The 139,213-nt window shown below is 48.9% G+C and overlaps 2 protein-coding genes across 2 annotated transcripts; one reads left to right on the forward strand and one right to left on the reverse strand.

Annotated features, from left to right (window-relative positions):
- Positions 1-8,606: 8,606 nt before the first annotated feature.
- Positions 8,607-53,363, forward strand: STX18 (syntaxin 18). The gene is made up of 11 exons (XM_077301613.1): positions 8,607-8,968; positions 38,675-38,742; positions 40,421-40,536; positions 40,628-40,705; positions 41,233-41,299; positions 42,698-42,813; positions 45,354-45,442; positions 46,705-46,763; positions 49,653-49,722; positions 51,619-51,699; positions 53,168-53,363. The coding sequence occupies exons 1-11, from the start codon at positions 8,783-8,785 to the stop codon at positions 53,261-53,263; spliced, it is 1,026 nt and encodes a 341-aa protein (XP_077157728.1). The 5' UTR covers positions 8,607-8,782; the 3' UTR covers positions 53,264-53,363.
- Positions 53,364-54,822: 1,459 nt separating this feature from the next.
- Positions 54,823-83,156, reverse strand: NSG1 (neuronal vesicle trafficking associated 1). The gene is made up of 5 exons (XM_077301614.1): positions 83,023-83,156; positions 82,740-82,917; positions 75,136-75,252; positions 68,561-68,671; positions 54,823-56,935 (listed from the first exon to the last, which is right to left on the reverse strand). Exons 2-5 carry the CDS (start codon positions 82,866-82,868, stop codon positions 56,735-56,737), a joined length of 558 nt encoding a protein of 185 aa, XP_077157729.1. The 5' UTR covers positions 82,869-82,917; positions 83,023-83,156; the 3' UTR covers positions 54,823-56,734.
- Positions 83,157-139,213: the final 56,057 nt, after the last annotated feature.

The following is a 139,213-nucleotide window of genomic DNA, read 5'->3' on the forward strand; positions in this document are numbered from 1 at the left end:
GCCATCAGATTCCTCCACCACAGTCGCTGCTCCAGCCGGAGCGAGCAGGGACTTAGCGGTCTTCTTTGGGGCCATTTTCTTGGTTGTCGTGGCTTTGGCTGGTGCTCCGCCCGACGGTTTGGCGCTTGCTGAACCTCCCGCCCCGGTTTTGGCTGGGCACTGGGCCAGGAAATGGCCAGCCTGGCCGCAGCCCAAACATAAACCTTTTTCCATGCGCCGTGTGCGCTCGCTGGGGTCCAGTTTAGTTTTGGCCTTGGGCTTCTTAGGGGTAGAGGTCTTTCCCCCCATTTTCTCCGCGATTCCTTTATATTCAGCAGCCCGCTCCAGATGGCTTTCCATCTCTCTCGCCAGCTGCACCCATCCCAACACGGTCAACGGGTCATCCAGGAGGAGGCACTTGCTGGACAGGTCTCCGGAGAGGCCCCCCACGAAAGCATGCACTCTCTGGGGTTCTGTCCAATCCGGAACAGCCGATGATAATTTCTTGAATTCTCGGGCATACTCAGCCACAGTCTTTGTCCCTTGCTTAAGAACCTTGAGTTTCTTCTCCGCTGTCTCCTTCTCAAAGGGCTCCACGTACATCAAAGGCATGGTTCTCAGGAAGTGATTGTAGTTACGAACTGCTCTCGGGTTGTAACGGTAGAGATCCATGAACCACTTCGCCGCCTCTCCTTCCAGGCACTCTCCCACGAAACGAATGCGCTCGGCATCATCATGGAAAGTGAAACCCATGTCCATCATGTAGGCTTGGAGGTGAACCAGGAACGAAGGAAAAGTTGACGAGTCACCCGAGAAACGGGCCTTAAACTTGTAGGTGCTCTGCATTTCGACTCCCCTCAGATGAGGGGGCAGGAGGCCCGGACCCCAATCCATCGGAGCCCGCGCTCCACGGGGCCGTGGGCGCACTCCACGACCAACCGCTGCCGCTGCTCCAGCCGCCGCTGCCGCTCCAGCCGCCGCCTCCGCTGCTCCATCAGCCGCCGCTGCTGCTGCAGCTGCAATTTGTAATCTACCGGCTCTGGCTCCATCAGCCGGTACCTGGGCCACGACCTGACCCCGCACCCGGGGTCCCGCTCCTCTCCCGGCATCAGCCACTCCGAGATCGTCTTCTTCTTCCTCCTCACTCTCCGATTGCGCTGCCGCTCTCGCCGCCGCCAGGGCTGCAGCTTCGGCTTCGGCCGCGGCATCCATCACCGCCACCTCGCGCTCCCTCAGGATTGGAAGGTCTCCCAGCCGCTGGCTGCCGGGTTCGCGGAAATCTGCCTGCAGCTCTCGCCTCACGCTGCGACTCCGGAGCCAACTCCCCCGACACCGTCTGCAGCCAGTTGGTCACCCTGCCGATTCTCTGCTGCAACTCCTGTACCTCGAGGGTGGTCGCCATTCCTCGACTTGAGACCCCCACAGGCAGTTGCTCAGGCCACAGCTCATCACCTGTCAGGTGGTCGTACTTTGACAGACGCCTGCGTTCAGTGATGTGCTTTTCCAGGAACTCCGCATGGCCCGGAGTCTCCTCACCCAGGGCTCTGGCCATGCCTGAGCTAAACGAGCCTGCACCGGCCACCGCCCTGAGAGTAGTCCCAATCCAGACCCTCTTCCTGCTCAGTATAGATATTACCTTCGTCCTGCATGTTGGCAGGCGAAAGGTGTTGTGAGATTTGACTTAATGTCAGATGTTGCAAGGACTCACAACCAACTTCTTAGAAATAGAAAGTTTTATTGAGAAGCACTTCATACATCCTCATGAGGATTTTACTTTGAACTATACCTGTTGGTAAGGGCCTCTTGTGGCGCAGAGTGGTAAGGCAGTAGACATGCAGTCTGAAAGCTCTGCCCATGAGACTGGGAGTTCAATCCCAGCAGCCGGCTCAAGGTTGACTCAGCCTTCCATCCTTCCGAGGTCGGTAAAATGAGAACCCAGCTTGCTGGGGTGTAAATGGTAATGACTGGGGAAGGCACTGGCAAACCACACTGTATTGAATCTGCCAAGAAAACGCTAGAGGGCGTCACCCCGAGTGTCAGACGTTGCAAGGACTCACAACCAACTTCTTAGAAATAGAAAGTTTTATTGAGAAGCACTTCATACATCTTAGACTAGCGAAGTCAAATCTGCCTGGGGCAGGTTTTTCTTCTTCTTATCAATACAATTCTCCCGCCCAAAACTTGAAAGTTCCCAAGGGAGGGGAGGCAGAGAGAGGAGCCAAATGCAATTAGAAACAGTGTTACTTTCACATGTCCTTGGCTGTCTTCAGACTTAGATAAGACCCAGCCGAGAGGCCTCATTGAAAAGCACATTGAGAGATAATGGCTACAATAACATACATTTCACTTTTAACTAGTTAGCATGATACAGGACCTGGAGCTCCCAGGCACCAAGCAATATAACTGTCATGGAGGAACTTAGGCTAATTTATGACAGGGTTTTCTAACAATCATGACATCCGAGGGTCAGACATGATCCGGTGCTTGCACAGGGGATACCTTTACCTTATACCTGTTGGACTTCAGTTTGGACAAATTCTTTTGTACTAGACCAGTTGAACCTTTTTTGTTAAAATCATATCCATAGTTCCTCTATATATTTGTGAAACGACCCTGTGGGAGGACAGCGTCCCAGGTGTCTGCGACTGGCCAATCAGGGTGCAGCCAGCACCATAATTGACTCCCTCACAGTATGCCTATTATGAGGAAAGGAAGGCAATTTTAAACTGCCTAGAGACACCTGAGTCCTGCTGGGTGACTGTGGATCATACCCAGGTCTAACAAAACTCTCAGCCCCACTTCCCTGACAAGATGAGTGTTATGGGGAGAGGAAGGGAAGGCAATTTTAAACTGCTGAGAGACACCTGAGGCCTGTGGGTGCCTGTGGGCCATTCTTAGTCCTCACAGAGGAAGGAAGGAGTTGGTTCTTATATGCTGCTTTTCTCTACCCAAAGGAGGCTCAAAGTGGCTTACAGTCGCCTTCCCTTTCCTCTCCCCACAACAGACACCCTGTGAGGGAGGGGAGGCTGAGAGAGCCCTGATATCACTGCTTGTTCAGAACAGTTTTGTCAGAACAGTTTTAGCAGTGCTGTGGCGAGCCCAGGGTCACCCAGCTGGCTGCATGTGGGGGAGTACAGAATCAAAACTGGCATGCCAGTTCGCACTACTAACTACAACACCAAACTGGCTCTCCCCCAACTGGCAAGGCGATTTTAAACTGCTTAGAGACACCTGAGGCCTGCTGGGTGACTGTGGGCCTTCCCAGTTCTCTCAGACTTCTCAGCCCCACTTCCCTCACAGGGTGTCTGTTATGGGGAGAGGAAGGGAAGGCGATTTTAAACTGAGCCCTGCTGGGTGACTGTGGAACATTCCCAGTTCTCTCAGACCTCTCAAAGTTCCACATCCCTCACAGGTGTTTTTTGTGGGGAGATGAATGGAAAAGGTGTTTGTAAACCACTTTGTGACTCCTTTTGGTTGTAAACAGCAGGGTACAAAAATCCATCTTATTCTTCTAAGGGGCAACTGTGAAAGAAGCATATGGGCACATAACATTATATCAACAGTAGAAAAATGGAGACAGAAGAAGCAGGGCCACAGAACTGGGAGGTGTATATCCCCAGGCCATCTTCTGGAAAGCAGTCCAAGTGGCCTTCCATACGTGATGTGCAGACAGGGTTGGCAGCTCTGCATTGGGAAATTCCTGGAGATTTTGGGAGTGGGGGGACTTCTGTGGGGTACAACGCCATAGAATCCACTTTCCAAAGCAGTTATGTTCTTCAGAAGGAAGTGATCTCTGCCATCTGGAGGTCAGTTGTAATCCCAGGTCATCTCCAGACACCACCTGGTGGCTGGTAACCCTACCTGTGGATAATGCCTGACTGAGGAATCAGTTGTTTGGGCCTGCATTAGGCACACATGCCCTGTGCTGCAAGTCTGAAGGTGGTTGCCAAGTATGTATCCTTTAAGGAAGAGGCAGCGTTCTGCCCTGGAAGGAAGCCCACGGGTCAGCTCTGTGCTCATGGTTGTTCGGACAGCCTGGCTTTTAAGAGATCCCCTTCCAGCCACACTTTCAGGGAGAAATTTAAAACGCTAATACCAATTTAGTTTTAAAGGACTACCTTATATAGCCCCTAATCTAAAGGGTGGCCTTTGTCTTACCTCCAGTCACATGATGCTATCACCCATTTAATCCAGTTTGGGCCTCACCTTTGATCTCTCTGTAAAGTCCCTTTTCATTTATAGCAAGGGGTAGACCCATCTGGGCCTGTCCACTTGCTCTCGCATTTCATGTTTACTCCTTTCCATGTTTCTTTTATCCATCCCTTACCTCGACTCACAGCCCTCGGTTGACAAAAGGCCTCCTAAAAATGCTCCCAGAGAACAGAAAATCACAGACCACAATCCATCTGTTAGGCCTTTGAGGTGCCAGGAGACCTCTGCTATTTTGGAGATTTGGTTATTTTGTTATTGAAAGAGAACTGGACCTACATTTGGGTGTGTGTGTTGCTTTGCCTGTGAATTCAATCCCTGTGAGAGCAGACAAAATATTTTAACCCTCATCCCTTTTTTGATGCTCTAGCAAGATTGCCACAGTTAAGAGACAGTGGCCACACATTTCCTGTGGGTGTTTTAAGTGTGTTTAACTGATGTAGACACAGGCAATTCCACACACTCTCTGAAGTTTATCTGGGGCAGGTCTCATGTTAAGATTGTTGACTATTTTCCTGTTACTTCCCCTGATGTTTTCCCTGCTTCAGAACTGGGCAGGAACTGGCCATATGCTGCCTTTGGACTGGCCACTCACCGTGTTGCATAGGCTGCTCCTCCTGTATCATGTTTAATGGACCACCAAATAGGCATGACCTCTGAAACTAGTCACTTCAGAAAAATAGGGGGCAGACTCTTCCAGGGAGTTCTGCTTCATAGATGGTGTTGATGCCAACTTTCAGGTGAGACCTGGGGTTCCCCCAGAATTATGGTTTATTTCCAGACTTCACAGATGAGTTCTGCTGGAGAACATGGATGCTTTGGAGGGTGGACACTACAAATCCTTACCCTGCTGAGGCCCCTGTTCTCCATTCCCAAATCTCCAGGGCTTTCCCAACCCAGACCGCCACCCCCTACTGACATGCAGGGGACCTGGCAACTCTAAGTGTCTCCCTTCTAAGTCCACCAAAGTCTATGATCTCAGCAGCACTCCCCCCCCCACAGTGCTTAGGACTTTACTGCCAGACCCTTCCTATCAAGATAATTGAGAGGCTTTTCTTCCTGACTTTCTAACTTGTGTTGCATGTATTTCCAGGGAGCTTGTCTGGCGACGTTTGCCAATTCTCCCCAAACATTAAGGCCTATTTTCGCCCCATTCATAAACTTGCTGGATTTATTATATTTACTAGATTTAAAGCCCGTTGTACTTGTAAATACAACGGGCGCTAGGTGTGCTTTTGGGGGCGCAGCGCGGCCTTCCCCCCGGGCCCAGAAGCCTCCTCTTCGAGACCAGGGTGTGCTTTTGGGCCTGGGGGAAGGCCTCCTTCCCGCCCCTTCCCCCCCGGCCACGGCACGGCCTTCCCCCTGTACTTACATACGGGCCGCACACATGCATGAGGCAACCGCCTCACAATGCACCTTCCGATTGGGCCCTCACACAACTGGCTAGAACTCTGGTCTGTCCTGGTGAGGGTCCAATTGGAAGGCCCTCACTGGAACTGGTTCCGCCCACTCACCCCTTAACCAATTATGTATACCGCTCCCCGAGTGGTTACAAATATACTGCCCTCCCCTTGCCTCTCAACTGAGCCAGAATGGAGGTGAATGAAGATTGCCACGTTAAATACCCCAACAGTTTTAAAAAATGATGAGCCCTGTTACAGCATGTGATAAAATGGCTTCTAGATGTTTTCGGCATTAGCATTGGACACATGTGAGCAACTCTTCCCATGCCAAAAACACCACCAAACTCTAAAGTAACCCCCACACAGAAACTCATGGAGCAAGTAAAATATACTGAGGGTAATTTTATAATGGGATCAGGCCAAATGAAGCTTGTTCCAGGAAGCGCCTGCAAAAGGAGAGCAACTTCAGCTGATCTGACTCATGACTTTTGAACATCTGGGGCTGTCGCTGCAGTATTGTAGCCAAGATCTCTGGGGAGACACGATTATAGCTCTACCTGCAGTGCTTTTGGGGAAAAGAATGTAGTTCTTTGTGTGGGTATGTTTGTTGTAGGAATAGAGCCCAAATTGAAAAGCTCAAATGTCACAGATTTTTAAAAACCCACACATTATAAAGGAAGCTCTAACTTACTCCTGAAACCTATCTCCCTCTAGCCTGAGCTTTAAACTTTCAAAACAAGGAGCCTGTGGATGTGTAAATTAGCCCTGCATAAATGCATTTACTAGGCACAGGAAGCAAAGATCAAGTTCAAATGCACCTCCCCCCCAATGTTTCTAGCAGCACTTTTTGAAGCAGGGTTCAAAGCTATCTATTTATCTGGGGGGGGGGGGGGAGACTGAAAGCATTACTGACCTAATCAGGCAGACCACTTTAACAGTCTTTTCCACAGGGCGATTTTTTTAAAAGCAACTTTTCTTCTGCTACACTAGCTAAAGAGTTTTTCTGGCTAATGAAATAAGAGAGACCGGAACTGAGCACTGCTCCCTTGCCAGTAAAGTACAGGATCACTGCTTCTTTGATAGTATTTGGACCACACGTTTTGGAAAGAACATGTGGCTTCTGCACACAAACATAATACCTTCATTTTCCCTAAGTCCTGCCACAGCTGCCTGGGCAAATCTCAACCACTCCAGCATCTAGAAGGACATCCTTCTTGACATCCCTCTTTAACAAATCTGAATAGGCCTTTATCAACCAGGAGCATGACAGTTCACTGCAAAGAAGGGCATTTGGCAAACTCCTAACTCCAAGGGGAAACACATGCACATCTCCTAGGAAATAAATGATTATGATGTTATCCGTTCAGTCAATGACTGCTTTTAGTTGGTTCATGGTCATCCCTGCATCGGCTTTGATCATGTCGAGCCAGCAGATCCTTTGGAGACCACATTTCCTTTTGCCGCTGACCATGTTGAGCATTAATGATTTTTCTAGTGAGTTTGATTGCATGATGTGTCCAAAGATTTAGCTGTAATATCTTCCCTTCTAATGACATAGCTGGTTTGCGCCTCTCTAAAACTGTCTTGTTGGTAACTTTGGCTGTCCGTGGGATTCACAGCATCCGTCTCCAACACCATCATTCAAAAGCATCTATTTTCCTCTTGTCTTGCACAACCCTTAAATGTATGCAACACCTCCCACACGTACACACATCCATTGAATACCAAAACTCTAACAGGGGTGTACAATGTGTAGAATCCAAATCCAACTCAGGGAGAAGGGTAACTAATCTGAATGGAATGACCTCCTGGTTCTGGGTCTGAACTAACCAGGTGAGTTTTTCTGCATCCTGATTTCCTCCCCTGCTCTGTCTTTAACTTCAGGTTTCCTTCGAGTGGGGAGGGGCAGAAGAGGGCAGGCATGGGAGAAAGCCCTTCAGAAGGGAGAAAAGGAAGAGTTGGTTCATCTATGCCGCTTTTCTCTACCCGAAGGAGTCTCAAAGTGGCTTCCATTTGCCTTCCCTTTCCTCTCCCCACCACAGACACCCTGTGAGGGAGATGAGGCTGAGAGAGCCCTGAGATTACTGAAGAAGAAGAAGAAGAGTTGGTTCTTATATGCCTCTTTTCTCTACCCGAAGGAGTCTCAAAGTGGCTTCCATTCGCCTTCCCTTTCCTCTCCCCACCACAGACACCCTGTCAGGGAGGGGAGGCTGAGAGAGCTCCTGATATTACTGAAGAGGAAGAAGAAGAGTTGGCTTACAATATTCTTCCCTTTCCTCTCCCCACAACAGACACCCTGTCAGTGAGGGGAGGCTGAGAGAGCCCTGAGATTACTGAAGAGGAAGAAGAAGAGTTGGCTTACAATATTCTTCCCTTTCCTCTCCCCACAACAGACACCCTGTCAGTGAGGGGAGGCTGAGAGAGCCCTGAGATTACTGAAGAGGAAAAAAAAATGGTTCTGATATGCCGCTTTTCTCCAAGCGGCTTACATTCGCCTTCCCTTCCTCTCCGCACAACAGTCACCTTGTGAGGGAGGTGGGATCGAGAGCCTTCGGAGGGAACTGTGACCGGCCCAAAGTCACCCGGCAGCCTTCTGATCGGAGTCGCAGGGGCTCCCTGGGTGGCCTCGGGCCAGCGCACACTTTCAGCCTGACCGACCTCACAGGGGTATTGTAAGGATGCAGCGGAAGAGGGGAGAATGCTGCGAGCCACTGTGAGTCTCTGGGGGGAGTCAATAAACAAAACAAAAAACACTTTCCGAATTAATGGGGGGGAGGGGGGCAGATGACGCAGGGCCTGTTTGGCCGGAGGGGAGGCGAGGGGGACCTGCGCGCTGCCGGGCTCCCCGAGGCTTCCTCCCCAGAGGGCTGAAGGCCGCGTCGTGCGAATCGGCCACTCCGGGCCGCCGTAGCCAGCGCCTCCCCCGCAGCCGCGCACCCTCCCCCCCCCCGCCGGCGGTGAGGCGCTGGCTACGGCGGCCCGGAGTGGCCGATTTGCACGACTTGGCGCACGACCCCTCTTCCGTCGCTTCCGCGTTCCCGCGGCCGGGGCGGCTGGGCTGAGGACTCGCCCGCTCTGCGCCTGCGCCGCCACCTCCCCGTCGCTGGACCGAGCGGGCTCCAGAGCGCAGGCGCCGCCCCCACCCCTCCTGGCCGGCCGGGAGGGAGGGAGGGAGGGAAGCGCTGGCGGCGATGGCGGCGGACATCACGGCGCTGTTCAAGGCCAGCGTGAGGACGGTGAAGACGCGGAGCAAGGCCCTGGGGGTGCCGCTGGGGGGCGGCGCCGGAGACGAGCCCCCCCACCCCCTCCTCGCGCCCCTCCGCCGCCCCCCCGGCGCCCGCCCCAAGGGGGACTTCGCCGCCCGCACCCGAGAAGTGGTGAGTCCCGAGGGGGAGGGCGAGGGGCCCGCAGAGGCCATCCAGTCCAGCCCCAGGAACACTGGAGAGCTGCTGCCAGTAGAAGAGCCCCTTTGGAGACCTCCGGGGAAGAAAGCTTTGCGGGTTCGCTGGGCAAACCGTGGCCCTCCAGATGTTCATGGACTACAATTCCCAGGAGCATTCGCTGGCAGGGGCTCCTGGGAATTGTAGTCCATGGACATCTGGAGGGCCACGGTTTGCCCAGCCCTGCCCTGCCCTGCCCTGCCCTGCCCTGTGTTTTCCTACTTGGGAACATGCATCATCAAAAGTTCACACATCAATGTGAGGTTTGGGGAGGTGTAGAGCAATGGTTGTCTGCACACATGGACCTGGGCAGTACGGGAAACAAGGCAGTGTTTGCGATTGGCCTACACAGCTGCCATAATGTTCAGCAAGTTCCATCAAAATCCATGGTCTTTTGCAGGGAGTAAGTTTAGAATTGGGGATCAGGGGTTCAGATCCTAAAAATGGTCAGCTATGTGCTACAAAATCCTAAACTCCTAGAAGAAAAATAGGAAAATGTAATGCATAAATTATATTAAAGGGTGTATAAATTTGATTCTTACTACACTTTGAGATCAGTGGTTGGGGGCTGTATGTCTGCAGAGACAGAGCAATGGGGAATGGTAGGACTTTAGGTCAGATCCCATGTTGCCTGGCTTCAGAAGCCCTTTTCCCATTCCTGTACACAGGGAGGCCAAAGATGGCCAAGCAAATGGCCAAGTCCTGACTCCACTGGCTTTAGAGATGGCCTGAAAGGCAGCCGTCTGGCCTTGGAGCAAGAGGCTGCTGCCCACAAGGGCTGACTGAAGCTCCCTCCATCAGTGCCTCTCTGGGGATGGGCCCTAGATAGCCATTGTGGCTCTGCTAATGCAGGCAGCGGGCTCAGATAGGTGCCTCTTGACAAGTCCCTTGCTGGTAGCTGCTCGCAAGAGGGCATAAACGTCCTCGAAAACTGCAGAATTCTATTCAGAAAACTCTGGAAGCCTTAGCAAGGCAAGTATCATTTTTGTTATGCCGTAAGATACTCATATCTAAGGATGGGCTCCTAAGTCTTATTAGAAAAGATCTGCTACAGAACTGAAAACAAGCTTCAGTTGTTGGGCCAACCCATACAAAGCATATACAAAACAGTTCCACAGGGCCTGCAAAAGGGAGCTCTTCCACCAGGCATTTGATTGAGGCCGACCAGAATCTGCAGTACCACTGAGCCACTGACCCCCCCCCCCCCCAGCAGTCCATGGATCTGAAGTGAACCATGGACCTGTTGATCGTTACTTTGATAAACTGTTATCTGTTATTCTTCTTGTTATTACCAGTGTTGTACCGTATTATATTTTTCTGATGATGTAGAACACGTTCAGTGTATTATTTATGTTCTGTCTGAACTGTCCTGAGCTCCAAGGGAGGGTGGTGTCAAGGGCAGACAACGATACTTCCGAATTAATCGAAAGTTTTATTGTTAGCAGATCAAGACACTTCAACGTTCATAGTCGATTCTGATCAATACACCCAAAGCTGTACATTTTCTCAGACAGCAAAAGCTCCCCTCCCACAGGTGCCAGCCTGGGCTCCCTTCCAAGTGATAGCCAGGCCGTCTTGGCCTTGGGTGTTAGACAGTTCCTCTCCTCCAGATAACACAGCCTAGCAGAAATATTTGCAAACCTAAATCACAGCACAAAGCAGACAGCTCATGGCTACACAGAGACTCTCAAAATAACACACATTGATTCAAGATGGAGTCATTCAGGTCAAATACAAATCATGGCAGAGATCACCTGATCCTGACAGGTGGCATACAAATGGAATGGAATGGAATGAATGAATGAATGAATGAATGGATGAATGAATGAAAGCCAGTTAGGGGTGAGATCCCTGGATTTTAGAAGGAGAGAGCATACTGGTTTAATCAGAAACCACTCATGGCCTTATACCTGTTACTTTTATTCCATGATAAGGTTCTAACTTGACAGTGCTGGAGCACAGAAGGGCATTTCTGCTGGCTGGGCTAAATGGCTTTCCATCAAGGGTTACTGAGGGCCTATGCAGATATTTCTTATACTGATAGAAGATACAGTTGTGGGGACAGTCATATTGAGATTCTGGAACATATTTTGCTGTTCTGTTGTTTGGGGGAGGATTTGAGAAATAATATTAAGGGCAGTTTTTATCTTATAAAATTTTACTTTCATTACTATCAGCCTCAAGCATCCAGGATAAGGATCTGCCCAGCTTCTGCTTGAAGACTTATCGGGGGGGGGGGGGGGAGCTCACTGCTCCTTAGGCAGCCCATCCCACTGCTGAATTACTCAGACTGATATCTAGCCACTGATATCTAGCCACTGTCGTTCTCCACGTAGCTTAAACCCATTGCTGTAGGTCCTCTCCTCTGCTGCCCACAGGAACCTTTCCGTGCCCTTCTCTAAGTGACACCCTTCCAAAATACTTAAATTCATGTCCCCTCTCCACCTATTTTCCAGATGGAACATTCCCAAATCCCTCAGCCTTTCCTTGTAAGGTTTGGTCTCCAGGCCCTGAATCATCCTCATTGCTCTCCTCTGAACCCTCAATTCTGTCCATGTCCTTTTTGAAGTGAAGCCTTCAGAACTACACTCAGTACTCCAGGTGGGGTCTGACTATACAGTGGACTAGGACATCTTGTGATTTTGAAGTGATGCCTCTCTTGATTCAGCCCAAGACTGTATTTGCCTTCTTTACTGCTGCTTCACCCTGTCTGCTTACAGTCTACAGGTACCCCAAGATCTCGTTCTCACCCAGAAGTGTCTCTCCCATCCAGGAAGCCTGCTTCTCATTTGTGTGACCCAGATGTAGAACTCTGCACTTCTCCTTACTGAATTCCGTCTTGTTCTCATTGGCCCACTTTCCCAGCTGTTCAGATCTTGTTGAATGCAAGTAAATGCGAGTAAAAAAATGTACTTGCTTCAACAAAGTTGTCATAAGTTTTTAACAGAGCACAGCAGTGCTGCACAAAGATCCTTTGTGCTGTTTGTCTTGTCTCGGCATGCTCGCTCTGAAGAGCTCTGTGGCTCCGTCTCACAAGTGTGTTGCAGTGGCTAGCTCCTCCCGGCATGTGGCTTTTGCTTTCTGCCCCCAGCTCTTTGGCTCTTGCCTGGGTCCCGGATTGAAGATGCCAGCTCGAAAAAGCTTTGCTCTGCTATAGAGATTGCCCTTAACTGATTCAGGGCTGCCCTCCTTTCCCCACAAGCAAGCAAAACCGTAATATAACAAAACGGTAAGCTTCCCCCAAGACAGTAGGACTCTTGACTCTGGGAAATAGTGAGCCAGTTAAGCATGGCTTCACACGCTGATGCTCACGTCTTTTATGGAGTTGAGCTAGGACACAGTAGATGTTAGATTGTTTTTAAATTCTTACTTAATGGCGTTCCCCAAGAATTTCATTGTAGGTTTTGTTCCTGAAGTAGATGCCTCTTGATTGAGGTGGAGGCGGGCTCCCCAGTGTGGACTCTCCATACTTTGTTTCCTTTGCGCTGGCCCTACTAATGTGGTGAGGAGTCCCCCCTCTTCACAAGGGGTCCCTGGCTTTTGTGGTGAAACAAATAATTGAGTACAGCAAAGGGAACATGAAAGAGCAGCATGAAAACAATCTAACTATTAGCGCCGAAACGAATATTTAATGAAAATAAAAGCCATGCCTAAAAGCCCCGGTGCTGACTTTTGGAAACCCAACCACATCGCGGTCTTGGAAAGCCCAATGTCCTGTACAGTAGATATTCCAAATTGCTTGGGAACTGGAGCTTACGTTTGCAAGCTCGGAATGTCCTGCACATAATTAAGTTGTGGTTGGGCTTTAGAAAAATACAAAGTTCTCGAACTATGATTTTATAAACATGCTGCAATAACATTTCTTTATATTTAACAGTTTCGTATAGAAAGCTGATACTCTCACAAGGCATTGATTAAAGGTAAAACATCAAGAAAGGAAAAATATTAAATTAAAACTTCACTTAGGATGTTGACAGTTGGCTTGTAATATTAAACAGATGTGCGTGTTCTTGGGATAGTCTTCTTTCAAGACCTTGTTGCCAAGGTTTAAAAAAAGAGACAGCGACATGATTGTTTATTAATGTTCAAGCCGTATTTGCTTTAGAATTTCTCTTGCTCCAGTTGGGTTCCCGTAAACACTGGGGCGTTAATGAGGCTTTTGCTGAATTTATCTACAATCATAGAGAATTAAAATGGTATCCATTATCCAAATGAACAGTCGACAGTTGCTAGGCAAAATTCTGACTTGCAGTATAACTGGTATTTTTGTTGGTGGAACTGATATGTATGTGGGAACAGGATTCGGTCCACTTTGAGCCATGTTGATGGGGGATTGTTCAAAATAGATAATAGAAAATCATTTGGCTTCCTAGGCTGAAGTTTAGTGCGTTATAGTACTGCTTCCTTTTTAATCCTAAGGCCATTGGTAAATGACTTGATCTACCACAGTTCTTTTGGAATGCCTAATGGCAAATGCAGTATGCTTTTGCTATGCAGTATGCTTTTGCTTTATATTAATACACTAGTATTCAAGCCCGCTGTATTCTGAATACAGCGGGCACTAGGCAAGGGAGCCGCCGGCAGCCGGGCGCAGGGTAGCTGGCGGGGGCTCGTTGGGCTGCGGCCTGACGTGGCGAGAGGCGCTTCGCGCGTCTCGCCGCATCAGACCGCCGGGCAGGGAGGTCCCAGCAAACTGTGCGCGGCTCGCAATTGCTCCGGGGCGGAAATCGGAGGGACCAGTCGACTGGCGCTTTGCGCCTGCCGATTGGTCCCTCCGATGGTCTGTCCGGAGGAAGGGTCCAATCCGGACCCTTCCTCATCTCAGACACATCCCGCCCCTAAAGCCCTTACTGTTTTATTTAGTCCGCTGTGCCGCGGGCGGTGTTCAGATCACCTACCAGTGGCTTTATTTTCACTATTATTAATATGGATTTTTGTGTGTGTGCATAAGTAGCTGAAGAAATACTAAAAGAATTTTTTTCTATGCTTGTGTGAAGGCTAGGGAGCATTTGCAGAACAAAATGCCTATTCCCTTCCAAACTCCTTTCATCTTCCTAGTTCTGCAGAGGGCTCAGTTGTCTATGAGTCCTCCCACAGATTCTGTCTACTCCCATCATGGATCCCAAAGTACCACTGTCTTTTTTCTCCACCAGCAGAAACAGTTTGTGGATTTGGAATTGTCTGCTGATTATGTATTTGACCCCAGGTTTCTTTGCCACAACATAATGTAAGAAGATCTTGCTGAATCAGACCAGTAGCCCATCTAGTTTAGCAGAGTTTTTCAGGCTGTGGCCAACAAAACATAGCATAGAGTAGGGGTGGCCAACTGTGGCTTTCCAGATGTCCATGGCAGGGGCTCATGGGAATTGTAGTACATGGACATCTGGAGAGCGACAGTTCAACCACTCCTGGAGGCTGCGGCCTTCCTTGATGCTGCTTTGCAGCCTGCTGCCTGTGAACATGGAGGTTCCTTTATCTCATCTTGACTAGTGTCCATTGATGGACCCTCTCCTCCATGAATTTACCTAATCCCCATTTAAAGCTGTCTGTAGTTGTGGATTCCACAATTTAAATACACATTGAGTAAATGTTCCTTTTGTCTGTCCTGAACCTATAAGCTTCATGGGGTGCCCTCAAATTTTGTATTGCAGGACAGGGTGAAAAACCCCTTCTCTAGCCATCCTCTCCACCCCATGCGTAATTGTCTAAACCCCCACCATGTCCCCCATTCACCAACTTTCTTTTTAGACTTAAGCTTATCCTCTTAAGAAAAGTGCTCCAACCCCTTAATCATCTTGGTTGCCCTCTAGGTTCTTTGTCCATTTCTCCAGTATCCCTTTTGAGATTTGGCAACCAGCATGGGACATTGTTTTCACAATGGGGTTGGGCCATGGCTCTCTCTGTGCACAGGCATTGCTTCTGGACATGTCATTATCAGTGCCTTTCCCAATGATCCCCAGATGGAGTTTGCCTTTTTTTACTACTGCTGCTGCAACCCACGTTGAACTTTTCCTTAAGATCTCTCTCAGTCTCTGGCTCAGCATTTACTTAGAGCTGGGTTTTTTCTTTTTCTTTGGGGGGGGGCGGTATTGCAGTGTCTATTTCTGCAGTGACTGCAAGGCTGGGATCAGCTTGAATTCTTGGCTTTGATTTCCCTCACATGTCGCCTTGCATTGTTGTTGTTTTTTTTAGTGTGATGTAAGTAGGAGGAGTCAGCAGCTCGGGAAGTACAAATTGACCCCTCCTCCCGCCCTTGGGCTTGCAGAACTAGATTTGCTGTTCTTTGGTTCTTGGCCTAAGTGTTAGTGCAACCTTCCACCATTTCTGCTGACAATTCTCTTCCACGCAGGCCTGGCTACTCTGGATTACTGTCATGGCAACCTGCACGGCATTTTAAGTTGCCTCTTGGTAAACAACTACCCTGAAATCACCTACTGGAGCCATACTTTAAGAAGAATCCAGTTTTTGTTTTACACATGGGGAACTCGCCCCTATTTTAATGACTATAAATAGGCTGAATGTAGCTAAATAAGCAGTGTTAACAATTTGAGTTCAATGGGCTTTTTTGTCTTTTAATATTATACTAGGATAGGTCGAAAGCATTATTCCCTGCCATAGTATAATTATGTGGGTATGGTTATATCACATTATGTTACCCCTGGATGGAAAAAGGCAAGAGCTGATAGGAATGTTCTGCGGGTTTGCACAATCTAATTGAAATTGGGTTTACTGTAAGTGCCTTGGAATGTCGGAATACCCTTTCTTGCTCTCTCTATCGAGGATAAATTGTGAGTTAAGACTTTTGTTTTTCCTTAAATTTAAAAATGTGTATCTCATTCTGTATTTTGAAAACCAGCTAAATAGGAAACTTATGTGCATTTCTCATACACATGAGGGAAATAAGACTTTGTTTCAGTCCTACAGACACACACGTGTGGTCTTCCCTTTTATTTTTTTCCGCACTGGGAACTCTCATTGGAGAGCCTAAAAGCACGCAAGGAGTCCATGTCATTTTGTGCCTCCCTTTCCGTTAATCTGACCGCTATAGTGTCTGTGGCAAGACCAAACCCAGTTGTTTTTTGAGTTACTCTAGCAAAGGCCAACCCTTTCATCTGAGAACTCTCCAAGGAGATCCCTGGGTATTTGGCTTATGTTGTTTTAAAACGATGGCTGGGGAACTTGTACAGTTGAATGCTCCTCCATACATAGAAAAACAGAAAGGCAGATTTCAGTAAAATGGTCTTCTCTTTATAATCTCATTTCCCATGTGAAGGGGTTTTTTTGTCTCTAAAGTTCAGGAAACACAGAACGAGCTCTCCTCCCAAATAGCCTCATAGACCTGAAGAACCAAGTGTGTTTTTGGTGTCTCGACCTTTCTCCAAGGAACATGGTGAAAGTGCACAGGGCTGCGTGTTCTGCCATCTTAACAGCAAACTTGAGAGGAGGATCACCAGTGGTCTGTCCTCTGCATTCCACTGTGTTGGTGTTCCTTGAAGTTTGGGTTGTCAACTCCAAGTTGAGAAATCCTGGAGATTGGGGTTGGGACTCGTGGAGGGGAGGGCTTGAGAAGGCTGGGACCTCCAAAGCAGCCATTGGCTCAAGGTTAACTGAGTTCTGTTGTCTGGGGCGCAGATGCAATTCCAAGAGCACTCCAGGCTCCACCTGGCATCTGGCAATCAGACCTGAAACTGGTTTTGGATAAGGATTATAAACAGTAAAACAGCTGTAGTTGGCAGCAGTAGAACCAGACTCTTTTTATCAATTAGCACCTTCCAGATAGACATTTTGATGGGCGGTAATCAGTATGCCATAAAACAAGGTTTATTTACCGTGCAATCCTGAGTAGAGTTGCACGCTTCTAAGCCCCATGCATTTAGAAGAGTTCAAGTCTGTTTGGGATTGCACTGCTCGTGACTGCTGTTTGTAGAGTGCTAAATTATTTTTTTAAATCCCATGTTTGTGGTTGTAGTAATTCATTATTAGGTCCATGGTCCTTGTGCTAAACAAAATAAAAGTCCTTTCCTGGCTGTGTGTGTATATATATAAATTGGATGAAATATTCAGTTTTTGAAAAAAGCAATTTTGAAAATATGCGAGAGATGTTGCAATTAACCTACATGTACATTTATAATGCTAGAAAATGGGTAGCTTATTACATTCAAAGACAGGATCTGATAGGCTCAAATTGCTTAAAACATCAGTTATTGAAGATCTACCCTGGGGAATTTAAGAAACCATTTAACAGATGAAAGTGCATTTTGAAAAGTTTGACCTTACAGGCAATCATAAAATGAATGCAAACCGTGCTTCTCCCTCTGAACCGCACAGAGCCCATCTGTGTCTAATCCAGTAATTACAGACCAAGTTCAATTACCTTTTCAAACTTGGAGCAGCCTGGAGACTAGGCAGTGAACAAGCGTGGGGTTTTGTCTAGACCTCCGTTGACCACAGTCTAAAATGGGGATTTACAGCTAATTGTATTTATTTTGTTCAGTTTGATAACTCTTAAAAGATTTGTTTTGTGACTTGGCGATCGGATCCTGGAAGCTTTCCTCCCAGTCCCAGGGCCTGCTAAAGGCCAGTTATTGTCTGCAATGCTCACTCCCCTCCCCCCACCAGGAAGAAACAGGGTTGGGGGGTTACGGGATAAAGATCTCACTCTTCTCAGACCTTTCCTTTAAATTTTACATCTTTGGGGAGCAGCCAGGGTTTGTATTCTTCAATTTATGGTTTTGTTTTTAACCATCCTTTGTTAATACTGCAGCCTTTGGTATATATTTTATATTGAGGTATGCGTTGAAAGAATTGTTAACAGTTTTCAAGTGTGCTTTATTATAAGCAGTGTGCCTTCTTACTGCTTGTAATTGTCCTGTTGTCTGTTTGTTTTCAATGGGCTTGGGGGCAAACCTGCTGATCCTTAGCTTTTCCCGATGCAGCAGAGCTTCACAGGATGTACAGCAGTGCTGGCCGCTTGGGGCTGGAACGGCCGCTTCAGCAGCCGAAGCACACGGCCCTACTTCAGAGGGTGCACAGCTGGTGTAAAAGTTTTGAAACCATTTGCAGCCACAGTAACAAGACTAAATATTGCCCTGCCGCCATTGGTTCCATCACCCAGACTTTAGTATTTCTTAGTGGCTAGGCACTGGCTATTTTCAGTCATATCAGAAATAATAATTAAAATCCACCAGGTTCATCAGCTCTGAATGCCATTATGGGCAGCCATGTAACTTTCTGCTGTGGAGCAGAAGATCGTGTTTGGAGATGCAAAGGTGCACATGGCCCAGGTTTTACCTACAGGATCAAAGGAAGGATTCATATCTGAGTTTCAGTCCTTTCAGTGATGCTCCAGAACAGGCACATTTTGATCATTCCTAAGAAGCAGAGGACTCCACTGCCCATGTGTCATCTCGAGATTAGTCCCTTAGTCAAAAAATCAGCCCCAGCTCCAAGAGGGAAGATGATGAAACCAAGCCCAGCCCTATGGGAGTCACCCTTTCCCTTAGACCGTTTATGCACTGGAGGTTTCATGCTGGGCTGCAAGCTAGAGCTTTAGTCGTGGCATGTTGTCCCACTGCACCCACATGGGGGAGCATTTGGTTTGGTGCACCTCATCCACCCCCGATTTGTGCTTCTGCATGGGAGCTGGGGCAGTGAAGTTCCCAGTGCATTAAGAGTCTTAGAGTAGCCGAGGAGAGAACAACCAAGACTGTGCATGTGTACAGGCAGCAGGGTGACCAAGAGAGTCACCAAACTCTTTAAATTTAATATATCAGTGACCTGTCCCAAAGAAAATGGCGACTTTGTGTCCTTAACTGTGCAGAAAAAAAGATTCAGGTGGGTAGCTGTGCTGGTCTAAAGCAACAGAACAAAGTTTAAATCCAGTGGCATCTTTTTTAGTTATATTATTTATTTGATTTCTATACGGCTCATGGCGGTTTACATGGGGGATACATGGAACGAATTAATACATAACATAAACAAATACAGCAACAACAACAATCCAATAACGCAATTTCAGTGATCATAAACAATACAACAGGAACGGAACCCAGCCAAGGCCCCCAGAGAGGACAGACTGGTTCAGGCCATGGAGTGATGTCTGAGGGGGGACCTGTTGACGGTCTCAGGCAGATACCTGCTGGAGGAGCTCCCTTTTGCAGGCCCTGCGGAATTTTGGGAGTTCGGACAGGGCCCTGATCTCTTCAAGGAGTTCGTTCCACCAGGTGGGGGCCAGGACAGAAAAAGCTCTGGCCCTCGTTGAGGACCAGGGATTACCAGCCAGTTGGCATTGGCAGAGCGTAATGCGCTTTTGGGAGTATAGGCGGAGAGACGGTCTCTTAGGTACATCTTTAAGACCAATAACCTTTTATGCAAGGTCTGAGCTTTCGTGTGCCCACTGTTGGTCTTGAAGCTGCCTGAGGAGGAGAAATGGCTCCCTGGCACATACAATTTATCTGATTGGTGCAAAGCTCAGTCAATTGGAATCAGTCACAAAGATCAAACCATTTGGCTTTCCCAGGAGCTGCTCCTGCTTCCTGCTGTGATATCAGCTGCAGCAGGGCTCTCTGGCGAACTGGCTGTGTGCACAGTTATGTCTTCGCTGTTTAGGTCTGTCCATCCCTTTCCCCTGCAATGGCTTTCTCTTCAGAATCTTGAATTTTCCTATCAGCTGTAAACAGTGCATATGGAATTTTGTAGGTTCTAAGGGGCAGTCCAGAAATGTAAATAATAAATAAAAGCCTTTTATGGCAATTTAAAACCCTCCTGTTTTCTTATACTTACAGTGCAATCCTAAATTTCTAAACTCCATGGCTTTAGTGGATTCGAATGCTTAAGATGGCAGTATTCGTCTGCTTATGGACTTGAACTGAGACACCCATTTGACTTTCTGTGGGTTTCTATTTCAGTAATTTGTTGTGTTTTCAGTCTAAATGTGTATCTGCTTCCTCATTGGCCTTGCAGAGAAATTACAGTTTTTCCCTTTGATAATTGAAAGCGTTAAGAATGGGCTAAGCAGCATGGCCTGTGTTTCCAGGATTCCATTCAAGATGGCATCCATTACCTAAAAGTAAATTGAAGAGAAAGCTTATTGGGGGGATGGGGGAGGAATGAGAATGGATCTGGGAGAGTGATTGAGTTATAAGAAGGGGCCCATCGCATCCAGCCTTGTGGCTGTGTACAGGAAGCTGTTCAGTAAAAGGGGGCTTCATTTGCGTTAACTGTGCTCTGATTTTCATTAAATAAATGGTACTTTCTGCTACGTTGTCTAAGCTCAAGATTAACTTCTATGGTTACAGATGGAGATAAATCTCTAGCTTTTTAAAAAGATTGTTCACTGACAGCTTTCTCCTAAATAAAGGTCTTACTTTAAATTTCCTATCTTTAAATGCATAGACATAGATGACAAAACATTTCTTGTAATCTCTTTGGAAAAAAACTCTGTTTGCATCACTACTTGTTTTTTCACAACCCAGAAATGAAAAAAACACCCCTAATTTTGTTCTTCAATAGAATGCTTTTATAAATGAAATTTTGGGAGGGTACATTTAACTGATATTGATGTATGAGCCAAACCAGCCTAGAAAATTAGGTAAGAAATAAGGACGCAGGTAGGAATAGAAGTTTAGATCATTCTTTCCCCGGTGTTATCAGTAAGGGGTCAAGGAACCAGCCCTACTTACTTTCCGATTTGTTTGGCCGAAGGGTTCCTAACTAGGTCTTATTTTTCAGGGACTTGTTTATTTGATGACCCCCCCCCCCCGCCCGCCCGTATCGTGCTTTGACAATGTGTAGGACGGAGTCTGCCGCTATGTCAGGAATTCCTGGTTCTGTTCAAATTCTTGTATCATTCCAAAACATGGTTTATGATAGAACCCTTGCTACAAAACAGCTTTTGAAAATTTAGGTAAAGCCGAGGTTCCTTCCTTATAAAATAATGAAGGTCTTAGATGATATCTATTGCTGTAGTCACTTTATTTATTGTTTGCCTTTCTCTGTGAGTCTGAAGTATACAACACCCAAAGAGAGGTAATAATGCCATTAAATAGTGATGCTTGGAAACTAATGAGAATATCAGTTCATGTGTGTAATTACAGTATTTGCTGGCGTATAAGACTACTTATCCCCCCTGAAAAACATGCCTCCAAGTGGGGGGGGGGGGTCGTCCTATACGCCGGGTGCACTTCAGTTGGGATAGACATAGCTGCCCATAGTACTATAATGTAATGTAACAAACTCTATATTTTGAGTGGAAATGTTGGGGGGTCGTCTTATACGCCCAGTCGTCTTATACGCCGGCAAATACGGTAGCTGTATCCTTTATATAGATGTCCCTTTGTCTACAGTTTTGTTACAGGAAAATATATGCACCTTATATGTTTGACTGTTATGCCAATTTTTGCACTTATAAATTCCCTATTTAAGAAATGTATATCCCAAATATCTCCTCAGGCTCAAGGGATATTGTATTCAGGTTATGGTGTGTGTGTGTGTGGGGAGGGCTTATTTGACAAAAATGTAGTTTAATGTCCTGAATATACTGTAGAATTGGTCCTCTGTGGTGCAGCACAGTTGAAGATTTTTCGTAAGGAGCCTCAGAAAAGGCCACCCTGCAGCTTGCTCCTGTATATTGTGGATTGGGGGGGATTAGGGCATACCTCACCCCTTTGTAGGATTGCATGGTCCAGGTTCTGTCCTAAACAGCCTCACCCGGGGGTCGGCTACAGTGAATTTAGGGGGAACTTACTCCCAAGTAAAATCAGAGTCCAGTAGCAAGTGATCACTACCAAGTGCTGATGCAGAAGATTTGACAGTAGACGCTTCTGGCTGGGGAAGGGTTTCCCTTGTTCCTCCGTACAGGATTCTGTTGTGTTCCAGTCAGCCTCTTCCTACATGCATCTTACTTGTGTGAAAATGCATACAGGCCATTGCACAGTGTGGTTACTCACCGTTTTGGTTAACCAATGTAAGAATTATTGGGGTGAAACAAGAAAGGAGAATGAATAAGAAGTCTATAATTAACTAAGAACAAATGGGAAAAGAGAAGAGGGAAACCCGGCAAGTAAAGCTGAAGACGATGGTTGCGGATTGCAATCAGCAAAAGTAAAGGTCGTTTTCAGTATTTTGAGCCATTTGCTTTTCTTTCCCTGCTGCAGCAGTCCCTGCCGCTTGTTGTGGTTTTTCTATTGTAGTCAGTGAGGTTTGGGATGGTTTGTGTGGAAATCTAAATATTAAAGCAAGTTATGATTAGAGGCTGGCGATAAAACAAGAAAAAAATATTGGGAAATTTTTATTAAAGTCATATGTTGCATCTCTTGTTGGAACAGAAAATGTACACTCCCGCAGAACTGCACTTTTGCTTGGCTTGCATGATGAGAGTTTCTCTTCTGCCAGTTTGACAGATCAGTCAGATCTTGTTTTGGGCTTGTCATGTTTTGGGGTTCAACCACAAAAAAAACATCCAGCCTACATGGATAGGGTGATTCTCTCAGATGGGTAAGGAGTCTGTTAATTCTGCTCAGCTGCTGTAAAAGGATGCAATGTGTGATGAAAGAATCTGCAAGTTCTTTTTTTTAAAAATATGTTATTGGACATTAGTTTTTGCATTTATTCATCTTGAAGCTAACACTTCCTTGTATACAGCTCTTCAATATGTTAAATTTTGAGGAGGGTGAAATAATATCTTTCTGTCTAAAAATACATGGCCACACTTGGGTGAAATACGTGTGTCTGTGTATGTCGACAGGCACACATAAACATATAAATCTTATCTATCACAGCAACAACAACTTTATTTTTGTAGCAGACCTTCCCTTCCCTACAAGCTCAGGGCAGATAACAAAAAACCAAACAAAACATAATTTTAATCAATAAATTATAAACAATAAAACATTCATTATATAAGTAATTGGTTTTTAAAAATTAAGTACGGCTCTTTGGGGAAGTGTGTTCTGAGTCCCAAACACCTGACTTAGAAGCAAACATCTGGAAGACAACCCCGTTTGTTTGGCTGAAGGTGAGAAAATGTTTGCTCCTTCCGTCTGCGAAGAAGAAGCTGTCTGACGCTGGGGAAATGTCTCCATTATGAACGCTTTTTGTTTCCGCAGAGGCCCAGATCACAGGATGAAAACTTTTGGCCTGTGGCAGTGGGGGGAGGGAGGGTGGTGGTGGGGGGGGGGTTGCCCATTCCCTCCTCCGTCTCCTGTGGGCCTCTCTAGCACCTTTGGGGAGAATGGATGGAGTGACTTTTTGTGCCCTTAATGCCAAACTGCTAGGTAACAGAACCAAACATCCCCAAATGTCAGATAATATAGCAAAGGATTGTGGCGGGGTGATGGTGCTAAGATCAGATACTATTACAATAATATAGTGTCTTTTAAAAAGTACAAAGAACACTTTGAACCATGTGAAAAAGGTCACAAAACCTTTTCAAACATGAAATAATGCAATTCTGGGGTTCTGTCCTAACCCATACAGTTGAGAACAGTGAACAAAGGTTTGCACGGTGCCCTTTATCTTAGGGGGGATCCTGTGTTCCATAATATTTTTATCTTTTAGGACAGGACTTCCTTGCAGTTTCAAATTTTTCATGCATCCATAGATGATGGTTCCAGATTGTCTCGTTTCTCTAAAGCGGGTATTGGGAAAATCTCATTTCTGTTCAGGCACCCAATGGGGAAAGGTAGAAGGGGAGCTGCAGGTCAGGTGGGTTTTCCATCCAGTTTGGTAGGTGTGCATGTGAATGCCACGAGTCGCCACCTCCCGAATCCTAGTCAAGCGGCTGTCTTTCAGGCCTGGCAATGCCGCTGTTTGGCACTCGGGTAAATTTGGTTGTGAAGGGTGGAGGGAAATGTCCTGGGAAAAGCACACGGGGTAAGGGAGACATTTTGAACAAAAGTATGAGAACAGCCTCAGAAGACGTGCCCTCCCTCACAGCAGCTCTCGAGACCGTGCCTGCACAGGAACTCAAGTTGGGGCTCTCAGTGCTGATTGTGCTTCGTTTTCTTGCATTGGAATCAGTCTGTTGTCTTGCAGTGCCGTTGGGGAAAAGATTATTTGTTTTCTCCCAGTGAGATTCATTTTCTGATGCACAGTCTCCTGGGTCATATAATCCCTGCAGTGGCTACATTAAATTAAGGCATTCTGTTCAGATTTGGGTCTGTTCCTTATCCTAAAGGCATTGTGAGTTCAGTTACGAGACTCTCGATTTTTTTACATTTCTGTCCTGAAACTTTCCTCACATTAAAATTATGGCAGTATTTAACAAGAAGCCTAGAAATGCAAGCAATTTATATTTTTGTGTTTTGATATATCTATTCTTTGACTCCTTCGAAGAATCTAGAAAGGGATGAGAGAATGTAGTCTGAATTTTGTCCCTGTTAATTTTTTGTTTTCCATTTGTTGATGTAAACCAGAAGCTGAACAACCAGGAGCTGAGCTCAGGGGCAGCCAGGCTGACTGTCTCCCAGGCATTCTGCTCCCCCATTTAAAGGTTCTGCCACCCCTATCTTTTGTTTAGATGTCGTTTGCTCTTTAGAGTTTCACATTACTGCAGCAATTGATCTGTGCAACTAATCTTAAAAAAACTTTAACATTGCAATGGAAACCTAAACCAAATGTATACCCTCTAGAGAGAAATTATTTGAAAAAACTCTCTGCTGTCATTATGACATACAGTGCATTTTCTTGCCTAAGCCCCCATCAGACTGTGCTTTTTAAAAAAGGAGTGGAAATAAATCTTGTTTGTACCCATAACAATGCAACAGTTCAGGACTTTTGAATAAGCATTCGGCTCAGCTCTGCAGTACGCTTTGCAATGCTCTTTGTAGCTGCTATTCCCTGGGGATATATGTTGTTGGATTTATTTCTTCAGTTTGCCGGTTAGACATGTATATATCTAAATGGAGACGATGAATTTGGTATAAATCACATATATCCTACGATTCTGGGGGAAAGCTTCCTTTAGGAATAAAAAAAAAATATGGAGCAACACATTTGGAAGTTAAATAAATAAACATATATGTTGCTTAGTGCTTGAATTCTAACATCTCACTGTAAGTGAGATCATTGACATTGGGATGAAGATCGGGGACCTACAGCTCACCCCCAAGGACAGGTCAGACAGTTCCCCGGTGGCAATGACAGCCACAGGAGGTGCTGCTCGACCATCAGGCCCCCCCACAGTGCTGGAACCTTCTCCTGCCTGCCTCCCTGAAGGGGGTGCTCCAGCAGCTGCCTCAATAAAGAGACTTTTTGGGGTGCTCTTTATTGTACCACCCTGACTCGGGGTGGTGGGTGCTAAGGCACACCTCTTCTCAGGTGGGGGAAGGGCCACAGCTGTCCCCTCTCCCTCCCCTCAATCCGCTTAGTCTTCTGAGGGCCCTTATGCACAGGGGCCAAAGTCTACGAATGACATATCCCTGAATACGGATGACATGTCCCTGAATACCATCGCTCCTATTAAAAAAGACTATCAAATGGGGGCACAAGTGGTATTCTCTTCAATCTTGCCTGTCAAGGGAAGAGGAATGCGTCGGGAGAGGAAGATAATGGAGGTGAATCACTGGCTGCGTAGTTGGTGCCGGCAGGAGAGATTTGGTTTCTGGGACCATGGGATAGAATTTCTTGAGGAAGGCCTACTAGCACCTGATGGACTGCACTTATCAAAGCTGGGGAAGAATGTGTTTGGCAGGAACCTGGGGAGATTCATCAATTAAACTGAAGCCACAAGGGGAAGGAGACGATCAACATAGGGAGTATAAGGAAGGAGAACGATCGGGGGCAGCCCAACCAGGAAGGCCGGCTCATAGGGAACCAAAAGTAAAAGGATTCAGACGCCTTTATACTAACGCCCGAAGCATGGGCAATAAGAAGGAAGAGCTGGAACTTCTTATGCTGATGGAAAGGTATGATCTAGTAGGCATCACAGAAACTTGGTGGAATGATTCTCATGACTGGAATGTAATGGTGGATGGATATGAACTATTCAGAAAAAACAGAATAGATTGAAGAGGTGGAGGAGTGGCCTGACCAACGAGAGGATGTGGATGCTGCACTTTGTGAGCAGCTTGAGAAAATATCCAAGCGGCAAGACCTTGTCATCATGGGTGACTTCAATTTCCCAGATGTGTGCTGGGAAACTAACTCTGCGAAGCGTCCTCAGTCATGCAACTTTCTGACCTGCCTGGCTGACAATTTCATTTATCAAATGGTAGATGAACCCACAAGAGGTTCAGCCATACTGGACTTAATACTGACCAACAGGCAAGAGTTGGTGGATGAGGTGAAGTAGGTGGGGACCCTAGGGGGAAGTGACCATGTCCTTTTGAGATGGGGAGCCAAGGAAGCTTGTAGCCAGACGCGGATGTTGGATTTTTGTAGGGCAAACTTTAATAAACTCAGAGTAAAGTAAAGGAGGCAATAGGCCCACTGTTGGGTGCAGATGGACAAACTCTAACGGAAGATGCAGAGAAAGCAGAAAGGCTTAGTGCCTATTTTACATCTGTTTTTTCCCACAGGCCAAAGTGTTTAGGCACATCTAGAGATGGCAGTAGCCAAAGGATAGTGTCTGGGTAGCAGGTTAAAATGGATAGAGAGGTTGTCAAAGAGGCATTTAGCCTCACTGGATGAGTTCAAATCCCCTGGGCTGGATGAAATGCACCCGAGAGTGCTCAAAGAACTTTCCAGAGAACTTGCACAGCCCTTGTCCATCCTCTTCGGGACCTCTTTAAGGACTGGAGATGTCCCGGAGGACTGGAAGAGAGCAAACGTTATTCCGATCTACAAAAAAGGGAGGAAGGATGACCCGGGAAACTACAGACCAGTGAGTCTGACCTCTGTTGTGGGGAAGATAATGGAGCAGATATTAAAGGGAGCGATCTGCAAACATCTGGAGGACAATTTGGTGATCCAAGGAAGTCAGCATGGATTTGTCTCCAACAGGTCCTGCCACACCAACCTGGTTTCCTTTTTTGACCAAGTTTGCTGGATCGGGGAAATTTAGTAAAGCTTTTGACAAGGTTACCCATGATGTTCTGATGGATAAGTTGAAGGACTGCAATCTGGATTTTCAGATAGTCAGGTGGATAGGGAATTGGTTAGAGAAAAGCACTCAAAGAGTTGTTGTCAATGGTGTTTCATCAGACTGGAGAGAGGTGAGTAGCGGGGTACCTCAGGGCTCGGTGCTCGGCCCGGTACTTTTTTACATATTTATTAATGATCTAGACTAGATGAGGGGGTGGAGGGACTACTCATCAAGTTTGCAGATGACACCAAATTGGGAGGACTGGCAAATACTCCGGAAGATAGAGACAGAATTCAACGAGATCTGAACACAATGGAAAAATGGGCAAATGAGAACAAGATGCAATTTAATAAAGATAAGTGTAAAGTTCTGCATCTGGGTCAGAAAAATGAAAAGCATGCCTACTGGATGGGGGATACGCTTCTAGGTAACACTGTGTGTGAACGAGACCTTGGGGTACTTGTGGATTGTAAACTAAACATGAGCAGGCAGTGTGATGCAGCGGTAAAAAAGGCAAATGCCATTTTGGGCTGTATCTACAGGGGCATCACATCAAAATCACAAGATGTCATAGTCCCATTGTCCCACTTCAGACCACACCTGGAGTACTGTGTGCAGTTCTGGAGGCCTCACTTCAAGAAGGACGTACCGTATTTGCAGGCGTATAAGACGACTGGGCGTGTAAGACGACCCCCCAACATTTCCACTCAAAATATAGAGTTTGTTACATTGGGCAGCTCTGTCTATCCCAAACCTCCCAGCTGGTGGGTGGACCTCTGAAGTTTAAATTGCTGCCAGCCAGCTTAGCCATCCGTTTCCTGGAAGTGGGAGGGAATGTAATCGATCACTAAAATGGCTCGCTGCTATTTAAAGCCTCTGTTAACTTTCCTCCATTTAGAGGGAACTGAGAATTTAGATGGCCCAAACCCTGAACCCAACCAGACAGAATGTCTGGGACATGTTTTGGGAAGGCACTTCCCACAAACTGTTTCAGGAGGGTGGGGCATGACCCAGCCAAATTCATGGGGAATTTAGGATTGTTGTGCTCATCCCTACAACCAGGTTGTATGAAGCATAAAAAAGGACATAATGCTGAACCTTCTTTTCAGTACTGAGCAGCTTGCCAATTATCTGGCTAAGGGGATGGGGAGTTGTCCTTTATTGCTGTCAGCTTGCTGTCTTCTAAAGGTATGGCTGAGCCTGCTGCCTCCTACCAGCAAGGTGGACCCTCAGAGAGTCCTGAATCCTGTTGGTATCCGGATGGCTCTGGGAGGTGTGATTTTGCGGAGGCCCTTGTGACTGTATGGAATGAGGGGCTGACTGGGGGGCTAAATGGACAGGTGGGAACATATTCAGAGAAGGGCAACTAGGATGGTTGTGGGGTTGGAATCCATGCCCCCTCATGAGGAGAGACAGAATAGGGATGTCTGTTTCGGACCGCTTGGGGCCAGAACTGACCTGAAAATGGCACCATTTAGGTCCCAAACGGCCCAAAACAGCCAGCACCATAAATTTAGGTGGCCGAAACACAGCTCACTGGAATGCCCAGAATGCATTTCAGAGCATTCCGTGTGTCTCGGAGGAGGGGGTTTAAATTTTAAAGGGGGGAGCAGAGAGCGAGGGGGAAGTGCTTGTCAGTTTCCCGGCTTTAGTCTGGCTCCCTGGGCAAGGGGGGGGGGCAGAGACCAATGGCTAGGCTCCTCTAGGGATCCCAGGCAATCATCTACAGATGCCTTGCAAGTGTCTGTGCTCTTTGGGTTCCTGGGGGGGGGGGGAGCTCTGGGTTTCCCCCACTCTTTTCTTCGTTTATCCTTTGGGACTTTGTGGGCCTTTGTTTTGGGGGTGTATTGGGGGGAACTGTTTAATCTGTTTGGATTTTCTGGCTGGTGGTTTGGTGGGTTCTGGTTTTCGTTTGGTCTGTTAGTCAAGGGCTTGGGATTTTTCCTTGGTGTACCTGAGGGGCTGTTCAGGTTTGAGGTGAGGTTTGTGTTGCTGTGAGCATTCTTGCTAGGGCAGCGTTCCCTAAATGTGGGTGGCTCACAGAAATTTGCCCATTGAGTTTCCCAGTCTAAATAGCCTCTAAAAAGAAGAGGGACTTTTTCAGGAAATAATTTAAAGTTCTGCTACCAAGACCTTAGGATAGGGGCTCAGTTCCTTCCCTAATTAGACAGCTTAGGAGGAATTATAAGAGAAAAAGCCAGTTGCACCTCTACATTACAGTTAACTAAATAGTTAAAAACCACCAGGGGCTGTGCATCTTATCCACCGAAGGGCAGCTTCTCTGGCGGAGAGAGGACTAGTTCAAGCCCACCAGTTTCTGAGATTCTTAGGGGCAGAGGTGGTCTGCATATCTCACTGCGGCCCTCCTCCTAGAGTTAGTAGTCAGGTGTCAATGTTCAGCCTTCTGAAACCTTAACCTACCTTTCTAAAAAGGTTGACTGTTTCCTGCTCAAGGTTAGCTAGGGCCATATAAGCATAGCCAGGTTTCAGGGTTAGGCTTCTCTAGCTGTTAAGCACCCCCCAAAAACAGAAGACAGGTAGGAGCAAAGTCTTCTGAGAGGTCCAGGTTGGGGGTTTCCTAAACAAGGCGGGGGGGGGGGGAGAAATTAGCTGGGGGGAGGTGCCGTAAGGTTTCAGGGTTCTCTTAGAGGCAGGTGTCTCTCCGTGCAGTTAGTTAAGAGTGTTTGACTTCCCTGAATGCAGTGAGATAGAATCAAAGAATCATAGAATCATAGAGTTGGAAGGGGCCATACAGGCCATCTAGTCCAACCCCCTGCTCTACGTAGGATCAGCCCTAAGCATCCTAAAGCATCCAAGAAAAGTGTGCATCCAACCTTTGCTTGAAGACTTCCAGTGAGGGGGAGCTCACCACCTCCTTAGGCAGCCTATTCCACTGCTGAATTACTCTAACTATGAAAAATATTTTCCTGATATTTAGCCTATATCGTTGTACTTGAAGTTTAAACTCATTACTGCGTGTCCTCTCCTCTGCAGCCAACGGAAACAGCATCCTGCCCTCCTCCAAGTGACAACCTTTCAAATACTTAAAGAGGGCTATCATGTCCCCTTTCAACCTCTTTTTCTCCAGGCTGAACATTCCCAAGTCCCTCAACCTATCTTCACAGGGCTTGGTCCCTTGGCCCCAGCTCATCTTTGTCGCTCTCCTCTGTACCCTTTCAATTTTATTTACGTCCTTCTTGAAGTGAGGCCTCCAGAACTGCACACAGTACTCCAGGTGTGGTCTGACCAGTGCCCTGTACAATGGGACTATGACATATTGTGATTTTGATGTGATGCCCCTGTTGATACAGCCCAAAATGGCATTTGCCATTTTTACCGCTGCATCACACCGCCTGCTCATGTTTAGTTTACAATCCACAAGTACCCCAAGGTCTCGTTCACCCACAGTGTTACCTAGAGGCTTATCCCCCATCCAGTAGGCATGCTTTTCATTTTTCTGGCCCAGATGCAAAACTTTACACTTATCTTTATTAAATTGCATCTTGTTCTCATTTGCCCATTTTTCCATTGTGTTCAGATCTCGTTGAACTCTGTCTCTATCTTCCGGAGTATTTGCCAGTCCTCCCAATTTGGTGTCATCTGCAAACTTGATGAGTAGTCCCTGCACCCGCTCATCTAGATCATTAATAAATATGTAAAGAAGTACCGGGCCGAGCACCAAGCCCTGAGGTACCCCGCTACTCACCTCTCTCCAGTCTGATGAAACACCATTGACAACAACTCTTTGAGTGCTGTTCTCTAACCAATTCCCTATCCACCTGACTATCTGAAAATCCAGATTGCAGTCCTTCAACTTATCCATCAGAACATCATGGGGAACCTTGTCAAAAGCTTTACTAAAATCCAAGTAAATGACATCAAGTGAATTTCCACGATCCAGCAAACCTGTTACTTGGTCAAAAAAGGAAACCAGGTTGGTCTGGCAGAACCTGTTGGAGACAAATCCATGCTGACTTCCTTGGATCACCAAATTGTCCTCCAGATGTTTGCAGATCGCTCCCTTTAATATCTGCTCCATTATCTTCCCCACAACAAAGGTCAGACTCACTGGTCTGTAGTTTCCCGGGTCATCCTTCCTCCCCTTTTTGAAGATCGGAATAACTTTTGCTTTCTTCCAGTCCTCCGGGACATCTCCAGTCCTTAAAGAGGTCCCGAAGAGAATGGACAAGGGCTGTGCAAGTTCTCTGGAAAGTTCTTTGAGCACTCTCGGGTGCATTTCATCCGGCCCAGGGGATTTGAGCTCATCCAGTGCAGCTAAATGCCTCTCAACAACCTCTCTATCCATGTTAACCTGCCACCCAGACACTATCCTTTGGCTACTGCCATCTCTAGATGTGCCTAAACTCTTTGACCTGTGGGAAAAAACAGATGTTAAAATAGGCACTAAGCCTTTCTGCTTTCTCTGCATCTTCCGTTAGAGTTTGTCCATCCGCACCCAAAAGTGGGCCTATTGCCTCCTTTACTTTACGTTTGCTCCTCACATAACTGAAACATCTTTCCTTGTTACAATGGGCTTCCCTGGCCAATCTTAGCTCACTCTCAGCTTTGGCCTTTCTGATGATTGATCTACAGTTCCTAGTAACCTGTAGGTACTCTTCTTTAGAGCTCTGTACTTCCCTCCATTTCCTGAACATTTTCCTTTTCTTTCTTAGTTCCTCTTGAAGTTCTCTGTTATCCATATAGGCTTCTTAGAGCTCCTGCAGTGTTTTCGTCTTTCTGAGATAGTCATTGATTGAGCATGCAGTAGCTCTTGTTTGAGTAGCGCCCACCCTTCACATGCTCCCTTCCAGCATTCTCGTCCATGGTATGACACTCATCATGTCTCTGAGTTTATTAAAGTTTGCCCTACGAAAATCCAACATCTGCGTCTGGCTACAAGCTTCCTTGGCTCCCCTTCTCAAAAGGACATGGTCACTTCCCCCTAGGGTCCCCACCTCCTTCACCTCATCCACCAACTCTTGCCTGTTGGTCAGAATTAAGTCCAGTATGGCTGAATCTCTTGTGGATTCATCTACCATTTGCTAAATGAAATTGTCAGCCAGGCAGGTCAGAAAGTTGCATGACTGAGGACGCTTCGCAGAGTTTGCTTCCCAGCACACATCTGGGAAATTGAAGTCACCCATGATGACAAGGTCTTGCCACTTGGATATTTTCTCAAGCTGCTCACAAAGTGCAGCATCCACATCCTCTCGTTGGTCAGGCGGTCGGTAGCAGACACCAACCACCACACTGTTTGTTTTCCCCTCGCTTATTTTCACCCAGATGCTTTCCACTGTAGATATGTTCTCCTTCACTAGAATTTCCTGACAGGTAAGCCCTTTCCTCACATACAGTGCCACTCCTCCACCTCTTCGATCTATTCTGTTTTTTCTGAATAGTTCATATCCATCCACCATTACATTCCAGTCATGAGAATCATTCCACCAAGTTTCTGTGATGCCTACTAGATCATACCTTTCCATCAGCATAAGAAGTTCCAGCTCTTCCTTCTTATTGCCCATGCTTCGGGCGTTAGTATAAAGGCGTCTGAATCCTTTTACTTTTGGTTCCCTATGAGCCGACCTTCCTGGTTGGGCTGCCCCCGATCGTTCTCCTTCCTTATACTCCCTATGTTGATCGTCTCCTTCCCCTTGTGGCTTCAGTTTAATTGATGAATCTCCCCAGGTTCCTGCCAAACACATTCTTCCCCAGCTTCGATAAGTGCAGTCCATCAGGTGCTAGTAGGCCTTCCTCAAGAAATTCTATCCCATGGTCCCAGAAACCAAATCTCTCCTGCCGGCACCAACTACGCAGCCAGTGATTCACCTCCATTATCTTCCTCTCCCGACGCATTCCTCTTCCCTTGACAGGCAAGATTGAAGAGAATACCACTTGTGCCCCCATTTGATAGTCTTTTTTAATAGGAGCGATGGTATTCAGGGACATGTCATCCGTATTCAGGGATATGTCATTCGTAGACTTTGGCCCCTGTGCATAAGGGCCCTCAGAAGACTAAGCGGATTGAGGGGAGGGAGAGGGGACAGCTGTGGCCCTTCCCCCACCTGAGAAGAGGTGTGCCTTAGCACCCACCACCCCGAGTCAGGGTGGTACAATAAAGAGCACCCCAAAAAGTCTCTTTATTGAGGCAGCTGCTGGAGCACCCCCTTCAGGGAGGCAGGCAGGAGAAGGTTCCAGCACTGTGGGGGGGCCTGATGGTCGAGCAGCACCTCCTGTGGCTGTCATTGCCACCGGGGAACTGTCTGACCTGTCCTTGGGGGTGAGCTGTAGGTCCCCGATCTTCACCCCGAGGATGTAGAGAGCCCTGGAGAGGGATGAGGAGAGAGGATCCAGCTGGCCTGATACGGGGGGGGGGAGCAGAGGAATAGATGGAAGTGCAGCCTCCTGCGCTGCCATCTCGACCCCTTGCCCTGTTTCCTCTCCTCCTCCCCCCCCCTCGGTGTGTCCCACCTGAGCTCCTCACAGGGGGAAGCTCAGATGACTACCAGGGGCACCCAAACCTCCACAGCCTGGAAGTACCCATTTCGCAGAGTGCCAGGTCTGTAGGATGCAGGTCAATTGAGGAAAAGACCACAGTCATTTCTCAGTGAGTGGCCTGCAGAGCCATCTGAAGAGGCACTACCAGGCACTGTTGCTTCCACAGACTTTGCTGTCGCATTTTGATCTGGTACACGCCTCTTAGTCACATGTCGATTAGCAGGACAGTGTTGCCCTCTCTTGATAGGGCAGCCAGGTCCCACATGGAGGCAGAGATGACCTGAGCTTCGGTGGTCGTGCACTTCCTGTTGGACATATAGATGGCATGAAATCCACACAATGCCTACATTTTGCTGACTGCGCATTGGTGGGACATCCAAGAGGTCCTGGGTGGGGTGATCTTTGTCAGGCAGGGGCAGGGCTGCCGGGCTGGCTGTCGCCATGCTTTGCTGCACTTCAAATCCTTCTGCAGCACATGGCAGACAACATTGAACACATCATCTCCAGGATGTTAGAGGGTTGGGTAGGTGGGGGCGGGGGGTAGGATCATCAAGGGATTCTTGGTGACAGATGGTGCCCTGACCATGATGAGGGTGGTCAAGGATTTGGGGCTGAAGTACATCTCCTGTGTGGCCCACTTTCTCCAGTTGGTGGTGAAGGGTGCCCTCGGGGTGGGTTCCACGCAGGAAGCCACCATGTTGACCGAGATTTGCAAGTTCTGGCTTCTCACCATGAAGTGCCAGAGCATCACTTCAACCACAGCACAATGAACTACTGTTGTCTGTGAGAGAAGCAGGTCCTGATGGGTGTGCTGGAGTCACACTCTGGAACCACGCATGCCATGTATGCATGTTTGGTGGAGCAGAGGAGAGCCCTCAATGCCTTGGTCCAAGAGACAGGGATTGTAGAGGCTGGGAAATGGATCGCCAATGAAGAGATCCTTTCTCAGACTGTGGAGGTTAATTCAGGACCTTCATGAAACTGCTCTTGTCTGACGTGGGAAGTTTGAGTCTGGCGCATATCCCTTGTTGAGAGAGTTGGACATGTGTAGCTTGGAGAACAGGAGGGCAAGGGGTGGTAGGATTACCGTTTGACTACCTAAAATGTAGAATCGTAGACTCATAGAGCGGGAAGGGGCCATGCAGGCCATCTGGTCTAACCCCCTGCTCAGTGCAGGATCAGCCTAAAGCAGTGGTTCTCAACCTTCCCAATGCTACGACCCTTTAATCCAGTTCCTCGTGTTGTGCTGACCCCCAACCATGAAATTATGCAAGGGTTCCTTCGCAGAAATTAAACTGAAACTGACCAATGACGTGAAGTTCCATTGTTCAGGATTGTATCTAAATTGCTTTTTTCCCAAGGTTCTGCCTCTTGTCCCACCATGCCGATTTCACTCTTTTCCTCTTCTCCAGATATATGAACACTCTATCTCAATCTACCCTGCAAGGCTGTTGTGTGGATGGCACCTCCCAGCCAAGCTGCTTGCCCTGCCGCGACCCCCGTGAAAGGGTCATTCGACCCCCAAAGGGGTCCCGACCCTCAGGTTGAAAACCACTGGCCTAAAGCATAAGGATGCTTGAAGACCACCAGTGAGGGGGAGCTCATCCCCTCTTTAGGCAGCCCATTCCACTGCTCCTGTTCTACACTTAGTTTAAAGCCGCGTTGGTCTGAAACGACAGAACAAAGTTTGAGTCCAGTGGTACTTCGAAGACAAACAAAGCTTAATTCTGTGTATAAGCCTGCCCATGAAAATTTATACAGAATTTGTATGGTTTTGATGGTTTTCAAGGAGCCTCTGTAGTCAAGCTTTGTTCTATAAATAAAGTCATTGAATTCCAGCTGGAGCTTTTTGAGCATTAGGTCATGAATTTGATTTTCAATTTCTGTAGTCCTATGCTCAGTTCTGTAGAGTCTGCCTGGAAAGCTGCTCAGGATCTGGCAGAAAGGCACAGAACGTTCAGGGTAAGATGGCCTCATCAAAATATACGCCACTCGCCTTCTTCTGCCATGTGCTTATTCTGAAATGGAAAGCCTTAATCTAACTCAGGGGTAGTCAAACTGCAGCCCTCCTGATGTCCATGTACTACAATTCCCAAGAGCCCCTGCCAGCATTCACTGGCGGGGGCTCCTGGGAATTGTAGTCCATGGACATCTGGAAGGCCACAATTTGACTACCCCTGAATTTGATTTTTTGGCCCTGTATTTCTCTTATTCAGAGAAATGGAATGACAGGCATCCCTTCATTTCTGAAGGTTTGAGAGCTGCCAGAGTTCAGTGAATATCGATCTTTTTAATAAAAAGTCTCACTTTGTTCTGGTTCTACATCCTGTTGAGATTTGCGTCTGCCTACCTCCTTTAGATTTTCTTTTTTAACTCGGGGGGGGGGGCGGTTATTTTTAAAGGCAGCCACCTCCACTGCATCCTTGGCTAAATCTTCTAGTCATCAGAAAGATTATTGTGCCATTAAAACCAGAAATTTAATACCAACTGAAGGTACTAGCAACGATCCAGGTTGTACAAAATTTTAATGGCACAATAATCTTTTTGATGTAATAGGCAATGAATACAGTTGAACCGTCTCCACTCAAAAAAATGGCTAAAGCGATTTTTAACTTTAAGTTTATTAGATACAGCACTATGGCCAGGTACAAACATTTTCTAAAGCAGAGCAAAGCGATTTTTGCTCCTATGTAAATTGCTTTCTGTCACAACAGAAATATATGCCCTGTCGTTTTTCATGGCCTCAATGCTTCTTTGCCAATCCTTGGCCCTTTTTTTGGAAGTACTTTATGCCAGTCGGAGAAGTTGAACCTGTGTGATACCCTAACTTGATGGTAACCTGGTGGTTCTTTGTTGCGTTCACATGGGCAAAATATGCGGCTCTTCCTGGGGTTGACCGCCACCTAGCTTGACGATAGAAGGGCTCATATTCTGCCTGGTCTTTCTCTGTCAGCGGCTGAGATGTTGTGGTCTCTTTATCTGGATCCATTTTAGGCTTGTGTGGTGCTTAGGGGCAGGAGGGCATCTGCTTGCAAACAGGATCCTTGCCAATGCTGGGTGGTGAAAGAGTTTGCAAAGACTGGCTCTCTGCTGGTTGGAGCTATTGATGTACCACTCAGCAACAATGGTGCACAGTTGAGTAGTTTATTTATTTATTTATTAAATTTATATGCCGCCGCTGCCAGCAAGCTGGCTCAAGGGAGTTCACAATAAAACATAACATAAAAACATAGTCCAATCCTGAAAACATTATCATACTAATAATCCCCAAAATACAACAATCTACATGACAGTAATGTTATAAAAATATAAATTTCTCTCCAAGACTCAGAGCCCCCATCACCAGTATGGGTCCCAAACAGAATTGGCGATGGAACAACCAGGGGATAGATAGCCAACATCCGGACCTAGTCTAATACCAGGCCCAGGAACCAGGGGGAGGGGAGACCCAGTCTCAAAACCCCAGGATATCGATCCAGCCTCAACCATAGACTTGGCGGAAGAGCTCCGTCTTGCAGGCCCTGTGGAACCCAGAGAACTCTGTCAGGGCCTGCAGCTCTATTGGGAGCTCATTCCAGCGAAAAGGCCCTGTCGCTGATTGAGGCCAGGAGCACCTCCTGGGGAGCCAGGATCATCAGCAGATTCATACCCGTAAAGCAAAGTGCCCTGTGGGGGACATAAGGAGGTAAGCAGTCACATCAGTAGGTAGGGCCCAAGCCATATGTAGCCTTAAAGGACAAAACCCAAACCTTGAACTTGATCCAGAAGCAAACTGGCAACCAGTGCAGCTGCCTCAGTGATGGCTGGACATGGGTCCTCCAAGATGCAGCTGCGTTCTGTACCAGTTGCATTTTCCAGGTCAAGGCCAAGAGTAGGCCTGGGTAGAGAGAGTTGCAGAAGTCTAACCTGGAAGTGACCGTTGCATGGATCACAGTGGCACTCGATCCATACCAATCTGGCTTCTGTCCTGGCCACGGGGTGGAGACGTTGCTGGTCGCCCTGACAGATGATCTCCGTCGCCAGCTGGATCAAGGCAGCTCTGCTGTTAGTTCTTTGGGGGATTGTTTTAGCTGTTTTTATGGATTAGGCGTTTTATGGGGTTTTTACATGTTGTCACCTGCTGCGAGCCTCAGGGGAGCGGCGGGTTATAAATCTGATGATGATGATGATGATGATGATAGGTGTTCCGAGGTCAGGTAGGGTGCTGGTAGCCATGCCTGGTACAGATGGGAAAATGCCATTCTAGCTACCAACGTGACCTGAGCCTCCATGGATAGTGGAGTCCCTTGTCCAGGTCACCCGGTGATGTCATGGAGGTCCTGAACTGGTATTTGACAACTGTCATAAAATGGCTAAGAGTAAACGTTTAAATTGGCCTTTGGCAAGACGAGTAATTACATTTTAAAACCAGTAAAATCACACCTCCGCCAAAAACACACACATCATTAAAACAATTAAAAACAGGAAAAATATGTACAAAGACACAAACCAGAGCCATTAAAGCACTGGGCAGGAAGGAGGGAGCACTGAGGGAATGCCAAAGGAAACAAAGAGAATCTTCACCAGTTGGCAGAAGAGGGCCGCAGAAAGGGACAGACAAATCTCCCCGTGGAGAGAACTCCAGAGCTTTAGTGCCCTCCTCCAGAAGGCCGTCTCCCAGGCCTCATTCCAGAAGGCAGGACTGTTCTGGTCCGATGGGTTGGCAAGGGAGGAGGTGCTTCTTGGATGTTATTTCTGAACCTCTCAAGGTGTCCCCCTCTCCCATCAAGCATGGCGGCGTCTGGATTACTGGGGACAACCTTGTCCACGGGGAAGGGAAGGCGCGTGCAGTTGCGACTGGCGCTGATCGTGTCTCCGGGACAGGCTCTTAGGGAAGCATGCTGGCCTTTAGGGGCTGGCCTTCCGGAAGCCAATGCTGTCTGCAAAGCAGGCAAGAGAGAGAAATTAGTGGGGGGGGGGAAAGCCCTCTTACAGCAGTGGGGGGGTCTTAATGCCTCGCATGATGTCGTCTTCATCAAAGGTCCTGATGCCACTTTTGATTTCAGTTCCATAGGAACGCTGCTCTTTGTCCTGTGTCTTTGTAGCAAAACCAAGCCTTAACCTTTGCTTCTTCCTTTCTGCTTTAGGTCAATAACATTGGCAAGCTGAAAGATTTTCTTCTGCAGCACAGGAAAGACTACATCAATGCCTACAGGTAAGTGTTGGCATGGGAGGTGTGGGCTCAGGTGGGCTTTCTTACTCTCCTTCTTTTTTAGTCTGCTCACTGAACGTAACAGGCAGCCTGCAGAGATGTCACAAAGAAAGTCGAATTCGGTTGTTGAAAATATTCATTTCTACATTTGCCTGTTGCAAAAGCCTCCATGCACTTGGCAGGCAGGTGGGGGAAGTGCAGTGGGGGAGCACCTCTTGGTCAGGGCAAGGGGCTCATTGGTCAGCAGCAAGTGCCTGCTTTGCATTCAGGGGATCCCAGGTTCAAATCCCAGACTCTTGCATCCAGTCAGAGGGACCTTTGGCTTTCTCTGCACGTAATGCCAGCTGCAGGGGACATTGGGGTTCTTTGTCAGCATTCTGTTTTGTCTCACTCTTGTCTCTCTGCTGACCCATCCCCCCTCCCCAGCTTCTCTCTGTTGGAGATGTGATCCCATTTCTTTGAAGCCGGCCTCCCTCAAGGCCCTTTAGGAACAATGCATTCTCACCACGAGGTGGCAGTGTGGACCTGCTAGAAATCACGGAGGCCTGCATTTCCTAAAGGGCACCAAATCCAGCACTGCCTCAAGGACACCACCTGCCACGATGGAGCAAAAGGCCCTTCTTACTGCTGTTTTGGACGAGTAACAGAAGCATTTTGAAAAATAAGAGTTCTTACGGGATCCCTCCTTTGAGAATATGAAACCAAGAACCTGGCGGGAAGCAGCTGAACCAATGTCAACCCAGACAGGTCTGGGTGATGCAAGCAGGGCCTGATCCCTCCTCTAGGGTCAGCACCAATGTTGTTACTTATAATCCATCCGGACACCAACCAGAATCTGCCGGAAGGAGGGAGAAGGATGGACCGGGCAGAGAAGTTCTCAGGCCTGGGAGAAGACAGGGAGGACGCTGGGCTTCAGTTGGCTGCCCCTCAAGCCTCCTATCTACCCCCCCCCCCCATACCTATACAGACAGAGTGAGAGAGAGAGAGAGAGAATGTCAAGAATTATGAGAGATGTTCATAATATTTCAGGTACAACAAAAATACAAATGCTGGAATGAAACTTTCCTCTTCTTTTGTCATGGACGTGAAAGAGCAACTTCCTTGCACCTCCACCCCTGTCCTCGCTGGCAGGCAGAGAGAAGCAGTTTCTTGCCATGCAAAGAGAAGACCCTTCTTGGAGTTCCCAGCTCCTACTCTCAAAGCTCCCGGCAGGCCGAAATCCAGCAGACCAAGGTGTGGGCAATGCTGAGGCTTCCCTCCCATTGTGATGTGCTGGTTTCCTGCCCTGTGGGGCATGTTCACTGTCGGAAAGAAAATCCTGACTCCTCTTCAGACTCTGCCTCTGCCCTTCTGCATAATGGACTTTTGCGGTCCCAAGGAGCTGGGCTGCTCTGTCCACACAAGGAGGGCAACCAGACCCACGCTCAGAGCAGGGCGGTGACCAAGAGGGATCCCTGGTCTGTTCTGGTGCCTCCCAGGGGGGTGGGATAAAAGAAAATCCCTTCCTCTGGTACCGTGATGGGTTTCTTTCTCCTCAAGAAAGAGAGTCCCCCTTGGTGAGGTCAGAGGCCAGCCATGTTCCTTGACAGAGGGAAGGAAGGTTAAGCGGATGACTGGAAGAGATTTACTCAGAGGTGCTCACAGGGAATGGATAAAGAACGTGTTGTCTTTTTCTCTGCAGCCATGTCATGTCTGAATATGTGCAGATGACCGATGCGGAGCGGGACCAGATTGATCAAGATGCCCAGATATTCATGCGGACATGCGCTGAAGCCATTCAGCAGCTCCGGACAGAAGGCAAGTCTGGCAGCTCACCCCCCCCCCCAAAGGCTTCTTCAGAGAGCTTGTGGAGAAGCGCACCACCTGACTCCGTGCCCTCTCCTTTCAGCACACAAGGACATCCACTCCCCACAAGTCAAGCAGCACCGAGAAGCCGTCTTGGACTTCATTGAAGACTACTTAAAAAGTACCGTTTCCTTTCCCTCTGCCAGGGCAGCAGCTGCGTGCTTTAGAGTGCAGGCCTGTGCGTGGGCCGGAGTGGCTGCTGAGGAGGCACTGCTGGGCTCGTGCCGGAATCTTTCCAAGCTTAGCTTGGCAAGAGGTGGTACCAGCTGTGTGTGCCCAGCCCGGGCAGACTTCTGGGGCCTAATGTGTGTGAGAGCCGTTGGTTTAGAGGCATCAGACTTTTGTACTTCTGTGCCAGCTCAGTCTGTCTGGAAAGGAAGAGAGGTCTGTCAAGCTGCTATTTATTTTTTTAAATAAATAAATAACTCTCACCCAATCGGAGAAATCCTTCCAGGGCTGTCAGGAAACCCCAGGGTTTCACACGGGTTAAGAAAGCCTGGCCTAGAGGATGCTGCGGGTTGTATTAGAAATCCTGAAACGGGACATCTCAGGAGTAAGGTGGGGAGGGTCCCAAAGAGGCGGGCAGTATTTATGCCTCCTTGTGGTATTAATGCTCTGACTGACCAGGCTTCTCCGTTGTTTGCTCAGGGGTGTGTCAGCTGTACTCTGAACAGAGAGCTATCCGGGTCAAACGAGTCGTTGATAAGAAAAGATTGTAAGTCATATTTGTTTGATTTTTTTTTCATTTCAAATGTATTAAATTGATGCACAGATTGTCTTCCTGCCATTTCGGGAAAGAAAATGGTACATCTAAATTTAAGCCTGTGTACTAGAAAATGTAGGTGTTATTGGCCATTGTGTCATTATAGGAGGACCAAGGCAGAGGTCACCAGCCCAAGGCAAAATCCAAAAGCAAAGCCACACAGCATCTTTCACTAGGGTGGAACAAAATAACACAAATCAACCTGCATTTTTATTTCCATTTGGCCTGTTCTTCTTGCCCAAAGGACAGCACAATGCGTCTGTTTTAAAACAGAAGCACTGTTTTATCTATCAGAACTGGCCTGGGGGTTCTTTGTGGGGAAGGAAACCAAAAGGTCTGAAGGTTGTAGGTCTTCTTCTGTTTTAACATCCAGCCTGATGAAGAACTCGGGAGAACTTGAAAGCTCACAAACTGATTTCAGTTATGGCACTTGGTTTATTCCTAATAAAAGCTTTTCCTTGGTTTCTGTTTGAGAATTTTGAAAGTTTCTTTTACTGTCAGTTTGATGTCTTCTTTGTCGTTTGCCTGTGAAAAAGGCCAGCTTATTTCTCCTGTTGCATGGTATGTACTTGCACCTGCCCAGGTGCTGAGGATCCCTCACCTCATGCAAAATGAGCAAGTGTATAAAGCGGTAGATCAAAGTGTGTCGGTCTGGAGCAAGAGCAAGAGAACAGAGCAGGCTAGCAAAATCTGTGGCAGGGGAGGCGCTTTCATGAGTCACTGCTCACTCCTCTAGACCTTCTGAGAGAGAGAGAGAGAGAGAGAGAGAGAGAGAGAGAGAGAGAGAGAGGCCCACCATTCATAATTTGCCATTTTGTGACCTGGCCATGAAGCTGCCTTACTCTGCGCCAGAGCCTTGGCCTTTTAGGGACTGAGATGACTCATCCCACCAAGGTGCCTCTGATGCTTTTTTGAAATGTGGTGACAGGAGGCATGGGGAGGGGGAGGTATGTTCTGTCAGAGCACTCTGAATCCCTGAGCCCTGGTGCCTGGGAATACCTTGCTGGGCACCTGCCAAGTGGGTGGGGCCTCTGAGTGGCCCCGGGAGCAGTGATTGGCTGTGAAGATGTTTAAGAAGACTGCTTGGCACTAGCTGCCCCCACAGCACAAGGATCTGCAGGCGTGGCTGGAGGGAAGCTGCAGCAGCCACGTTTGGCAGCCATTTGTGGCTGGGCCCGCCTTGCTGGGTCAGACGGAGCCCACAGGCTCCAACAAGGTTGGCCAAAATGCACGGGGCCCTGAGAAACTTTCCAGACAGTTTTGATGGAGAGAAACTGCACCTGCTCTTCAGGACATTTCTTGTTCTTGAGACTTGACGTTGTTGTTGTTGTTGTTGCTTTGTTTCTTTAGATCCAGGCTTGAGCCGGAACAAAGCAAGAAAGCGAACGTAACCTCTTCTCTTGAGAGAACTGTTCAGGCAGCGTCCGAAGAGCAAGAGGACAGGCTCTTATGTGAAGAAAGCAAAGGTGACATTGTGCTTCTCCTCCAGTCCCCCTCTCTGGTCCTTTAGCCTGAAGTGCCTCCCCCTCCTCCCACTCTCCTGTGCTCCCCCTTGCTGGAGAGACGGGGATCCCCAGTGGACTCCGTCCTGTGCTGTCCCAGCCTGGAGCCTGTCTTCCAGAAGGTACTCGCTGCGTCACTCAGCATATGGGTTCTAAATGGGGGACTTGGCCAAACCCCAAAAGAAGGGGCGGTATGGAGCATGACGCAGAAAACGTCTGAGAGGTGGGCCAGAGAGGGTGTGCCCCCAGAGGCTGCATTGCCTGGGAATAGCCTGCAGGCCGCCTCCTCTGGGGGACCGCCTGAGCAGGGACCTTCCCTCTGCAGGAGGGAACGAGTCTAAACCTTCAAGGAACAATTAAAAACAAAGCTGTTGCCTTTCTGCAAACCAGAACCCGGTCTGGTTTCTACAGGCCCAAAGGCCCCAGAGAGCAATGTTGGGAGGCCAGGAGAAGCAGGAGCTCCTCCCTCCCTCCCTCCCTCCCTCCGCCCTTATTTGCCTAGCCCTGAGAGCCCCAGAGAGAAGCTCTGCCTCTCAGCAGCAGCGGCTGTCCTGGAAGGTAATTGGCTCCTACGGGAAAATAAACGGAACACTTACTGTTTCTTCAGCATTAGTTCTGTAAGCTGGCTGCTCTCTCTCTCTCTAAAAAAATCCTGGCTTTTTCTACTTGCAAGGGTCTATAATTTGGACAGAGGTGACCACAGCCCCAGTTAAACCTCTGAGCCATTTCCAAGACAGTCCAGCTCAACTGCCTGCTTCTGAACGATACTCCTTGCAGCCCTTGTCCGTCTGGGGCCAAAAGCGGCAGCTTCCGATTTGGAGTGGGTTGTGGGCTGTCAAGTCGCTTCTGGTTTACGGCGACACAATACACTCCTGGCCGCCCACAACGCCTGCCTTGCTGCAGTCTTGGAGCAGCCTGGCCCGCTCAGGGGCAGGGGGACCCATCCCCGCAGACGTATACACGACCACATCCACTGCGCTGCCCATCAGCCCCTCGGCTCTCGATGCAAATCCCTCTTCCCTCGTCTTCCTCAGTCGGAACAAGGAGGCGACTGGAGAGGCATTTCCCAAGGCAAGGCCTCGCCCAGAACGGTCCTCAAGCAGAAGGGCTCTGAACACTTTCCCAAGGGAAGCACTCTCCGCCTTAGAGCCTTTCTCTTTGAAAACGTTTCCCCCAGCAAGTGTATAAACAAGGCTAAATGGAGCACGACAAACAGAACACAAGGGAGGGAAACGGGCCCAGCTAAGGGCAGGATCCAGACCTCGGATAAAGCACAAGGGGGCAGCCCACGGAGGCCTGTATCCCTGGGAGAATGAGGCTACCAGCATGGGAACTGCTAAGCATGCATCCCGGCCGACAGAGTGCATTTCCAGCACAGGTGCAGCTGGGGTTCTCTCAGGAATCCATGGCAGGAGGAGGAGGAGGAGGAGGAGGAGGAGGGTGTAGGAGAACACTCCTGTCCTGTAGTCCACTGGTTCCCAACCACAGGGCCGCGAAGGCCCTGGCACCGGGCTGCGGCTCCCTATCCCCCCCATCCCCATCTCCCCCCCCCCCCCCGCAGTAAGAAACTTCCCAGGCCGCAATCAAATTGGCCGCAAAAGCGGCCCGGAAAGCTTCTTTTGGGGGGGGGGGAGGGAAGCAGGGCCGCAAACGTGCATGCGTGGCATTTGCGGCTGGGCGATCGCCCTCCCTGCCACCGCCAGTCCACAGGCTTAAAAAGGTTGTGGACCACTGCTGTAGTCAAATCATCATTTTTATTAAGTTATTTCCAGACGCTGTAAAGCTGCAGCTCCTTCTTCCCTACAAATGTGTGCGTTTCCTTCGCATGCCACAGGACTCCTTCCACCCCAGGCTCCTTGAAAGACTGGTTTAGGGGAAGGGATCAGCTGCCACCCACAAGAACATGTCAGGCTGCCTTAGACAACGTCAGTCAAAGTCAGTCTTGCCTTCTCTGACTGGCTGTGGCTCTCCAGGGTCGCAAGGAGCGGTCTTGGACCTCACCTGCTGTCGGGGCTCCATACGTGGAGGGGCCGGGGCATGGACCTGGCATCTTGGGCTGAGGAAGGCCTTTTGTCAGCCTGACACAGATGAGAAGGCCGAAGGCTTCCTCCTTTGAAGGGGTGGGATGTTCACTTGGTTTCAGAAGTGGACACTGATCCAGGGAGTCCTGCCTTGCATCGGCATGTGCTTCCAAGTGATACAGAGAACCGGCCTTCTAGAAGACACCACAACAGATCCTCAAACTCCTGTTGATATTTGTCACCTCCAAGCGGCTTGCCCCAGAGTCCCTCCCGCTCTGTTGACACATCTTGTCTGAAGCCCACAGATGTGAGCACGGCCCCCGTGGGAGACCCCTGCCCCTGTGTGCGCTGGGAGGGCAGTGAACAGGGCTGGAGGCTGGTGGTGGTGGCAACAGAGCTACAATCCCTTCAGCTAAAGCTGAGACTAGGAAGTTCTGGCAAGTTTTGGTTTTGTGCTGAGACTGGTTGGTTTTCTCCTTACAGATAAGAGTGTGATAGAAGACCATGCCAGTTTGGGCCTTTGGGCAGATGGCAAAGGAGAAGACGAGCTTTCTCCCGAAGAAATGCAAATGGTTAATGATCTTTTCTGCCTTTCTGTTCACTACCAACACTCCTTGGCGATCGTCTCTGTGGGAGCCAAATCCGGAATACGTGCAGAACATCCCGAACAATTTGCTTTTCCTGCCAGTTGGCTGCAAAGCCACTGTCTGCAGTCCAAGGCTTCTCCATTCCCTCCCTGATTCTTATTGCCAGGAACTCTCCAGAATTCCCCACCAAACTAGATGACAGGAGACAGTAAAACAGCAGCTCTTGACTATTCTTCACGGTTTTACATGAGCTGCTGCTGTGAATCGATATTTCACTCCACAAGTAGAAGAGTTTCCTCACCCCCAGAAGCAAAGTTTCTGAAATAATAACCCTGAGGCTTCTGATCTCTGGTCTTCCCAGACCGCAGTCCATATCTTTGCATACCTTCCTCCCCTACCCCAGAGCTTTCAAGGAAGGGAAAGAACTGTGGGTCTCTAGACGGTGTTTTAGTCAAGTTTATTTATTTGTTTTATTAGATTTTTATACCGTTTAAGTGAGAAGCCAGGCTAGCTCTGTTTCTGTGTATTTTTGGGATCACCACTTCCTTTTTATCCCCCAAAGAACACCAAGATCAGACAGTCTAAATCTGGTTAGGTTCCCCGGCCCCAGGGAGATAAAACTGACCTCAGCCAGGGCTTTTTCAGCTGTGGCCTCAGCCTGACAGAACCTTTTGCCCAAGGAAATCGGGGCCCTCCAGGATCTTGCACAGTTCCAAAGGGCCTATCAAACTGAGCTGTTCTGCCAAACCTATGGCTGAGTCCTGGCAATATCAAGAAATGCTGGCCTCCCCCCTTGAAACATCCACCAACAGAGATGCCTCCAAACTCCAAAGAAACCCCTGTGGAATGAATACCAGGAGGTGGTAACCTGTTGTTTATTGTTTTTGTATTTTACTATGTATGGTTTTTAGAATATTGTTAATGGCCCAAGCTGGCAGGATGGGGCAGTATACAAATAAAATATTTATTTTGTTACTTTTTGGGTCAAGTCCAGCAATTTTCCCCTAATATCCCTGACTATATCTATGAGAATGGTTTAAACAAAAAAGTAAATATGCCTCAGAGGGGTTTTCTGGTGATAAACTGGAAAAATTCTCTGTGCTCTGAGTTCCTGGAAAGTCATGATGAAAAATCTGGGTATGTCTTGAATGGTACCTTGATGTATTTCCGTTTTGCTCTAACAGAGCTGGGTGGTGCATGTCTTTTTAAGGTCCTTAAGCCTCAGGATACCATCTTTCTCCTTCTAGTTTGAGCAAGAAAATCAGCGCCTGGTCGGTGAAATGAACAGCTTGTTTGATGAAGTCAGGTACAGATTTCTTCTAATTTCTTGTCCTTTATGGGTTGTTTCAATCAATACACCTGCTCCCGTGATGTGGAAATTCCCACAGGATCTGTTTAGGGTTTTTTAATGGGACACTTTGGCATAATTGTGCTCCTGGGGGCAGTGGAGGCAGTGATCCATATCAGGTACACCACTCCCTCAATTCTGGTAAATGTACGTTGGCCTCAATGCTGTCTGCTTCCAGCAACTGAGATTAAAAGTTGCCCCCTTTTTTTAACCTTAGGTGTATGAATTTGTGATTATGCACATAATTGAGGAAGGCTGGAATTTCCAAGCCCTCCCTGCCAGCTGTTCTCATCCTGGAGGGCTTGCAGTGCTTTTAAAACAACCAAAATCCTGACAGTAAAATGCAGTTGGCATTGTCAGTGGCCTTCCCGCTGTGCTGGGAGGGAATCCATGGCCCCCACTGCTCCCCCAGGCCTAGTCTCGGTTCTGGTGCTGCCCCAGTGGTTGTCTTGCTGGGTGCTGCCACCATCCACCCAGAAGCAGTGTCCAAAACCCTTCAGCAAAGGGTCCCTCAGAGTTCTCAAAGCAGCCCAGATGCTCCCCTCTTCCTTTTTGGGGTGGGGTGAAGCTGGCTGGTCCTGCGGCTGCTTTGGGCTGTCTTCACAGAGAGGCCGCAATTCTTTTGTTAGCCACAGTCTGCACAGTGGGACCCTCTGATAAACATAAACTGTCCTCCTTTGCCTGTCTCTTTGCCCTTCTTGTTTGGGTTGCAAAAGACAAAATGGGAGATTGGTGCTATGGGGTGACTTTCCTTCAGTTGAGGGGTTCCTGCTCGTGAATTCGGACGTCTCAGTTGGAGAAGACTCTTTTTCTCTGTCCGGCAGCCCCTCGTCAGCCTCCTCCTCAAGTGCGGAATCTGGAGATTATTTTATTACATCCATAGAGAGAGAGTCTTCCCTTTCCACTCAGGGCAGTTTACAAGGGATACTTTCATAAAACAATGCACTACAATAACGTCTTGACTTAAATATATAGTATCTTTAACAGTGAGAACTTGTATTGAATAAATCAGTTTATAGTTTAACCTTCAACAGTCAGCATTCAACAATCATTGAATGGGGATCATGTTTTTTTCTGGTGGAAGAGCTCCCTTTTGTAGGCCCTGTGGAACTGTGCTAGCTCTGGCAGGGTCCTGATGTTGTCCACCAGGTGGGGGCCAAGACCAAGAAAGCCCTGGCTCTGCTCATGGTTAAGTGAGCTTCCCAGGGCCCAGGGATCACCAATTTGTTGGTGTGTCTGCAGCGCAGTGCCCTTTGGTGGGCATAGCTAGAGGGGCGGTTTCTCAAATACTTGGGGCCCAGATCGCGTGTGGACTTGGGGATGACCAGAATCTTAAGCCTGATCCGGTAGTCAAGTGGTAGCCAGTGCAGCTACTTGGAGTGTGGGCCGGATGTGGGCCCTCCAAGGTGTTCCTCTAAGAATCCTGGCTGCTGCGTTCTACACCAGTTGGAGTATTCTGGATCAGGGACAAGGGTAGACCTGCATAGAGTGAGTCACAGAAATCCAGCCTACAGTGGCCGTCACCTGGATTACTGTGGCTAGATGTTCTGGGGCTGGTTAAAGCGCTAGGAGCTTAGCTTGACACAGATGGAAGAACACCAGCTTGGCTACTCTTGTACTCTGTTCCTCCATGGAGAGGGAGGTGTCAAAGATCATGCCCAGATTCCTGGCTGAGTGTGCGACCAATAGTTGCACCCCATCCTGGTCAGGCAGTCACACTTCCCCCACCTGGACCTTTCCTAAGCCACAGGACCTCCGTCTTTGCAGGTTTAAGCTTCAGACGGCTCTGCTTGAGCCAGCTCATCACTGCTTCCAGACATCTGGCTAATGAGTCTGGGGGTGAGTCAGGGTGGCCGTCCATCAAGAGGAAAAGCTGGGTGTCCAAGCCTCCTTATCAGCTGGGCTAGAGGGAGCATAAAGATGTTCAACAGGACTGTGGAGAGAACTGCTTCTTGCATGGGAGTTGCCAACAATGTGATTGGTTCTCTCCCATTGGTACCCTCTGTTTGTGACCCCAGAGAAGGAGATGAGCCACTGAATGGCTGTCCCTTGGATCCCAGCATCGGTGAGGTGGTGAGCTAGTAGCTCATGATCTACTGTGTAGTCTTAGCAACACTGAGCCATCTCAGTCCAGCAGGCGGAGGGGCTTGTGCATCAGGGCGGCCAGTGCTATCTCAGCCCATGGCCAGGCTGGAGGCCTGAGTGGGCTGTGTCTAGGACCAAAGCTTCCTCCAGGAATACTGTCAGTTGGTCCGCGGCAGCTCCTTCCAACTGTGAGATGGGGTGGCCGTTGGCAAGTTCCCAGGGACCCAGGGCTGGTTTCTTCAGCAGAGGCTGGTCCACTGCCTCCTTCAGCCCCACTGGCAATTCTCCGGTTGAAAGGGAGAGGTTGAGCCTGACCCCGCCCCTTTCAAAAGGCCAATGGTGGGGGTGGGAACCCTCCAAGGTTTAGGATCCAATGCCACCGTCAAGAGAAAAAGAAGGGCTTGTCCAGTGTGGCTCTCTGTCCTTCGTGATGCCAGCAGAAGGACTCAGGATGGATTTATTCTTCTCGAGGTTGCTGCTATTTGTGTGATATGCTGAGGATATACTAAAGAATGTAGAGTGATTTGCGGGGGGAAATATCAGTCCAAAAATCCAGCTACATTGCTGTGGACTGTTTGTACGTAGGCAGAATAAGCTATTGTGAGTTCCCACTACGGAAACCATTTAGTTTAAAATGCCAAGACCTTAAACTATTTTCTTTGATGTGCAGTTCCTTAATGAGAAATATACCACACTGTATACATATCTTATACCAAAAATGAGGGGAGGGATTTATTCTTGGCTTTCTTTTTTGTTTTGTAGACAAATTGAAGGGAAGGTGGTTGAAATATCTAGACTTCAAGAGATATTTGCAGAAAATGTCTTGAAGCAGGTAAACGCTCCATGTTTGGCCCTGTCATGCTGCCTGCCTCTCTTGTCAGGAGTCAGGGTGTGCAGCTGCCATCCAGGCAGGTGGCAGAAGAAGACCTCAGGTGCCACTTGGGCTTTGGTGGGTCCCTGGTGGCGCAGAATGGCTCTCCGCGTGGTGGGAAGGCCTCCAGGTGCCCCCCGTGGGAATGTTTCCGAGTTACAAGCATCCCTGAGTGCGTGGAGAGGCCGGGGTCAGAGTGCATCCATCAAGAGATCATCCTGTCCTCTGTTCATGCCTGCAGACCTGTGGGGTGTGCCTGTGGGGTCAGTTGTTAACTTGGGTAAAAGGAAAGTAGCGACGCCGCAGCCAACTTCTGGCGGCCCCATCAGGCTTTCTGGGGTGGCTCGCCATGCCTGCCGCCTGCCGGTCAGATACTCTCCAGGGCCGTGACCCTGCTTGGCTACGGAGTTCTCACAAGATCAGGCAGCCCTCCCGACCCTCCCCCAGATGACGGCCTTGCTTAGCTTCTCTTCACACCATCTTCAGTTATAAGAAGAACGTGACCCTGCAGGAAGGATGATTTCAGCAAAGCTAAATGCCATGTTTCCTATTGCTCTGGCCAATAGAATATCAGTACTCCTATAAGGTGATTGTAAGCTACTTTGAGGCCCATGAAGCCAGCTGGGTGACCTTGGGCCGGTCACAGTTCCCTCAGAGCTCTCTCAGCCCTACCTACCCATAAGTTGTGGGGAGAGGAAGGAAAGGTGCTTTGATGGCTTTGAAGTTCCTTCAGGTAGAGAAAAGTGGCATATAAAAACCTTCTTCAAATCCTATGATGGATCTTTCATATATTTCATATAAGAAACTAGGTATTAAGCCCGCTGTGGCCAGAATACAGCGGGCCCTAGCGTGGTGAGTGGGTGGACGGATGGGGCGAAGGAAGGAGGAGAGGGAGAAAGAGAGACAGAGAGAAAGGCAGAAAGAATGGGAGGAAGATAGAAACAGAAGAAGAGGCAGAGAAACAGGGAGCGAGAAGGAGGCAGATGGAAGAGAGGGAGGAATGCTGGGAGGAAGGGAAGGACAAAGGGAATGCTGGGAGGAAGGAAGGCAGGAAAGGAGTCAGATAGGTGGCATGAAAGGGGACGGGGCAGGGGTGATAGGAAGAGGGGGGGGGTAAGGTGCCGTGGGTGGAGTGGATAGCTGTGGCGGCGGCAGCGGGGGGGCTCCGTTCGGCGGGGGGGATCTTGGCCTTCTGCCGGGCCCAGGGGTAGGCTTGGAGCGTGCAGGATGCGGTGGCGCAGAGAAATCTTTGACGCGGCATCCCTGCTCCTTTCCCTAGGACGAGGGGAGGCCGCGGGAGGACTCACCGTGTCGGAAGGGTGCTTGTCCTTCTGCGCGGCAAGTCCCCTGGCGGGCGAGGTGAGGCCTCCCCATTGGCCACTTGGACGGGCGAATCAGGAGCTGCTTTGCGGCTCCTGATTCGCCCCTCTGAGTTTTTATCCCAGACAGGGCCCGCCCTAACTCCTCCCCATTAGCCCTTAGGGCTTTATTTTATCTGCTCCACAGGAGCGGTTAAAGATTAGGAACAGGCATTAAGGTTTGTGTGTGTCCCAGGAACACCTGGGATATGCTTAACAGGTGATGCGATGCCATGGGGCTACCAGTTTGCCCTCTTTGCAAATGGCAAGGGAATCCCATAAATGGATTGCATCTTGGGACTCTGAGTATCCCATGATGCTGTGGAAGAGGGTGAGGAAATGCTTTCCATAGCAACCATGGAGGTATCCCGATTCCTAGCTCCATCTCCATGGCTTCAGATGAGCATAAACTGAAAACAACGTCTCCCTGCCCTCTTTGGTCCTTTCCATGCTTTTGCTTGACTGTGGGCACTTCCTCAGTATACGTATCTGATTTCAGGAAGCTGAAATCGATAATATCCATCAGCTGGTTGTGGGTGCAACAGAGAACATCAAGGAAGGCAATGAAGACATACGGGAGGTAACGTGAACCGTATTTTGGCACATGGCCTGTCAAAGGTTTCTTCCTTAAAGAGTGACATTCCCCATTGTAGCAGCCCTGCCAGTTCTGCCTGGCTTTTGGTGGAGTGCTCCATCTTGACCTGCTGAGATGTACAGACGTTGGGCTTTGCTTCCGAAAGAAGCCTCTCAGGCACCCTCTCAGCTTCCTTGTACGACGGCTCCCTCCACACATCCCCACATGGAGGCAGGTTTTCCTCCAAAATAAAATTCTGTTCCCTCACTGTCTGAGCCACTCAAGTAACATGGTTATTTTATAGAGCAGTGGTCCCCAACCCGTGGGCCGCGGCTCCCTCTTCCTGCCTCCCCCCCCCCACAGTGAGAAGCTTGCCAGGCCGCAAGCAAATCGGCCGCCACAGCAGCCGATTAGCTTGTGGCCTGGCAAGCTTCTTGCTTTGGGAGGGGGCGGGAAGAGAAGCTTGGTGGGCCACAAGCTAATTGGCTGCTTCCTTGCGGCTTGGAGGGGCGGGGAGAGGGAGGCGCGGCTGCCAGCAGTGCAAACGCACGCGTGGACTTGCCACTCAGGTGCGTTTGCGTCCGGCGGGGGCTCAAACATGCGTGCGCGGCAAGTCTGCACATGTGCGCATACGCAATGCTGCTGCACGTCCGCGTTTGTGCCCCCGCCGGACGCAAACGCACATGCGCAGCGAGTCAGCGCATGCGCGTTTGCGCTGGGCTGCAGCGCGTGCGCGGGGCCCCGGGTTGCCCTCTCCCCGCACCCCGGTGCAGCGGTCCGCAGCCTGACAAATGTTGCGGACTGCTATTATAGGGATCCATAAGCCTGTTCCACCCCGTTACTGAAAGGGAATTGAGCTTTAACTCAGCCTTGGCACACCAATGGAAGGTGTAGGGGCCTTCTTTACCAGAATTTGAGACATTGTCAAACAAAATAAAATATTTTATCTTAACACACAAGGAAAGATCAGGTGGAATGAGGAGTGGAAAACTGAGGTTTTCAAATGCAGGCTATTGAGAGATTCAGGTGGGTTGCTCTGAAGTAGCACAACAAAATTTGAGTCCAATCAGGCACCTTCAGGACCAACAAAGATTTATTCAAGGCATGAGCTTTTGTGTGCAGGCACTTTTCCCCAGACAATGGAACAGGGATCATAAGTGTACAGTAGGGTTGTGTGCAGTGGCATCCAAATTGGCCGTTCCAGGCTGATGCAGCCAGCGCAGTGGAGGGGGGGGGAGGCACGGGTGCCGGTGCGTAACTCGGCGCACACACGCAAGGAAGAAATGCAGGCCAGATTGCCCAGCCTCCCCACTTGGGATGTCATGGCAAATGGAGGGGGGGATCAGAGGCTTCTCAGAGCAGGAGGCCTTCAGCGGCACAAGCATCAGTGAGACTCCTCCTCCTCACAAACAACTGCTCCCTTTGCCTGCCTGTGATACTGTGGGAAATGCTAACCACAATTGTTTGTCTCCAGGCCATCAAGAATAATGCCGGATTCCGTGTGTGGATCCTCTTCTTCCTCGTGATGTGTTCCTTTTCTCTGCTCTTCTTGGACTGGTACGGCAGCTAAATTGGGCAGATTTTGGGTGCTTGAAAACCACCTTGGACTGACCACAAGCAGGACTTCTTGTACTTGGTGCATCAGGATGGAAATATATCGTTCAGAGACATGGATTCTCGCATGCTCTTGTGCGGAATAACTGAGTCGCGTTTATTTGTGACACCACTTGGGAATGTGCTAAACAGGACACCACTTTAAAAAGTTAAGCCATGTGACTGAGGCTGATGAGATCGCAGGTAGTTCCCAATCCCTGCAGGAAGAAAGTGTTTCCTTGCTGAGCGATGAAGATTAGTAGAGGACTGCAAAGGAAACTGTCCCAAAGGCTGACCAGAAATCACTTTCCCCAATGTCTTGGCAATGCTGATTTTAATTCCATCATCACCCAATCCACGGGAGGGGGGGGGGGCTGCCGGTAATTCCGTCACAGCGCCCACCTCGTGGGTGGCTCCCTTCCTCGCATGTCGATTCCACCCACATTCGTAGGTTACCTGTTTAGGGGTTGCAACATTCTGAGTGGAACATTAACCCAGCAGGACTGTGGAATCGTATGTGAACTGCTGTTAAACATACGAAGCAACCAAAGCGTGTTGTGCTCTAAAGTCAGGGTTGACACGTGACTCTGCTTGCATCGTGCCGCCAGTGGGCGCCTGAAAGCTTAACCTTCAGCGGCAGCATCTCTGCTGGCCAGTGCTGCTCCCCCCCCCCCAGTCCTTCCCTCCTCTTGAGGGGAAATCCCCTAGCACAAGGGACTGCAGTAAACAATCTTCTCCAATGACTAGTCCATAGTAATCTTCATTAGAAACAAGCTTTTGGAAAAATGGGAGGGCGGAGTCAATACAGTGATGGGTTGCAATCTGACTTAGGGCTTGTGACGCCAAAGCGCCCAACCCTCAGTCTCTAATTCTCAACATGGCCATATCTGTGGCTACTTCGCCCCAGAGATTGGAACCAAGAACAGATGAGCCAGACCTTTCTTCACTGGCAGTCTTCAAGCAAAGGCTGGATACACACTTTTCTTGGATGCTTTAGGATGCTTAGGACTGATCCTGCGTTGAGCAGGGGGTTGGACTAGATGGCCTGTATGGCCCCTTCCAACTCTATGATTCTATGATTCTAACCTGAACAATGCTCCAAGTTTGCAGAAAAAATTGAAATTTAGAAAAAGTACATGGGGAGTTACCTCCCCCTCCCCCCCCCCCCAATAATAGAAGCAGGGCCTGTACCTTTAAGAAATGAATGCCATTCATAGCCTTTGCTTGGCAGCCACACAGCATTGCCTGCCCTGGTTTCTTCTGTAGAATGCAGGCGGAGGGGACAGAGCCCTTTGCAGGCAGTTTTGATCTCTGGGGAGGAGCTGGGACAGACGCATGCCTGCCGAAAGGAGAAAACGAAAGGCTGCCTGCCATGCCTCCCCCCAAGACTAGGCACCCCCTACTTGCTGGGTGTCACCCCAGATGGGCCTTGGGCCAGCTAGACACAGCCCTGGGCGGGGGGGGGGGGGAAGGGAGGAAGAACAAGCTTGGGCAGGTCTCCTGCTTGCAAATATATGAAGTCTCAGAGGCAACCTCTTATTTCTTGGTCTTTATTTTACAGAGTGAAAATGTCAAAAGTTACGTGTGAGTTTACATTCAGTAAGGTACAGGTCTACTAGAAAATACAAACATGGTATCGTTTAACATATTTATATGGGATTGAACTCCTTTTTAATGCAAAAGAAAATTTTGGCACATAGTTTATTGCTTTTTATGCATTCCACACAGCAATGATAGCATTATTTTAAAAGACTTCTTCAACACAGACCTACGCTCAGTATTAAAAATGTCTAAATGGGGGAGGAAAAAAACTGGCATTTCTGAGCAGGCGGCAATGCTGAGAGAGAGCGGCAGGAAGGGAAGCCAGAAATGGAACGGTGACCATGTTTGTCCTACTACAGATAGAAGAAAAAGCCTTTTTTTTCCATTTCATTTTTGTGCCTACATAAATAATGAAACTTTTGACATGTCCACTGGGAAAGATCACATTCATAACACGAACAAAAGGCTGATGAGTACCTGACACAACTAACTCTGCTGGCAGCTCTTGTGGGGCCAGCCACCAGCGGGGGGCTGGGCCTCCAGGCGATTGTCAGGCATTTGGAGCGACACTGGAGGAGAAGTGGGAGGTGAGTATCAGGAGAAGCCCAGGTTCTTGCCGGAGCCACAAACCCTCCTTACTTTGTCCAGAGCAGGCCCCGCCCCCCACCGCTCCTGCCCTTGCCACTTCTGCTCACGGGAGAGTTAACTGAATGAGCCTTGGTCATGTGTCTGGACAGGTCTTTAAACGGGAAACAAGGAACAGTTGAAAACATGTTGTCAACACAAAGCTTCAAATCCAAGCGTGCACCTACCATTCCAGGCTTGTCTAAAACCCCTCTCCCCACCCCCCACCCCCGCCTGCTTGCATGGAGAAAGCATGGCTTAGATTCCCCCCTCCCACCCGCCGTGCCCTCTGAAAACTGCAGTGGGCGCAAAAAGAGATGGAATGCGCAGCCTGTGCGGTCTCTCTTCACCTGAACATCTTTATGTGGTGGTCCCACTGAGTGGCAGGGAAGGCATTTCCTGTCAAGGATGCTCAGGATCACAGCCGCTTACCAGTGAGGGGATGCCCAACAATGCGACCATGAAGCATCTTGCAACGCAGGAAAGGAGAGACATTTTTAACATTGTCCAAAAGAGAAAAATCTGAGCAAAATGATTCCTCCTGTCTGATCAGACAATTTACAGTACGGGAGGCTGTACCCACCCTGGAGGACATCTGCCTGTTCAGGCCACTCCTCAGAATGCCTGACCCCCACTTGGTCTCCTTATTCTCCACCTTTGAAATCTGCATCTTGTGCCCAGTGCACACCCACAGACAAGACCCTCTAGTCACAGTGGAAACGCAGTGAGTCTGTTCACAGCTATGACAAAACAACAATTAAGCATGCCTCGTAGCAAAGAACTTAATTACCACTTTTTTACATATCGGGTACATTGAGCAAAAACAGGCCAACTTTGTTTGTTTCTTGGTGCCCCTTTGGGGAGCTGGCAGCCAATTTTAGGTGCGTCTCGCAGCCAAGCAACAGACGAGATCCTTTCCCCGTATGGCCATGGGGCTTGCAAAACCTTAGTTTGTGTGTTAAAAGCACATACAATAAAGCAAGATTTTCCCCCTTGCCCAAACCTCTCCACACCCCAGTAGAATTTCTAAATTGCAAGAAGGTACCTTCAGTTGGATTTAGTGTTAAAGCTCTAAAGCAATGCTGATTGCACTTGCCTTTAAGCCCATTATCAGTCTGTAGCAAGTTTTCATTTTCTTATTTTTCCCTTATTTTGCTAAGCAGTTATCAGCAAACAGAAGCAATTACAGCATAAATATAAGTAACCTCTAAATTATCCGTAACAATGAAATGTTCCATGAAAGATCCCTCAGTACTTCCGGGTCACCCAGAGCAGGCCTCCCCTAGGCCGACTTCTCAGCCGCTTCTGTCTCTTGCTCGGACAATTTCTCCTCTGAGAGCACCGTCATCCACGGAGACACGGAGCGTGTGATGGTCTGCTTGGCCAGGTTGTAGTGGTTTATAACGGTATAAAATTTCCCTCTCGCACTAGAGTCTTGTTCAGAGTAGTAGTTTTCTAATGCAGCCGGGATGCACTGATTGTTCTGAAAGACAGCCAACCATCAGCAAGCAACAATATTAAAGCTTGTGAAGGAAGCACATAGCCAAAATGCCGCAGCTCTAAGCCCCCTGCCCATTTCAACGAGGAGATGAGCACGGGTGCTTCTCTTTTGCATTCAGAAGTTGCCCTTCATAGATCCCAAACATTCTACTGCATTCTCTGGGGCCAGCATGGGCCTTTCAGCAGCACTCCATTCACTGCAAAGGGATTTCACTGTAAAAGCACCTGTAATATCTGTAGAACTCAATGGCTGTACAAACCAAGCAATCATGGGTGCCACACAGTATTTAACAAGGCATCTCAATTCCATGCTCTCGATCCAGGGAGAGCCGTGGCCTTGTGGGAGGTGTGGCACCTACCGAATGGGAACCAGACTGGCAGGAGGTGGAACCAGCCCTTTTCCGACTCTACTTCAGAGATGGGGGCAGTGAGGCAAACTCCCATGGATGCTGCCTGAAGCACCTTAAAAGAAGGAACTGGGCAGCTTCTCTCTGTTGAGCCATTTTGCGGGGGGTTTACTCATGCAACCAGTTGGCCATATGCAATTGGAGCTTCTTTTGAGGAAGTCCAGGGGCACAATTTTACCAGCTAATAAAACTAGTGGTTCCAAGAATGGAAAGTTCCAATGCCTGATTTCAGAACAGGCGGCTGTGATGAAAAATACTTCTAGGGGCAGCCATTTGAGCCTCTTCTCTGGCTGCAGCCTAAAAAGGAATTTACTTGACCAAACTAACGTGACTGAGCTATGAAGGATCGATAGTGAGTAGAAGCCACCATTCAAAGAAGATTATAGAGCATTATTTTGAGAACACCAGTCCTGTCCCATGCCACTATGCACCGTGAAGTGCTGACGCAGATGGGAACATGGGTTTTTCTGTGAAGGTTCCTTTTATGGAGGTAAAGGTGGACATCTTGTTATTTCCATACTCTTCCCACAAACCTTGAAGGTAGGGTTTTAAGTTGTTTTCTCCCTGCTTTTTGCGAGAGCAGTTCCACCTCCTTCAGTCCAAAGGGCTCCAGAGTTTTCTATTAAAAAACCACTAAAACCCATTGTTGCTGCCAACAAGGTTTAAAAGCTACAGGATGAGGCCAGAGGGTCAATCCCATTTTAGGGGGAAAACAGCACATAACAAGACGGGGTGAAGGAGGAGGGGGCCCTACGGGATGAGTGACTATGTCCTAGAATTTCTTATGAGGAACCAAGGAAGTTCGTAGTAGACTTTCATAGGGCAGACTTTAATAAACTCAGAGTGATGAAGTTATCTCAGGGACCATAATGCTGGCAGAGAAAGGAGCAAGTGAAGGGTGGACTTTCTTCAAACAAGAGCGATTGCATGCTCAAGCCACGACTATTCCACCAAGATGTAAACATGGAAAGGGATCCAAGAAGCCTATTTGGATGAACAGAGAACTTCAGGAGGCGCTGAGAAACCTGTCCATAGAGTTTTCATGGCAAAGATACTGGAGTGCTTTGCCATTTCCTTCTCCAGTGGATCACCTTTTGTCAGAGCTCTCAGCTATGACCTGTCCGTCTTGGGTGGCCCTGCACGGCATGGCTCATAGCTTCACTGAGCTATGCAAGCCCCTTCGCCACAACAAGGCAGCGATCGTTGAACGGGATCTCAGTTCGAATCCAAGGCAAACCATTCAACATCACAGTGATCCAGGTCTATGCCCCAACCTCTGCTGCTGAAGAGGATGAAGTTGACCAATTCTATGAAGCCCTACAACACCTTCTAGAAGCAACGCCAAAAAATGATGTGCTTATCATCATGGGGGATTGGAATGCTAAAGTAGGAAGCCAGAAGATAACTGGGATAACAGGCAAGCTTGGCCTTGGAGTACAAAATGAAGGACGCAGGCTGCTATAATTTTGTCAAGAGAATACAATGGTCATAGCAAACACTCTTTTCCAACAACCCAAGAGACGACTCTACACATGGACATCACCAGACGGTCAACACAGAAATCAGATTGACTATGTGCTCTGCAGCCAAAGATGGAAAAGTTCTATCCAGTCAGTAAAAACAAGACCAGGAGCTGATTGTGGTTCAGATCATCAGCTTCTTGTTGCAAAATTTAGGCTCATATTGAAGTAAGTAGGGGAAAGCACTAGGCCACTCAGGTATGAACAAAATCATATTTCTGACGAATATACAGTAGAGGTGACAAATAGATTTAAGGAATTGGATCTGATAGACAGAGTGCCTGAAGAACTATGGATGGAGGTTCGCAACATTGTATAAGAGGTAGCAACTAAAACCATCCCAAAGAAAAACAAATGCAAGAAAGCAAAATGGCTGTCTGAGGAAGCTTTACAAATAGCTGAGGAGAGAAGGGAAGTGAAAGGCAAAGGAGAAAGAGAAAGATACACCCAACTTGGGTGCTTTAGGATGCTTAGGGCTGATCCTGTGTTGAGCAGGGGGTTGGACTAGATGGCCTGTGTGGCCCCTTCCAACTCTATGATTCTATAACTGAATGCTGAATTCCAGAGAATAGCTAGAAGAGATAAGAATGCCTTCTTAAATGATCAGTGCAAACAAACAGAAGAAAACAATAGAATGGGGAGGACCAGAGATCTCTTCAAGAAAATTGGAGATATGAAGAGAACATTTCATGCAAAGATGGGTATGATAAAGGACCAAAATGTTAGGGACCTCACAGAAGCAGAAGAGATTTTAAAAAGGTGGCAAAATAATACACAATAACTATACAAGAGTGAGCTTAACATCCCTGATAACCACGAGGGGGTAGTCATTGACCTGGAGCCAGACATCCTGGAATGTGAAGTCAAATGGGCCTTAGGAAGTCTGAGCAACAATAAAGCTAGTAGAGGTGACAGAATTCCAGTTGAACTATTCAAAATCTTAAAAGACGATGCAGTAAAAGTGCTACACTCAATATGCCAGCAGATTTGGAAAACTCAACAGTGGCCGCAGGATTCGAAAAGGTCAGTTTACATTCCAATCCCAAAGAAGGGCAATGCCAAAGAATGTTAAAACTATCGCACCATCGAACTCATTTCTCATGCTAGCAAAGTTATGCTCAAAATCCTACAAGCTAGGTTCCAGCAATATGTGGACCGAGAACTTCCAGAAGTACAGGCAGGATTTCGAAGAGGCAGAGGAACTAGAGATCAAATTGCCAACATATACTGGATCATGGAGAAAGCTAGGGAGTTCCAGAAGAACATCTACTTCTGCTTCATTGACTATGCTAAAGCCTTTGATTGTGTGGAGCACAACAAATTGTGGCAAGTTCTTAAAGAGATGGGAATACCAGAGCATCTTATCTGTCTCTTGAGAAACCTATATGCAGGTCAAGAAGCAGCAGTGAGAACCGGGCATGGAATCACTGATTGGTTCAAAATTGAGAAAGGAGTTCGGCAAGGCTGTATACTGTCGCCTTGCCTATTTAACTTGTATGCAGAGCACATCATGAGAAATGCGGGATTAGATGAGTCACAAATTGGGATCAAGATTGCAGGGAGAATCATAGAGTTGGAAGCGGCCATACAGGCCATCTACTCCAACCCCCTGCTCAATGCAGGATCAGCCCTAAGCATCCTAAAGCATCCAAAAAAAGTGTGTATCCAACCTTTGCTTGAAGTGAGGGGGAGCTCACCACCTCCTTAGGCAGCCTATTCCACTGCTGAACTCCTCTGACTGTGAAAAACTTTTTCCTGATATCTAGCCTATAGCGTTGTACTTGAAGTTTAAACCCATTACTGCGCGTCCTCTCCTCTGTAGCCAACAGAAACAGCATCCTGCCCTCCTCCAAGTGACAACCTTTCAAATACTTAAAGAGGGCTATCATGTCCCCTCTCAACCTCCTTTTCTCCAGGCTGAACGTTCCCAAGTCCCTCAACCTATCTTCATAGGGCTTGGTCCCTTGGCCCCAGATCATCTTTGTCGCTCTCCTCTGTACCCTTTCAATTTTATCTACGTCCTTCTTGAAGTGAGGCCTCCAGAACTGCACACAGTACTCCAGGTGTGGTCCGACCAGTGCCGTATACAATGGGACTATGACATCTTGTGATTTTGATGTGATGCCTCTGTTGATACAGCCCAAAATGGCATTTGCCTTTTTTACTGCTGCATCACACTGCCTGCTCATGTTTAGTTTACAATCCACAAGTACCCCAAGGTCTTGTTCACACACAGTGCTACCTAGAAGCGTATCCCCCATCCAGTAGTCATGCTTTTCATTTTTCTGACCCAGATGCAGAACTTTACACTTATCTTTATTAAATTGCATCTTGTTCTCATTTGCCCATTTTTCCATTGTGTTCTGATCTTGTTGAACTCTGTCTCTATCTTCCGGAGTATTTGCCAGTCCTCCCAATTTGGTGTCATCTGCAAACTTGATGAGTAGTCCCTGCACCCCCTCATCTAGATCATTAATAAATATGTTAAAAAGTACCGGGCCAAGCACCGAGCCTTGAGGTACCCCGCTACTCACCTCTTTCCAGTCTGATGAAACACCATTGACAACAGCACTTTGAGTGCAGTTCTCTAACCAATTCCCTATCCACTTAACTATCTGAAAATCCAGATACTGCTCCTGCAGTGTTTTCGTCTTTCTGGGATAGTCATTGATTGAGCATGCAATAGCTCTTGTTTGAGTAGCACCCACCCTTCACATGCTCCCTTCCCTTCCAGCATTCTCATCCATGGTATGACACTCATCATGTCTCTGAGTTTATTAAATTTTGCCCTACGAAAATCCAACATCCGCGTCTGGCTACAAGCTTCCTTGGCTCCCCATCTCAAAAGGAATTCTATGAGGACATGGTCACTTCCCCCTAGGGTCCCCACCTCCTTCACCTCATCCACCAACTCTTGCCTGTTGGTCAGTATTAAGTCCAGTATGGCTGAACCTCTTGTGAGTTCATCTACCATTTGATAAATGAAATGGTCAGCCAGGCAGGTCAGAAAGTTGCATGACTGAGGACGCTTCGCAGAGTTTGTTTCCCAGCACACATCTGGGAAATTGAAGTCACCCATGATGACAAGGTCCTGCCGCTTGGATATTTTCTCAAGCTGTTCACAAAGTGCAGCATCCACATCCTCTCATTGGTCAGGCGGTCGGTAGCAGACACCAACCACCACACTGTTTGTTTTCCCCTCACTTATTTTCACCCAGATGCTTTCCACTGTAGATATGCTCTTTTTCACTAGAATTTCCTGACAGGTAAGCCCTTTCCTCACATACAGTGCCACTCCTCCACCTCTTCGATCTATTCTGTTTTTTCTGAACAGTTCATATCCATCCACCATTACATTCCAGTCATGAGAATCATTCCACCAAGTTTCTGTGATGCCTACTAGATCATACCTTTCCATCATCATGAGAAGTTCCAGCTCTTCCTTCTTATTGCCCATGCTTCGGGTGTTAGTATAAAGACATCTGAATCCTTTTACTTTTGGTTCCCTATGAGATGGCCTTGCCGGTTGGGCTGCCCCCGATCCGTCTCCTTCCATACACTCCCTATGTTGATCGTCTCCTTCCCCTTGTGGCTTTAGTTTAAAGCTCTCCTGATGAATCTCCCCAGGTTCCTGCTAAACACATTCTTCCCCAGTTTCGATAAGTGCAGTCCATCAGGTGCTAGTAGGCCTTCTTCAAGAAAGCCTATCCCATGGTCCCAGAAACCAAATCTCTCCTGCTGGCACCAACTACGCAGCCAGTGATTCACCTCCATTATCTTCCTCTCCCGACACATTCCTCTTCCCTTGACAGGCAAGATTGAAGAGAATATGACTTGTGCCCCCATTTGTTTGAGCTTCCTCCCCAGATCTTGATAGTATTTTTTAATAGGAGTGATGGTATTCAGGGACAAGTCATTCGTTCCCACATGGACCATCACAAATGGGTAGTGATCTGTAGATTTGAGGAGTCTGGGCAGCCGTTCTGAAACATCTTTAATTTTCGCCCCTGGCAAGCAACACACCTCTTGGGTTAGGGGGTCGGGCCCAGCCACATGGCGATCTTCGCAGGGAGTCTCCAATTACCAGTACTCTCCTTTTTTCTTCTTCTTCTCAACTCCATTTCCTTCTGTCCCCGTGGCCTCTTCCCTTTGTCTTAGACTTTGTTTTGGGACCTCTTCCCTTGTTGACCCTTGCACCTCCTCTGCAAGGGCCTGAAATCTATTCTGTAGCTCCAAAGGCCCCGAGAACTGTCTCGCTCTTCGCCGTTGAGTCTTTTTCCAAACTGTCTGCAGAGGCTACCTAGTGTGGTCAATCTCCTTATCCTCTTCAGGACTGGCTGTATTCTCTTTATTCCAAGTTGCTATTCTCTTTATTCCGAGTACTAGAAATATCAACAACCTCAGATATGCAGTGATACCACTCTAATGGCAGAAAGCGAAGAGGAACTAAAGAGCCTTTTGATGCGGGTGAAAGAGGACAGTGCAAAAGTTGGCTTGAAACTCAACATCAAGAAAACGAAGATCATGGCATCTGGCCCTCTCAATTACTGGCAAATAGATGGGGAAGAAATGGAGGTAGTGACAGATTTTATTTTCCTGGGCTCCAAGATCACTGCAGATGGGGACTGCAGCAAAGAAATTAAAAGATGCTTGCTCCTGGGGAGGAAAGCTATAGCAAATCTAGACAGCATCCCACCTATTATTCAACTGCCCCAAATTTCAGATGTTCCATCATTATCTGGAGGGTTTTATGGGAAAACTGAAGTATCTGTGCATCGATGAGAAGCACCTAGTGAAGATGTTGCTTACTGTAAAGGAGCCTTCTCAGATAGTGGACCTTGCTAAAATCGTGTCAATTATCTCGAGAACTAATCTGTCTCTGCTGTAGATCGGCTATACGACTACGGCCTTATTATTGTTGTTCATATGTCTATGCCTGGAATTTGTTTCTGTTTTAAATTTTGTATATCAAATCTTATGCCAATAAAGGTATCTGCATCTGACAGCATCCTAAATGCAGAGACATCACCCTGCCAACGAAAGTGTGTCTAGTCAAGGCTATAGTCTTCCCAGTTGCAATGTATGGCTGCGAAAGTTGGACCATAAGGAAGGCCGAGTGTCAAAGAATTGAGGCTTTTGAACTCTGGTGCTGGAGAAGACTCTTGCGAGTCCCTTGGACTGCAAGGCGAACAAACCGGTCAGTCCTAGAGGAGATCAGCCCTGCCTGCTCCTTAGAAGGCCAGATCCTGAAGATGAAACTCAAATATTTTGGCCACCTCATGAGAAGGAAGGACTCCCTGGAGAAGAGCCTAATGCTGGGAGCGATCGAGGGCAAAAGAAGAAGGGGACAACAGAGAATGAGGTGGCTGGATGGAGCCACTGAAGCAGTCGGTGCAAACTTAAATGGACTCCGGGGAATGGTAGAGGACAGGGAGGCCTGGAGGATCATTGTCCATGGGGTCGCAATGGGTCGGACACGACTTTGCACCTAACAACAACAACACGGGAGAAAACGGAAACGTTCAAGAAATGGAGGGAAGACCCCTAAAGAAGCGCATCTGCAGGTCAGCCATCAGAGAGGCCAAAGCTGGGAGTGAGCTGAGACTGGTCAGAAGAGCCCGCTATAACAAGAAAAGCTTGTTCAGGTACGTGAGGAGCAAATGTAAGGTAAATGAGGCAATAGGCCCGCTGTTGGGTGAAGATGGGGAAAAAAAGATCCTGCCTATGGAGCGTGTTAGCCCTGGGGGGGGGGGGCATCCATCTCAGCTGGAGTCTTGTGCTTCCTTTGGCACCATCTGATGAAGGCCTTCCAGGCGCAGTGATAGATCTTTTTCGTTGCTGGTTGTCTGCCTGTCAGCACAGTCTTCACCACTGGCTCCAAAAACCCTAGATCTACCAGACCTTGCCCCTCAATCTCCAGGCAGTCAGGTGCAGCCATGCTGGATCCAGGTAGCATAGCAGAGCCTGGGACAGACTGTCTAGAAACATCTTGGAAGGCTGGAATGATCTGTCCTCTCCCTCTTGAGTTTGTTCGGAGCCCAGGAGACCGTTGGGATCAGAGGGAAGGCACAACGTATGTTGGCCAGGCACTCAAGAGAGGAGTGCATCTGTCTTCTCCCACTTGGGGACAGGTGTAATGAGGAAAGAAATCTTGGCTCTGAGGGGAGAGGCAAAGAGGTCTACGCAGGGCTGGCTGAACCAAGTCAGTTGTTCAAAGAGAAGCTAGGACGGAGACCACTCACCTTGATCCAGGCAAGTCCAGCTGAGCCAACTGGCCTGGGCATTGGAGACACCTTCTAGTACTCTTCTCACAGAGATGCTAAGAACCTTTCTGACTGAAGCTTCCAGAATTGCATACCTCTCTGGCGGCTGAAATGAGCCTTGGCTTCCAGGAGGAATTTCAGCACAAGGGAAACTAACCTTCATTCCAGGAAAATTATTCTTGTGGTCTGATCTGAAGCCACCCATGGTCCTTGGATCTGACCTCACCCCAAGAGGCTCCCATCTGTGGTGATCAGTAAGCTTGTCTCTGAATTGATCTCTCTGCCTTTGATCAGATACGAAGAGAGAGTTCAACAAAAGGAACTCTGCAACTGCAGGCAATTGATTGCAGGTGAGGAAATTCCCTGGCGTGTGCTCAAGCCCATGGGTCACTGGCCATGGCTGCAATCATGGAGCTCAGGAGCTGGGTCAGAAACATTAGGTCCACTGACCTGGAGGAAACAACCAGCAGAGCTTCATGCACACGGAGTCTACTCCTGAGTGAGCCGCTACTGTGGCCAGTGGCAGTTGGCTCTTTTCGATGTTGATGAGAAAGCTACGTGTCAACAAGAAGAAGAAGAAGAGTTGGTTCTTATATGCCGCTTTTCCCTACCCGAAGGAGGCTCAAAGCGGCTTCTAATCTCCTTCCCTTTCCTCTCCCCATAACAGACACCCTGTGAGGGAGGTGGGTGAGGCTGAGAGAGCGCTGATATCACTGCTGGATCAGAACAGTTTTATCAGTGCCGTGGCGAGCCACTACACCAAACAAATGCTGGATGGTGGACACCGTCTCTGCGGAAGGACAACTGGTGAGAAGGTTGTCCAGATTGAGAGAAAGGCCCAAAGGTAATCACTGCTCCTTCCCAGTCTGCACATACAGAAGAGTCAGGAAAAGATCTGGAGAAGATACTCCTCTCCTCAGGAACAGGAAGAAGATGACCCAATATCCTGTCTCCAGGGATTGTGGGAGAAGGAGTACCAAACATCAGGATGTCCTCCTTTTGTTTTACAAATGAGAATATTCCTAAAGATACTGAATATTCCTAAAGATACCCAACACTGACTGACCACTCTGTCAGTAAGTGTTGGTTATGGGCCAGGATCCAGAAAAAGGAAAAAAAGAGCATGAACATGTGGCCCTGGTGCAGCATTTCACACCATCAGACCCTGCACTGACTCTTCGGTCTTCCTCAAGTTCCTCCGAGTACAAAAGCCATTTGAAGACAGAGCTGCATTATCCTGACCGTGTCAATGTAGTGCTCTCACCACCCTGGGAGCTGGAAATCCCACTAGTCGGCTGCTTGGCAGGGAGGCAGGACTCACCTGGGAATTCATCTCCAATCCTCATAAAGCAACCCATGGAGTATCAGTTTTAAGAGCTATGCACTGTAAAGCTCCAGTGGATGCATCAGGGAAGGGTCCCTCTCCATCTCCAGCCTCACGGACCAGGAGCTCATTTGAGCAATCCTCCCCGTTGCCCACAGAGATTGCCTTAAGGAGCCTGGAAGGCACAATCCCTATCACTGATGTGGAGGGGAAAGTCCCCCATGCTGATCGGCCGTGAACTTAGCTACAGACCATGCTGACATTGGACTTCAACCATCTGTCATCATTTCAGCATGAAAATAATGCCTACATTCTCAACTATTTCTCTTTTTAAAACAGACATTTTTCGGAATGTATGCTGGGGCTCTTGCTCATGGTAGTGCTTGTTCTTGCTTTTCTGTAATCCAGTTTTTGCATTCAAATCACATTTTTCATTGTTTCTATTTGTGCAGTTTCCTAACTTAGTAAAACACTCTTAGTACAATGTTGATTATGTCTTCCGTCCTTTTGAACTAATTTTTGTAATCCGCCTTGAGTCCCAGCAAGAAAAGCAGACTACAAAGTACATAATATAGAAAGCATTAAATTTTCAAACAAGTCATCTGCAAAATGCAGCCTCATGGCCTTATTTGTGGCACAGGGAGAATTTTGGTGGGTGGGGAAACTCCCTCACTGGCTGCAGCCTTCTCCCAGTATAATCTCAGATAGTCCTGGTGTCTGCCTGCAGCTGTCCAATGGTCTATCCTGGGACACTGCAAATTTCATGAATTACTTCAGTTGATATTGAAGGCGGGAATCACAAGTAAGTTTTCCCAGCATTCCGTGACACTCAGCTTTGGGGCACCACTTTCTCTCCTGTACACCTTCTTGGTGTTTCTCCCTGTGCAGAGTTGTGCAGGCTCTTAGGAGAAGCAACAGTTCTACTCCAGATGACACAGAGGGCCTCCCTCCCCCCCCCTCCAGGTGTCCTGTGCTGGAGCCCCGTCTCATGCCGCACAGGCACTGAACGTGGACGGGCTGACCCCGGAGCTTCTATTCTCCCCCTCCCCCAGCAGATGACTACTTCCAGCTGCACTGAGACCACTGCCGCGTAGAGTTGTGCTCTGCCACCCGGTTCCTGCCCCTGGGTGACCTGGACCCAGCCACCCTCCCTCACACGTCTGGCCTGGGCATAAGGGCCATCGTGAGGGTAAGGCAAAGGCAGGACCAACATGGACTAGGCAGAGAAGGTCACTGCTGGGCACCTCCCTTCCTACTCATGAAGAGGGCCAGAGATGGAGCCTCCTTGGTCCTCATATTTCAAGCCACCCTCTGGCACTGAGGTGCAGGACTAGGGCTGCCCCAGACCCTTTCAGCAGGGAGCCTTTGAGCCCTGGCTGGCTTGTTCCAGGCATAAGCAGGAGGGGCCCTCTTTGTGACTCCACCGCTTCTAGAAACAGTCAAGCTCTCATCGGGGAAGAGTCCAGAAGAAACACTGGCAGCAACTGTTTATTCAAAGGCAGAAGGACTAACCAACAGAAATGCTCTCAGAAATTGACCACCTGCACATTTCAGCCTTTCCAAGAATTGTCCTTGGATGACCAGAACACAAGCAACAACAACAACAACAAGAGTTGGTTCTTATATGTTGCTTTTCTCTACCCGAAGGAGTCTCAAAGCGCCTTACATTCGCCTTCCCTTTCCTCTCCCCACAACAGACACCCTGTGAGGTGGGTGAGGCTGAGAGAGCCCTGAGATTCCTGCTTGGTCAGAGCAGTTTTCTCAGTGCTGTGACCAGCCCAAGGTCACCCAGCTGGCTGCATATGGGGGAGAGTGGAATCAAACCTTGCTCACCAGATGAAAAGTCTGCACTCCTAACCACTCCACCAAGCTGGCTCTCAAGATACCCTGCCCCCCACCTGGGAGCCCTACTTCTGCTCTGCTTGCCTGAAATCCACTAGCGGTTTAGTGCATGACCTCCCGCCCCCCCCCCTCCCGCATCTCAAATCCTCCTTCACTTCCAAGATGACTCTTCAGCCTTTCCTTTTCATATAATTTAAGGCCACACAATAACCATATCTGTCATTTTGTTAAAAAGCCCATCTATATACTTACCTTGAAGACAAAGCCTTCCGGACAGGTGTGGTCATACTTGTAAACCTTGTAGACAACCAGAAATACAACACAAGTAAGGAAGGCAAGGGCAAAAAGGACCAAGACGGTTACCTGCAAACAGACAAAAAAAATGCAATTTACTATTAATTCTACCTTGTATCTCTCTCCACACACATACAGAGGGCAAGGAACCTTGGGTACATAATGAGAAGGCGAGATGATGATGCTGGGAAAAGTGGGAGGCAGCAGGAAACCTGAGATGGATGGACTCCATCAAAGAAGCCATGAGACCTGGAGGTCATTAATTTATTTATGGGTCACCATAAAACCACCTCCAGTGAAAACAAAGGGGTTCTGCCTTGACCACGCCCATCAAGCCCTCCCCTCTGAGCACGGCTGGCTACATCTGGCAGCCACATTCCTTCCTTGTTGGAGATGCCAGAATTGAACTCAGGACTTCATTCAGGCAAAATGAGTGACCCTCTGTGCACACCAGCAGCTCTCCAGACAGTTTGTATGTTGGGTCCTTAAGCAAGGCTGGCTTCACCCAATTTTAAATCCTTCAAGAACTTAGGGTGAACGAATGCTGCTCTGGAAGTAGCTTGCAAAATCACTTCAAGGCACATCTAATTCAGCCTTAAGAACGAAATAACAGCCCTGCTGGATCAGACTCATGGTCCGTCCAGGGCAGCATCCTGTTTTATACACCTGCCTCAGTAAGCCAAGCAGAATATGTCACCCAACACAGCCCTGTTGTGTAGCTTGATGCAAGCAAGAGCACAATGCCTAGCAGAATTCTTAACACAGGGTTTTAGTCTTCGGTCCATGTTCTACAGTTGCCTTCATCCTCCCTTTTAATATTTTTAATCTATGTGGGGTTTGATGCTTTTTATGATGGTAACCCAACCTGAGACGACAACTGATAGCAGTGGGAAATAAATCTAAATAAATATCAACATGAATAAACAAATGGATTAATAAATGAGAGCCCCTTCGGATGTGCACCAGATTACTCCCATACTCTTGCCTCGTGCCATCTAACAGCACTCTGTTGTTATCAAAAACCATTCTTCACATAATGTGCAAAATTGAAGGATCCCTGAGGATTGTTTCTGTGTACATGGCTACCAAAGTCAGCATGGCATCTGCAAAACCTTGATAATAAACATTTCAAATTCTAACAGGCTTCCTTTGACATGATATTGTTGTAGCTGTTGGGTCAATGGCTCCCAATTCAGAAGGACCCAGGAGGAAAGTCCCCCTGCCCTGTCAAGAGAAAGGGGACTGAGATGTTCTCCTTTCCTCTTGAGCTGCCTGCTGCAGGGTATGGCCCAGACAGGAACCCACATGCTGCTTCCTAAAAGGCCACGAGATCTGAAATCAAAGCTTAAAATCTATCATGAGAACATGAAATGGCCATTTTAGGATATCTGTGTTTCCGACAGAAAAGGGCTCCAGTTTGGAAAAGTGCAGATTCCCCCCCCCCCCTTCCCTCCCTCTGCTTTTTAAGGGCACACCACCACATCCCCTTGCACCGAGCAGCCAGGGCATCCCAAGAGGGACAACACCTAACCACCGCCTCTCTCCCGTGCACCGTTCCTTAGCAGCGCAACCCAACATCCCCACGGCCGGCACGTAATCCCAGAGTGATCATCGGCAAGTAATATTCCAAGCAACGTGGTTCGCCTGACATCAGCCACGCTTATCCCAGTGCAACCTGACAGCTTGCTTCTGGCTCAGCTCCCTCGGACCCATCTCAGAGTGGCCCAGAGCTGCCCTCACAGGCCTGGCATTGCTTTCCATGGGAGCCCTCATGAGATGCAGTCTTGAAGCTTTTCCTCAGAATACTCACCCGGGCCCTATTTTAGGCCTCAGCCTCCCCACATCATCATCGTGGGGCTCCATTGGAGGCCAAAAGCATTCTGGAGGCCCCGAGGCGGCATGGGGCCTGCCAGGGAAAGGCCTACCCTTCCACCACACCCCAGGGGCTACTCTAGGCCGCTCTGCCTGGCCCCGCAGCGGGGGAAATGAGACCAGCTGCCTGTCTTCCTCCAAGATAAGCACAGGGGAAAGACTGGATCAAACAAACAATTCGGAGGGAGGGAGTAAGCATCTGCTCTCCCCTCCCACTCTACCGCTGAGACACCCATCCCTGAATTTCAGTTTTTAGAAAGCCCTAAAGTTTTTAGAAAGGCCGGTTTTCAAAGCATGTATTAAATATTTCAGGCAGTTTGTAAGGTTTGGGATGCCAAAAGGGAGTTTCTCCACCAGGCATTCCCCTGAGACTGACCAACCCAAGAAGATCCACAGGTCCCCTCCCCAGAAACCCGAACCTGTCGGACTTCTCTGGGGGTCTCTCTCTAAGTTGTCATTCATGTTATATTATTGTTGATCAAAACATTGAAATCATGTTAATTTAAACCACTGTTGGATTATTAGTTGTACTAGGAATAAAGCCCATTTTAAAGTTGAATAAAATAGGCGCTAGGGCGGGCGGGAGAAGGCGGTGCAGCCCGGGGGGGGGGGCCCACTGGCATCTCTCCGTAGGCTTCTCCTGGGCGCTGGAGCGGCCGGGAGAAGGCAGCACAGCCCCGCAGAGGACTTACCGCATCGGCTGCCAGTCAGTCGATGTGGTGATTCCGTGGCCGGGCAAAGCAGGCAACGGGGAGCTGAGCTTCGCTTCGCGTGGCACCCCGTTGGCTGCTTGGAGCGAGATGGACACTCGGAGGGGCCAATCAGGAGCCGCTTCGCGGCTTCTGATTGGCTGCTTCGAGTTTTTATCCCGGACGGGGCCCACCCTAACACCTCCCACACAGCCCTTAGTCAATTATTTAGTCCGTGGCGCGCTGCACCGTGGGCGGGGCTTAAAGATGGGGGGAAGTTGATATCAGGGGGGCAGAATGTCAGGATCAGCTCCTCTGATCTCTGCCATGATTTATTGATTTATTGATAGCCGAAGTAACCCCATTTTGCCCTGGTAGTATGTTGTTTGTATAACCTTTTATATCCCTTTTATGGCCTAGGCCTGGTTTTCACAATCCTGTTTTATTTCTGCTAGCTGTGTTTTATGGTACTGTCAGGATCAGTCCCCTGGTCTCTGCCATGTTTGCAGGTTGATCAGAGAGTCTCCATCTTTGTGTCTGTGTGTAAACCTCTTGTGCCTTCTATAACTCTGTAGTAACTCTTTGTACCTCTGTAGCTCTTTGATGACCCTGAGCCATTTCACACCGCATAACATCCACAGGTCCCCTCCCCACAAACCTGAACCAGTCTGACCTCTCTGGGGGTTTCTTCTAAGTTGTCATTCCTGTTATGTTATATTAAAGGTAAAGGTATCCCCTGTGCAAGCACTGGGTCATGTCTGACCCTTGGGGTGATGCCCTCTAGCGTTTTCATGGCAGACTCAATACGGGGTGGTTTGCCAGTGCCTTCCCCAGTCATTACCGTTTACCCCCCCCCCCCCAGCAAGCTGGGTCCTCATTTGACCAACCTTGGAAGGGTGGAAGGCTGAGTCAATCTTGAGCTGGCTGCTGGTATTGAACTCCCAGTCGCATGGGCAGAGCTTTCAGACTGCATGTCTGCTGCCTTACCACCCTGCACCACATTGTTGATCAAAACATTGAAATCATGTTAATTTAAACCACTGTTGGATTATTGTTAATGTTATTTCTGACTATGTTCTATGTTTAGGTCCTTCCATGTACCACCCCATAAAGTTATATGTAAACCGCCCTGAGTCATATGGGAAGGCGGCATAAAAATCTAATAAATAAACCAACAAACCTCCCGGTGGGAACCAGGGGTTCCCTGCAATTCCAGCTCCTCTCCAGGCCACAGAGATGAGACCCACTGGAGAACATGATGCTGTGTGGGGTGGACGCTGTGGCATTTCACCCCACTGCGGTCCCTGTCAACCCCAGGCTCCATCCCGAAATGTTCAGGAATTTCCACCCTGAATCTGTCAACCCTGCCCCCTTATCACTGATGGTCAAGGGGATTCCTGGCAACCCTAATTCCATATCTTTACCCCATCTGTAATAGTTGCATTTGAAAACTGGCACCAAAATGGTTTCATGACTTCCTTGATTCTTATCGCCCGAAGTGTAACAAGCAAAGAAGGGGATGCTGGCTTGCACTGCCCACCTCCGCAGTGAGTCCCCTGGGCAGGTGGCCCTCGATGACATGGAGCCTGCTTCAGGCACAGGCAAGGCTGCAGGAGCACGGGCAGCTGCTTCTGGCAAGAGCCCCACAGCAGTGGCCGCTTTGTTGCCAAGATGTGTCAGCCTCAGCCCTGGCAGGGCTGGTCCTAGCCCCAGCAGCACTCCTTCCCGCCTAAGGCTGCAGAGGCACAGCTGTGGGCCGATGCCAGCACTGTGTTCTCGCCTCCCGCCTCCTGAAGTGGGTGCGTTCACACATGCTGCATCATGCACTCCCAATCCACATTCGAGGAACTTTGCAACTTGATTTCACTTTGGGAAATCCACTTGCAAACAATGGTGCCTCCTTGTGCATTCCAGTAGTGTATCAGAAGTCGACTGAAAGTGAATTCCTCCATGCACGTGAAAGTGCTAAAAGAGCATGGCTCGGCAATGGCAGAACATTGAGGCTTGTGTTGTACCTCTCCACACAGCCATAGATGAAGCATCCCTCCAGCCCAAGAAGTCTTCCTTTGGTGAATGGGCCTCCTTGGATTGCAAGAAGGCTGCAGACATGGTTCCCAAGGAGTCTGGCTTTGGTCTTTAATCTGCTCGCCCAGCCAGAGAGCCACACAGGGGCCTGCATCTGAGCTCATCCCAATGGAATTCCTGCTGCACTTGGCACACCTGTTCCCCAGTCCTCGAGACGCCCTGCTCCAGGTCTCTCCTTCACAGGTGTTTGAGTGGCTCTTTCGGGGGAGAGGGTGGTCTCAGGGTGGCTTTTCTACTGACAGCTCTCACTCTCTTCTTCCTTGCATGATTCAGCCACCTGTTCACATTCGTGGATGCCGGAAGCATGCTTCATTGCTCTCCTACGTGACATTTTTAAAAAGTGAATTGTGAATCTTGTTGGTGGAATCGTGTTGCCTTCATGGAGAAGGTCACGGTGTCACCATGGCAACGGATCAATAGTGGGAGGGGAGAAGTCTGAGGCGGATGTGGGAGGCTGCAGCACACTGCAGAGAGCATGGGGGGCAGCGGAGATTTCTCTGGGAGTTCAAAGCTCGCTCAGAAGGGCTGGGGGGTCGGCTTTGCAGTTCTGCAGCCATTTCCCTGAAGAACCCCGGCTGCCCCACCTGCCAGCCTGGGCGTCTCCACCTCCTGGATTAGTTTGGATCTGCCAGGTTGCCAAGGCCCTTGAAGGGCGACCATGCGCCTGGGCTGAGCTCCACGAAGAAGCCTGCGTGGTTCCATTGACAGGATGCACTCTCTTTGCACAAAGAGCAGGGGTGTCTAACAACAGATTTGTGGAGGATATGATGGGCCAAGATGCTGCATGCAGCATGAATTGCTGGCGTGGCTGGTTGCACATGTTCATTCTTTCAACCATGCATGTTTAGCTGCCTACATATTTGACAACATTTGCGATGACATCTCATCTTCGAAAAGGGAGCAAGTTGGCTTTTCACACATGTGCATTCTCACCCAGTCCAAGTAAATCCTGCTGGCCCCTTCTCTTACTGCACGACCGCAATTATCCCCACAGACCATTCGATCACCCCCACATCACACTCAGCCGTCAAGCCCTGCCCATGAACTCCCATCCACTTGGGGCTCGTCTAAGCACTCCTTGCTGAGGGCCCTGGCGGCAGGCCTCTTGGAAGCAGCCACCGTCCTTGGGCATGCTCAGTGCTGGGGAACTCGGGTGCCGGTACCTGCAGCCGCTCAGTGCAAACAAAACCAATTGGATGGTCAACTCACCTGGAACACGGGAAATCCAGCAGTCCAGTGTGCTTGTGGTGAGACAGGCGGCATCTCTGACCGCTTCGTCCTTCTTCCTCTTGTGGGAGACAGTCGGCCACCACGTGTGTTCAGGGATTCTGGGTTTGGTCCTGTCTTGTGCTATGAAATGCTTCAGAACTCGGGAGTGAAGTGGCCAAGCGAGAGCTCTGGCCTGTGAGTGGAGGAGGGAGCGGAGGAGGGGAGGGGTGCCTGCAGACCTCCCTGAACGGGCCAGAAGAGGACTCTGAACTGGAGGACTGGGCTTGGTCCCCCCGCCTCCTCTACAGGCAGCCAGGTGGGCAAACCTGGGCCAGTCCTGGTTCTCCCAGCCCCACTGGCCCCTCACAAGGTGACTGATATGGGGAGAGGAAGTATCTTAAGCACTCAAGAAAGGCCTTCTGTCTGGATTTTTATGTGGAAGCAGCCTGTCCGAGTCCCAGTGAGGGTCACCTGCCTCCAGGGGGTGGCTGAAGATCTCATGAGATTAGATCTCCAAGAGACAGAGATCAGTTCACATGGAGAAAATGGCCGCTTCGGAAGGCGGACCCAACTGAACTCCCTCCTTTCCCCCAGCCCCACCCTCCTCAGCCTCTATCTCCAAAATTTCCCAGCCCAGAGCTGGGAAACCTTTTGCGCCAGAAGAAGAGTAAGACTTACCTTGAACCGTTCTGAGACACCTTCGGTGACGCTGATTGTGAACTCGGCTATTTTAGGAGTGCGGAATTTCCCTTTCTTGCGGTCGGGTTCATATTCCGTTTTTGTCTTGACCACCACCTTTTCAAGGAACATCAACAGGAGACCAATTAATAAGAGAGATCATGGCAGCCAAGAAGCCTGAGGGGAGAAGGACGGATCCATCTGCATTGCTAGCCAGGTGCCACAAGTTCATTGGCTCATGTCACTTCTGGGAAGCTGCCCAAATCAGGAGTCCACCTTTGATGTTTAATTCCCTTTGGCGAGACACAAACATGAGGTGCACAGAGAGGTTTCTCCTCAGCTTCCGTGGGAGAAGTTCCTGACATGCTGGCTCCAAATGTTCTCCTCACCAGTTTCACAGGCAGGCAGGTAGAAGACAAAGAAAGCTGGGTTTTGTACGCTACTCAAAGAACTCTCAAAGCAGATTACAATCAACTTCCTTTTTCCTCCCCACAACAAACACCCTGTTTGGTAAGTGGGGGTGAGAGAGCTCTGAGGGAACTGTGGCTGTCACAAGGTCTCCCAGCTGTGGAGGAGGAGTGGGGAATCCAACCCAGTTCTCCAGATTAGAGGTCCCCACTCTTATGCTCTACATCAGATGTGGCCAATTACAGAGACCGTACTACTTTCTGTCTTTGCATTTGGAGATGCTTAACTCAGCTCTCTGTACATCTGTGTCCCTTGGGCAGATGGTGAGAGGGTGGCCGGAAAGGACTGTGTCTGTGCTTGGCTCTTGTGGCCCTTTCCTGCATGCCCAGGGAAATGCTGATCAGGAGGAGAATTTCCTCCAGGCCAACTGACCAAGGATTCTGGGGGTTTGGGGAGGCATAGAATTAGGGTCACTGTGGGTGAGCAGGCAGTTGTGAATTTCTTGCATTGTGCAGGGGGGTGGACTAGATGACCCTCAAGATCCCCTACCAATTCTATGATTTTGATTCTAATGGGGGGTTGATTGGCCCCCTCAGTCCTGAATTTACTGACCTGCATCAGTGGATCTGCAGTTAAAATTAACAGAGATTTCCCCCACCCCAGAACAATTTCCACGGATGCCCTTCCACCGAGCCAGTCTCCTTTCCCAGGCACATCAAGCCGTGAAGTTGAAGGATCTGATATAGTTACCTGCCAAATTCCCACCCTTAAATTGCCACATTGTTAGGCCACTGTTAAGGACCCTAAAGACCTCACTTATATTAGGACGGGGATATAGACACATGCTTCTGCTGTGCACTGAAGTCTCTGCCTTGGAGACTTTCAGTGCCTGAATGTAAGCAATGGGGAAAGGCACCGGTGCTGGGTACAGCATGAAGAAGGTGTTGGGGGAACACCACCCAGGCCATGGCTCTTGTAGGCCACCTGTTCTATGGATTGTGGTTCTTTCTCCAACAGCAGCAAATGCAGCTTCCTCTATTTTGGACTGTTCCCTGTTTACAAACACAAGATTCATATTAAACCTCTACTGATATATTGCATTTAAGATTGTATGGGAAATAGCACTAGCTTTATGCTCCGTTATCTGAAAGCTAGAGGGAGATTCCAGGTCACCCAATAGCTACTGCAGCAAACTGTTCAGGAAGCTGCACCATGAATCCAGCCATCCAGAGTCAAACCTCATCCTGGCCATGAGCCCACCAGGAGGACTCTGATAAGATTTTCCCCCTGCTCAACTCCCTCCCCCAATCTTTCAGATGGGAGAGAGACTGTAAAGGTCTAAAGTGCTCTCTCTGCATGAAGAGTTATATTCAAACAGATTCCAAGGTCCCCCTAACCAAACCATGTGCAGAACAAAGTGGGAGTCTAGGAGCACCTTTCAGACCAACCATGTTTAATTCTGGGTAGAGGCTTGCAGCATGCTCAGCACCCCCAGAACTGAGCTTTGTGGGCTTTCCGGGCACTGCCGGATTCAAACATGGGCCTGTTGGGTCAGGGCAGCACAGCTACTCTGCTGAATCAATGTGGAGAAGTGTGCATGCACACGAAAGCTCATGCTCAGAATTAAACTTCCTAGTGCCACTGAACGAAAACGTTGTTCTGTTGCTCCAGAGCAGCACAGTGACTCCGCTCAGGCCATGGGCAGGATCAGACCCCCCCGGCCACCCCCAAGAGGCGCAACGAGCACAACTGCAACAGGGCAGGGGCTTGCCCCTTCCTATGCTCACTTCTCTGCCAGAGCTTTTTCAGCCCAAAAGGACTCAGTTTCTGAGCCACAGAACCCTGCAAGGCACCAAGCAGATGCGCTTCTAATTAGGGCTGGGTGCTTCAGCGGCCAAAGCACCCAACCCAATGCCTTCTGAGGATTTCTTTCCTTTTCCTTTTGCAGCCTCAGACTTTACAAGCGACACCCAATCAACGGAATCCAGCAGAAACCTTGTTCTGCAGTGTGGCGTTTCTCATTCTTCCTGCTTACTCCTACACTGGAGTGCAGGACTAATGACTAATAAGCGCATAATTATACATTGTACACTTCTGGTTATTGTACTCTTGCAAAAGGCCTGTCAGGTTTGATGGACCTGAAAGGAATGGAGAATTTCAGTTCTTAGCCACCCCCCCCCCCATAATGACCACACCCCTCCACCTCCTACCTCACTGAATCATGAAACGAAGGAACTGGCCTGGCTAGTTTCCTTCCACAAGGCTGGCGACAAAGGCTAGCAAAAGAGCTGCCATCTTGAAATGCCGTGGCTGGATGGGTATACATGTGGATTGCACTTCCAGGGAGACCTGCTGGTTCAGATCAACTCTGTGTGTCCAGAGGAGGACAACAAAGATAACAGCAAGTCTGGAGAGCAAATCCTACCAGGAAAGGCTGAAGGAGCTGAGATGTCCACTATGCTCCCCCAAAAGCATTAAGATCAAAAGACCAGAACTTGCTAAGGAACTCTTAAATCAGGAGGTGGAAGGTAGGAGGGAGAGGGACCCATGAGTTGTTATAGTATGGTTTATAACTTACTTCAACGAAAAGCCCAGTGGAAAAGCTCTATCTTGAAGGCCCTGCGGAACTTGGAAGGTTCCACCAGAGCCCTGCTCTCCCAGGGAAGCCTGTTCCACCAATCGGGAGCCAGGGCTGAAAAGGCCCTGGCTCTGGTTGAGGCCAAGTGTCTATGTTTAGGCCAGTGGTCCTCAGATGGTTGGTGCTGCTTGACCACCATGCTCTCTGGGGAACATGTTCAGAAAGGTGATCCCTCAGATAAGCAGGGCCTGGAACTCAACAGGGAGCCAATGCAGCTGCCATAAATCAGGTTTCATGTGGGCTCTCCACATTGTCCATGTGAGAACCTGGGCAGCTGCATCAAGGTTAGGCCCCACAGAGCAAGTTATTGTAATCAAGTCTGAGGTGACCGCTGCATGGATTACAGTGCCCAGGTGTCCTGGGGCCAGATAGCATGCTAATGGCTTTCTCAACCAGGGTTTCATAAAACCCTGGGGTTTCTTGAAGGTTTCCAAATGAGTAAAAGGTATCCCCTGTGCAAGCACCGAGTCATGTCTGACCCTTGGGGTGACGCCCTCTAGCGTTTTCATGGCAGACTCAATACGGGGTGGTTTGCCAGTGCCTTCCCCAGTCATTACCGTTTACCCCCCAGCAAGCTGGGTACAATTAATTTTTGTAATTTTAAATTTGTTAAACGTTTATTGGGTGTTAGGACTATACATGGTTATGTCTACCCACCCACCCCCTCCCAAAAGGGCCAATGATGGGCTGGAGGATAGAGAGGGGAGGGGCCCCAGGTGGGCGTGTCCACAGCTCTGCTCCCCAACCCTATTCTGCAGGATCTTGTTTCCTGAAGACTGTCTCAGGGGTTTCTCAAGGGTCAAAAAGTTGAGACAGGCTGGCGGAGGGGGAAGAACGCCCGCTGTGCTCCCTTGGCGACTGGAGCCTCCATTCTTAAGGAGCTGTCCACCCCCCCCCCCCAGACATTGCTGTGAGGCCCAGTATATAAGATACAGCTGCCTGCATCATTCTTGTTTCATGTAAACTGCCCTGAGCCTTCGGAGAGGGCAGTATATAAATACAATAATAAATAAATAAAATGAATAAAAAATAAATAAAGATCACTCCAGGTTCCTAGGTGATTGCACTCCATCCAGCCTGGGAAGGGGCCCTTCTGGTCCGGGCTCTTCTTCCCCAGCCAGAGGAGCTCCATCTCTAAGGGGCTGTTTGGGGCAGCTTGCTTTGAGCCACTCCGTCACCACCTCCAGACCCTGGGCCAGTGAGCTCGGACAGGCATCTGGCTGACCACCCACCAGGAGAAAGAGCCGAGTCACCTGCCTACTGATGGCGCCCAAGCCAAAGCCTCTGGACTAGGGTTGTGTGCTGTGGGGGCCGAAGCAGCCCTTCAAGCCCGAGGTGGCCAGTTGGTTGCCTTGGGCCTGAATGACTGCTTCAGTGGCCGAAGAACACAACCCTACTCTGGACTAGCTGGGCAAGATGTCAAATAATGTCAGGGAGAGAACTGCACCCACCGCAATTCCACAAGGGAGGCAGCAGTAGCACAATTCATCCTCCGCGGTTGTAACCCTCTGATCTTAACTGTGGACGAAGGAGGCAACCCACTGAAGGGCAGTTCTGTGGATCCTTGAACAAGCGAGCAAAAAGCGCGTGGGCAGCCATGTCAAACGGTGTGGTAACATCGAGCAGAACCAGCAGCATTGACCGCCTCTGCCCAGCTGCCTCCAGAGAACATCCATCAGGGTGACCAGAACCATCTCGACCCCATGGCAGAAACCTGACTGGAATAGATACAAAACAAGGCCTCTCTGCCTAAGAACCCCCTCTCATAAAATACTGACTCAGCTGTTATAATCTGACCACCATCAATAAGGCTGTTAAAAAATAACTTATTTGCATTAATACAAGCTGTTTTTAATTTCATACCACATAAAATGTGGAGGATGCTTCTGACAATGTGCTGGCCCTCTGATTGGCCCTTGGGGGAGGGACCTCCCCTCAAGGGCCACTCAGAGGAGCTGGCATGCATCAGGGAACCCCCGAGGGTTCTGATTGGCCCTCACTGGGAGACACCCCCTCACAGGAAAATGGCCCTCCTTCAATTTGGGCCAGACTGAGTGCTGCCGCGTGGTCTAAAGGCTCTTCAGGCTGAGGAGGATGAGCCGCCACAAGGTGGGCAGATGCCATGCCATGCCATACCAGCCATGCCATGCCATGCCAGCACATCAGCCCTGCTCCCCACCCTTCTGGTTTGCCTCCTGGCCGGGAGGGGGGAGTACCAAGCGCCACTTGGACAAGCTCTATACAGCCCACCCCACCCCACTCTCCCTGGCCTTCTGGCCCTTGGGAGGCCATGGAAGAGTCGATGGGCACCCTCTACACTGCCTGCAATGCTCTCACCAGACTCCTGGGTGCTGCAAAATGTCGTCCCATCACCCAACACGTTCTGCCAGCTGCCTTGCCCCCCCCCCCCACATGCCTACCTCCTGGCAGGGCAAGGAATGGAGCCTGGACACGTGCCTCCTTACCACCCCTGTTCCCCGCATTCCTGCCTCCCCTGCGGGTGAGGAATGGTGGCTGGGCACGCTCCGACACGCCACCTTCCTGCCTCCTCTGCCCTCCTTGGTGGGAGGCCTCCCTGCCTGCCCCCTCCCTCGTCCTTCCTTCTGCCTGTTTCCTTCCTCCCGCAACTGTTTTCTTTGTATGTTTCATTTTGCTGTGAGCCAACTGGGAAAGGCGATCTGTAAAAATAAAGGTGTTGTTGATGATGATGTTATTATTATGTTCAGCCTGGAGATTCAACGGAGAGGTGAAGGAACACCATTTTCAAGCACCTGCAGGCTGCCCTACAGGATGGTGTGGAATTGTTTCCTGGAGCCCTGAAAGGTCGAACCAGAACCAATGGATGGAAACAGAATCAAAAGCGTTTGGGGCTAAACACGAGGAGGGGCTTCCTGACAGCTAGGGGGTCCTCCTTGGGAGGTGGTGGGCAGAAGGGGTCCTGCTGTGAATCCAGGTGGGTGGGGAGCGGGAGGGCAGGGAGGGCCCCTTCTGAGATGTTCACCATCCCTGTGGGGCCAGGAAGGAATTTTGCTCCAGGCCAGGTGGACCCAGGGATCCTGGAGGGATTCTTGCAGGGATCACTAGGGTGGGGCATGGGGGGCTGTGAATTTCCTGGGCCGTGTTAGATGGCCCTTGGGGGGGGGGGCTTCACAGCTCTCTGTTTCTTTATCGCTGCAAGTTTCCAAGGACAGAGACCTCCCAGGAGGTTGGCCCAGCCTGCCTCCACACAGGACCCTGGGCTGCCTGCCTGGGGTGGTCTCCCATCCAGACACTCACCAGGCCTGGCCCTGCGGAGCGGAGATCTGACGAGATCAGGCTAGCCTGGCCGTCCTGGTCAGGGCCACAGACTCATGCCCTAACGGAGAGTTTGTACACACGGGCCGGTGGCTGCCCAAAGGCGCCCAGCAACAGCCTGCCAGGAAGGCTACGGCAGTTTCAAGGACTTGGATTCCCCTCACATATTCTGGATTTGATCAGGAAATTAATGGCATCTGGGGAGAGTTTGGCTACTCTGAACCCACAGAATTTGGGCAGCACGTGGGAAGAAGAGGGGCTTTTTTGTCCCCTGCTTTTTGCTACCAGAAGGAGTCTGTCTCAAAGCTGCTGACAATCGCCTGGCACCTGCAGGAGAGCAGCCAAGGTTCTGGGCCTCCTTTCCTTGGACCGGCTTGCTCCTTGGGGCCTTGCAGCCTGGGTTCCCCCTCAGCGACCCAGAGATGGCGGCCAGCACAGTGGGGGGGCTTCCCCTTCGAGAGCCCGGAAGTGCTGGAGCGTCCCTGGCTTCACCCTCCGCCCTCCATTCGGTGAGTGGGCGGCCCTTCCCAGAGGAATAAGCCTCCCCAGGCAACCGGCCCCCTCTGCCCCTCAGGAATGCCCCAGGGGTGCCCCTGAGCCCCAGGAAAGAGGGGCCCTCCGAGCACTGCTCCTGGTCTCCGAAGCACTCCCCAAACACGGCCGCCCTTGGCGCAGCCCCAGGAGAGACACGGGGAAATGGGGGGGGGGGCTGTTCTCTGCCTGCGCTGGAAGCCTAACAAGGAGGGATCCTCCCCTGAGCTTGGTCCAGAGGGTGGGGGGCTCCCTGGGGGCCAACATGCCCTTCAAAGAGGAGGGAGGAAAGCCCCACTGAGAATCGCCTAACTGGTGCAGCAAAGGGATGCCAGCCTCCAGGTGGGGCCTGGAGCCTCCCCTCCCCACTCCCCGCCTGCCCAGCTCCACTACAGAGATCGGCTTCCCCTCCGGAGAAAATGGCTGCTTGGGAGGACAGGCTTTGTGCCGTTGTAGCTCACTGAGGTCCAGGGATGCCAGCCTCCAGGTGGGGCCTGGGGATCCCCTGAAATTCCAGCTGCCCTCCAGAGGATCAGCGCCCCACCCCCCCCCCCACCCCGAGAAAAGGGCTGCTGGGAAGGGGAACTCGGTGGCCTCGTAGCCCATGGCGATGCAGGGATGCCAGCCTCCCGGTGGGCCCTGGAGAGCCCCCCCCCCGCGCCCTCCAGCCCCTCTCCCTCTCCCTGCCCGCCCGAGGCCTCTCCGGCAGCCCCCCTCCCCCCCCCGCGCCTACCTTGTCGGGGGGCGGGAACTGCAGCTGGCTGGCGTCGAGCGGCGCGATCAGCGGGATGGTGTCGAAGCCGTCCTCGGCGGGGGGCTGCGGGGGGCTCTTCTCGCCGAAATGGCTGCCCAGCTGCACCATGGCGGCGGCGGCGGCGGCGGCGGCGGCGGAGGACGGGCGGGCGGGCGGCCTGCAACGGCAACGGACGGGGACTCAGCCTGCAAAGCGGGCGCGGCCCAGGGACCCCCCCCTACCGCCCCCGCCCCCGCCCCCCTCCCCGGGGCCCGACCCCCACCTGGCCTGCGGCTCTGCGGGCTGCGGGGTGCGCCGGCGCTGCCTCCTTCGTGCCCCGGGCGGAGCGGAGCGGAGCGGAGCGGAGGGAAGCGAAGGGCGCGGCAGACGGCAGCGGCGGGGACGGAGACGGAGACGGGGACGGGGACGCAGGCGCCGCCTCCTCCTCTCCTCCTCCTCCTCCTCCTCTCGGCCGCCACAAAGGGGCCCGCGGGCGGCGGGCGGGGCGGGGCGGGGCGGGGGCGTGGCCAGGCGGCCTTCCGGGGAGGGGGGCGCGCGGCGGCTGCTCGGCCTCCCTGCAGGGTCGTCCCTCGGCGGGCGCTTTCCTCACGCCCCCTCCCCCCTCCCCTCCCCTCCCCTCCCCAGGCGCCCGCCCGGCCCCGGCTTGAGCGGCCGGCGAGGCAGAGGGGCCGCGCGGGGCGGGCGGGCGCTGTCCAGGGTCCTGATCCCGGAGCTGCCGCGCGCCGAGTCCGCCCGGGGCCTTGCCGCTGGCGGGGACTGTTCCGGGGCCCTTCCCCAGGGAGCCCGAGGAAGCGGCGTGCTTTCCCCTGCTGCGGCCGCAGCCCCGGAGCTGCCCCCGGCCTGGTGCGGTTCCCTGGCGGCCTCTCCGGTGCCAGCCGCGCCCTCCGCCGCCTTGCCCCTGGCTCGGACAGCAGCGGGTGTGTGGGGAGGCGCCCCTCAGCAGTGCGGCTCTGCCAGGCCCCGGATCGGACCCCCAACGGGCCTCCCGTCCATCGCGGCTCTCCCGCGGGTGGCGCTTGTCGCTGGGAAGGGGGCCCGATTCACGAGCATATCTGGGCAGGGCCTACAGGGGGCATCGGGGGGGGGGGGGAGTGTTAATTTAGCCTAGTTAGATTAGGAACTTCCGGGGGTTTGTCAAATAGTCTCCTTCAGGATCCTCATTGGCTCCATTGGGGACTTCCTGCTCCTTTCAGCACACATCCTCCCTGCTTGCCTCCACAGCAGATTGAATGAAGACAACAGAACACTTAGACAGTTAGGTCTCTCTCTCTCTCTCTCTCTCTCTCTCTCTCTCTCTCTCCCTCCCTCCTTTGTTTCTCTTCTTTTTGATTTTTAAGCAGCTTGGTGCATCTGTAGAAGGTAGGTTCCTGACTTGAGAAGCTTACAGTCATGAAAATCTTGTATAGGAGAAGCAACAGTAGAATGGGAAGGAGGAGGAGGAGGAGGAGGAGGAGAGCATGAACAGAGGAAGAATGTTTTCCATTCATTTACAAGGAACTGTTGGGATATTCGGTTAATACAGCAGAGTTTGCCCAGCCATAGAAGCGTGAGATTGTGCACTAAATAAGTCTCCCAAGAGGGATATTGCTTAAATTTATTCAGATTTAATTCACATTCAGGTTGCTGTGAAAAGGAGAGGGACTAGTCTAAAGACTGTGTGTCTCCCCCCCCCCAAATCTCCAGTGGCCAGCAAAATTCGGCATTGTGATCACAGGAGCCTGAGGGCATAGCTTCTGCAGCAGAGGCCTGTAGAGAGGGGTGATGCCATGTGGAGAATGGGGAAGAGGAAAGAATACAGAGATGGCAGAGGGGCCAGAGGGCAGCTCCCAGGTGAAGATGCAGAGAGACAAAGAGATCCCATTCGTACAAGCTTGCAAGGGCTATAGTGCCGTGTGCCGTCCAATGGCCAGGCATGTTGAGCAGGGCCCCAAAATAGGGGACGCTGTGAGTCCGTTGTGTTCTCTTGGAAGCTAAATTGTCCCCTTCGTTTCAGCTCCGGGCTGGGCCCAGTGCTGCAGCCTGCATGGTGTGGTGGTGGTGGTGGTGGTGGTGAAGAGGGGCAGGCTCCGATCAGCTCCACTCCTCCTCCTCCTGGATCTTTTCTGGGTGTTTTGAACAAGTCATATCTAGTCATCACTCCATCCCAGTCATGGGAAGCATTCCACCAAGTCTCTGCATGAGCAGTGGGCTGCCCCAGGACTCAGTCCTGGCTCTGGTACTCTTCAACATTTTTATCAGTGATCTGGATGAGGGGCTGGCAGGACTCCTCAGTAAATTTCCAGACGACACCAAATGGTGAGGAGTAGCAAACACCCCAGAAGATACAGAGTTCAGCGAGATCTGAACAGCTGGGAAAGTGGGCCAATGAGAACAAGACGGAATTCAGTAAGGAGAAGTGCAGAGTTCTACATCTGGGTCACACAAATGAGAAGCAGGCTCGCTGGATGGGAGAGACACTTCTGGGTGAGAACGAGATCTTGGGGTACCTGTAGACTGTAAGCAGACAGGGTGAAGCAGCAGTAAAGAAGGCAAATACAGTCTTGGGCTGAATCAAGAGAAGCATCACTTCAAAATCACAAGATGTCCTAGTCCACTGTATAGTCAGACCCCACCTGGAGTACTGAGTGCAGTTCTGGAGGTGTCAAAGGCAGACAGACTCACAGCTAGGCTTCTGGAGTAATGTTGTTGTTGTTAGATGCGAAGTCATGTCCGACCCATTGTGACCCCCTGGACAATGATCCTCCAGGCCTTCCTGTCCTCTACCATTCCCCGGAGTCCATTTAAGTTCGCACCGACTGCTTCAGTGACTCCATCCAGCCACCTCATTCTCTGTCGTCCCCTTCTTCTTTTGCCCTCGATCGCTCCCAGCATTAGGCTCTTCTCCAGGGAGTCCTTCCTTCTCATGAGGTGGCCAAGTATTTGAGTTTCATCTTCAGGATCTGGCCTTCTAAGGAGCAGTCCGGGCTGATCTCCTCTAGGACTGACTGGTTTGTTCGCCTTGCAGTCCAAGGGACTCGCAAGAGTCTTCTCCAGCACCAGAGTTCAAAAGCCTCAATTCTTTGACGCTCGGCCTTCCTTATGGTCCAACTTTCGCAGCCATACATTGCAACTGGGAATACCATAGCCTTGACTAGACGCAGTTTAGTTGGCAGGGTGATGTCTCTGCTTTTTAGGATGCTGTCTAGATTTGCCATAACTTTCCCCCCCAGGAGCAAGCGTCTTTTAATTTCTTTGCTGCAGTCCCCATCTGCAGTGATCTTGGAGCCCAGGAAAATGAAATCTGTCACTATCTCCATTTCTTCCCCATCTATTTGCCAGGAACTGGATTAATAGAAAGCTTTATTGGAAGTAGATCTGAACACTCTGACGTCTGTAGTCGAATCTAATCGATACATGGATAGGAAACAGTTATCAATGCATCCTTCCCGCCCAATTGCCCCCTCTTTCCCAGGTTAGAATCACCCCTTCTCACAGGTGCCATCCTGGGCTTCCTGCCAGACTGTCTCTGGCCAGCTGTCCTTGGCTGACAGGCGCCCTCCCTTTCCGATAACAAAGTACAGAGCAACATTTGCAAGAATGTCACAGCATGAAAGGATCCACTGAGCAGTGTGAAATAGTTCAGGGTTGTATAAAGGGTTACAAAAGGTTCTTCAAACAACACCAACATGGAGTTTCTCTGGTCAACCACAAATCATGGTAGAGATCAGAGGGGCTGATCCTGACATCCCACCCTTACCCCCCATCAACTGGTCTTGGACATTGGGGAAATTTATGATGAGATTGGATCAGGGAACCGTGGAACTCCTCGGGCTGTCCGTTGAAACGGGTGCGGAACCAGCGATGGCGGCACCCGGCCGTGGCCGCTACCGGAGCTGGGACAGCCTGCCCCGCTTGCGCAAGGTGGTGGAGCGGGACGCAGCGGAGCAGCTCCTGGCATTTTGGGAGAGAACTTTGGCTCTAGATCCATACCAGCCGGGCTTCCATCCTGGCCACGGGGCGGAGACTGTGCTGGTCACCCTAATGGATGATATCTGGTGCCAGCTGGACCGGAGCAATTCAGCCAACCTTGTACTTTTAGACTTGTCAGCCACATTTCATGTGGTTTATCACAAACTGTTGGCCCTCTGCCCCGCCGGAACTGGATTAGGGGACTGCATTGAAATGGCTGGTTTCCTTTCTCTGGAACCGGACACAGAGGGTCACTGTGGGGGAGGAGTTGTTGACCCCCTTGGTGCTCCGATGTGGAATACCACAGGGGGCAATACTCTCCTCCACCATATGTGTTCTCTGGCTTTTTTGGCCCTGGCCCCAACCTGGTGGAGTGAGCTCCCGAAAGAGCTAAGGGCCCTGCCGGAATTACTCAGGTTCCGCAGGGACTGTAAGATGGAGCTCTTCCGCCAGGCGGGGGGGGGGGGGAGAATGACCGGGTTTAAGATCGGTGGGTCCCCTCTTATGTTGCCCTACGTTGAACCTGGGGGTTAATAATGGGGCTACTCCCATGAAGCCATGTCATTGGCCAAGCTGGAACAGGTGAGTTAGGTTTTTGAGCCATTAGAGCAGGGGTAGTCAAAATGTGTCCCTCCAGATGTCCATGGACTCCAATTCCCAGGAGCTCCCATGGGTTTTAATGTTTAAAGGGGTTTTATGGGGACTGTGATCATGTTTTATATTGTAAGCCACCATGAGGTGACAATGAGAGTGGCGAGGTATAAACTGAAGCATAAACAAACAAACACACAAATAAATACCTCCTTAAAAGTTGAGATAGTAGCTGTAGCCACTTGGTGAGGTATCTGTTCATCACTTCAGCATTATTATTTATTTTAAACATTTCTATGCCATCTTTCCAGCCGAATTAGGCCTAGAGTGGCAAACATTAGACATTTAAGACATTAAAACATTTAAAATAGAGCATAAAATATTCAATCATTTCAATAAAGACTTATAAACATACAGTTGTATGTATTACAGCTACAGTTGAGTATACCAGCCTCAAGTACCTCCCCCTCTACAATCCAGATGGCTCTTCCTGCCTGCCTCTGAAGGAGAAGGACAACACAGGGGTGTCACCAATTGTTGGATGGTTTTTAACTCTTTCATTATTTCAATGTCAGTGGATCTATTAAATGCTGTAAACTGACCCAAAACGGCACAGGGGTGGTTTATATATTTGATCATACATACATACATACATACATACATACATACATACATACATACATACATACATACATACATACATACATACATACATATTGTGGAGGGCTACAGTTATCAATGGTCTGCCAGACCAAACACAGAGTCATTGGATGCTAGCAGGGAAGATAAATCTTTTTGGGGCTGCCCTGCATCTAGCCTCAGCTACGTTCTCCTGGAATGGGCTGGATCTTGGCCCCTGATATCCCTTCGTGCTAAACAGGGTTGTTAGAAGCCATCAATGACACATCTTTTTATTGATTACTATCTAAGGTGTTATCCACCGTTAAATACCTTTGAAGAAATCGGTCCATACAGCTACCATTCCTATTGATTTCAATTTTAAAAACCCTTTGGTACTCTTGAGTTTTTGAAAGAAAAGATGCATCGCATTAATAGCTTAAAGATAGCTTGGGCTACTTTTTAAATCTCGCTCTGGAAATTACTTTTTACAGGAGTATGTTGATGAAGCTTTAAAAGTGAGCCACAGAATTAACAGTGCAACCCTAACGACACTTTGCGGGAGGTGAGCCTCATTGAATGGATGTGAAAAGGATCACGTGTAGACCTGCCTACGATTGTTCTCTATTGCTTTCTGATCCAGTGGCGGTATGTTCTCACCCATCGGATTTCTTTACCTTGACTTCTGAAAGAGGATGCTATATTACTATTTCCAGGTCATTAAGTAATATGGGTGAAATCTGAGTATTGGTTTGACTGAACTGATAACTGTTTTGTGAGTCTGTTTTTGGTAACTAGTATGTCATGTAACATCTGGTTGGCATACAGATTCCGAACTGGGCAGCAGTTCCAAATGAAGTGGTGTAGTTTGCCTACTGGTCTTTTTTGGAGTTCAAAAGTACTTGGTGGGTTTCTGGAGAATTCCAGGAAAATCACAAAAGCATCAGATCTGATGAAGCACTGGAGCAACAGGTCAGAGAATCAACACAGTCAAGAATAATATGTTATCCATGACACAGGAAATGAATGTTTGTGTTGTTCTTTGAGTCATGGAAAACAGCGCTCCCTAGGAGTCCCCATGTCCTGGCAACAGGCACTGGATAGCACCCATATTGGTTCAAGTACAACTTGAAAATGGGGGTGGGAGAAAGCCTTTTTGTGTAGAAGTTGGGCCACCCAAAGGCAGATGATGCTTGATTCATTAACGTTAAGATCCCCTTTTATATTTTCAGGAATTACAACCAAAAGATAGCCCCCCCCCCTCCTGTCAAATCTGGAGATATACCGACTGAGCAGAGCTATTTAGTGACAACCACATGGTGTCTTGGGCTGAGCAGAGCTCACTGTTCTTGGTATTTTGATGAGCCTTAATGGCTTACCTAAGACTATAATTGACCCCGATGGTGAAAGTGGAAGCACCAAAGTTAGACTCTTCAGGGCTCAGAATCCGGCTGTGCAACTGGATCCTTGTGCTGGAACGAGCCATTCGGAGAAACTCCTACATGACCGGTGGGTTTTCACCTAAGACCGTATTATAAAAACTTCTTCTACATGTCCATGAGTTCCCACAGCTCTTCTAAAAAAACGTTTTGTTCATTCCAGAAGCTGAATATTTTTGTCCTAGCAACCTCGTTTTATGAGGAATTAATTTTGTTCCTTGGAATTCACCAAAAGGCCATATTCCGAGGACATGAGTGTTCCCTGCGAGATTCGTTTTAGAACGGCCTGAGTGAGATTACAGTCAATAAGGACACTGCAAATAGCATCTAGTTTGTCTTCTCCTACTCCCTCTAGCTTTAGCCCTTCCCAGTGACCATTACAAAAGGCAGTGCATTTCAATGCTCTTTTGGAAATCCAGTTCACATAATTACAGAATTTAATCATTTCACTACAGAAGACCACAGCAGAGTTTAGTCCATATTCTCTTCTTTCTTCACTTAAAGACATGAAGCTGCCTCAGCCTGATTTAGGTCCTTGGGCCTGCTAGGTCCGCAGCATCTACTCAGGCTCTCCCTCCAAGGTCTTTCTCATCCACAATCCGTTCATGGGGGGTGTGGGGTGGGTCTGAGCCTGGGACTTTCTGCAGGCTAAGCAGACTCACGGCCCAATTATTGATCTGCAAACAAGATTCACATCTTGTCGCTTAAACAGAATATTTTTTATGGATGTTCATTCCAGCAATAGGAGGGGTAGATCGATAAACAGTTCAATAAATATGATCTAAGACGGTAGTCCTGACACACTGAATGACAGCAGGGCCGGTTTCCTGAAGTAGCACATAGAGCACATGCTATAGGCACTTCCAGGGGTCCCACACGGTGCCTTTCCCCACAGAACAGGGCCGTAGCCTTTCACGTTCCCCCTTTTCCCTCTTTGAGGACACTCAGAGGGACACCCCTGTCCACCTGGGGGGCTCCTCTGCCCCCAGTTGGGCTGCTCCTGCCCTCATTCTGCTCTGCTAGGGCCCCCCAAATCCTTCGCCCAAACCTGAATGACAGTCCCACATAATGACCTTTTCAAGCCAGAACATGGGGCTACAATCATGTGTGGCACCCTGGTAAAGGCAGGCAGGGACACAAGCCATTTCCAGCCTAATTTAGTGAGACAGAGCATTTGAAACACCTAAAAACAAGGGCACAGCCATCTGGGATGCAGCTTGCATTGGGGGGGGGGGGGAGAAATGAGGCCCCCCCTACTGGCAGCCGTCCTCTGTAGGTGGACACTGAAGGGTGGGAGGCCAGGGGGGGGACGGTGTGGATGCTCTGGGGGTTCTTGTCACCCGGCTGCTGTGTTTGGGAGCCTTTCCCTTTCCAGCCTGGTGCCGAGACGAGTTCTTCTGTGCCTGTCAGAAATGGATCTCCCAAAAAGACGACGGCCAAGGAGGAGCTGCGAGAGCAAGGCTGCCGGAGCCTTTCTAGCCTCAGAGGATGGAGGGCCCCATTGTTCTTGAAAAGCCTCTTCTCTTCATTTAAGATTATAAGACTCCACATGGCTACAATATTATAAACTTTTACCCAAAGCTTATAAACTTTTTCACGTTTCCACCACATTTAAAAAGAAAAGGCTACTTTGTTACCATCGTTTCAACATTTGTTTGCATAGTTTTTAACAATTTTAACAATCATAAACAATTTATACCTAATGTGGTCTTAGAGCCATCCTCATTTCCACTAGGGAAAATAAAAAATAAAAAATAAAAGCCTACTTAGTTGTACGGAAAAAGAAAATATATATATATATATAGGTTGTTAAGGTTGTAAGCTATATAAGTGTACATTATTAAATTCAAAAAATGATAAAATAGAGTCTTCATTAGTTTGTAAAATAAAGTTTTCGTTAGTTACATTTACACCTCCTTGTCAGACGTTGCAAGGACTCACAACCAACTTCTTAGAAATAGAAAGTTTTATTGAGAAGCACTTCATACATCTTAGACTAGCGAAGTCAAATCTGCCTGGGGCCGGATTTGCTTCTTCTTATCAATACAATTCTCCCGCCCAAAACTTGAAAGTTCCCAAGGGAGGGGAGGCAGAGAGAGGAGCCAAATGCAATTAGAAACAGTGTTACTTTCACATGTCCTTGGCTGTCTTCAGACTTAGATAAGACCCAGCTGAGAGGCCTCACGAAAAAGCACATTCAGAGATAATGGCTACAATAACATAGTTTCACTTTTAACTAGTTAGCATGATATAGGACCTGGAGCTCCCAGGCACCAAGCAATCTAACTGTCATGGAGGAACTCAGGCTAATTTATGACAGGGTTTTCTAACAATCCTGACACTCCTCAGTTAGGTGCCTCCTGTTAGTTATGCTTTAAGTTTAAGCTGAGAATCACTACAGAGATATGTTAATTCAAATTCAGCTTGCCTATATGGCTACGGAAAAAAGCAGAAGGAGGAAAAGAATTTCAACCACTGTGTTTCATTTCCGTTCCCTAAGCTTCTTAAGGGGGTCTCATATCGAGGCCTGCCACATCCTGTTGTTCCCACTGACCCATGTTCTGTCCAGTTGGCCTTTGGCTTAAAGAGTGCAGTTGTAGTCTTTCCCTCAGAGTATACATCGGTGAATCTTGAAACAGTTGTACCTCCTGGGCTCCAATATCAGTACAGTTTTTTTCCAAGAAGCTCCTTTCAATCGATTACTTTCACAGCAGATCCATATATCTTTTGATTGGTTCTTGTATACTGTTGCTTTGGAGTGGCTGTATGTCTTCTTAGGTAGGGAGTCCTTATCTAGGCAGCAAAGCTCCGACATCCCCGTTTCAATCTCCATAATTTCAAATTTCTCTTCTGCTGGTAATTTCCCACCTTGTTTAGAGCTATCATCAGCCACTATTATTGATTCATCATTCCTGTTAGAGAATTCTTCCTTGCCGCCCTTGAACTCCTTGAGCATATCTTTAAGCGAGCCATCTATATATGCTTTCAGATCTTGGGTCTGTATCTCCAATAAATAAGCAAATTTCTTTAGCATGGACATATTGTAGGCAATTTTGCGAATAACCAGTAGAGGTCCTACGGAGTCCTAACGAAGAGCAACAGTCTATTTTGGTATTAAAGCAATGTCTCGTACTGGAACAGAATTCTCGCGAGATCTTCTCACCCACGGCTCTTATCACCGAAAACCAAAACAAATGCCGTAAGAGCTATTGCTAATTAGTATGAATTATTTTAAGTCCTTCTTCTACTTAGAAAAGAAAATTGGCCTGCCTCATATCAAGGTGGCTTCAAGCAGAGCCAGAGACGGGGGAAAAGAAGAAGAGAAAATACTTGCGTCTTTATGCGTTGATTGATGTCTCCCCCTCCGTTCACAGTTGCAGTAAATCGTAGTAGAGGGTCAAAGTAGATTCGCTTATCTTCCTGTCACTCTAGCTTGCTTAAATTAAAGAAAGCAGCTTTTCACGCCGAGAGTTTGTTCCAGAGGAGAAGGTGCCGGGGGAAACCCCACTCACGGTTTATAAGCTCGATCTGATGTCTACCAGATGTTTTCACTCCGAAGTTGTGCTGAGTCGAAAGTCTTGCAGGGTAGTATCCAATTAGCTTTGTAGATTGAAATAAGAGCTTTGAAGATTGAAGAGTTGAAAGAAGAGAAAAAGATTTTAAGATGGCGGACGGCACTTACTGGACCCTGTGCACACTGAGCTTGCGTTCCAGGGAATATTAATTTCCCTGCGGAACAGAGAGGCCCCAGAGATTCACAAGGAATTCCTGAGAAGATGGTGGGTGGGTTTGCGTACCCAAAGCTCGATTCTGTCAATCACAGCAGCGATTGACCGTCAGTGGAACAGGAGCTCGAAGTATTCGAGCTATCCAAGTGCCATGTCTCCGCCCCTTCCTATCTATGTCCTTCTTGAAGTGAGGCCTCCAGAACTGCACACAGTACTCCAGGTGTATGGCCCCTTCCAACTCTATGATTCTATGATTCTGGTTTCTATGCCATCCAGTCGCAGAAGAGCACCCAACGGCCTTAGAAAACTGTAGACTGTAGCCGAATTGTTCGCAGCCAGACTCTCTGCCTGGTCAATATAAAGGTATCTCCTGCTGCCTCCCTAACTATAGAGACTGGCAAGATATTTTGGTTCTGCTTCACACTTGCAGGACTGAACTCTGTCTACAATTTGGCACAAAACTGTTTCCAGGAGCAACTGTAGATGCTGCACAATTTGTTTCCTGAAACAGATTTTACTTCTATGGTTTCCAATTTAAAAAACATCAGGCCGTGCCATATGTGTCTACTCATGATGTCGACTGATAAGCTATGGCTTCCTATACACCAAACTCAGGTTTGGGCTACGGACTGCCTGAAAGACTTCTAATTATGCCGGTTTTCAGGCTTCTCCAAACATCCAAGAAATACATCTAAAGCGTATTGGTATCTTTCACTGGTTTTAGCAGCAACATTTTTAAGAATAATGCAAATCAATAGATATTGAAGTGGAAGCCAATCTGCCTGACTGGCCACAGGCAGAAATAAAGAAGCTGACAGGAACTTTACAAATAATGTTGCAATCCCTGCACACCTTGATGAAAGCAGGACTTCAAAAGTCATCTTCCTCCCATCTTCCACATGCACCTTTAATAGCTCCCAGTTGCTCAAAACATCCAGAAGGGCAGTTGGGAGCAGGATCCACCAGATTGGATGAGATGAACAAGCCCCTCCATTTCATTCCCAATTACCGCTTTGATCTCTTGGCAATTTCATTACCCAAAGACAACAGCTTGCCAAGGTCAAAGCTTCCAAACTGATGCCCCATCCCACCAATCCCTAAAAACTCAGTAGTTCCCTTAGAGCAGTGGTTCTCAAGCTTCCTCTAATCCCTTAGAGCAGTGGTTCTCAGCCTTCCTCTAATCCCTTAGAGCAGTGGTTCTCAAGCTTCCTCTAACCCCTTAGAGCAGTGGTTCTCAAGCTTCCTCTAACCCCTTAGAGCAGTGGTTCTCAGCCTTCCTCTAATCCCTTAGAGCAGTGGTTCTCAAGCTTCCTCTAATCCCTTAGAGCAGTGGTTCTCAAACTTCCTCTAATCCATTAGAGCAGTGGTTCTCAAGCTTCCTCTAACCCCTTAGAGCAGTGGTTCTCAACCTTCCTCTAATCCCTTAGAGCAGTGGTTCTCAACCTTCCTCTAATCCCTTAGAGCAGTGGTTCTCAACCTTCCTCTAATCCCTTAGAGCAGTGGTTCTCAACCTTCCTCTAATCCCTTAGAGCAGTGGTTCTCAGCCTTCCTCTAATCCCTTAGAGCAGTGGTTCTCAAGCTTCCTCTAATCCCTTAGAGCAGTGGTTCTCAGCCTTCCTCTAATCCCTTAGAGCAGTGGTTCTCAAGCTTCCTCTAATCCCTTAGAGCAGTGGTTCTCAAGCTTCCTCTAATCCCTTAGAGCAGTGGTTCTCAACCTTCCTCTAATCCCTTAAAGCAGTGGTTCTCAACCTTCCTCTAATCCCTTAAAGCAGTGGTTCTCAACCTTCCTCTAATCCCTTAGAGCAGTGGTTCTCAGCCTTCCTCTAATGCCTTAGAGCAGTGGTTCTCAAGCTTCCTCTAATCCCTTAGAGCAGTGGTTCTCAACCTTCCTCTAATCCCTTAGAGCAGTGGTTCTCAGCCTTCCTCTAATCCCTTAGAGCAGTGGTTCTCAAGCTTCCTCTAATCCCTTAGAGCAGTGGATCTCAGCCTTCCTATAATCCCTTAGAGCAGTGGTTCTCAAGCTTCCTCTAATCCCTTACAGCAGTGGTTCTCAAGCTTCCTCTAATCCCTTAGAGCAGTGGTTCTCAGCCTTCCTCTAATCCCTTACAGCAGTGGTTCTCAAGCTTCCTCTAATCCCTTAGAGCAGGGGTTCTCAAGCTTCCTCTAATCCCTTAGAGCAGTGGTTCCCAAGCTTCCTCTAATCCCTTAGAGCAGTGGTTCTCAACCTTCCTCTAACCCCTTAGAGCAGGGGTTCTCAAGCTTCCTCTAACCCCTTAGAGCAGTGGTTCCCAAGCTTCCTCTAATCCCTTAGAGCAGTGGTTCTCAACCTTCCTCTAATCCCTTAGAGCAGTGGTTCTCAAGCTTCCTCTAATCCCTTAGAGCAGTTTTTCTCAAGCTTCCTCTAATCCCTCAGAGCAGTTGTTCTCAAGCTTCCTCTAATCCCTTAGAGCAGTGGTTCTCAAGCTTCCTCTAATCCCTTAGAGCAGTGGTTCTCAAGCTTCCTCTAACGCCTTAGAGCAATGGTTCTCAACCTTCCTCTAATCCCTTAGAGCAGTGGTTCTCAGCCTTCCTCTAACCCCTTAGAGCAGTGGTTCTCAGCCTTCCTCTAACGCCTTAGAGCAGTGGTTCTCAGCCTTCCTCTAATCCCTTAGAGCAGTGGTTCTCAGCCTTCCTCTAATCCCTTAGAGCAGTGGTCCTCAACCTTCCTCTAACCCCTTAGAGCAGTGGTTCTCAGCCTTCCTCTAATCCCTTAGAGCAGTGGTTCTCAGCCTTCCTCTAACCCCTTAGAGCAGTGGTTCTCAGCCTTCCTCTAACGCCTTAGAGCAGTGGTTCTCAGCCTTCCTCTAATCCCTTAGAGCAGTGGTTCTCAGCCTTCCTCTAATCCCTTAGAGCAGTGGTCCTCAACCTTCCTCTAACCCCTTAGAGCAGTGGTTCTCAGCCTTCCTCTAATCCCTTAGAGCAGTGGTTCTCAAGCTTCCTCTAACCCCTTAGAGCAGTGGTTCTCAAGCTTCCTCTAACCCCTTAGAGCAGTGGTTCTCAAGCTTCCTCTAACCCCTTAGAGCAGTGGTTCACAGCCTTCCCCTAATCCCTTAGAGCAGTGGTTCTCAAGCTTCCTCTAATCCCTTAGAGCAGTGGTTCTCAAGCTTCCTCTAATCCCTTAGAGCAGTGGTTCTCAAGCTTCCTCTAACCCCTTAGAGCAGTGGTTCTCAAGCTTCCACTAATCCCTTAGAGCCGTGGTTCTCAACCTTCCTCTAATCCCTTAGAGCAGTGCTTCTCAGCCTTCCTCTAATCCCTTAGAGCAGTGGTTCTCAAGCTTCCTCTAATCCCTTAGAGCAGTGGTTCTCAAGCTTCCTCTAATCCCTTAGAGAAGTGGTTCTCAAGATTCCTCTAATCCCTTAGAGCAGTGGTTCTCAAGATTCCTCTAATCCCTTAGAGCCGTGGTTCTCAACCTTCCTCTAATCCCTTAGAGCAGTGGTTCTCAGCCTTCCTCTAATCCCTTAGAGCAGTGGTTCTCAACCTTCCTCTAATCCCTTAGAGCAGTGGTTCTCAGCCTTTCTCTAATCCCTTAGAGCAGTGGTTCTCAAGCTTCCTCTAATCCCTTAGAGCAGTGGTTCTCAAGCTTCCTCTAATCCCTTAGAGCAGTGGTTCTCAACCTTCCTCTAATCCCTTAAAGCAGTGGTTCTCAACCTTCCTCTAATCCCTTAAAGCAGTGGTTCTCAACCTTCCTCTAATCCCATAGAGCAGTGGTTCTCAGCCTTCCTCTAATGCCTTAGAGCAGTGGTTCTCAAGCTTCCTCTAATCCCTTAGAGCAGTGGTTCTCAACCTTGCTATAATCCCTTAGAGCAGTGGTTCTCAGCCTTCCTCTAATCCCTTAGAGCAGTGGTTCTCAAGCTTCCTCTAATCCCTTACAGCAGTGGTTCTCAAACTTCCTCTAATCCCTTAGAGCAGTGGTTCTCAGCCTTCCTCTAATCCCTTAGAGCAGTGGTTCTCAAGCTTCCTCTAATCCCTTAGAGCAGTGGTTCTCAGGCTTCCTCTAATCCCTTACAGCAGTGGTTCTCAAACTTCCTCTAATCCCTTACAGCAGTGGTTCTCAGCCTTCCTCTAATCCCTTACAGCAGTGGTTCTCAAGCTTCCTCTAATCCCTTAGAGCAGGGGTTCTCAAGCTTCCTCTAATCCCTTAGAGCAGTGGTTCCCAAGCTTCCTCTAATCCCTTAGAGCAGTGGTTCCCAAGCTTCCTCAAATCCCTTAGAGCAGTGGTTCTCAACCTTCCTCTAACCCCTTAGAGCAGGGGTTCTCAAGCTTCCTCTAACCCCTTAGAGCAGTGGTTCCCAAGCTTCCTCTAATCCCTTAGAGCAGTGGTTCTCAACCTTCCTCTAATCCCTTAGAGCAGTGGTTCTCAAGCTTCCTCTAATCCCTTAGAGCAGTTGTTCTCAAGCTTCCTCTAATCCCTTAGAGCAGTGGTTCTCAAGCTTCCTCTAATCCCTTAGAGCAGTGGTTCTCAAGCTTCCTCTAATCCCTTAGAGCAGTGGTTCTCAAACTTCCTCTAATCCCTTAGAGCAGTGGTTCTCAAGCTTCCTCTAACCCCTTAGAGCAGTGGTTCTCAAGCTTCCTCTAATCCCTTAGAGCAGTGGTTCTCAAACTTCCTCTAATCCCTTAGAGCAGTGGTTCACAAGCTTCCTCTAACCCCTTAGAGCAGTGGTTCTCAAGCTTCCTCTAATCCCTTAGAGCAGTGGTTCTCAAACTTCCTCTAATCCCTTAGAGCAGTGGTTCTCAAGCTTCCTCTAACCCCTTAGAGCAGTGGTTCTCAAGCTTCCTCTAACCCCTTAGAGCAGTGGTTTTCAAGCTTCCTCTAACCCCTTAGAGCAGTGGTTCTCAAGCTTCCTCTAACCCCTTAGAGCAGTGGTTCTCAAGCTTCCTCTAATCCCTTAGAGCAGTGGTTCTCAGCATTCCTCTAACCCCTTAGAGCAGTGGTTCTCAAGCTTCCTCTAATCCCTTAGAGCAGAGGTTCTCAAGCTTCCTCTAATCCCTTAGAGCAGTGGTTCTCAGCCTTCCTCTAATCCCTTAGAGCAGTGGTTCTCAAGCTTCCTCTAACCCCTTAGAGCAGTGGTTCTCAAGCTTCCTCTAACCCCTTAGAGCAGTGGTTCTCAAGCTTCCTCTAATCCCTTAGAGCAGTGGTTCTCAGCCTTCCTCTAATCCCTTAGAGCAGTGGTTCTCAGCCTTCCTCTAATCCCTTAGAGCAGTGGTTCTCAGCCTTTCTCTAATCCCTTAGAACAGTGGTTCTCAAGCTTCCTCTAATCCCTTAGAGCAGTGGTTCTCAAGCTTCCTCTAATCCCTTAGAGCAGTGGTTCTCAACCTTCCTCTAATCCCTTAAAGCAGTGGTTCTCAACCTTCCTCTAATCCCTTAAAGCAGTGGTTCTCAACCTTCCTCTAATCCCTTAGAGCAGTGGTTCTCAACCTTCCTCTAATCCCTTAGAGCAGTGGTTCTCAGCCTTCCTCTAATCCCTTAGAGCAGTGGTTCTCAAGCTTCCTCTAATCCCTTAGAGCAGTGGTTCTCAAACTTCCTCTAATCCCTTAGAGCAGTGGTTCTCAGCCTTCCTCTAATCCCTTAGAGCAGTGGTTCTCAAGCTTCCTCTAATCCCTTAGAGCAGTGGTTCTCAAACTTCCTCTAATCCCTAAGAGCAGTGGTTCTCAAGCTTCCTCTAATCCCTTAGAGCAGTGGTTCTCAACCTTCCTCTAACGCCTTAGAGCAGTGGTTCTCAACCTTCCTCTAATCCCTCAGAGCAGTGGTTCTCAGCCTTCCTCTAACGCCTTAGAGCAGTGGTTCTCAGCCTTCCTCTAATCCCTTAGAGCAGTGGTTCTCAGCCTTCCTCTAATCCCTTAGAGCAGTGGTTCTCAGCCTTCCTCTAATCCCTTAGAGCAGTGGTTCTCAGCCTTCCTCTAATCCCTTAGAGCAGTGGTCCTCAACCTTCCTCTAACCCCTTAGAGCAGTGGTTCTCAGCCTTCCTCTAATCCCTTAGAGCAGTGGTTCTCAACCTTCCTCTAATCCCTTAGAGCAGTGGTTCTCAAGCTTCCTCTAACCCCTTAGAGCAGGGGTTCTCAAGCTTCCTCTAACCCCTTAGAGCAGTGGTTCCCAAGCTTCCTCTAATCCCTTAGAGCAGTGCTTCTCAACCTTCCTCTAATCCCTTAGAGCAGTGGTTCTCAACCTTCCTCTAATCCCTTAGAGCAGTGGTTCTCAACCTTCCTCTAATCCCTTAGAGCAGTGGTTCTCAGGCTTCCTCTAATCCCTTACAGCAGTGGTTCTCAAACTTCCTCTAATCCCTTACAGCAGTGGTTCTCAGCCTTCCTCTAATCCCTTACAGCAGTGGTTCTCAAGCTTCCTCTAATCCCTTAGAGCAGGGGTTCTCAAGCTTCCTCTAATCCCTTAGAGCAGTGGTTCCCAAGCTTCCTCTAATCCCTTAGAGCAGTGGTTCCCAAGCTTCCTCAAATCCCTTAGAGCAGTGGTTCTCAACCTTCCTCTAACCCCTTAGAGCAGGGGTTCTCAAGCTTCCTCTAACCCCTTAGAGCAGTGGTTCCCAAGCTTCCTCTAATCCCTTAGAGCAGTGGTTCTCAACCTTCCTCTAATCCCTTAGAGCAGTGGTTCTCAAGCTTCCTCTAATCCCTTAGAGCAGTTGTTCTCAAGCTTCCTCTAATCCCTTAGAGCAGTGGTTCTCAAGCTTCCTCTAATCCCTTAGAGCAGTGGTTCTCAAGCTTCCTCTAATCCCTTAGAGCAGTGGTTCTCAAACTTCCTCTAATCCCTTAGAGCAGTGGTTCTCAAGCTTCCTCTAACCCCTTAGAGCAGTGGTTCTCAAGCTTCCTCTAATCCCTTAGAGCAGTGGTTCTCAAACTTCCTCTAATCCCTTAGAGCAGTGGTTCACAAGCTTCCTCTAACCCCTTAGAGCAGTGGTTCTCAAGCTTCCTCTAATCCCTTAGAGCAGTGGTTCTCAAACTTCCTCTAATCCCTTAGAGCAGTGGTTCTCAAGCTTCCTCTAACCCCTTAGAGCAGTGGTTCTCAAGCTTCCTCTAACCCCTTAGAGCAGTGGTTTTCAAGCTTCCTCTAACCCCTTAGAGCAGTGGTTCTCAAGCTTCCTCTAACCCCTTAGAGCAGTGGTTCTCAAGCTTCCTCTAATCCCTTAGAGCAGTGGTTCTCAGCATTCCTCTAACCCCTTAGAGCAGTGGTTCTCAAGCTTCCTCTAATCCCTTAGAGCAGAGGTTCTCAAGCTTCCTCTAATCCCTTAGAGCAGTGGTTCTCAGCCTTCCTCTAATCCCTTAGAGCAGTGGTTCTCAAGCTTCCTCTAACCCCTTAGAGCAGTGGTTCTCAAGCTTCCTCTAACCCCTTAGAGCAGTGGTTCTCAAGCTTCCTCTAATCCCTTAGAGCAGTGGTTCTCAGCCTTCCTCTAATCCCTTAGAGCAGTGGTTCTCAGCCTTCCTCTAATCCCTTAGAGCAGTGGTTCTCAGCCTTTCTCTAATCCCTTAGAACAGTGGTTCTCAAGCTTCCTCTAATCCCTTAGAGCAGTGGTTCTCAAGCTTCCTCTAATCCCTTAGAGCAGTGGTTCTCAACCTTCCTCTAATCCCTTAAAGCAGTGGTTCTCAACCTTCCTCTAATCCCTTAAAGCAGTGGTTCTCAACCTTCCTCTAATCCCTTAGAGCAGTGGTTCTCAACCTTCCTCTAATCCCTTAGAGCAGTGGTTCTCAGCCTTCCTCTAATCCCTTAGAGCAGTGGTTCTCAAGCTTCCTCTAATCCCTTAGAGCAGTGGTTCTCAAACTTCCTCTAATCCCTTAGAGCAGTGGTTCTCAGCCTTCCTCTAATCCCTTAGAGCAGTGGTTCTCAAGCTTCCTCTAATCCCTTAGAGCAGTGGTTCTCAAACTTCCTCTAATCCCTAAGAGCAGTGGTTCTCAAGCTTCCTCTAATCCCTTAGAGCAGTGGTTCTCAACCTTCCTCTAACGCCTTAGAGCAGTGGTTCTCAACCTTCCTCTAATCCCTCAGAGCAGTGGTTCTCAGCCTTCCTCTAACGCCTTAGAGCAGTGGTTCTCAGCCTTCCTCTAATCCCTTAGAGCAGTGGTTCTCAGCCTTCCTCTAATCCCTTAGAGCAGTGGTTCTCAGCCTTCCTCTAATCCCTTAGAGCAGTGGTTCTCAGCCTTCCTCTAATCCCTTAGAGCAGTGGTCCTCAACCTTCCTCTAACCCCTTAGAGCAGTGGTTCTCAGCCTTCCTCTAATCCCTTAGAGCAGTGGTTCTCAACCTTCCTCTAATCCCTTAGAGCAGTGGTTCTCAAGCTTCCTCTAACCCCTTAGAGCAGGGGTTCTCAAGCTTCCTCTAACCCCTTAGAGCAGTGGTTCCCAAGCTTCCTCTAATCCCTTAGAGCAGTGCTTCTCAACCTTCCTCTAATCCCTTAGAGCAGTGGTTCTCAACCTTCCTCTAATCCCTTAGAGCAGTGGTTCTCAACCTTCCTCTAATCCCTTAGAGCAGTTTTTCCCAAGCTTCCTCTAATCCCTTAGAGCAGTGGTTCTCAACCTTCCTCTAATCCCTTAGAGCAGTGGTTCTCAAGCTTCCTCTAATCCCTTAGAGCAGTTGTTCTCAAGCTTCCTCTAATCCCTTAGAGCAGTGGTTCTCAAGCTTCCTCTAATCCCTTAGAGCAGTGGTTCTCAAGCTTCCTCTAATCCCTTAGAGCAGTGGTTCTCAAACTTCCTCTAATCCCTTAAAGCAGTGGTTCTCAAGCTTCCTCTAACCCCTTAGAGCAGTGGTTCTCAAGCTTCCTCTAATCCCTTAGAGCAGTGGTTCTCAAACTTCCTCTAATCCCTTAGAGCAGTGGTTCACAAGCTTCCTCTAACCCCTTAGAGCAGTGGTTCTCAAGCTTCCTCTAATCCCTTAGAGCAGTGGTTCTCAAACTTCCTCTAATCCCTTAGAGCAGTGGTTCTCAAGCTTCCTCTAACCCCTTAGAGCAGTGGTTCTCAAGCTTCCTCTAACCCCTTAGAGCAGTGGTTTTCAAGCTTCCTCTAACCCCTTAGAGCAGTGGTTCTCAAGCTTCCTCTAACCCCTTAGAGCAGTGGTTCTCAAGCTTCCTCTAATCCCTTAGAGCAGTGGTTCTCAGCATTCCTCTAACCCCTTAGAGCAGTGGTTCTCAAGCTTCCTCTAATCCCTTAGAGCAGAGGTTCTCAAGCTTCCTCTAATCCCTTAGAGCAGTGGTTCTCAAGCTTCCTCTAACCCCTTAGAGCAGTGGTTCTCAAGCTTCCTCTAACCCCTTAGAGCAGTGGTTCTCAAGCTTCCTCTAATCCCTTAGAGCAGTGGTTCTCAGCCTTCCTCTAATCCCTTAGAGCAGTGGTTCTCAGCCTTCCTCTAATCCCTTAGAGCAGTGGTTCTCAGCCTTTCTCTAATCCCTTAGAACAGTGGTTCTCAAGCTTCCTCTAATCCCTTAGAGCAGTGGTTCTCAAGCTTCCTCTAATCCCTTAGAGCAGTGGTTCTCAACCTTCCTCTAATCCCTTAAAGCAGTGGTTCTCAACCTTCCTCTAATCCCTTAAAGCAGTGGTTCTCAACCTTCCTCTAATCCCTTAGAGCAGTGGTTCTCAACCTTCCTCTAATCCCTTAGAGCAGTGGTTCTCAGCCTTCCTCTAATCCCTTAGAGCAGTGGTTCTCAAGCTTCCTCTAATCCCTTAGAGCAGTGGTTCTCAAACTTCCTCTAATCCCTTAGAGCAGTGGTTCTCAAACTTCCTCTAATCCCTTAGAGCAGTGGTTCTCAAGCTTCCTCTAATCCCTTAGAGCAGTGGTTCTCAAACTTCCTCTAATCCCTAAGAGCAGTGGTTCTCAAGCTTCCTCTAATCCCTTAGAGCAGTGGTTCTCAACCTTCCTCTAACGCCTTAGAGCAGTGGTTCTCAACCTTCCTCTAATCCCTCAGAGCAGTGGTTCTCAGCCTTCCTCTAACGCCTTAGAGCAGTGGTTCTCAGCCTTCCTCTAATCCCTTAGAGCAGTGGTTCTCAGCCTTCCTCTAATCCCTTAGAGCAGTGGTTCTCAGCCTTCCTCTAATCCCTTAGAGCAGTGGTTCTCAGCCTTCCTCTAATCCCTTAGAGCAGTGGTCCTCAACCTTCCTCTAACCCCTTAGAGCAGTGGTTCTCAGCCTTCCTCTAATCCCTTAGAGCAGTGGTTCTCAACCTTCCTCTAATCCCTTAGAGCAGTGGTTCTCAAGCTTCCTCTAACCCCTTAGAGCAGGGGTTCTCAAGCTTCCTCTAACCCCTTAGAGCAGTGGTTCCCAAGTTTCCTCTAATCCCTTAGAGCAGTGCTTCTCAACCTTCCTCTAATCCCTTAGAGCAGTGGTTCTCAACCTTCCTCTAATCCCTTAGAGCAGTGGTTCTCAACCTTCCTCTAATCCCTTAGAGCAGTTTTTCTCAAGCTTCCTCTAATCCCTCAGAGCAGTTGTTCTCAAGCTTCCTCTAATCCCTTAGAGCAGTGGTTCTCAAGCTTCCTCTAATCCCTTAGAGCAGTGGATCTCAAGCTTCCTCTAACGCCTTAGAGCAGTGGTTCTCAACCTTCCTCTAATCCCTCAGAGCAGTGGTTCTCAGCCTTCCTCTAACGCCTTAGAGCAGTGGTTCTCAGCCTTCCTCTAATCCCTTAGAGCAGTGGTTCTCAGCCTTCCTCTAATCCCTTAGAGCAGTGGTTCTCAGCCTTCCTCTAATCCCTTAGAGCAGTGGTTCTCAGCCTTCCTCTAATCCCTTAGAGCAGTGGTTCTCAGCCTTCCTCTAATCCCTTAGAGCAGTGGTCCTCAACCTTCCTCTAACCCCTTAGAGCAGTGGTTCTCAGCCTTCCTCTAATCCCTTAGAGCAGTGGTTCTCAAGCTTCCTCTAACCCCTTAGAGCAGTGGTTCTCAAGCTTCCTCTAACCCCATAGAGCAGTGGTTCTCAAGCTTCCTCTAACCCCTTAGAGCAGTGGTTCTCAAGCTTCCTCTAATCCCTTAGAGCAGTGGTTCACAGCCTTACTCTAATCCCTTAGAGCAGTGGTTCTCAAGCTTCCTCTAATCCCTTAGAGCAGTGGTCCTCAACCTTCCTCTAACCCCTTAGAGGAGTGGTTCTCAGCCTTCCTCTAATCCCTTAGAGCAGTGGTTCTCAAGCTTCCTCTAACCCCTTAGAGCAGTGGTTCTCAAGCTTCCTCTAATCCCTTAGAGCAGTGGTTCTCAGCCTTCTTCTAACCCCTTAGAGCAGTAGTTCTCAAGCTTCCACTAATCCCTTAGAGCAGTGGTACTCAAGCTTCCTCTAATCCCTTAGATCAGTGGTTCTCAGCCTTCCTCTAATCCCTTAGAGCAGTGGTTCTCAAGCTTCCTCTAATCCCTTAGAGCAGTGGTTCTCAACCTTCCTCTAACCACTTAGGGCAGTGGTTCTCAACCTTCCTCTAATCCCTTAGAGCAGTGGTAATCAAGCTTCCTCTAATCCCTTAGAGCAGTGGTAATCAAGCTTCCTCTAATCCCTTAGAGCAGTGGTTCTCAAGCTTCCTCTAACCCCTTAGAGCAGTGGTTCTCAAGCTTCCTCTAATCCCTTACAGCAGTGGTTCTCAACCTTCCTCTAACCCTTTAGGGCAGTGGTTCTCAACCTTCCTCTAATCCCTTAGAGCAGTGGTAATCAAGCTTCCTCTAATCCCTTAGAGCAGTGGTTCTCAGCCTTCCTCTAATCCCTTAGAGCAGTGGTTCTCAAGCTTCCTCTAATCCCTTAGAGCAGTGGTTCTCAACCTTCCTCTAACCACTTAGGGCAGTGGTTCTCAACCTTCCTCTAATCCCTTAGAGCAGTGGTAATCAAGCTTCCTCTAATCCCTTAGAGCAGTGGTTCTCAAGCTTCCTCTAATCCCTTAGAGCAGTGGTTCTCAGCCTTCCTCTAACCCCTTAGAGCAGTGGTTCTCAGCCTTCCTCTAATCCCTTAGAGCAGTGGTTCTCAAGCTTCCTCTAATCCCTTAGAGCAGTGGTTCTCAGCCTTCCTCTAATCCCTTAGAGCAGTGGTTCTCAAACTTCCTCTAATCCCTTAGAGCAGTGGTTCTCAAGCTTCCTCTAATCCCTTAGAGCAGTGGTTCTCAACCTTCCTCTAACCACTTAGGGCAGTGGTTCTCAACCTTCCTCTAATCCCTTAGAGCAGTGGTTCTCAAGATTCCTCTAACCCCTTAGAGCAGTGGTTCTCAAGCTTCCTCTAATACCTTAGAGCAGTGGTTCTCAAACTTCCTCTAATCCCTTAGAGCAGTGGTTCTCAAGTTTCCTCTAACCCCTTAGAGCAGTGGTTCTCAAGCTTCCTCTAATCCCTTAGAGCAGTGGTTCTCAAACTTCCTCTAATCCCTAAGAGCAGTGGTTCTCAAGCTTCCTCTAACCCCTTAGAGCAGTGGTTCTCAAGCTTCCTCTAACCCCTTAGAGCAGTGGTTTCCAAGCTTCCTCTAACCCCTTAGAGCAGTGGTTCTCAAGCTTCCTCTAACCACTTAGAGCAGTGGTTTTCAAGCTTCCTCTAACCCCTTAGAGCAGTGGTTCTCAAGCTTCCTCTAATCCCTTAGAGCAGAGGTTCTCAAGCTTCCTCTAATCCCTTAGAGCAGTGGTTCTCAGCCTTCCTCTAATCCCTTAGATCAGTGGTTCTCAAGCTTCCTCTAACCCCTTAGAGCAGTGGTTCTCAAGGTTCCTCTAACCCCTTAGAGCAGTGGTTCTCAAGCTTCCTCTAATCCCTTAGAGCAGTGGTTCTCAGCCTTCCTCTAACCCCTTAGAGCAGTAGTTCTCAAGCTTCCTCTAATCCCTTAGAGCAGTGGTTCTCAAGCTTCCTCTACTCCCTTAGAGCAGTGGTTCTCAAGCTTCCTCTAACCCCTTAGAGCAGTGGTTCTCAAGCTTCCACTAATCCCTTAGAGCCGTGGTTCTCAACCTTCCTCTAATCCCTTAGAGCAGTGCTTCTCAGCCTTCCTCTAATCCCTTAGAGCAGTGGTTCTCAAGCTTCCTCTAATCCCTTAGAGCAGTGGTTCTCAAGCTTCCTCTAATCCCTTAGAGCAGTGGTTCTCAAGATTCCTCTAATCCCTTAGAGCAGTGGTTCTCAAGATTCCTCTAATCCCTTAGAGCCGTGGTTCTCAACCTTCCTCTAATCCCTTAGAGCAGTGGTTCTCAGCCTTCCTCTAATCCCTTAGAGCAGTGGTTCTCAACCTTCCTCTAATCCCTTAGAGCAGTGGTTCTCAGCCTTTCTCTAATCCCTTAGAGCAGTGGTTCTCAAGCTTCCTCTAATCCCTTAGAGCAGTGGTTCTCAAGCTTCCTCTAATCCCTTAGAGCAGTGGTTCTCAACCTTCCTCTAATCCCTTAAAGCAGTGGTTCTCAACCTTCCTCTAATCCCTTAAAGCAGTGGTTCTCAACCTTCCTCTAATCCCATAGAGCAGTGGTTCTCAGCCTTCCTCTAATGCCTTAGAGCAGTGGTTCTCAAGCTTCCTCTAATCCCTTACAGCAGTGGTTCTCAACCTTGCTATAATCCCTTAGAGCAGTGGTTCTCAGCCTTCCTCTAATCCCTTAGAGCAGTGGTTCTCAAGCTTCCTCTAATCCCTTACAGCAGTGGTTCTCAAACTTCCTCTAATCCCTTAGAGCAGTGGTTCTCAGCCTTCCTCTAATCCCTTAGAGCAGTGGTTCTCAAGCTTCCTCTAATCCCTTAGAGCAGTGGTTCTCAGGCTTCCTCTAATCCCTTACAGCAGTGGTTCTCAAGCTTCCTCTAATCCCTTACAGCAGTGGTTCTCAGCCTTCCTCTAATCCCTTACAGCAGTGGTTCTCAAGCTTCCTCTAATCCCTTAGAGCAGGGGTTCTCAAGCTTCCTCTAATCCCTTAGAGCAGGGGTTCTCAAGCTTCCTCTAATCCCTTAGAGCAGTGGTTCCCAAGCTTCCTCTAATCCCTTAGAGCAGTGGTTCCCAAGCTTCCTCAAATCCCTTAGAGCAGTGGTTCTCAACCTTCCTCTAACCCCTTAGAGCAGGGGTTCTCAAGCTTCCTCTAACCCCTTAGAGCAGTGGTTCCCAAGCTTCCTCTAATCCCTTAGAGCAGTGGTTCTCAACCTTCCTCTAATCCCTTAGAGCAGTGGTTCTCAAGCTTCCTCTAATCCCTTAGAGCAGTGGTTCTCAAGCTTCCTCTAATCCCTTAGAGCAGTGGTTCTCAAACTTCCTCTAACGCCTTAGAGCAGTGGTTCTCAAGCTTCCTCTAACCCCTTAGAGCAGTGGTTCTCAAGCTTCCTCTAATCCCTTAGAGCAGTGGTTCTCAAACTTCCTCTAATCCCTTAGAGCAGTGGTTCACAAGCTTCCTCTAACCCCTTAGAGCAGTGGTTCTCAAGCTTCCTCTAATCCCTTAGAGCAGTGGTTCTCAAACTTCCTCTAATCCCTTAGAGCAGTGGTTCTCAAGCTTCCTCTAACCCCTTAGAGCAGTGGTTCTCAAGCTTCCTCTAACCCCTTAGAGCAGTGGTTTTCAAGCTTCCTCTAACCCCTTAGAGCAGTGGTTCTCAAGCTTCCTCTAACCCCTTAGAGCAGTGGTTCTCAAGCTTCCTCTAATCCCTTAGAGCAGTGGTTCTCAGCATTCCTCTAACCCCTTAGAGCAGTGGTTCTCAAGCTTCCTCTAATCCCTTAGAGCAGAGGTTCTCAAGCTTCCTCTAATCCCTTAGAGCAGTGGTTCTCAGCCTTCCTCTAATCCCTTAGAGCAGTGGTTCTCAAGCTTCCTCTAACCCCTTAGAGCAGTGGTTCTCAAGCTTCCTCTAACCCCTTAGAGCAGTGGTTCTCAAGCTTCCTCTAATCCCTTAGAGCAGTGGTTCTCAGCCTTCCTCTAATCCCTTAGAGCAGTGGTTCTCAGCCTTCCTCTAATCCCTTAGAGCAGTGGTTCTCAGCCTTTCTCTAATCCCTTAGAACAGTGGTTCTCAAGCTTCCTCTAATCCCTTAGAGCAGTGGTTCTCAAGCTTCCTCTAATCCCTTAGAGCAGTGGTTCTCAACCTTCCTCTAATCCCTTAAAGCAGTGGTTCTCAACCTTCCTCTAATCCCTTAAAGCAGTGGTTCTCAACCTTCCTCTAATCCCTTAGAGCAGTGGTTCTCAACCTTCCTCTAATCCCTTAGAGCAGTGGTTCTCAGCCTTCCTCTAATCCCTTAGAGCAGTGGTTCTCAAGCTTCCTCTAATCCCTTAGAGCAGTGGTTCTCAAACTTCCTCTAATCCCTTAGAGCAGTGGTTCTCAGCCTTCCTCTAATCCCTTAGAGCAGTGGTTCTCAAGCTTCCTCTAATCCCTTAGAGCAGTGGTTCTCAGCCTTCCTCTAATCCCTTAGAGCAGTGGTTCTCAAGCTTCCTCTAATCCCTTAGAGCAGTGGTTCTCAAGCTTCCTCTAATCCCTTAGAGCAGTGGTTCTCAAGCTTCCTCTAATCCCTTAGAGCAGTGGTTCTCAGCCTTCCTCTAATCCCTTACAGCAGTGGTTCTCAAGCTTCCTCTAATCCCTTAGAGCAGGGGTTCTCAAGCTTCCTCTAATCCCTTAGAGCAGTGGTTCCCAAACTTCCTCTAATCCCTTAGAGCAGTGGTTCCCAAGCTTCCTCTAATCCCTTAGAGCAGTGGTTCCCAAGCTTCCTCTAATCCCTTAGAGCAGTGGTTCTCAACCTTCCTCTAACCCCTTAGAGCAGGGGTTCTCAAGCTTCCTCTAACCCCTTAGAGCAGTGGTTCCCAAGCTTCCTCTAATCCCTTAGAGCAGTTGTTCTCAAGCTTCCTCTAATCCCTTAGAGCAGTGGTTCTCAAGCTTCCTCTAATCCCTTAGAGCAGTGGTTCTCAAGCTTCCTCTAACGCCTTAGAGCAGTGGTTCTCAACCTTCCTCTAATCCCTTAGAGCAGTGGTTCTCAGCCTTCCTCTAACGCCTTAGAGCAGTGGTTCTCAGCCTTCCTCTAATCCCTTAGAGCAGTGGTTCTCAGCCTTCCTCTAATCCCTTAGAGCAGTGGTTCTCAGCCTTCCTCTAATCCCTTAGAGCAGTGGTTCTCAGCCTTCCTCTAATCCCTTAGAACAGTGGTCCTCAACCTTCCTCTAACCCCTTAGAGCAGTGGTTCTCAGCCTTCCTCTAATCCCTTAGAGCAGTGGTTCTCAAGCTTCCTCTAACACCTTAGAGCAGTGGTTCTCAAGCTTCCTCTAACACCTTAGAGCAGTGGTTCTCAAGCTTCCTCTAATCCCTTAGAGCAGTGGTTCACAGCCTTCCTCTAATCCCTTAGAGCAGTGGTTCTCAAGCTTCCTCTAACCCCTTAGAGCAGTGGTCCTCAGCCTTCCTCTAACCCCTTAGAGCAGTGGTTCCCAAGCTTCCTCTAATCCCTTAGAGCAGTTGTTCTCAAGCTTCCTCTAATCCCTTAGAGCAGTGGTTCTCAAGCTTCCTCTAATCCCTTAGAGCAGTGGTTCTCAAGCTTCCTCTAACGCCTTAGAGCAGTGGTTCTCAACCTTCCTCTAATCCCTTAGAGCAGTGGTTCTCAGCCTTCCTCTAACGCCTTAGAGCAGTGGTTCTCAGCCTTCCTCTAATCCCTTAGAGCAGTGGTTCTCAGCCTTCCTCTAATCCCTTAGAGCAGTGGTTCTCAGCCTTCCTCTAATCCCTTAGAGCAGTGGTTCTCAGCCTTCCTCTAATCCCTTAGAGCAGTGGTTCTCAGCCTTCCTCTAATCCCTTAGAACAGTGGTCCTCAACCTTCCTCTAACCCCTTAGAGCAGTGGTTCTCAAGCTTCCTCTAATCCCTTAGAGCAGTGGTTCTCAAGCTTCCTCTAACCCCTTAGAGCAGTGGTTCTCAAGCTTCCTCTAACCCCTTAGAGCAGTGGTTCTCAAGCTTCCTCTAATCCCTTAGAGCAGTGGTTCACAGCCTTCCTCTAATCCCTTAGAGCAGTGGTTCTCAAGCTTCCTCTAATCCCTTAGAGCAGTGGTTCTCAAGCTTCCTCTAATCCCTTAGAGCAGTTCTCAGCCTTCCTCTAACCCCTTAGAGCAGTAGTTCTCAAGCTTCCTCTAATCCCTTAGAGCAGTGGTTCTCAAGCTTCCTCTAATCCCTTAGAGCAGTGGTTCTCAGCCTTCCTCTAATCCCTTAGAGCAGTGGTTCTCAAGCTTCCTCTAATCCCTTAGAGCAGTGGTTCTCAACCTTCCTCTAACCCCTTAGGGCAGTGGTTCTCAACCTTCCTCTAATCCCTTAGAGCAGTGGTAATCAAGCTTCCTCTAATCCCTTAGAGCAGTGGTTCTCAGCCTTCCTCTAATCCCTTAGAGCAGTGGTTCTCAAGCTTCCTCTAATCCCTTAGAGCAGTGGTTCTCAACCTTCCTCTAACCACTTAGGGCAGTGGTTCTCAACCTTCCTCTAATCCCTTAGAGCAGTGGTAATCAAGCTTCCTCTAATCCCTTAGAGCAGTGGTAATCAAGCTTCCTCTAATCCCTTAGAGCAGTGGTTCTCAAGCTTCCTCTAACCCCTTAGAGCAGTGGTTCTCAAGCTTCCTCTAATCCCTTACAGCAGTGGTTCTCAACCTTCCTCTAACCCTTTAGGGCAGTGGTTCTCAACCTTCCTCTAATCCCTTAGAGCAGTGGTAATCAAGCTTCCTCTAATCCCTTAGAGCAGTGGTTCTCAGCCTTCCTCTAATCCCTTAGAGCAGTGGTTCTCAAGCTTCCTCTAATCCCTTAGAGCAGTGGTTCTCAACCTTCCTCTAACCACTTAGGGCAGTGGTTCTCAACCTTCCTCTAATCCCTTAGAGCAGTGGTAATCAAGCTTCCTCTAATCCCTTAGAGCAGTGGTTCTCAAGCTTCCTCTAATCCCTTAGAGCAGTGGTTCTCAGCCTTCCTCTAACCCCTTAGAGCAGTGGTTCTCAGCCTTCCTCTAATCCCTTAGAGCAGTGGTTCTCAAGCTTCCTCTAATCCCTTAGAGCAGTGGTTCTCAGCCTTCCTCTAATCCCTTAGAGCAGTGGTTCTCAAACTTCCTCTAATCCCTTAGAGCAGTGGTTCTCAAGCTTCCTCTAATCCCTTAGAGCAGTGGTTCTCAACCTTCCTCTAACCACTTAGGGCAGTGGTTCTCAACCTTCCTCTAATCCCTTAGAGCAGTGGTTCTCAAGATTCCTCTAATCCCTTAGAGCAGTGGTTCTCAGCCTTCCTCTAATCCCTTAGAGCAGTGGTTCTCAGCCTTCCTCTAATCCCTTAGAGCAGTGGTTCTCAGCCTTTCTCTAATCCCTTAGAACAGTGGTTCTCAAGCTTCCTCTAATCCCTTAGAGCAGTGGTTCTCAAGCTTCCTCTAATCCCTTAGAGCAGTGGTTCTCAACCTTCCTCAAATCCCTTAAAGCAGTGGTTCTCAACCTTCCTCTAATCCCTTAAAGCAGTGGTTCTCAACCTTCCTCTAATCCCTTAGAGCAGTGGTTCTCAACCTTCCTCTAATCCCTTAGAGCAGTGGTTCTCAGCCTTCCTCTAATCCCTTAGAGCAGTGGTTCTCAAGCTTCCTCTAATCCCTTACAGCAGTGGTTCTCAAACTTCCTCTAATCCCTTAGAGCAGTGGTTCTCAAGCTTCCTCTAATCCCTTAGAGCAGTGGTTCTCAAGCTTCCTCTAATCCCTTAGAGCAGTGGTTCTCAAGCTTCCTCTAATCCCTTAGAGCAGTGGTTCTCAGCCTTCCTCTAATCCCTTACAGCAGTGGTTCTCAAGCTTCCTCTAATCCCTTATAGCAGGGGTTCTCAAGCTTCCTCTAATCCCTTATAGCAGGGGTTCTCAAGCTTCCTCTAATCCCTTAGAGCAGTGGTTCCCAAACTTCCTCCAATCCCTTAGAGCAGTGGTTCCCAAGCTTCCTCTAATCCCTTAGAGCAGTGGTTCCCAAGCTTCCTCTAATCCCTTAGAGCAGTGGTTCTCAACCTTCCTCTAACCCCTTAGAGCAGGGGTTCTCAAGCTTCCTCTAACCCCTTAGAGCAGTGGTTCCCAAGCTTCCTCTAATCCCTTAGAGCAGTTGTTCTCAAGCTTCCTCTAATCCCTTAGAGCAGTGGTTCTCAAGCTTCCTCTAATCCCTTAGAGCAGTGGTTCTCAAGCTTCCTCTAACGCCTTAGAGCAGTGGTTCTCAACCTTCCTCTAATCCCTTAGAGCAGTGGTTCTCAGCCTTCCTCTAACGCCTTAGAGCAGTGGTTCTCAGCCTTCCTCTAATCCCTTAGAGCAGTGGTTCTCAGCCTTCCTCTAATCCCTTAGAGCAGTGGTTCTCAGCCTTCCTCTAATCCCTTAGAGCAGTGGTTCTCAGCCTTCCTCTAATCCCTTAGAGCAGTGGTTCTCAGCCTTCCTCTAATCCCTTAGAACAGTGGTCCTCAACCTTCCTCTAACCCCTTAGAGCAGTGGTTCTCAAGCTTCCTCTAATCCCTTAGAGCAGTGGTTCTCAAGCTTCCTCTAACCCCTTAGAGCAGTGGTTCTCAAGCTTCCTCTAACCCCTTAGAGCAGTGGTTCTCAAGCTTCCTCTAATCCCTTAGAGCAGTGGTTCACAGCCTTCCTCTAATCCCTTAGAGCAGTGGTTCTCAAGCTTCCTCTAACCCCTTAGAGCAGTGGTCCTCAGCCTTCCTCTAACCCCTTAGAGCAGTAGTTCTCAAGCTTCCTCTAATCCCTTAGAGCAGTGGTTCTCAAGCTTCCTCTAATCCCTTAGAGCAGTGGTTCTCAAGCTTCCTCTAATCCCTTAGAGCAGTGGTTCTCAAGCTTCCTCTAATCCCTTAGAGCAGTGGTTCTCAGCCTTCCTCTAACCCCTTAGAGCAGTAGTTCTCAAGCTTCCTCTAATCCCTTAGAGCAGTGGTTCTCAAGCTTCCTCTAATCCCTTAGAGCAGTGGTTCTCAGCCTTCCTCTAATCCCTTAGAGCAGTGGTTCTCAAGCTTCCTCTAATCCCTTAGAGCAGTGGTTCTCAACCTTCCTCTAACCCCTTTGGGCAGTGGTTCTCAACCTTCCTCTAATCCCTTAGAGCAGTGGTAATCAAGCTTCCTCTAATCCCTTAGAGCAGTGGTTCTCAGCCTTCCTCTAATCCCTTAGAGCAGTGGTTCTCAAGCTTCCTCTAATCCCTTAGAGCAGTGGTTCTCAACCTTCCTCTAACCACTTAGGGCAGTGGTTCTCAACCTTCCTCTAATCCCTTAGAGCAGTGGTAATCAAGCTTCCTCTAATCCCTTAGAGCAGTGGTAATCAAGCTTCCTCTAATCCCTTAGAGCAGTGGTTCTCAAGCTTCCTCTAACCCCTTAGAGCAGTGGTTCTCAAGCTTCCTCTAATCCCTTACAGCAGTGGTTCTCAACCTTCCTCTAACCCTTTAGGGCAGTGGTTCTCAACCTTCCTCTAATCCCTTAGAGCAGTGGTAATCAAGCTTCCTCTAATCCCTTAGAGCAGTGGTTCTCAGCCTTCCTCTAATCCCTTAGAGCAGTGGTTCTCAAGCTTCCTCTAATCCCTTAGAGCAGTGGTTCTCAACCTTCCTCTAACCACTTAGGGCAGTGGTTCTCAACCTTCCTCTAATCCCTTAGAGCAGTGGTAATCAAGCTTCCTCTAATCCCTTAGAGCAGTGGTTCTCAACCTTCCTCTAACCCCTTAGAGCAGTGGTTCTCAAGCTTCCTCTAATCCCTTAGAGCAGTGGTTCTCAGCCTTCCTCTAACCCCTTAGAGCAGTGGTTCTCAGCCTTCCTCTAATCCCTTAGAGCAGTGGTTCTCAAGCTTCCTCTAATCCCTTAGAGCAGTGGTTCTCAGCCTTCCTCTAATCCCTTAGAGCAGTGGTTCTCAAACTTCCTCTAATCCCTTAGAGCAGTGGTTCTCAAGCTTCCTCTAATCCCTTAGAGCAGTGGTTCTCAGCCTTCCTCTAACCCCTTAGAGCAGTGGTTCTCAAGCTTCCTCTAACCCCTTAGAGCAGTGGTTCTCAAGCTTCCTCTAACCCCATAGAGCAGTGGTTCTCAAGCTTCCTCTAACCCCTTAGAGCAGTGGTTCTCAAGCTTCCTCTAATCCCTTAGAGCAGTGGTTCTCAAGCTTCCTCTAATCCCTTAGAGCAGTGGTTCTCAAACTTCCTCTAATCCCTTAGAGCAGTGGTTCTCAAGCTTCCTCTAACCCCTTAGAGCAGTGGTTCTCAAGTTTCCTCTAATCCCTTAGAGCAGTGGTTCTCAAACTTCCTCTAATCCCTTAGAGCAGTGGTTCTCAAGCTTCCTCTAACCCCTTAGAGCAGTGGTTCTCAAGCTTCCTCTAATCCCTTAGAACAGTGGTTCTCAAACTTCCTCTAATCCCTTAGAGCAGTGGTTCTCAAGCTTCCTCTAACCCCTTAGAGCAGTGGTTCTCAAGCTTCCTCTAACCCCTTAGAGCAGTGGTTCTCAAGCTTCCTCTAACCCCTTAGAGCAGTGGTTCTCAAGCTTCCTCTAACCCCTTAGAGCAGTGGTTCTCAAGCTTCCTCTAATCCCTTACAGCAGAGGTTCTCAAGCTTCCTCTAATCCCTTAGAGCAGTGGTTCTCAGCCTTCCTCTAATCCCTTAAAGCAGTGGTTCTCAAGCTTCCTCTAACCCCTTAGAGCAGTGGTTCTCAAGCTTCCTCTAATCCCTTAGAGCAGTGGTTCTCAGCCTTCCTCTAACCCCTTAGAGCAGTAGTTCTCAAGCTTCCTCTAATCCCTTAGAGCAGTGATTCTCAAGCTTCCTCTAATCCCTTAGAGCAGTGGTTCTCAAGCTTCCTCTAACCCCTTAGAGCAGTGGTTCTCAACCTTCCTCTAATCCCTTAGAGCAGTGGTTCTCAGCCTCTAATCCCTTAGAGCAGTGGTTCTCAAGCTTCCTCTAATACCTTAGAGCAGTGGTTCTCAAGCTTCCTCTAATCCCTTAGAGCAGTGGTTCTCAAGCTTCCTCTAATCCCTTAGAGCAGTGGTTCTCAAGCTTCCTCTAATCCCTTAAAGCAGTGGTTCTCAACCTTCCTCTAATCCCTTAAAGCAGTGGTTCTCAACCTTCCTCTAATCCCTTAGAGCAGTGGTTCTCAGCCTTCCTCTAATGCCTTAGAGCAGTGGCTTAGAGCAGTGGTTCTCAACCTTCCTCTAATCCCTTAGAGCAGTGGTTCTCAGCCTTCCTCTAATCCCTTAGAGCAGTGGTTCTCAAGCTTCCTCTAATCCCTTACAGCAGTGGTTCTCAACCTTCCTCTAATCCCTTAGAGCAGTGGTTCTCAAGCTTCCTCTAATCCCTTAGAGCAGTGGTTCTCAGCCTTCCTCTAATCCCTTAAAGCAGTGGTTCTCAAGCTTCCTCTAATCCCTTAGAGCAGTGGTTCTCAACCTTCCTCTAATCCCTTAGAGCAGTGGTTCTCAGCCTTCCTCTAATCCCTTAGAGCAGTGGTTCTCAAGCTTCCTCTAATCCCTTAGAACAGTGGTTCTCAACCTTCCTCTAATCCCTTAGAGCAGTGGTTCTCAGCCTTCCTCTAATCCCTTAAAGCAGTGGTTCTCAAGCTTCCTCTAATCCCTTACAGCAGTGGTTCTCAAGCTTCCTCTAATCCCTTAGAGCAGTGGTTCTCAGCCTTCCTCTAATCCCTTAGAGCAGTGGTTCTCAAGCTTCCTCTAATCCCTTAGAACAGTGGTTCTCAGCCTTCCTCTAATCCCTTACAGCAGTGGTTCTCAAGCTTCCTCTAATCCCTTACAGCAGTGGTTCTCAAGCTTCCTCTAATCCCTTAGAGCAGTGGTTCTCAGCCTTCCTCTAATCCCTTACAGCAGTGGTTCACAAGCTTCCTCTAATCCCTTAGAGCAGTGGTTCTCAAGCTTCCTATAATCCCTTAGAGCAGTGGTTCTCAGCCTTCCTCTAATCCCTTAGAGCAGTGGTTCTCAAGATTCCTCTAATCCCTTAGAGCAGTGGTTCTCAAGCTTCCTCTAATCCCTTAGAGCAGTGGTTCTCAAGCTTCCTCTAATCCCTTAGAGCAGTGGTTCTCAAGCTTCCTCTAATCCCTTAAAGCAGTGGTTCTCAAGCTTCCTCTAATCCCTTAGAGCAGTGGTTCTCAACCTTCCTCTAATCCCTTAGAGCAGTGGTTCTCAGCCTTCCTCTAATCCCTTAGAGCAGTGGTTCTCAAGCTTCCTCTAATCCCTTAGAGCAGTGGTTCTCAACCTTCCTCTAATCCCTTAGAGCAGTGGTTCTCAGCCTTCCTCTAATCCCTTAAAGCAGTGGTTCTCAAGCTTCCTCTAATCCCTTACAGCAGTGGTTCTCAAGCTTCCTCTAATCCCTTAGAACAGTGGTTCTCAGCCTTCCTCTAATCCCTTAGAGCAGTGGTTCTCAAGCTTCCTCTAATCCCTTAGAGCAGTGGTTCTCAGCCTTCCTCTAATCCCTTAGAGCAGTGGTTCTCAAGCTTCCTCTAATCCCTTAGAGCAGTGGTTCTCAAGCTTCCTCTAATCCCTTAGAGCAGTGGTTCTCAGCCTTCCTCTAATCCCTTACAGCAGTGGTTCACAAGCTTCCTCTAATCCCTTAGAGCAGTGGTTCTCAAGCTTCCTCTAACCCCTTAGAGCAGTGGTTCTCAAGCTTCCTCTAATCCCTTAGAGCAGAGGTTCTCAAGCTTCCTCTAATCCCTTAGAGCAGTGGTTCTCAGCCTTCCTCTAATCCCTTAGAGCAGTGGTTCTCAAGCTTCCGCTAACCCCTTAGAGCAGTGGTTCTCAAGCTTCCTCTAATCCCTTAGAGCAGTGGTTCTCAAGCTTCCTCTAATCCCTTAGAGCAGTGGTTCTCAAATTCCTCTAATCCCTTAGAGCAGTGGTTCTCAGCCTTCCTCTAACCCCTTAGAGCAGTGGTTCTCAAGCTTCCTCTAATCCCTTAGAGCAGTGGTTCTCAAGCTTCCTCTAACCCCTTAGAGCAGTGGTTCTCAAGCTTCCACTTATCCCTTAGAGCAGTGGTTCTCAACCTTCCTCTAATCCCTTAGAGCAGTGGTTCTCAAGCTTCCTCTAATCCCTTAGAGCAGTGGTTCTCAAGCTTCCTCTAATCCCTTAGAGCAGTGGTTCTCAAGCTTCCTCTAATCCCTTAGAGCAGTGGTTCTCAACCTTCCTCTAATCCCTTAGAGCAGTGGTTCTCAGCCTTCCTCTAATCCCTTAGAGCAGTGGTTCTCAGCCTTCCTCTAATCCCTTAGAGCAGTGGTTCTCAGCCTTCCTCTAATCCCTTAGAGCAATGGTTCTCAGCCTTCATCTAATCCCTTAGAGCAGTGGTTCTCAAGCTTCCTCTAATCCCTTAGAGCAGTGGTTCTCAAGCTTCCTCTAATCCCTTAGAGCAGTGGTTCTCAATCTTCCTCTAATCCCTTAAAGCAGTGGTTCTCAACCTTCCTCTAATCCCTTAGAGCAGTGGTTCTCAACCTTCCTCTAATCCCTTAGAGCAGTGGTTCTCAGCCTTCCTCTAATCCCTTAGAGCAGTGGTTCTCAACCTTCCTCTAATCCCTTAGAGCAGTGGTTCTCAAGCTTCCTCTAATCCCTTAGAGAAGTGGTTCTCAGCCTTCCTCTAATCCCTTAGAGCAGTGGTTCTCAAGCTTCCTCTAATCCCTTAGAGCAGTGGTTCTCAGCCTTCCTCTAATCCCTTAGAGCAGTGGTTCTCAAGATTCCTCTAATCCCTTAGAGCAGTGGTTCTCAGCCTTCCTCTAATCCCTTAGAGCAGTGGTTCTCAAGCTTCCTCTAATCCCTTAGAGCAGTGGTTCTCAGCCTTCCTCTAATCCCTTACAGCAGTGGTTCTCAAGCTTCCTCTAATCCCTTAGAGCAGTGGTTCTCAAGCTTCCGCTAACCCCTTAGAGCAGTGGTTCTCAAGCTTCCTCTAATCCCTTAGAGCAGTGGTTCTCAGCCTTCCTCTAACCCCTTAGAGCAGTAGTTCTCAAGCTTCCTCTAATCCCTTAGAGCAGTGGTTCTCAAATTCCTCTAATCCCTTAGAGCAGTGGTTCTCAGCCTTCCTCTAACCCCTTAGAGCAGTAGTTCTCAAGCTTCCTCTAATCCCTTAGAGCAGTGGTTCTCAAGCTTCCTCTAACCCCTTAGAGCAGTGGTTCTCAAGCTTCCACTTATCCCTTAGAGCAGTGGTTCTCAACCTTCCTCTAATCCCTTAGAGCAGTGGTTCTCAAGCTTCCTCTAATCCCTTAGAGCAGTGGTTCTCAAGCTTCCTCTAATCCCTTAGAGCAGTGGTTCTCAAGCTTCCTCTAATCCCTTAGAGCAGTGGTTCTCAAGCTTCCTCTAATCCCTTAGAGCCGTGGTTCTCAACCGTCCTCTAATCCCTTAGAGCAGTGGTTCTCAGCCTTCCTCTAATCCCTTAGAGCAGTGGTTCTCAGCCTTCCTCTAATCCCTTAGAGCAGTGGTTCTCAGCCTTCATCTAATCCCTTAGAGCAGTGGTTCTCAAGCTTCCTCTAATCCCTTAGAGCAGTGGTTCTCAAGCTTCCTCTAATCCCTTAGAGCAGTGGTTCTCAATCTTCCTCTAATCCCTTAAAGCAGTGGTTCTCAACCTTCCTCTAATCCCTTAAAGCAGTGGTTCTCAACCTTCCTCTAATCCCTTAGAGCAGTGGTTCTCAACCTTCCTCTAATCCCTTAGAGCAGTGGTTCTCAGCCTTCCTCTAATCCCTTAGAGCAGTGGTTCTCAACCTTCCTCTAATCCCTTAGAGCAGTGGTTCTCAAGCTTCCTCTAATCCCTTAGAGCAGTGGTTCTCAGCCTTCCTCTAATCCCTTAGAGCAGTGGTTCTCAAGCTTCCTCTAATCCCTTAGAGCAGTGGTTCTCAGCCTTCCTCTAATCCCTTACAGCAGTGGTTCTCAAGCTTCCTCTAATCCCTTAGAGCAGTGGTTCTCAAGCTTCCTCTAATCCCTTAGAGCAGTGGTTCTCAGCCTTCCTCTAATCCCTTACAGCAGTGGTTCACAAGCTTCCTCTAATCCCTTAGAGCAGTGGTTCTCAAGCTTCCTCTAACCCCTTAGAGCAGTGGTTCTCAAGCTTCCTCTAATCCCTTAGAGCAGAGGTTCTCAAGCTTCCTCTAATCCCTTAGAGCAGTGGTTCTCAGCCTTCCTCTAATCCCTTAGAGCAGTGGTTCTCAAGCTTCCGCTAACCCCTTAGAGCAGTGGTTCTCAAGCTTCCTCTAATCCCTTAGAGCAGTGGTTCTCAGCCTTCCTCTAACCCCTTAGAGCAGTAGTTCTCAAGCTTCCTCTAATCCCTTAGAGCAGTGGTTCTCAAATTCCTCTAATCCCTTAGAGCAGTGGTTCTCAGCCTTCCTCTCACCCCTTAGAGCAGTAGTTCTCAAGCTTCCTCTAATCCCTTAGAGCAGTGGTTCTCAAGCTTCCTCTAACCCCTTAGAGCAGTGGTTCTCAAGCTTCCACTTATCCCTTAGAGCAGTGGTTCTAAACCTTCCTCTAATCCCTTAGAGCAGTGGTTCTCAAGCTTCCTCTAATCCCTTAGAGCAGTGGTTCTCAAGCTTCCTCTAATCCCTTAGAGCAGTGGTTCTCAAGCTTCCTCTAATCCCTTAGAGCAGTGGTTCTCAAGCTTCCTCTAATCCCTTAGAGCAGTGGTTCTCAAGCTTCCTCTAATCCCTTAGAGCAGTGGTTCTCAATCTTCCTCTAATCCCTTAAAGCAGTGGTTCTCAACCTTCCTCTAATCCCTTAGAGCAGTGGTTCTCAACCTTCCTCTAATCCCTTAGAGCAGTGGTTCTCAGCCTTCCTCTAATCCCTTAGAGCAGTGGTTCTCAACCTTCCTCTAATCCCTTAGAGCAGTGGTTCTCAAGCTTCCTCTAATCCCTTAGAGCAGTGGTTCTCAGCCTTCCTCTAATCCCTTAGAGCAGTGGTTCTCAAGCTTCCTCTAATCCCTTAGAGCAGTGGTTCTCAGCCTTCCTCGAATCCCTTACAGCAGTGGTTCTCAAGCTTCCTCTAATCCCTTACAGCAGTGATTCTCAAGCTTCCTCTAATCCCTTAGAGCAGTGGTTCTCAGCCTTCCTCTAATCCCTTACAGCAGTGGTTCTCAAGCTTCCTCTAATCCCTTAGAGCAGGGGTTCTCAAGCTTCCTCTAATCCCTTAGAGCAGTGGTTCCCAAGCTTCCTCTAATCCCTTAGAGCAGTGGTTCCCAAGCTTCCTCTAATCCCTTAGAGCAGTGGTTCCCAAGCTTCCTCTAATCCCTTAGAGCAGTGGTTCTCAACCTTCCTCTAACCCCTTAGAGCAGGGGTTCCCAAGCTTCCTCTAACCCCTTAGAGCAGTGGTTCTCAGCCTTCCTCTAACGCCTTAGAACAGTGGTTCTCAGCCTTCCTCTAATCCCTTAGAGCAGTGGTTCTCAGCCTTCCTCTAATCCCTTAGAGCAGTGGTCCTCAACCTTCCTCTAACACCTTAGAGCAGTGGTTCTCAGCCTTCCTCTAATCCCTTAGAGCAGCGGTTCTCAAGCTTCCTCTAATCCCTTAGAGCAGTGGTTCTCAAACTTCCTCTAATCCCTTAGAGCAGTGGTTCTCAAGCTTCCTCTAACCCCTTAGAGCAGTGGTTCTCAAGTTTCCTCTAATCCCTTAGAGCAGTGGTTCTCAAACTTCCTCTAATCCCTTAGAGCAGTGGTTCTCAAGCTTCCTCTAACCCCTTAGAGCAGTGGTTCTCAAGCTTCCTCTAATCCCTTAGAGCAGTGGTTCTCAAGCTTCCTCTAACCCCTTAGAGCAGTGGTTCTCAGCATTCCTCTAACCCCTTAGAGCAGTGGTTCTCAAGCTTCCTCTAATCCCTTACAGCAGAGGTTCTCAAGCTTCCTCTAATCCCTTAGAGCAGTGGTTCTCAGCCTATCTCTAATCCCTTAAAGCAGTGGTTCTCAAGCTTCCTCTAACCCCTTAGAGCAGTGGTTCTCAAGCTTCCTCTAATCCCTTAGAGCAGTGGTTCTCAGCCTTCCTCTAACCCCTTAGAGCAGTAGTTCTCAAGCTTCCTCTAACCCCTTAGAGCAGTGGTTCTCAAGCTTCCTCTAATCCCTTAGAGCAGTGGTTCTCAAGCTTCCTCTAACCCCTTAGAGCAGTGGTTCTCAGCCTTCCTCTAATCCCTTAGAGCAGTGGTTCTCAAGCTTCCTCTAATCCCTTAGAGCAGTGGTTCTCAGCCTTCCTCGAATCCCTTACAGCAGTGGTTCTCAAGCTTCCTCTAATCCCTTAGAGCAGTGGTTCTCAGCCTTCCTCGAATCCCTTACAGCAGTGGTTCTCAAACTTCCTCTAATCCCTTACAGCAGTGGTTCTCAAGCTTCCTCTAATCCCTTAGAGCAGTGGTTCTCAGCCTTCCTCTAATCCCTTACAGCAGTGGTTCTCAAGCTTCCTCTAATCCCTTAGAGCAGGGGTTCTCAAGCTTCCTCTAATCCCTTAGAGCAGTGGTTCCCAAGCTTCCTCTAATCCCTTAGAGCAGTGGTTCCCAAGCTTCCTCTAATCCCTTAGAGCAGTGGTTCTCAAGCTTCCTCTAACCCCTTAGAGCAGTGGTTCTCAAGCTTCCTCTAATCCCTTAGAGCAGTGGTTCTCAGCATTCCTCTAACCCCTTAGAGCAGTGGTTCTCAAGCTTCCTCTAATCCCTTAGAGCAGAGGTTCTCAAGCTTCCTCTAATCCCTTAGAGCAGTGGTTCTCAGCCTTCCTCTAATCCCTTAGAGCAGTGGTTCTCAAGCTTCCTCTAACCCCTTAGAGCAGTGGTTCTCAAGATTCCTCTAATCCCTTAGAGCAGTGGTTCTCAGCCTTCCTCTAACCCCTTAGAGCAGTAGTTCTCAAGCTTCCTCTAATCCCTTAGAGCAGTGGTTCTCAAGTTCCTCTAATCCCTTAGAGCAGTGGTTCTCAGCCTTCCTCTAACCCCTTAGAGCAGTAGTTCTCAAGCTTCCTCTAATCCCTTAGAGCAGTGGTTCTCAAGCTTCCTCTAACCCCTTAGAGCAGTGATTCTCAACCTTCCACTTATCCCTTAGAGCAGTGGTTCTCAACCTTCCTCTAATCCCTTAGAGCAGTGGTTCTCAGCCTTCCTCTAATCCCTAAGAGCAGTGGTTCTCAAGCTTCCTCTAATCCCTTAGAGCAGTGGTTCTCAAGCTTCCTCTAATCCCTTAGAGCAGTGGTTCTCAAGCTTCCTCTAATCCCTTAGAGCCGTGGTTCTCAACCTTCCTCTAATCCCTTAGAGCAGTGGTTCTCAGCCTTCCTCTAATCCCTTAGAGCAGTGGTTCTCAGCCTTCCTCTAATCCCTTAGAGCAGTGGTTCTCAGCCTTCCTCTAATCCCTTAGAGCAGTGGTTCTCAGCCTTCATCTAATCCCTTAGAGCAGTGGTTCTCAAGCTTCCTCTAATCCCTTAGAGCAGTGGTTCTCAAGCTTCCTCTAATCCCTTAGAGCAGTGGTTCTCAAGCTTCCTCTAATCCCTTAAAGCAGTGGTTCTCAACCTTCCTCTAATCCCTTAAAGCAGTGGTTCTCAACCTGCCTCTAATCCCTTAGAGCAGTGGTTCTCAATCTTCCTCTAATCCCTTAGAGCAGTGGTTCTCAGCCTTCCTCTAATCCCTTAGAGCAGTGGTTCTCAACCTTCCTCTAATCCCTTAGAGCAGTGGTTCTCAAGCTTCCTCTAATCCCTTAGAGCAGTGGTTCTCAGCCTTCCTCTAATCCCTTAGAGCAGTGGTTCTCAAGCTTCCTCTAATCCCTTAGAGCAGTGGTTCTCAGCCTTCCTCGAATCCCTTACAGCAGTGGTTCTCAAGCTTCCTCTAATCCCTTAGAGCAGTGGTTCTCAAGCTTCCTCTAATCCCTTAGAGCAGTGGTTCTCAGCCTTCCTCTAATCCCTTACAGCAGTGGTTCTCAAGCTTCCTCTAATCCCTTAGAGCAGGGGTTCTCAAGCTTCCTCTAATCCCTTAGAGCAGTGGTTCCCAAGCTTCCTCTAATCCCTTAGAGCAGTGGTTCCCAAGCTTCCTCTAATCCCTTAGAGCAGTGGTTCTCAACCTTCCTCTAACCCCTTAGAGCAGGGGTTCCCAAGCTTCCTCTAATCCCTTAGAGCAGTGGTTCTCAACCTTCCTCTAACCCCTTAGAGCAGGGGTTCTCAAGCTTCCTCTAACCCCTTAGAGCAGTGGTTCCCAAGCTTCCTCTAATCCCTTAGAGCAGTGGTTCTCAACCTTCCTCTAATCCCTTAGAGCAGTGGTTCTCAACCTTCCTCTAATCCCTTAGAGCAGTGTTTCTCAAGCTTCCTCTAATCCCTTAGAGCAGTTTTTCTCAAGCTACCTCTAATCCCTCAGAGCAGTGGTTCTCAAGCTTCCTCTAACGCCTTAGAGCAGTGGTTCTCAACCTTCCTCTAATCCCTTAGAGCAGTGGTTCTCAGCCTTCCTCTAACCCCTTAGAGCAGTGGTTCTCAGCCTTCCTCTAACGCCTTAGAACAGTGGTTCTCAGCCTTCCTCTAATCCCTTAGAGCAGTGGTTCTCAGCCTTCCTCTAATCCCTTAGAGCAGTGGTTCTCAGCCTTCCTCTAATCCCTTAGAGCAGTGGTCCTCAACCTTCCTCTAACCCCTTAGAGCAGTGGTTCTCAGCCTTCCTCTAATCCCTTAGAGCAGTGGTTCTCAAGCTTCCTCTAATCCCTTAGAGCAGTGGTTCTCAGCCTTCCTCTAATCCCTTAGAGCAGTGGTTCTCAAGCTTCCTCTAATCCCTTAGAGCAGTGGTTCTCAGCCTTCCTCTAATCCCTTAGAGCAGTGGTTCTCAAGCTTCCTCTAATCCCTTAGAGCAGTGGTTCTCAGCCTTCCTCTAATCCCTTAGAGCAGTGGTTCTCAAGCTTCCTCTAATCCCTTAGAGCAGTGGTTCTCAAGCTTCCTCTAATCCCTTAGAGCAGTGGTTCTCAGCCTTCCTCTAATCCCTTAAAGCAGTGGTTCTCAAGCTTCCTCTAATCCCTTAGAGCAGTGGTTCTCAACCTTCCTCTAATCCCTTAGAGCAGTGGTTCTCAGCCTTCCTCTAATCCCTTAGAGCAGTGGTTCTCAAGCTTCCTCTAATCCCTTAGAGCAGTGGTTCTCAACCTTCCTCTAATCCCTTAGAGCAGTGGTTCTCAGCCTTCCTCTAATCCCTTACAGCAGTGGTTCTCAAGCTTCCTCTAATCCCTTAGAGCAGGGGTTCTCAAGCTTCCTCTAATCCCTTAGAGCAGTGGTTCCCAAGCTTCCTCTAATCCCTTAGAGCAGTGGTTCCCAAGCTTCCTCTAATCCCTTACAGCAGTGGTTCTCAAGCTTCCTCTAATCCCTTAGAGCCGTGGTTCTCAAGCTTCCTCTAATCCCTTAGAGCAGTGGTTCTCAGCCTTCCTCTAATCCCTTACAGCAGTGGTTCTCAGCCTTCCTCTAATCCCTTAGAGCAGTGGTTCTCAGCCTTCCTCTAATCCCTTAGAGCAGTGGTTCTCAGCCTTCATCTAATCCCTTAGAGCAGTGGTTCTCAAGCTTCCTCTAATCCCTTAGAGCAGTGGTTCTCAAGCTTCCTCTAATCCCTTAGAGCAGTGGTTCTCAAGCTTCCTCTAATCCCTTAAAGCAGTGGTTCTCAACCTTCCTCTAATCCCTTAAAGCAGTGGTTCTCAACCTTCCTCTAATCCCTTAGAGCAGTGGTTCTCAACCTTCCTCTAATCCCTTAGAGCAGTGGTTCTCAGCCTTCCTCTAATCCCTTAGAGCAGTGGTTCTCAACCTTCCTCTAATCCCTTAGAGCAGTGGTTCTCAAGCTTCCTCTAATCCCTTAGAGCAGTGGTTCTCAGCCTTCCTCTAATCCCTTAGAGCAGTGGTTCTCAAGCTTCCTCTAATCCCTTAGAGCAGTGGTTCTCAGCCTTCCTCGAATCCCTTACAGCAGTGGTTCTCAAGCTTCCTCTAATCCCTTAGAGCAGTGGTTCTCAAGCTTCCTCTAATCCCTTAGAGCAGTGGTTCTCAGCCTTCCTCTAATCCCTTACAGCAGTGATTCTCAAGCTTCCTCTAATCCCTTAGAGCAGGGGTTCTCAAGCTTCCTCTAATCCCTTAGAGCAGTGGTTCCCAAGCTTCCTCTAATCCCTTAGAGCAGTGGTTCCCAAGCTTCCTCTAATCCCTTAGAGCAGTGGTTCCCAAGCTTCCTCTAACCCCTTAGAGCAGTGGTTCTCAACCTTCCTCTAACCCCTTAGAGCAGGGGTTCCCAAGCATCCTCTAATCCCTTAGAGCAGTGGTTCTCAACCTTCCTCTAACCCCTTAGAGCAGGGGTTCTCAAGCTTCCTCTAACCCCTTAGAGCAGTGGTTCCCAAGATTCCTCTAATCCCTTAGAGCAGTGGTTCTCAACCTTCCTCTAATCCCTTAGAGCAGTGGTTCTCAACCTTCCTCTAATCCCTTAGAGCAGTGTTTCTCAAGCTTCCTCTAATCCCTTAGAGCAGTTTTTCTCAAGCTTCCTCTAATCCCTCAGAGCAGTGGTTCTCAAGCTTCCTCTAACGCCGTAGAGCAGTGGTTCTCAACCTTCCTCTAATCCCTTAGAGCAGTGGTTCTCAGCCTTCCTCTAACCCCTTAGAGCAGTGGTTCTCAGCCTTCCTCTAACGCCTTAGAACAGTGGTTCTCAGCCTTCCTCTAATCCCTTAGAGCAGTGGTTCTCAGCCTTCCTCTAATCCCTTAGAGCAGTGGTTCTCAGCCTTCCTCTAATCCCTTAGAGCAGTGGTCCTCAACCTTCCTCTAACCCCTTAGAGCAGTGGTTCTCAGCCTTCCTCTAATCCCTTAGAGCAGTGGTTCTCAAGATTCCTCTAACCCCTTAGAGCAGTGGTTCTCAAGCTTCCTCTAACCCCTTAGAGCAGTGGTTCACAGCCTTCCTCTAATCCCTTAGAGCAGTGGTTCTCAAGCTTCCTCTAATCCCTTAGAGCAGTGGTCCTCAACCTTCCTCTAACCCCTTAGAGCAGTGGTTCTCAGCCTTCCTCTAATCCCTTAGAGCAGTGGTTCTCAAGCTTCCTCTAATCCCTTAGAGCAGTGGTTCTCAAGCTTCCTCTAACCCCTTAGAGCAGTGGTTCTCAAGCTTCCTCTAACCCCTTAGAGCAGTGGTTCTCAAGCTTCCTCTAATCCCTTAGAGCAGTGGTTCTCAGCCTTCCTCTAACCCCTTAGAGCAGTAGTTCTCAAGCTTCCTCTAATCCCTTAGAGCAGTGGTTCTCAAGCTTCCTCTAATCCCTTAGAGCAGTGGTTCTCACCCTTCCTCTAATCCCTTAGAGCAGTGGTTCTCAAGATTCCTCTAATCCCTTAGAGCAGTGGTTCTCAAGCTTCCTCTAATCCCTTAGAGCAGTGGTTCTCAGCCTTCCTCTAATCCCTTAGAGCAGTGGTTCTCAAGCTTCCTCTAATCCCTTAGAGCAGGGTTCTCAGCCTTCCTCGAATCCCTTACAGCAGTGGTTCTCAAGCTTCCTCTAATCCCTTACAGCAGTGGTTCTCAAGCTTCCTCTAATCCCTTAGAGCAGTGGTTCTCAGCCTTCCTCTAATCCCTTAGAGCAGGGGTTCTCAAGCTTCCTCTAATCCCTTAGAGCAGTGGTTCCCAAGCTTCCTCTAATCCCTTAGAGCAGTGGTTCTCAAATTTCCTCTAATCCCTTAGAGCAGTGGTTCTCAAGCTTCCTCTAACCCCTTAGAGCAGTGGTTCTCAAGCTTCCTCTAATCCCTTAGAGCAGTGGTTCTCAAACTTCCTCTAACCCCTTAGAGCAGTGGTTCTCAAGCTTCCTCTAACCCCTTAGAGCAGTGGTTCTCAAACTTCCTCTAACCCCTTAGAGCAGTGGTTCTCAAGCTTCCTCTAACCCCTTAGAGCAGTGGTTCTCAAGCTTCCTCTAATCCCTTAGAGCAGTGGTTCTCAGCATTCCTCCAACCCCTTGGAGCAGTGGTTCTCAAGCTTCCTCTAATCCCTTAGAGCAGTGGTTCTCAAGCTTCCTCTAATCCCTTAGAGCAGTGGTTCTCAGCCTTCCTCTAATCCCTTAGAGCAGTGGTTCTCAGCCTTCCTCTAACCCCTTAGAGCAGTAGTTCTCAAGCTTCCTCTAATCCCTTAGAGCAGTGGTTCTCAAGCTTCCTCTAACCCCTTAGAGCAGTGGTTCTCAAGCTTCCTCTAACCCCTTAGAGCAGTGGTTCTCAAGCTTCCACTAATCCCTTAGAGCAGTGGTTCTCAGCCTTCCTCTAATCCCTTAGAGCAGTGGTTCTCAAGCTTCCTCTAATCCCTTAGAGCAGTGGTTCTCAACCTTCCTCTAATCCCTTAGAGCAGTGGTTCTCAGCCTTCCTCTAATCCCTTACAGCAGTGGTTCTCAAGCTTCCTCTAATCCCTTAGAGCAGGGGTTCTCAAGCTTCCTCTAATCCCTTAGAGCAGTGGTTCCCAAGCTTCCTCTAATCCCTTAGAGCAGTGGTTCCCAAGCTTCCTCTAATCCCTTACAGCAGTGGTTCTCAAGCTTCCTCTAATCCCTTAGAGCCGTGGTTCTCAAGCTTCCTCTAATCCCTTAGAGCAGTGGTTCTCAGCCTTCCTCTAATCCCTTACAGCAGTGGTTCTCAGCCTTCCTCTAATCCCTTAGAGCAGTGGTTCTCAGCCTTCCTCTAATCCCTTAGAGCAGTGGTTCTCAGCCTTCATCTAATCCCTTAGAGCAGTGGTTCTCAAGCTTCCTCTAATCCCTTAGAGCAGTGGTTCTCAAGCTTCCTCTAATCCCTTAGAGCAGTGGTTCTCAGCCTTCCTCTAATCCCTTAGAGCAGTGGTTCTCAAGCTTCCTCTAATCCCTTAGAGCAGGGTTCTCAGCCTTCCTCGAATCCCTTACAGCAGTGGTTCTCAAGCTTCCTCTAATCCCTTACAGCAGTGGTTCTCAAGCTTCCTCTAATCCCTTAGAGCAGTGGTTCTCAGCCTTCCTCTAATCCCTTAGAGCAGGGGTTCTCAAGCTTCCTCTAATCCCTTAGAGCAGTGGTTCCCAAGCTTCCTCTAATCCCTTAGAGCAGTGGTTCTCAAATTTCCTCTAATCCCTTAGAGCAGTGGTTCTCAAGCTTCCTCTAACCCCTTAGAGCAGTGGTTCTCAAGCTTCCTCTAATCCCTTAGAGCAGTGGTTCTCAAACTTCCTCTAACCCCTTAGAGCAGTGGTTCTCAAGCTTCCTCTAACCCCTTAGAGCAGTGGTTCTCAAACTTCCTCTAACCCCTTAGAGCAGTGGTTCTCAAGCTTCCTCTAACCCCTTAGAGCAGTGGTTCTCAAGCTTCCTCTAATCCCTTAGAGCAGTGGTTCTCAGCATTCCTCCAACCCCTTGGAGCAGTGGTTCTCAAGCTTCCTCTAATCCCTTAGAGCAGTGGTTCTCAAGCTTCCTCTAATCCCTTAGAGCAGTGGTTCTCAGCCTTCCTCTAATCCCTTAGAGCAGTGGTTCTCAGCCTTCCTCTAACCCCTTAGAGCAGTAGTTCTCAAGCTTCCTCTAATCCCTTAGAGCAGTGGTTCTCAAGCTTCCTCTAACCCCTTAGAGCAGTGGTTCTCAAGCTTCCTCTAACCCCTTAGAGCAGTGGTTCTCAAGCTTCCACTAATCCCTTAGAGCAGTGGTTCTCAGCCTTCCTCTAATCCCTTAGAGCAGTGGTTCTCAAGCTTCCTCTAATCCCTTAGAGCAGTGGTTCTCAACCTTCCTCTAATCCCTTAGAGCAGTGGTTCTCAGCCTTCCTCTAATCCCTTACAGCAGTGGTTCTCAAGCTTCCTCTAATCCCTTAGAGCAGGGGTTCTCAAGCTTCCTCTAATCCCTTAGAGCAGTGGTTCCCAAGCTTCCTCTAATCCCTTAGAGCAGTGGTTCCCAAGCTTCCTCTAATCCCTTACAGCAGTGGTTCTCAAGCTTCCTCTAATCCCTTAGAGCCGTGGTTCTCAAGCTTCCTCTAATCCCTTAGAGCAGTGGTTCTCAGCCTTCCTCTAATCCCTTACAGCAGTGGTTCTCAGCCTTCCTCTAATCCCTTAGAGCAGTGGTTCTCAGCCTTCCTCTAATCCCTTAGAGCAGTGGTTCTCAGCCTTCATCTAATCCCTTAGAGCAGTGGTTCTCAAGCTTCCTCTAATCCCTTAGAGCAGTGGTTCTCAAGCTTCCTCTAATCCCTTAGAGCAGTGGTTCTCAAGCTTCCTCTAATCCCTTAAAGCAGTGGTTCTCAACCTTCCTCTAATCCCTTAAAGCAGTGGTTCTCAACCTTCCTCTAATCCCTTAGAGCAGTGGTTCTCAACCTTCCTCTAATCCCTTAGAGCAGTGGTTCTCAGCCTTCCTCTAATCCCTTAGAGCAGTGGTTCTCAACCTTCCTCTAATCCCTTAGAGCAGTGGTTCTCAAGCTTCCTCTAATCCCTTAGAGCAGTGGTTCTCAGCCTTCCTCTAATCCCTTAGAGCAGTGGTTCTCAAGCTTCCTCTAATCCCTTAGAGCAGTGGTTCTCAGCCTTCCTCGAATCCCTTACAGCAGTGGTTCTCAAGCTTCCTCTAATCCCTTAGAGCAGTGGTTCTCAAGCTTCCTCTAATCCCTTAGAGCAGTGGTTCTCAGCCTTCCTCTAATCCCTTACAGCAGTGATTCTCAAGCTTCCTCTAATCCCTTAGAGCAGGGGTTCTCAAGCTTCCTCTAATCCCTTAGAGCAGTGGTTCCCAAGCTTCCTCTAATCCCTTAGAGCAGTGGTTCCCAAGCTTCCTCTAATCCCTTAGAGCAGTGGTTCCCAAGCTTCCTCTAACCCCTTAGAGCAGTGGTTCTCAACCTTCCTCTAACCCCTTAGAGCAGGGGTTCCCAAGCATCCTCTAATCCCTTAGAGCAGTGGTTCTCAACCTTCCTCTAACCCCTTAGAGCAGGGGTTCTCAAGCTTCCTCTAACCCCTTAGAGCAGTGGTTCCCAAGATTCCTCTAATCCCTTAGAGCAGTGGTTCTCAACCTTCCTCTAATCCCTTAGAGCAGTGGTTCTCAACCTTCCTCTAATCCCTTAGAGCAGTGTTTCTCAAGCTTCCTCTAATCCCTTAGAGCAGTTTTTCTCAAGCTTCCTCTAATCCCTCAGAGCAGTGGTTCTCAAGCTTCCTCTAACGCCGTAGAGCAGTGGTTCTCAACCTTCCTCTAATCCCTTAGAGCAGTGGTTCTCAGCCTTCCTCTAACCCCTTAGAGCAGTGGTTCTCAGCCTTCCTCTAACGCCTTAGAACAGTGGTTCTCAGCCTTCCTCTAATCCCTTAGAGCAGTGGTTCTCAGCCTTCCTCTAATCCCTTAGAGCAGTGGTTCTCAGCCTTCCTCTAATCCCTTAGAGCAGTGGTCCTCAACCTTCCTCTAACCCCTTAGAGCAGTGGTTCTCAGCCTTCCTCTAATCCCTTAGAGCAGTGGTTCTCAAGATTCCTCTAACCCCTTAGAGCAGTGGTTCTCAAGCTTCCTCTAACCCCTTAGAGCAGTGGTTCACAGCCTTCCTCTAATCCCTTAGAGCAGTGGTTCTCAAGCTTCCTCTAATCCCTTAGAGCAGTGGTCCTCAACCTTCCTCTAACCCCTTAGAGCAGTGGTTCTCAGCCTTCCTCTAATCCCTTAGAGCAGTGGTTCTCAAGCTTCCTCTAATCCCTTAGAGCAGTGGTTCTCAAGCTTCCTCTAACCCCTTAGAGCAGTGGTTCTCAAGCTTCCTCTAACCCCTTAGAGCAGTGGTTCTCAAGCTTCCTCTAATCCCTTAGAGCAGTGGTTCTCAGCCTTCCTCTAACCCCTTAGAGCAGTAGTTCTCAAGCTTCCTCTAATCCCTTAGAGCAGTGGTTCTCAAGCTTCCTCTAATCCCTTAGAGCAGTGGTTCTCACCCTTCCTCTAATCCCTTAGAGCAGTGGTTCTCAAGATTCCTCTAATCCCTTAGAGCAGTGGTTCTCAAGCTTCCTCTAATCCCTTAGAGCAGTGGTTCTCAGCCTTCCTCTAATCCCTTAGAGCAGTGGTTCTCAAGCTTCCTCTAATCCCTTAGAGCAGGGTTCTCAGCCTTCCTCGAATCCCTTACAGCAGTGGTTCTCAAGCTTCCTCTAATCCCTTACAGCAGTGGTTCTCAAGCTTCCTCTAATCCCTTAGAGCAGTGGTTCTCAGCCTTCCTCTAATCCCTTAGAGCAGGGGTTCTCAAGCTTCCTCTAATCCCTTAGAGCAGTGGTTCCCAAGCTTCCTCTAATCCCTTAGAGCAGTGGTTCTCAAATTTCCTCTAATCCCTTAGAGCAGTGGTTCTCAAGCTTCCTCTAACCCCTTAGAGCAGTGGTTCTCAAGCTTCCTCTAATCCCTTAGAGCAGTGGTTCTCAAACTTCCTCTAACCCCTTAGAGCAGTGGTTCTCAAGCTTCCTCTAACCCCTTAGAGCAGTGGTTCTCAAACTTCCTCTAACCCCTTAGAGCAGTGGTTCTCAAGCTTCCTCTAACCCCTTAGAGCAGTGGTTCTCAAGCTTCCTCTAATCCCTTAGAGCAGTGGTTCTCAGCATTCCTCCAACCCCTTGGAGCAGTGGTTCTCAAGCTTCCTCTAATCCCTTAGAGCAGTGGTTCTCAAGCTTCCTCTAATCCCTTAGAGCAGTGGTTCTCAGCCTTCCTCTAATCCCTTAGAGCAGTGGTTCTCAGCCTTCCTCTAACCCCTTAGAGCAGTAGTTCTCAAGCTTCCTCTAATCCCTTAGAGCAGTGGTTCTCAAGCTTCCTCTAACCCCTTAGAGCAGTGGTTCTCAAGCTTCCTCTAACCCCTTAGAGCAGTGGTTCTCAAGCTTCCACTAATCCCTTAGAGCAGTGGTTCTCAAGCTTCCTCTAATCCCTTAGAGCAGTGGTTCTCAAGCTTCCTCTAATCCCTTAGAGCAGTGGTTCTCAAGCTTCCTCTAATCCCTGAGAGCAGTGGTCCTCAACCTTCCTCTAACCCCTTAGAGCAGTGGTTCTCAGCCTTCCTCTAATCCCTTAGAGCAGTGGTTCTCAAGCTTCCTCTAAACCCTTAGAGCAGTAGTTCTCAGCCTTCCTCTAATCCCTTAGAGCAGTGGTTCTCAGCCTTCCTCTAATCCCTTAGAGCAGTGGTTCTCAGCCTTCCTCTAATCCCTTAGAGCAGTGGTTCTCAAGCTTCCTCTAACCCCTTAGAGCAGTGGTTCTCAAGCTTCCTCTAACCCCTTAGAGCAGTGGTTCTCAAGCTTCCTCTAACCCCTTAGAGCAGTGGTTCTCAAGCTTCCTCTAATCCCTTAGAGCAGTGGTTCTCAAGCTTCCTCTAATCCCTTAGAGCAGTGGTTCTCAAGCTTCCTCTAATCCCTTAGAGCAGTGGTTCTCAAGCTTCCTCTAACCCCTTAGAGCAGTGGTTCTCAAGCTTCCTCTAACCCCTTAGAGCAGTGGTTCTCAAGCTTCCTCTAATCCCTTAGAGCAGTGGTTCTCAAGCTTCCTCTAATCCCTTAGAGCAGTGGTTCTCAAGCTTCCTCTAATCCCTTAGAGCAGTGGTTCTCAAGATTCCTCTAATCCCTTAGAGCAGTAGTTCTCAAGCTTCCTATAATCCCTTAGAGCAGTGGTTCTCAAGCTTCCTCTAATCCCTTAGAGCAGTGGTTCTCAAGCTTCCGCTAATCCCGTAGAGCAGTGGTTCACAGCCTTCCTCTAATCCCTTAGAGCAGTGGTTCTCAAGCTTCCTCTAATCCCTTAGAGCAGTGGTCCTCAACCTTCCTCTAACCCCTTAGAGCAGTGGTTCTCAGCCTTCCTCTAATCCCTTAGAGCAGTGGTTCTCAAGCTTCCTCTAACCCCTTAGAGCAGTGGTTCTCAAGCTTCCTCTAACCCCTTAGAGCAGTGGTTCTCAAGCTTCCTCTAACCCCTTAGAGCAGTGGTTCTCAAGCTTCCTCTAATCCCTTAGAGCAGTGGTTCTCAGCCTTCCTCTAACCCCTTAGAGCAGTAGTTCTCAAGCTTCCTCTAATCCCTTAGAGCAGTGGTTCTCAAGCTTCCTCTAATCCCTTAGAGCAGTGGTTCTCAGCCTTCCTCTAATCCCTGAGAGCAGTGGTTCTCAAGCTTCCTCTAATCCCTTAGAGCAGTGGTTCTCAACCTTCCTCTAACCCCTTAGGGCAGTGGTTCTCAACCTTCCTCTAATCCCTTAGAGCAGTGGTTCTCAAGCTTCCACTAATCCCTTAGAGCAGTGGTTCTCAAGCTTCCTCTAATCCCTTAGAGCAGTGGTTCTCAAGCTTCCGCTAATCCCTTAGAGCAGTGGTTCACAGCCTTCCTCTCATCCCTTAAAGCAGTGGTTCTCAAGCTTCCTCTAATCTTTTAGAGCAGTGGTCCTCAACCTTCCTCTAACCCCTTAGAGCAGTGGTTCTCAGCCTTCCTCTAATCCCTTAGTGGTTCTCAAGCTTCCTCTAACCCCTTAGAGCAGTGGTTCTCAACCTTCCTCTAATCCCTTAGAGCAGTGGTTCTCAGCCTTCCTCTAACCCCTTAGAGCAGTGGTTCTCAACCTTCCTCTAATCCCTTAGAGCAGTGGTTCTCAGCCTTCCTCTAATCCCTTAGAGCAGTGGTTCTCAGCCTTCCTCTAACCCCTTAGAGCAGTAGTTCTCAAGCTTCCTCTAATCCCTTAGAGCAGTGGTTCTCAAGCTTCCTCTAACCCCTTAGAGCAGTGGTTCTCAAGCTTCCTCTAACCCCTTAGAGCAGTGGTTCTCAAGCTTCCACTAATCCCTTAGAGCAGTGGTTCTCAAGCTTCCTCTAATCCCTTAGAGCAGTGGTTCTCAAGCTTCCTCTAATCCCTTAGAGCAGTGGTTCTCAAGCTTCCTCTAATCCCTGAGAGCAGTGGTCCTCAACCTTCCTCTAACCCCTTAGAGCAGTGGTTCTCAGCCTTCCTCTAATCCCTTAGAGCAGTGGTTCTCAAGCTTCCTCTAAACCCTTAGAGCAGTAGTTCTCAGCCTTCCTCTAATCCCTTAGAGCAGTGGTTCTCAGCCTTCCTCTAATCCCTTAGAGCAGTGGTTCTCAGCCTTCCTCTAATCCCTTAGAGCAGTGGTTCTCAAGCTTCCTCTAACCCCTTAGAGCAGTGGTTCTCAAGCTTCCTCTAACCCCTTAGAGCAGTGGTTCTCAAGCTTCCTCTAACCCCTTAGAGCAGTGGTTCTCAAGCTTCCTCTAATCCCTTAGAGCAGTGGTTCTCAAGCTTCCTCTAATCCCTTAGAGCAGTGGTTCTCAAGCTTCCTCTAATCCCTTAGAGCAGTGGTTCTCAAGCTTCCTCTAATCCCTTAGAGCAGTGGTTCTCAAGCTTCCTCTAACCCCTTAGAGCAGTGGTTCTCAAGCTTCCTCTAACCCCTTAGAGCAGTGGTTCTCAAGCTTCCTCTAATCCCTTAGAGCAGTGGTTCTCAACCTTCCTCTAACCCCTTAGGGCAGTGGTTCTCAACCTTCCTCTAATCCCTTAGAGCAGTGGTTCTCAAGCTTCCACTAATCCCTTAGAGCAGTGGTTCTCAAGCTTCCTCTAATCCCTTAGAGCAGTGGTTCTCAAGCTTCCGCTAATCCCTTAGAGCAGTGGTTCACAGCCTTCCTCTCATCCCTTAAAGCAGTGGTTCTCAAGCTTCCTCTAATCTTTTAGAGCAGTGGTCCTCAACCTTCCTCTAACCCCTTAGAGCAGTGGTTCTCAGCCTTCCTCTAATCCCTTAGTGGTTCTCAAGCTTCCTCTAACCCCTTAGAGCAGTGGTTCTCAACCTTCCTCTAATCCCTTAGAGCAGTGGTTCTCAGCCTTCCTCTAACCCCTTAGAGCAGTGGTTCTCAACCTTCCTCTAATCCCTTAGAGCAGTGGTTCTCAGCCTTCCTCTAATCCCTTAGAGCAGTGGTTCTCAGCCTTCCTCTAACCCCTTAGAGCAGTAGTTCTCAAGCTTCCTCTAATCCCTTAGAGCAGTGGTTCTCAAGCTTCCTCTAACCCCTTAGAGCAGTGGTTCTCAAGCTTCCTCTAACCCCTTAGAGCAGTGGTTCTCAAGCTTCCACTAATCCCTTAGAGCAGTGGTTCTCAAGCTTCCTCTAATCCCTTAGAGCAGTGGTTCTCAAGCTTCCTCTAATCCCTTAGAGCAGTGGTTCTCAAGCTTCCTCTAATCCCTGAGAGCAGTGGTCCTCAACCTTCCTCTAACCCCTTAGAGCAGTGGTTCTCAGCCTTCCTCTAATCCCTTAGAGCAGTGGTTCTCAGCCTTCCTCTAACCCCTTAGAGCAGTAGTTCTCAGCCTTCCTCTAATCCCTTAGAGCAGTGGTTCTCAGCCTTCCTCTAATCCCTTAGAGCAGTGGTTCTCAGCCTTCCTCTAATCCCTTAGAGCAGTGGTTCTCAAGCTTCCTCTAACCCCTTAGAGCAGTGGTTCTCAAGCTTCCTCTAACCCCTTAGAGCAGTGGTTCTCAAGCTTCCTCTAACCCCTTAGAGCAGTGGTTCTCAAGCTTCCTCTAATCCCTTAGAGCAGTGGTTCTCAAGCTTCCTCTAATCCCTTAGGGCAGTGGTTCTCAAGCTTCCTCTAATCCCTTAGAGCAGTGGTTCTCAAGCTTCCTCTAACCCCTTAGAGCAGTGGTTCTCAAGCTTCCTCTAATCCCTTAGGGCAGTGGTTCTCAAGGTTCCTCTAACCCCTTAGAGCAGTGGTTCTCAAGCTTCCTCTAATCCCTTAGAGCAGTGGTTCTCAACCTTCCTCTAATCCCTTAGAGCAGTGGTTCTCAAGATTCCTCTAATCCCTTAGAGCAGTAGTTCTCAAGCTTCCTATAATCCCTTAGAGCAGTGGTTCTCAAGCTTCCTCTAATCCCTTAGAGCAGTGGTTCTCAAGCTTCCTCTAATCCCTTAGGGCAGTGGTTCTCAAGCTTCCTCTAATCCCTTAGAGCAGTGGTTCTCAAGCTTCCTCTAATCCCTTAGAGCAGTGGTCCTCAACCTTCCTCTAACCCCTTAGAGCAGTGGTTCTCAGCCTTCCTCTAATCCCTTAGAGCAGTGGTTCTCAAGCTTCCTCTAACCCCTTAGAGCAGTGGTTCTCAAGCTTCCTCTAACCCCTTAGAGCAGTGGTTCTCAAGCTTCCTCTAACCCCTTAGAGCAGTGGTTCTCAAGCTTCCTCTAACCCCTTAGAGCAGTGGTTCTCAAGCTTCCTCTAATCCCTTAGAGCAGTGGTTCTCAGCCTTCCTCTAACCCCTTAGAGCAGTAGTTCTCAAGCTTCCTCTAATCCCTTAGAGCAGTGGTTCTCAAGCTTCCTCTAATCCCTTAGAGCAGTGGTTCTCAGCCTTCCTCTAATCCCTGAGAGCAGTGGTTCTCAAGCTTCCTCTAATCCCTTAGAGCAGTGGTTCTCAACCTTCCTCTAACCCCTTAGGGCAGTGGTTCTCAACCTTCCTCTAATCCCTTAGAGCAGTGGTTCTCAAGCTTCCACTAATCCCTTAGAGCAGTGGTTCTCAAGCTTCCTCTAATCCCTTAGAGCAGTGGTTCTCAAGCTTCCGCTAATCCCTTAGAGCAGTGGTTCACAGCCTTCCTCTCATCCCTTAAAGCAGTGGTTCTCAAGCTTCCTCTAATCTTTTAGAGCAGTGGTCCTCAACCTTCCTCTAACCCCTTAGAGCAGTGGTTCTCAGCCTTCCTCTAATCCCTTAGTGGTTCTCAAGCTTCCTCTAACCCCTTAGAGCAGTGGTTCTCAACCTTCCTCTAATCCCTTAGAGCAGTGGTTCTCAGCCTTACTCTAAACCCTTAGAGCAGTGGTTCTCACCCTTCCTCTAACGCCTTAGAGCAGTGGTTCTCAAGCTTCCTCTAATCCCTTAGAGCAGTGGTTCTCAAGCTTCCTCTAATCCCTTAGAGCAGTGGTTCTCAGCCTTCCTCTAATCCCTTAGAGCAGTGGTTCTCAAGCTTCCTCTAATCCCTTAGAGCAGTGGTTCTCAACCTTCCTCTAACCCCTTAGGGCAGTGGTTCTCAACCTTCCTCTAATCCCTTAGAGCAGTGGTTCTCAAGCTTCCACTAATCCCTTAGAGCAGTGGTTCTCAAGCTTCCTCTAATCCCTTAGAGCAGTGGTCCTCACCCTTCCTCTAACCCCTTAGAGCAGTGGTTCTCACCCTTCCTCTAATCCCTTAGAGCAGTGGTTCTCAAGCTTCCTCTAACCCCTTAGAGCAGTGGTTCTCAACCTTCCTCTAATCCCTTAGAGCAGTGGTTCTCAGCCTTCCTCTAACCCCTTAGAGCAGTAGTTCTCAAGCTTCCTCTAATCCCTTAGAGCAGTGGTTCTCAGCCTTCCTCTAATCCCTTAGGGCAGTGGTTCTCAAGCTTCCTCTAATCCCTTAGAGCAGTAGTTCTCAAGCTTCCTCTAATCCCTTAGAGCAGTGGTTCTCAAGCTTCCTCTATTCCCTTAGAGCAGTGGTTCTCAAACTTCCTCTAATCCCATAGAGCAGTGGTTCTCAGCCTTTCTCTAACCCCTTAGAGCAGTAGTTCTCAAGCTTCCTCTAATCCCTTAGAGCAGTGGTTCTCAACCTTCCTCTAACCCCTTAGAGCAGTGGTTCTCAACCTTCCTCTAATCCCTTAGAGCAGTGGTTCTCAGTCTTCCTCTAAACCCTTAGAGCAGTAGTTCTCAAGCTTCCTCTAATCCCTTAGAGCAGTGGTTCTCAAGCTTCCTCTAATCCCTTAGAGCAGTAGTTCTCAAGCTTCCTCTAATCCCTTAGAGCAGTGGTTCTCAAGCTTCCTCTAATCCCTTAGAGCAGTGGTTCTCAAGCTTCCTCTAATCCCTTAGAGCAGTGGTTCACAGCCTTCCTCTAATCCCTTAGAGCAGTGGTTCTCAAGCTTCCTCTAATCCCTTAGAGCAGTGGTCCTCAACCTTCCTCTACCCCTTAGAGCAGTGGTTCTCAGCCTTCCTCTAATCCCTTAGAGCAGTGGTTCTCAAGCTTCCTCTAACCCCTTAGAGCAGTGGTTCTCAAGCTTCCTCTAACCCCTTAGAGCAGTGGTTCTCAAGCTTCCTCTAACCCCTTAGAGCAGTGGTTCTCAAGCTTCCTCTAACCCCTTAGAGCAGTAGTTCTCAAGCTTCCTCTAATCCCTTAGAGCAGTGGTTCTCAAGCTTACTCTAATCCCTTAGAGCAGTGGTTCTCAGCCTTCCTCTAATCCCTTAGAGCAGTGGTTCTCAAACTTCCACTAATCCCTTAGAGCAGTGGTTCTCAGCCTTCCTCTAATCCCTTAGAGCAGTGGTTCTCAAGCTTCCTCTAACCCCTTAGAGCAGTGGTTCTCAAGCTTCCACTAATCCCTTAGAGCAGTGGTTCTCAAGCTTCCGCTAATCCCTTAGAGCAGTGGTTCACAGCCTTCCTCTAATCCCTTAGAGCAGTGGTTCTCAAGCTTCCTCTAATCCCTTAGAGCAGTGGTCCTCAACCTTCCTCTAACCCCTTAGAGCAGTGGTTCTCAGCCTTCCTCTAATCCCTTAGAGCAGTGGTTCTCAAGCTTCCTCTAACCCCTTAGAGCAGTGGTTCTCAACCTTCCTCTAATCCCTTAGAACAGTGGTTCTCAGCCTTCCTCTAACCCCTTAGAGCAGTGGTTCTCAGCCTTCCTCTAACGCCTTAGAGCAGTGGTTCTCAACCTTCCTCTAATCCCTTAGAACAGTGGTTCTCAGCCTTCCTCTAACCCCTTAGAGCAGTGGTTCTCAGCCTTCCTCTAACGCCTTAGAGCAGTGGTTCTCAGCCTTCCTCTAATCCCTTAGAGCAGTGGTTCTCAGCCTTCCTCTAACCCCTTAGAGCAGTGGTTCTCAGCCTTCCTCTAATCCCTTAGAGCAGTGGTTCTCAAGCTTCCTCTAACCCCTTAGAGCAGTGGTTCTCAACCTTCCTCTAACCCCTTAGAGCAGTGGTTCTCAAGCTTCCACTAATCCCTTAGAGCAGTGGTTCTCAAGCTTCCGCTAATCCCTTAGAGCAGTGGTTCACAGCCTTCCTCTAATCCCTTAGAGCAGTGGTTCTCAAGCTTCCTCTAATCCCTTAGAGCAGTGGTCCTCAACCTTCCTCTAACCCCTTAGAGCAGTGGTTCTCAGCCTTCCTCTAATCCCTTAGAGCAGTGGTTCTCAAGCTTCCTCTAACCCCTTAGAGCAGTGGTTCTCAACCTTCCTCTAATCCCTTAGAACAGTGGTTCTCAGCCTTCCTCTAACCCCTTAGAGCAGTGGTTCTCAGCCTTCCTCTAATCCCTTAGAACAGTGGTTCTCAGCCTTCCTCTAACCCCTTAGAGCAGTGGTTCTCAGCCTTCCTCTAACGCCTTAGAGCAGTGGTTCTCAGCCTTCCTCTAATCCCTTAGAGCAGTGGTTCTCAGCCTTCCTCTAATCCCTTAGAGCAGTGGTTCTCAGCCTCCCTCTAATCCCTTAGAGCAGTGGTTCTCAAGCTTCCTCTAACCCCTTAGAGCAGTGGTTCTCAAGCTTCCTCTAATCCCTTCGAGCAGTGGTTCTCAAGCTTCCTCTAATCCCTTAGAGCAGTGGTTCTCAGCCTTCCTCTAATCCCTTAGAGCAGTGGT

Source organism: Paroedura picta, chromosome 10, assembly GCF_049243985.1.
Source record: "Paroedura picta isolate Pp20150507F chromosome 10, Ppicta_v3.0, whole genome shotgun sequence".
Classification (NCBI taxonomy): domain Eukaryota; kingdom Metazoa; phylum Chordata; class Lepidosauria; order Squamata; family Gekkonidae; genus Paroedura; species Paroedura picta.

Bases quoted from the DNA above. Each gene is read 5' to 3' on its own strand.
- STX18 (XM_077301613.1), top strand. From the start codon at position 8,783: ATGGCGGCGGACATCACGGCGCTGTTCAAGGCCAGCGTGAGGACGGTG. The intron at 40,706-41,232 runs GTACCGTTTCCT...TTGTTTGCTCAG, and splicing joins CATTGAAGACTACTTAAAAA to GGGTGTGTCAGCTGTACTCT. The intron at 46,764-49,652 runs GTACAGATTTCT...TTTGTTTTGTAG, and splicing joins AGCTTGTTTGATGAAGTCAG to ACAAATTGAAGGGAAGGTGG.
- NSG1 (XM_077301614.1), bottom strand. From the start codon at position 82,868: ATGGTGCAGCTGGGCAGCCATTTCGGCGAGAAGAGCCCCCCGCAGCCC. The intron at 75,253-82,739 runs GTAGGCGCGGGG...TTCCTTGAAAAG, and splicing joins AGTTCCCGCCCCCCGACAAG to GTGGTGGTCAAGACAAAAAC. The intron at 56,936-68,560 runs GTAAGTATATAG...GCTGTCTTTCAG, and splicing joins CGGAAGGCTTTGTCTTCAAG to AACAATCAGTGCATCCCGGC.